The sequence below is a fragment of the Schistocerca serialis genome, chromosome 7 (genome assembly GCF_023864345.2).
Source record: "Schistocerca serialis cubense isolate TAMUIC-IGC-003099 chromosome 7, iqSchSeri2.2, whole genome shotgun sequence".
NCBI lineage: Eukaryota > Metazoa > Arthropoda > Insecta > Orthoptera > Acrididae > Schistocerca > Schistocerca serialis.
In genome coordinates this window covers 217,828,879-217,973,057 of record NC_064644.1, presented here as the reverse complement: position 1 = coordinate 217,973,057, position 144,179 = coordinate 217,828,879, and the positions used below count along the sequence as shown (strand labels likewise).

Here is a 144,179-nt window from a genome sequence, read left to right as displayed (position 1 = left end):
GCTGGAGACGTCCATCTTAGCTTTCATTGTAGAGATGGTAGTAATCGAATTCACCATAATAGTGGACCAACTGTGCCCCTACGTGTCTGATGTCTTCGCCGACGGCGATAGCATCTCTTTTCTGTGTGAGTCTCACTGGTTTCATGCAGTCTGCCACAAATTCCTCTCCTACGCCAACCCCTTCAGTTCAGGGTAGCACTTACATTCATCGTCCTCAATTATTTGCTGGATGATGGCAGTCTCTGTCTTCTCCTACAGTTTGTAACCTCTGCAGTTCCTCTAGTGCCATGGAACTTAATTCCTCATCCCTTCTTTTTGTCAATGTCTCCGATATAGTTCTATCCTCACCGATACAGAGGAAAACCATTACATTCTTTATCATTATCAGTCCGTTTGATTTCCAACGTTCTCCTGTAGCACCACTTGTCGAACGCTGCGTTTTCGTTTTGTTCCTGCTTTCCCTCTGTCCATGAGTAACATACAACGCTGTGCTCAAAACGTATATTCTCAGAAATTTGTTCCTCAAATTAGGGTCAATTTTTGACAGCTGCAGATTTCCCTTGGCCAGGAATACCCTCTGTGCCAGTACTGGTGTGCTTATTATGTCCTCTTTGCTTCGTCCGTCTTGGGTTACTTTGCATCCATGCTAGCATGATATCTTAACTTGGTCCAGTTCATGCCTAGCAATGGTCATGTTATTAAGTATGTCACTGTTCTCATTTCTGCAACTTCTCACTACATTTCTCTGTTTCCGGTTTACGCTCAATTAGACTGTTAAGTCCATTCAATAGTTCTTGTAACCCGTCTTCACTTTTACTGAGGATGGCAATGCTATCAGCTAAGTCAATCATTAGAGTCTTTTTACCCTGAATTTAAATCCCACTATAGACCCTTTCTTTATCTCCGTCTTTGCTTCTTCGGTGTATAGATTAAACAGCAATAGCGAAAGAGTGCATCACTGGGTTGCACGCTCTTCAGTCGAAACACTTCCTTTTTGGTTTTCGAATCTTATTCTTTCCTCATGGTTCTTGTACATATTGTATTTCACCCACCTTTCCCTGTAGCTTTCTTCTGTTATGCTAAGAATTTAGAATGTCTTGCACCATTTCACACTGTTAGACGCTTCTTTCAGCTCGACAGATCCTACGGGTTTATCTCCATTTTTCTTCAGTTCTGTTTCCATTATCAACGCAAAGTCAGAACTGCCTCACAGGGGCCTTTACCTTTCCTTAAGGCAGACAGATTGTTGTTTAATAGATCCTCAGTTTTCTTTTCCATTCTCTGTTCATTATTCTGGTCAGCAGCTTGGATGCATCAGATGTTAGACTTGTACTACGATAGTTTACGCGTCTGTATGCGCCTGTTGTCTTCGGAATTGTGTGCATGAAATTTTCTGAAAGTCTGATGGGACATCGCCAGGCTCACACGTGCCACACAACAACTTAAAAAGTCGTTGGGTTACGCAGTTACAACAAACTCCCAGTGATTTAAGGAATTCCGATGTTGTCCATCCATTCTACATTATTTATTTTAAGTTCTATACGATTAACACTGTATCTCAGCAGAATGGATGCGTGAGATGTCAGACTGAGAATATCATAGTTCCCACATCAGTATGCTCCAGCTGTCTTTAGAATCATGTGGATGAAATTTTCCGAAAGTCTGATGTTACGCCACCAGGCTCGAAGTCCCCACACAACAATTTTAAGAGTCGTTTGGTAGCCACTCCCCCCCCCCCCCCCATCCCCCCACCCCCCAGTCAATTTGTCTATCCTCTCTACCTTATTTAATTTAAGTCTTCCAGAGTTCTTACAAAGTCTCAAATTAACACTGAATCTCCTATGTCTTCCTTATCGACTGTAGTTTCTTTTCCTACCCAGTTTCTTAGAGGCGTTCACTGTACTCTTTCCAACTACCTGCTTTTTCTTCTTTGTATGACAGTAGACCCCTATTTCACTGAAGGTTGTTTTGACTTTTGTATACGTTGTCAGCCCTTCCGACGATCATTTGTTTTTCGATTTTTCATATGTTTCCTGCAGCCATATCGACTTGGTTGACCCACACTTCCAATTTGTACCATTCCTAAGTGATTCATATTGCTGTATTGCTTCCTTATATTGCTGATAACATCTACAGTAGGTTAACAGTACGTGAAACAAGGCGATAATTGTCTTACAGTGGTTTAAGGAGCACGGCAGCGAGGTCAGACTGACCTGGTGGCCACTAAATTCCTTTAATCTGACCTCCATAGAACATACGTAGGGCGCTATCAGGCGCCAGCTACGCATCCACTAACCACTGTCCCCTAATTTACGATAATTGTTTGACCTTGACGTAGACATCTGTTGCCACATGCTCTCGGAAAACCATAAAGGACTTGTACTCATGTCACGTAGTATAGCTACTGTACTGCGTTCCGACGCTGGAACAACACGCGAATTAACAGATAGTCATAATGTTTTTGCTCATCAACATTTGTGCTAAGAATGTGTGAGCTAGTGATAACAAGCTGAGAACTTATTAAGTGCGCTTTTGACATGCAAGAGTTCGGTGGACTGCAGTAAGATTTAAAATTTTAAGTTGATGTCCTCCTTGCAAATGTTTTAAGATGACTGAATTTTCTTTTTTTGAGAGTACTGGGGACACGATCTGTTTTACTTCTACAGCTTATATAACATAAAATATTTATTTCAGGCAACCGGTTTCGGGTTTCGATAGACTTTGCTTTCATCATCAGTTCCTAAAAAACTTTCTTTGCGGAACGTGTTCATTTTATGTTGAATCTCACGTCGGTTTGTCAGATGGATAAAAATCAGCACATTATTAAATGTTTTTCATTACTAACTATATTTAAATAGATACAGCACCATATACTCATGCCTCCCGGATGCGTGTTACATCACAAAAACACAGTACTCAGTAGCACATCAGTTTACTTCAGCTGGGTATATTTTTAACGTTTTTAAATACTTTGATTATGACGTAAACTTTATAATATGTTGACACCTGGCGTGAAGGTAAACGTAAAATGAACACGTTTCAAACCAACCATTTTTCAGACCTGAAGATGACAGCAAAATCTGTCGAATACCGTTGTCTTAAATAAAGAAATAAGTTATGCGATCTAGGCTGGTGAATGATTTACGACGACGACACCAACTCTGATGGATTCGGTAACAAACTGCTCACGGTTAAAGAAAACATTTCGTTCTGGGGGAATGTGTTAATCTTGTACTTTTACTCATGACAGCTTGCCGAAATTCGACTATAGAGCATATCAGCTCCACTGACGCTTACTACGAGGTAGGTCGAAATTTCATGACACACGGCAGCGAACGATTTATCGAATGACGTCAGTGTGAGGTGCATCAATTCAGCGAGCACTATCCCTTTCTGATAATTGTTCTTCTAGAACGTGACAATACACGCGAGTATACGTTTCAACTTACCGTTCGAAGTATATTTAGAGACAGAACATTGAGCACAAATTGCATTTTCGTTTTCTAGATTGCAAATACAGTATTATACTGAATTACATCATGAGTGCAGGTTTACTTTCATCATCATTACACCGATGGCTCTACGTGTCTAAGTGTTCTGATCAAAAGATGATGCTACCCAAGGAATCAGGGTGAAGAGCAGATCATTCATAAATACTGGCAGTGCTGGGATTTACCTTCTGATACTGAGTTCGGTGCGTGACATTTACCGCTTTCTCCTGCTATGATGCAGGCGAGTGCTGTCCGCGTGATGCTCCAGATATTTCCCTACTTCCTGATCGCTTTTTCTGGTATCCGTGACTTACGCAACGGTTAATTGTCTCGGTGTTTATATCGACTGCTTTGATGTTACGACGCTTTGGTATTACCAGAAGTTGTAATGATGATTTTTCTTCTGTTCGTTTATGATAATGATACGGTTTTGCCGGCCGTGGTGGCCGAGCGGTTCTAGGCGCTTCAGTCCGGAACCGCGCGACTGCTACGGTCGCAGGTTCGAATCCTGCCTCGGGCATGGATGTGTGTGATGTCCTTAGGTTAGTTAGGTTTAAGTAGTTCTAAGTTCTAGGGGACTGATGACCTCGGATGTTAAGACACATAATTCTCAGAGCCATTTGATACGGTTTTCTGGGTGCACGACTTAGAGGATTTTAGCGTCCGTCTTCACTGTCAATTTCCACGTCTTCTCATGATGGTCATTATTCAGTTTCCACTGCGACTCCCCTTTCATGATAATTGCCTTTGCTTTCCAGTGCACTTTCCATCCTACAGAACAATTCGGGTGTTTTCGTTGCTAAATTTCGTACCACAGAAGACTGAGCTATGATTCAATCCAGCAGTAGCTTGTTTCTTTCTACGATTTTCAAGCATTATATGGCTGTTATATTGGTTTCTTTTCAGACTAGCAAATGCGTCTACAACGCTATTACAAGTCTTCCATGTTTTTATATCTTACCCATCTCACGACTAAGATTCCATAAAATGTTTCTCCCTTGTTCTCCTACTCCAAAATTCTCTGGTATGCCTGAGTGAACGAATGTGGGTGTGTTTCGTTTTGCTGTAGGTGGGTTTACTCTGCTGCAGAGAATCAGCGGTAGTCTTACAGAATGGCCAACTTTGTGGTTTTCAGATAGGCAAAGAGTTTTGTTCCCTTTGTGTGAAAGTTACCTGTGTTACGTTGGCGGCGGAAGCCTCATGTCTGGGTTTCCTGGCCACGGGATTGTGTGGGAGAAGTTTTTTTGGGAAATGGGCAGTCTGGCAGTCTGTTTCTAGCTCTTCGATGGTATGCAGCCTTGGTCTCTTCGAAGAAGTGTGAGTTGATTTAACCGTTTGGAGCGTTGTCTCATAGCGAGAGGGGAGCTTCTAGCTTTTGGCCTGAAGTGCGCCCTTGGTTCAGTGTGAATGTTTGTGTGCCTGCGACTACTTGTGTATACGTTCTAATCTTTTACAGATCTAGATAATTTTTACGTCTTTGTGAATTTTCTTTGTTTCATTACTATATGCCAGTTGTGAACCACCCACATAGGTTAATATCAGAGTTTGTTGACCCTCTGCCATTACCTTTTGTCTTTTCAAATATCCTCTATAAAATGTTAATTGATCGCGGCTGGATGGGTTAATGTTGCTAAAACTTGGTCACGGTACGTAGAAATTGTGTCTCCGAGAGCCACGTGGACACACGGGTTAATTGTGAGCCTATCTTTCCTGTGGCCCAATGTATCTGTCCAAGAGTTTACTTATTACTCTGATTTTGGAACATTAAGTTTATCGTGTCCGGATTATTCAATTAAATTTGTGGTTTGTGATTTCATGCTAAGCGCGTAAGCCTGTATGCGTGGCCCTCGTTCAGGCAGTTTCTTCAAACCGAGGTTCAAATTTAAATGCAACCGTGATATTCAGATTCACTCTTTTATTTCAGCAGAGCGGAACAAGCCTCCTAGCATCGTTGCATGTTGGTGATGGGGCCGTCCTTTCTGTACTTTGAGTGAATGAGGGACTGAACGCGAATATTTAACCTTTCCCGTCCCCTTCTAATTACGGTCACAATTCTAAATTAAGAGATTGTTGTGAATCGTATAGCGTTTCACAAGCAATCGCACATAGTTACCAGGTAACAGCAGTTATATAGATGTCTTATATCAGTGTCATAAGAATTAAATAAGTTTGCTCCAAGTCTTATAAAGCGTACCGATGTTAGGTCTCCTTTACCTACTCCATTCACGTCATACTTTCCTTGCTAGCCCATCCATAGCGTTCCCTTTTTATTTAAAACAAATTCTTTATAATAGATCATGTTTTCAGGAAAGTTGCTGCAAGTGTTTACAAACTTTTTACTTTAATATTTGATTCTTGTGAACAATCCCCGGATCATATTAATAATTGCATCCCATTTTTTATGAGTGACGTGACAATGAGTGTTTTTATGAGTTTTTTCTGATGACTAAATTAATTAATTTTCCATCTAAGTCGAACCTCTTGTTTGTCGTGTAGCTAGAGTTGGTGGCGACCCAATCTTTTACCTTGATTTTAATGTCAGACAGCATCTCCATTTGCGTGTGGCCCTTTTAGCCATCAGGATATAGCTCAGGGCTCCACTAATTTCATAAACACCGCCCAAGTCCACGTCCTTACAATGGCAGTGGTGTACAGCCAATAGCGAGACTGACGCTGTCGTGTCATTCATCGTGACCAATGCCTGTGATGATATGCTGTGGTATTCATCGGACACAAGATCCTCATATTCAGCAACGGACAGAGAGTTGGTTACTAGAATTTTTGTGGCCTTGTTCCGGTATTAGTAGCGTCAGTAATTGTTAAAGAGTGTCACTCAAATCTGTGATTTACTACTAGCTCTTTACACGTGAGGCCACATCCGTACACTTCAATAATCTCAACAGAAATTTTTATAATACATCCTGACGGTAGTCAGCCTGGAAGTTTTATTCTTTTTGGAATCCGGTATAGAAGTGTGTGAGGCAAAAACCACCCAAAATCAGATTCTAGGCAAGCACTGCAGAATAGTAAGATTCCATTTTGACTAAAAGTACAGTTAGCGTAATTTGCTACGTCGTGTAAGTCTCAGCGTAAACGAAACTGCTGGTAACTCAACATTCAATTTTAAGTAGTTTGTACAAGACTAAGTGCTTTAAGCAACTGACGTAACTTTCCTGCGCCACAAGTTACTGGCACGCAAAGGCAGTTATGTGCACTATATCTCCTCACAAAAGGATTGATCCAATTAAATGGAGAAGACGGTATACGGATGTATTGTTTTGGGCCAATTTAATGGTCCCATTTTTATGCCACCATGTGGCAGGCATCAGCACCCAGCCGAGACAGAAGCAACAATAATGAAGTAACCGACTTTGTGACTTATACGAGTTCCTGACCAGGAGCGCATTGTATAATTTCATCTATGTGCTTCAGTTTCTGTGTGTTAATTTAATATCTAGTGGACACAGTTCTCGCGTTTTCGTTTGCGTCGGAAAGAAACTAATTTTGTGACATGTTACAAGTTCCATATCAGAAGCGAATTATTTAGTCTCACCTGAGTGCTTAGGTAGTTCGATTTTTGAATCTCCATATATTAATCTAACTTATTAGGCACAGTTCTTGCTTTTTGGTCAGAGTCTACAGGACGTCACGTGACGATAGTCCAATTTCCTGGGAAGTTTCCCACGGTCTGCAGTACGGATAGGAACTATAATTGTTGTGTGCGGATGCAAGGTGAGCTGGTGGCACTTTACCCTCAGCTCCAGGCTGTGGTGGCTTCGGCTACACAGCTTGAAGCTGCAGTGGATGGTTACCACTGTTGTGGGACAGCCTGGGGATCCAATGAACGTCCAGCACGTCCGAGTCCTACGACCGGTCATAACTTGTGGCTAGCGCAGTTCCTGCTCGCACTGAGGTTGATGAGGTTGACCTCTCACCTGTGATCGAGACGGAGGTCGCCACGGGGCGTGGCAGGCAGATAAAGACGTCCCAGGGCCCAGCACGTAACGTCTCTCCCGTTAGTCTGACCAGCAGGTTCCAGGTGCTGCCTATGGCTGACACTATACCTCAGCCAGATGCAGTCGCCTCTCCTGTTTCAGAGGAAACCTCTCAGCCTGCAAGATCCGGGAAATTGCAGAGGGTGGGAATATTGATAGTTACGAGCTCCAATGTTAAACGCGTTATGGGACACTTACGGACGTGGCTGCCAATAACAGGAAGAAAGCCAGTGTACACTCAGATCACATACCAGGTGAAGTGATTCCAGATATGCAACCGTTCCTCCCGGATGGTATGAAGATAACATGGTGCAGCTAGCTGCAGGTGGTTACTAATGACGGTACCAATGATGTGTTTCACTTCAGATCGGAAGAGATTGTCTCTGGTATCAGGCGGCGAATATAAGTGATAAAGGCTGCCAATATTCCTTGACAGATGAAAGCAAAGCTCACCAATTTCAGCATAGTCGATAGGACAGTTTGTGGACCTCTGGTATAATGCCGAGTGGAGGCTCTGAATCAGAGGCTCAGACGGTTCTGCGACCGTGTAAGCTGCAGATTCCTTGATTTGCGCCGTAGGGTGGTTGGGTTTCGGGTACCACTGAATAGGTCAGGTGTCCACTACACACAGGAGGTGGCTGCACGGGTAGCAGGGGCTGTGTGACGTGGACTGGGCGGTTTTTTAGGTCTCGGAAAAACGCAAAAAAGCGTTTCACTCTCAAAGGATGTAGGCGTAACACAGGAAGAACGTAGATGCAGGAACCATCGGTATAAAAGTTTTAAACTGTCATAGCTGTGTTGGGAAAGTACCAGAGCTCAAAGCGCTAATAGAAAGCACTGAAAGGTGGCTAAAGCCAGAGAAATGTTCAGTTTAATTTTTTCCGACAAATCTAACAGTTTTCCGAAAGGATAGGTTAAACACAGTTGGTGGTGGCGTCTTTGTTGCTGTTTGAGGTAGTTTATCTTATCGCGAAATTGAAGCAGATAGTAGATGGTATAGGCACAGACCCGAATAAAATAATAATTGTATCCTTTTACCGGCCTTCCAATTCTGAAGGTACAATTGCTTGAGTTTAATTTCAAGCACGTAACCGACTTTTACAATTATAGTTGGTGGTACTTTAATTTACCCTCGAAATATTGGCGAGAATACATGTTTAAATCCGGAGGTGCGCATAAGACATCATCCGAAATCGTGCTAAATGCATTCCCTGACAATAATTCCTAGCAGTAATTAGTTCATGAGGTCACGCAAATAGTAAAAGATTGTGGAAACACACTTGACGTCTTAGCAACAAATAATCCTGAGCAAATAATAAGCATCAAAACGGATACAGGGATTAATGAACACAGGGTTGTCGTAGCGAGATTCAATATTGTAACAACCAGCTCCTCCAGCAGTAAACGAAAAATATATTATTTAGAACAAGAGACAAAAATTCACTTAACAACTTCCGGAGAGACAATCTCCACTCATTTCAAGTTAACAACGTATGTGTTCACCAGATGCGCCTTGAATTCAAGGAAATAATATCGGCAGCAGTTGAGTGTCGTAGCTGTGTTGGGAAATTAGCGAAGAACAGAACTGATCCTCCTTGGTACACATAACGGGTAAGAACACTGTTGCAGAAACAACGAAAAAAACATGGCAAATCCAAACGAACGTATAATCTTGAAAACTGGCGATCTTTTACAGAAGCTCAAAATTTAGAGCGGCCTTCAATGCAAGATGATTATAATACACTCCTGGAAATTGAAATAAGAACACCGTGAATTCATTGTCCCAGGAAGGGGAAACTTTATTGACACATTCCTGGGGTCAGATACATCACATGATCACACTGACAAAACCACAGGCACATAGACACAGGCAACAGAGCATGCACAATGTCGGCACTAGTACAGTGTATATCCACCTTTCGCAGCAATGCAGGCTGCTACTCTCCCATGGAGACGATCGTAGAGATGCTGGATGTAGTCCTGTGGAACGGCTTGCCATGCCATTTCCACCTGGCGCCTCAGTTGGACCAGCGTTCGTGCTGGACGTGCAGACGGCGAAAGATGACGCTTCATCCAGTCCCAAACATGCTCAATGGGGGACAGATCCGGAGATCTTGCTGGCCAGGGTAGTTGACTTACACCTTCTAGAGCACGTTGGGTGGCACGGGATACATGCGGACGTGCATTGTCCTGTTGGATCAGCAAGTTCCCTTGCCGGTCTAGGAATGGTAGAACGATGGGTTCGATGTCGGTTTGGATGTACCGTGCACTATTCAGTGTCCCCTCGACGATCACCAGTGGTGTACGGCCAGTGTAGGAGATCGCTCCCCACACCATGATGCCGGGTGTTGGTCCTGTGTGCCTCGGTCGTATGCAGTCCTGATTGTGGCGCTCACCTGCACGGCGCCAAACACGCATACGACCATCATTGGCACCAAGGCAGAAGCGACTCTCTCGCTGAAGACGACACGTCTCCATTCGTCCCTCCATTCACGCCTGTCGCGACACCACTGGACGCGGGCTGCACAATGTTGGGGCGTGAGCGGAAGACGGCCTAACGGTGTGCGGGACCGTAGCCCAGCTTCATGGAGACGGTTGCGAATGGTCCTCGCCGATACCCCAGGAGCAACAGTGTCCCTAATTTGCTGGGAAGTGGCGGTGCGGTCCCCTACGGCACTGCGTAGGATCCTACGGTCTTGGCGTGCATCCGTGCGTCGCTGCGGTCCGTTCCCAGGTCGACGGGCACGTGCACCTTCCGCCGACCACTGGCGACAACATCGATGTACTGTGGAGACCTCAGGCCCCACGTGTTGAGCAATTCGGCGGTACGTCCACCCGGCCTCCCGCATGCCCACTATACGCCCTCGCTCAAAGTCCGTCAACTGCACATACGGTTCACGTCCACGCTGTCGCGGCATGCTACCAGTGTTAAAGACTGCGATGGAGCTCCGTATGCCACGGCAAACTGGCTGACACTGACGGCGGCGGTGCACAAATGCTGCGCAGCTAGCGCCATTCGACGGCCAACACCGCGGTTCCTGGTGTGTCCGCTGTGCCGTGCGTGTGATCATTGCTTGTACAGCCCTCTCCCAGTGTCCGGAGCAAGTATGGTGGGTCTGACACACCGGTGTCAATGTGTTCTTTTTTCCATTTCCAGGAGTGTAGTTTGAACAACGAAACTTCGTCCCGAAACCTGTCAGAAAATCGAAAGAGATTCTGGTCATAAGTGATGTATGCTAAACGCAAGACACAATCATTGCCTGCTCTGAGCGATAACAATGGAATTACTATAGACGACTGTACTGCCTAACCAGAGTTACTAGACACAGCTTCCCGAAATTTCTTCACCAAAGAAGATGAACTATTTCAGAATTCGAATGAAGAACATTTTGCACAAGTCACAACAATTTTTAAGAAGGATTGTAGGAGTAATCCACTAAATTATAGGCCCATATCATTAGCTTCTATGTGGAGCAGGATTTTGGAACATATACTGTGTTCGAACACTATGAATAACCTCGAAGAGGACGGTCTATTGACACACAGTAAATTGGGATATAGAAAACATCGTACTTGTGGAGCACAACTAGCTCTTTACTCACATGAAGTGTTGAGTGCTATTGACAAGGGATTTCAAATTGATTCCATATTACTACATTTCCAGAAGTCTTTTGACACTGCATCACACAAGGGGTTTGTAGTGAAATTCCGTGCTATTGTAATAACATCTGAGTTATGTGACTGGCTTCGTGATTTTCTGTCTGAGAGGTCACATTTCGTAGTAAATGACGGCTATTCAACGAATAGAAGGGATGTGATTTCCGGAGTTGCCCAAGATAGTGTTATAGGCCCTTTACTGTTCCTTATCTGTAGAAAAGATTTAGGAGACAATCTGAGTAGCCGTCTTAGGATGTTTGCAGATGATGCTGTCGTTTATCGACTAGTAAAGTCATCAGGAATCAAAGCAAATTGCAAAAAGATTTAGAAAAGATATCCGTAGGGTGCAAAATTAGCAAGTGTGAGGTCATCCACATGAGTGCTAAAAGGAGTCAAACTTCAGATACACGATAAATCAGTCAAATCTAAAGGCCGTAATTTCAATTAAATACCTAGGAATTACAATCAGAAACAACATATATTTGAAGGAACACATAGAAAATATTGTGGGGAAGTAAAGCCAAAAACTATGTTTTATTGGCAGGACACTTAGACAATGTAATAGGTCTATTAAAGAGACTGCGTACACTATTCTTCTCCGCCCTCTCTTAGAATACGCTGCGAGGTGTGGGATCCTTACCTGATAGGATTGACGGAATACATCGAGAAAGTTCAAAGAAGGGCAGCACGTTTTATATTACCGTGAAATGGGGGAAAAATTCCATCGTAAACCAGATTAACAAAATTTAGGCTACTTAAGTACTTTGTGTGTCTAGAACTTGTTTCAGACTTTGTGACGCATTATCGGAGGTGTTAGTAGGATGTGCTAAAATGCTGAAGATTTGGGATGGACATAATTAAAACAAAGGCGTATTCATTTGCGGCGAAACCTTCTCACAGAATTTAAATCACCAATGTTCTCCTCCGAATACGAAAATATTTTTTTGATGCCGACCTATATAGGGAGAAGCGATCTTCATAACAAAATAAGGCAAATCAGAGATAGCACGGAAAGATATGGGTGTTCGTTTTTCCTGCGAACTGGAAGAGATTGGAATAATAGAGAATTATTGTGAAGGTGTTTCGATGAACCCTCCGCCAGGCATTTAAATGTGATTTGCAGAGTGTCCATGTAGATGTAGATGTAGATAGTTGCTCCAAACTATTTGCAGTATGGTAGATCTGCTTCACTTCATTACACTCTTTTAAGAGAGGTTTCAGATTTAGATAAACCATATACCTATCTCTTTCTATTGAGTTACCCAAATTTATCTCAAGCCCTAACCGTCAAGTAGCCAACGGCCTAGCCGCAGTGGTAACACCGGTTCCCGTCAGATCACCGAAGTTAAGCGCTGTCGGGATTGGCTAGCACTTGGGTGTGTGACCAACCAGTCTGCCGAGCACTGCTGGCAAACGGGGTGCTCTCAGCCCTTGTGGGGCAAACTGAGGAGCTAGTTGATTGAGAAACAGCAGCTCCGGTCTCGTAAACTGACATACGGCCGGGAGGGCGGAGTTCTGACCACATGCCCCTCCACATCCGCGTCCAGTGACGTCTGTGGGCTGAGGATGATACGGTGGCTGGTCGGAAGCGTTGCGCCTTTCAAGGCCTGTCTGACGGAGCTAGTTTAGTGCCCGTCAAGAACCAAAATACTGCTGAAATGCCTTTCTGTCAGTAAACGCTTCTTTTCTCCTATATATCTGCAGCTGCACACTTTGTTTCCCTTTATGTGTTACACTGTATTGTACGTATTCAGAAGGTTTCTCTATCAGATATTCGTTCACCATCTATCGTTGTATAAACATCGCCCTCGTACAAGTCCTTGATACAAGTAGTTCAAAGAGCTCTGAAGTAGCTTGGATATGGTGACATACAAATTCATCTTTGCTGAAGTTTCACAGCATTTCAAGTGTCACTTTTAACGTCACAGTTGTTGGCAAAGTGGTTCAGCAAACAGAAATAAATAGTTTTTATTTGCACCTAATAAAACGCCAATAGTTCATAAAATTGTGTAGACGTGCGCAGTGCCTGCTAAAAACATTCCTAAAATCCTTTCTAGCTTTCTGATTACTGACTGTGTTAGCTCTGTTTTTAGTTTAAGGTCGTACAGATCACTTTATCATAATTTCCGGTACATTACAGATTACATTTTATGATTATACACTAGTCAACCACGCAGTTCCTAAAATAATACTTATCATATTCAGGGACGCAGACAGTTACTTCCGCGCACTGACCGATATAGATGACACATTAACCTCTGACCTTCTTCTTCTCCATTAATTAATTCGTCGGCGAATTTCACTAATTGTCCAGTCGAAGGGCTGAGTGTGTGGGAAACATTAGTCTAGTCAGGGAATCGCTCTCCATTTCTCTAAATTTTTTCGCATTTACTCTTCGCCTTAATAGTTTGTCGCAAAGGCAGCCCGAGACCAACGGCATTGAGTCCCACATTTAGGATGTCCGTCGTTGTGTAGCACAGAGGAACTGTTATATCTTGAGGCACTTGAATGAAAAACACATTATCTATCATTGCGCCCGATAATGTGGTACTTCACTCAGGTCGTTCTCCACTGCTATCAACGGAACTTTTCTAAACAAGAAAGCAGCGCTGCTGTTCCTGCTACTGCAGAAGACATTGCGACATCACTACGGCACTAAGCACTGAGAACTCTCCACCAATCCAGATCTCCACTGCAGAAAGTACGCTGAAGTATACTTTGTACCAAGATTAGCAAGGTTCTATTCATCTATCGTATTTCAGTTACGTAGTGAACGAGGCAAAGATACAAGTTTCTGTTCATCAGTCGTATCTGTTACACTTTCATATGGACTATAAGTACCTCTTAGGATTCTAGCAGGCCTCTGAGATCATTAAATATGTGCTGCAATTTCTACTCGATAAGCATTCCAAATGCTGTAGCAATTTGGCCGTACCTAGCACCTTGTTTCAAGCTTCTGTTATATGTACGTTGCGCCTCTGCAGAAACCTTCCATAACTCTAAAACTTCCATTCGGCTTACTTTCATTCGTCGAATTTCAGTTCTCTTCTTAGAATTACGTTAGGTGTTTCAACAATCAGACAGACTGTATAGATTCACCGTTAATCTTGAAAACAGATAAATGTGGAATTTATCTCCTTTTCAAAAGTATTTTTAAGCACTTTCAAAGAGAACTAACTTTTACTACACCAAGTGTGAATTTCGTACTAGTAGTGAAAGTAGTAGTAGTACTTCCGCTACTTGAGAGGGCCCCATGAGAACGAGTAGTCGTCCGACAATGAAACTTTGTTGAAACTTTTATAAGGGTATACTGAAGAGAAACAAGGAATATATATCTCAAGAAAACTGATTTTAATATCGAAATGATTGGGTAACATTGATTACTTGCCTATCACGTTTAACTTTCAGGTTACGAACATTGCTCAATGTGACGATCCCCTAATGCGTCAACTGTCAGTGTACGCTGCCCCAGTAAAGAAAAGTTGTGCTTCATCCCTGTACAATGTATTCCAAGATCGCATCTCGTCATCTTCAACCCAAGCAAGAAATGTGAGGACAAAGGATACTCGAATATCTGAGTTACGTGGCAAAAATGGGTAAGTAATGCGAAATTTGTACGGATACATTGTTCGCAACACTTTTGGAACAGTAGGGCATGGAATGTTCAGCTGTTATTACACAACTAGTCCACTGTTTGAAGAGTGCACATTGCATCAAGCATTCTCAGCCAAGACAACAGTAAGTTCTTCAATTATTTGTGGCGTAATTGGCCGTCGGGCTTTCACAGAAGCAATTCCCAAGTCGACAGTTAATTCGGACTTCCGAATTATGTTCTTCAACCCAGATGTGCGAGGAGGACCTCTTCGTATTCCTTTAACGTGTCGTTACTCACAAGGAGCAACAGCACTACTGCGGTCCTTCGAGAAAACAGCTTTCCGAATGATATCCTGCTCACCTCGTCTCCAACCCGTGTTCACTGTCTACAACTGCAGTGCACACTGATGTTCGTCTTTCAGTCCTACGTCGCCGTAGTAGTATCGGCGCCTAACGGCAAGTCACGGCACTAACAGTACTAACAACGTAAATCCCACAGCGTGCAGTCTGAACAACAGTCTCATAAAGTTGGGTACCCATCCGGCGAATAGTTTTCAGTCTACAGTGATTCGAGTAGCGAAGGTTTAATTACAACATCCCTGTGTTTCTGCCTTTCATCAAACGACGAATATTTCCAGTAGACAAGAGCTTCAGCAGCGAGGAGTCCGATAGTGCTGCTGATGATATATACACTCTAAGACATAAGAAAATAGAAAAAAAGGGCAGTGCACCATGAACAAATTATTCAGTGAAACGGAAATTGGTAGATGTACTTGTACAGCCAAACAAATGATTACAATTTCAGATAAAAATTGGATCATTTATTTAACAACACAATAACACGCTGGTGCACCACTGGTTCTTATGCCAGCAGTTATTGGCCATGGCGTTGATTAATAAGGTTCCAAGAATGAAATATTCACTCTACAGCGGAGTGTGCGCTGATATGAAACTTCCTGGCAGATTAAAACTGTGTGCCGGACCGAGACTCGAACTCGGGAGTTCGAGTCTCGGTCCGGCACACAGTTTTAATCTGCCAGGAAGTTTCATTAATAAGGTTGTTGGATGCTTTCCAAAGGCATGTCGTGCCAAATTCTACCTAAGTGGCGCGTTGTATCGTCAATATCGGGACACTGTTGGCGCGCCGTGGCCATAATGCTCAAAATGTTCTGAGTTTGGGACAGATCTGGCGACCTTCGCCGGCCGGGGTGGCCGAGCGGTTCTACGCGCTACAGTCTGGAACCGCGCGACCGCTACGGTCGCAGGTTCGAATCCTGCCTCGGGCATGGATGTGTGTGACATCCTCAAGTTAGTTAGGTTTGAGTAGTTCTAAGTTCTAGGGGACTGATGACCTCAGCAGTTAAGTCCCATAGTGCTCAGAGCCATTGTAACCATTTTTGGCGACCTTCCTGGCTAAGGTAGCGTTTGGCGACCAGTCAAAGTACCACTGTGCTATAAGGGTGCCGCGGATTACTACCAGAGGGGTCCTGTTGTGAAAAGAAATGGCACCACAGACTACCGCTCCTGGTTGTCGAGCTTTATGGTGGGCGACAGTCAGATTGATAACCCACTGACGTCCGCGGCCCACTTGATCCGTCTTCGTTGGTCGTCGGGGTTAAATTCGAAACGAGACTCATCACTGAATGCAGCTCTACTCCAGTCAATGTAATTCAACACAGAAGATGTGTCTGTAAACGCCCCAGACAGTGCCTGATTGCGGCCCGCCACACGGCCCGACAACCAAGAGCTTTGGTGTGGGTTGCCAACTCATTTCATAGCAGGACCGCTTTGGTTATCAACCGCTGCATCCTTACGGCACATCGGTACGTCAACAATATGATACGCCCCGTTTTGTTGCCCTTCATGGCAGCCGTCCTGGGCTTACCTTTCAGCAAAGTAACGGCCGACCGCACACAACTAGAATTTCTGTTGCTTCTATTCGTGCTTGCCAGTCCATTACTTGGCCAGAAAGCTCGCTGAATATCTCTCCAACTGAGGACCACGGAGACTTAATGGGCAGGGTTCTCCAACCAACTTGGGATTTCGACGATATAACTCGGCAGTGAGACAGATTTTGGCACTATACACCACAGGATGACACCCACAATTCTGTCAGTCAATGCTGAGCCAGATAACTGCTTGCATAAGTGCCAGAGGAAGACCAATGCGCCAGCCGCTCTGGCCGAGTGGTTCTAGGCGCTTCAATCTGCACCTGCGCGACCGCTACGGTCGCACATTCGAATCCTGCCTTGAACATGGATGTGTGTGATATCCTTTGATTGGTTGGGTTTAAGTAGTTCTAAGATCTAGGGGACTGATGAGCTCTGATGTTAAGTCCCATAGTGCTCAGAGCCATTTGAACCATTTCAAGACCAACGCATTGTTGACTTGTTCCATTTGTCAAGCTCTTTCTCTTCAATAAATCATCCAACTTTCCTGAGATTATAATGATCTGTTTTTCTGAAAGTGTATATGACATCTACGGATTTCCGTCACATTGGATAACTCCTTAATGGTACGTCAATTTTTTTTTCTTTGGATGTATAACAGAGGCAGACGTCAGTCCCAGCATTGAGGAAGCTCCTGAGGATACTTTTGGCTAATACTTTCGAAAACTAGAATTTAAATTCAGATGTAATAGTCCTTGAACACTGTGAAATATTATAAATCGCTGCTGCGCGAAAATCTCTATGGTCATGTTCAGTACACCCGCTGGGTGTATTTACAGTGTAACATGAACACCCATTGTTACGTTCTATTGAACATTCACACTCCACCATTGGTTCTCTCAGTCAGAATGTATTGTATATCAGTGAATATTATGCATCTGATAGTGAACGGGTGACAGATCGTCTATGTGATACAATGCGGAACGCGTTTTGGAGATCAAAGGAAGCGGAATCAACCTGTTCATTTGGATATACTGCCTGGAAGACATCACATACGATTTAAAAAAAAGAGGGCTGGGTTCGCCCTAATGGTGTTTGGTCTTGCATCCGATACGTTAGCCATGTATTCCACACGATTATAAACATGATGTCTGTTAGAGTTATCCAATGAAGAGAATGAATTCAGTTAGGCATTTAGCAGTTGACGGGGTCAAAATGTCTGGCTGAAAAATTAACAGCGTGTCACCGTACTTTAGTGTCGACAATAACAGTAAAAACAGTGTGTTGTGTCCTGTGGGTAGGTCTTTCGCTGCAAGTACCACGTCTTCCATTCTTTCCACTTCTTCTCCATCTCTTTCGCTTCGCAGCACGAAGAATTTCACTTGTTGTAATCTAATGCCTCGTATCTGCTACATCCATTCACTCATCCTTTCAAAGAATCCTTTATTATACAATCCGATCTCAATGAATACTCCAGAGTTTTTATTTTTCCTATTTTTCATTGCCCTTGTTGATTGTCTCCCCTCATCCATCTGATTTAGTATCTTCACATTTCTTACTTTGTCTATAACTCAATACGTTCTATTTACCTCCAGACCAACTTTTCAAAGGCTTCAAACCGTTGTTCTTTGCATTTTTCCGCATGTTTCATAATAATAACAGGTAACACTTCAAATGAGAAATCTATCAAGTTCTTCTTAAATGCTCCTCCAAACGCCTTTAGAAAAGTTTGTTTCTGTAGAGCTTTACGAATTTTGTCCTAGTATTCACTTTTTCACATCTCGTATCGCTACTTTTTCGGCATCGAAGCCGGCCGCTGGTGGCCGAGCGGTTCTGGCGCTACAGTCTGGAACCGCGCGACCGCTACGGTCGCAGGTTCGAAGCCTGCCTCGGGCATGGATGTGTGTGTTGCCCTTAGGTTAGTTAGGTTTAAGTGGTTCTAAGTTCTAGGGGACTTATGACCTCAGCAGTTGAGTCCCATAGTGCTCAGAGCCGCGCTGCTGCTACGGTCGCAGGTTCGAATCCTGCCTCGGGCGTGGATGTGTGTGATGTCCTTAGGTTAGTTAGGTTCAAGTAGTTGTAAGTCTAGGGGAGTGATGATCTCAGATGATAAGTTCAATAGTGCTTAGAGCCATTTGAACCATTTGAACCATCTGCATCGAAAATATTTCTCCTACTTCCTCCGCCTTCTGTCTCCCGATTCCAGTATTTATTTACATGAATAAAATCTTCTCCGTGTTTAAGGCGTGTAACTTCAAATGAAACACTCGAGCTTACAAGAGCTGCTCCAACGGTGGAGACATCTGTTGAAACCGCGAGTGCTTTATCCAAGTGACACGGCTTGAAAACAGAGTTCATTTGATTTATATAGTGCAAGACAATTTTCTTCATAATACAATGTGTACATAAATTGTTCTATTCCTCCATCCTGCAGCTGACTGTTTTCTCAAATTCAACTAATGATGCGATGTATTTAGTAAACTGTATGCTTCTGTCTGTTTTAACAGCTACCACGACTTCGCCTCCATTTGCAGGCAGTAATTTGCAACTTCTCGAATTGCAATACATATTTAAATTTTTTCCTGGAAACTATCTCTTCATGGCTTGAGAGGAATTCTATAAAGTTTCTTGTAAATAAATGGTGAGCAATGACGATGACATGGAGCACACTTTCAGATTTTCTGATCTATGCTCGTTTTTAATAACCTTCTTTCCATTCAGTCCAAGTCAATTTTCTGCAGAATATCAAAGATCTTAGTCTATCTTATACCAGTAAATACTATTTTCTCACATACACAAATACACGGTATACTCATTAGGTTGTATCCTGAAAGGAAATATTTTTGAAGACTTATAATTGTTCTAGGCCTATCCTCCACTTTGGTTTCATTGCATGTAAAAGTTTTCCGTCTAAAATTCCAGTATAATAAGCGGTTAAAGTGTGACGCTAGGTCTGAAAAATCCGAAAATCCAGAATAAATGGTGCAAACCAACTGTGGGTTCTTCAGTCACTTCTCGGTGAAACATCTTCATAATACTAAATGGAAAACAGTACAGTTGTTGTACAGTACTGATTTAGTCTTTCAACTGATTTTTGACTTACGAGAACTTTATCAGATTTTAACATTAAGTCGAAAACCGGTTTATTAAAATAAATCAGCACCTTGAACATACACAATACTGGGTTTTTTATTTATAATTCCACCTATTCCTTAGGGTTAGAGGACCGGGCATTTTAATTGGGTAATTTACCTTAATTGTTGCTGAAACGCCACCGTGAGTCTGAGCTCCAATGAATTAACGCGGTAACGAAACAAAACATGAGTTGTTACTGAAAAGATGACCTTTGAAGCAAGAGATAGAATGCAGAAAAGCTAAGATACCAGTGCGTGAAGCATGTAGATCAAGTTAGGAAAGCTAAAAAGGGAAATCAGAAATGAATTACTTTTCCCTCAGTATATACTTCTGATGTTAGGAATGCGCATTTTAGATTCGTTCTTATCTTGACTGCCATCAAGGAAACTGTGAACAAGTCGTGGGGTGCCGCCGCTGACTGTTCCTGGGCTGAGCCGATGTGATATGAATGCGAATCGCGGCTCTCGTCGTCCTCCTGATTACAGGTCACGCAAGCGAGTAAGTCCCAGGTTCAAACCTCAAAGATTTGGCAAGTGACCGAAGTCAAGTAGAACACTTACGAGTGTGGAGTCCAGATTAGTCACCAAGTAGAAGGTCAAATCAGAATGATTCTCTCAGTTACAGAAATGACGTCTTTAAATCCAGTTACTGTAAAGCATGTACGAAAAATAAAACTGGAAGTGGAAGATGGAAGGTAAAACAAACAAGAACTGGAGTTTATGGCGGCGACGATTGCCAAAAAGACGAATATAAAGTGCTATTAGAAAAAGTAAAAGGTACTGCAGATGTGCAAGCAATATGGTTTAGACACAGAGTTTGGTAAATTCTGGATACGGCTGGTGACTATAAAACATCTGTATTTACTGTAAACAGCACTGGTAAGTGGTCATAAGCTGGAGCCCTGGCCAAAACTGATGGACTGGAGATTGTTTACTATATTAAAGGACACACGAAATGTCTGTTTAAAAAACTTCCATTCTTATCTGGATCTACTTAAAAATAGATAGTTGCACTGTATGTAAATGCACTGCTCAGAATATTGTGCACTAGCAACACAACATCCGTTTGGACAACATAAAACCAACGAAATAGCTACATTTAGTGGCCCTCGTTTGCAGAAGCTGTAAACATGATGTTCACTATAACAATGGTACCCGTATTATGCAGGAAATAAGAGGTAAAATTAAATCCAGGAATTCTCTCACCAAGGAGAACCGCTGACAGCAACACAGCTAACTGTCAAAGCCATGAGGAGATAGATTCCTGGAAAAACTTAAATATGTATTACAATTCGAGAACTTGCAAATTACTGCCTGCTGAGGGAATTAGAAGAGTTCAACGTAAATTTAAATTTGTCGTTTAAATACTTAGTTGCAAGCTATTAAAACTACACAAAATAAAACTAAAGAGTATGTTGTTTACTTTCTGTGACATACAGGCAGAAATTAATAATTTGAGAATAAATATAGCTTTTTTATTCGCTGCCCTCAAAAAATTCTAAAAAGGCTCTCACTTACGATGACCTCTTAGTATGGAATGTGGTTAGTTGTATGTCCTTGAAACTATCTGAAACTAGTTAACTGAAAGTATAATGACCCTGTGTTGAGTTCGAGGTCGTACACTCCAATATACACTCCTGGAAATGGAAAAAAAGAACACATTGACATTGGTGTGTCAGACCCACCATACTTGCTCCGGACGCTGCGAGAGGGCTGTACAAGCAATGATCACACGCACGGCACAGCGGACACACCAGGAACCGCGGTGTTGGCCGTCGAATGGCGCTAGCTGCGCAGCATTTGTGCACCGCCGCCGTCAGTGCCAGCCAGTCTGCCGTGGCATACGGAGCTCCATTGCAGTCTTTAACACTGGTAGCATGCCGCGACAGCGTGGACGTGAACCGTATGTGCAGTTGACGGACTTTGAGCGAGGCGTATAGTGGGCATGCGGGAGGCCGGGTGGACGTACCCCTCCAAGACCCAGGTGACCCATCATAGGCCACACCACCCCAAGTTTTCTACCTAACTATTTATGGCCATCCTATCCACCTCACTCCTACCCTCAAACACCTTGGATCACCCGTGACCACCACTTCACCTGGTCTTGTCATCTTCTTCCAATCCAAGACAAACCCCACAATAGAATCCACTTCCTGAAACACCTGTCTGACCAGACATAGGAACTGCATCTTTCCTCCGTCCTTCACACCCATAAATCTTTGATCCGCCTCATCCTTTGCTATGCCAGCGATGCTTGGATTTCCGCCTCTCCCAGGTTCTATAAAGTCATCCAAATCCTAGAACACCATGCTCTCCAACTCACCTTCCGTATCCACCTTCCATCCTCCACAATCATCCTCTATGACCTCATCCCCTTCCCCCCTGTATATTGTCTGCCAACTCGATCACTCCCACCCACTGTTCTAGCCCTTCCTATCCATCCCCCGCCCGTTGCTGCACCCTTACCGATATGTCCCACCTTCTCTTCATCTCCACACACTCCACCTCCTTTCCCAACACAAGCACTTACCCCTCCTGGATGATGAGCTTTGCCTGACATCTCCCCTCCTAGCAACTCTAGCCCCACCTTCCTCCTGCCTCCTCCTCACAGCTCCCACTCCTCCCCTCCCCTTCAGCTGAGTGACTTTCCCCCTCCTGCACCCCTCCCTCTCCCATGCTCCCCTTCAGTGACTCTGCATTCCCTCCTGTCTTGTCTTCCCTCTTCCTCTCCCATCCTGCCTATCTCCTGCTTCTTGGTGCGCCTCCTGCCACCTTTTTCTCCTCTTCCTCACCCCCCCCCCCCAGCCCCCCCCCCCACCACTGCACCTTCCTACCCTCATTTTCCCTCCTATCCAACGTACAGTCCCTCGACAGGTCTCTACCAGCGGTTTTTTTATCCTTCATGAGTGCTCCATCGATTCCAGTGGTTTGTTAGGTGTCTTTGTGTGATTTTTATCCTGTGACTGACTTTTAACTTGTTTGCCACCCGTTTTCAGAAGTGCACTTTGATTTGCCAACTGTGTTCTTTTAACTGTCAGCCAGTGCATGTCCCCATCTTAGTGTATGTTTTAATTCTTGTCATCTATCCCCCTTTTTTATGTAATCAACCTTCTGTATATTTGTAAGGCCAGTTGGCTGAAGAGCGGTGGTCTCTGCCACTGCCAGTCCTCCCCTGCCCATATGATGGATGAAATTACAATAATGAAAAGAAAGTCAAAGTTATCTATGTATTTCAATCGTCTCCCTCACCCAGACCACAAATTCTGCCGTGACATATATCCATCTTACAAACTAAGAATCCCCCCATCGTATGCACCCTCCTACACCCCATCCCCAGGGCTCCCTCCTCCTCGTCCTCCTCCTCCTCTCCACATATCATACATCCTCTTTTGCCAATACCTGTTGCCATCAACCCCCTTTCATTTCAAGTCTATGTATCCTAGTATCAACTATCACTCTCTCATTGTCCCCCACAGTCATGCCTCGGGCATGGATGTGTGTGATGTCCATAGGTTAGTCAGGTTTAAGTAGTTCTAAGTCTAGTTGACTGATGACCTCAGATGTTAAGTCCCATAGTGCTTAGAGCCATTTGAACCGGTTTTTTTTATATAAACCTTATTTTAAAAGGTGGTGATGTTAATAGGAGTGTAAACATAATATAAAGCTGCCTTTATGAAATGACACCCCAGGTAAACAAGTACTGATACAGGTGTCAGCTAATTACTCCCACAACCGGCAGCGGCCTACTACTAATGTGCTGCAAAATGTCTCACCAACACATCCCACTTACGCTTGATGGAGGCAGGGTAACGCGCAGGCTAGTCAATTCACCAAATATCCTCTCGTTCCAAGAGGTCATCGAGCAGCAACATGTCGGTACTCTAGAGCATGTTGGGTTACAACATCGGTACTTGGGAGAGAGTTATTCTGTTGGAAAACACCCCCAGGAATGCTGTTTAAAAATGGTTCAAATGGCTCTAAGCACTAAGGGACTTAACATCTGAGGTCATCAGTCCACTATACTTGGCACTACTTAAACCTAACTAACCTAAGGACATCACACACATCCATGCTTGAGGCAGGATTCGAACCTGCGACTGTAGCAGCAGCACGGTTCCGGACTGAAGCACCTAGAACCGTTTGTCCACAGCGGCCGGCAGGAATGCTGTTCACGAATGGCAGGACAGCAGGTCGAATTACCAGGTTGACGTACCGGTTTGCAGTCGGGGTGCGTGCGTGCTGTCATACAAAATTCCTGCCGAGGACATAACTCCAGGTGTAGGTCCAGTGTGTCTAGCCCGCCGACAGGCCCTCAACTGATCCCCTTCTAACCTATACACGGCCGCCACTGGCACTGAGGCAGAGACAGCAGTCATCAAAAACCGCAAGAGACCGACACTCGGCTCTCCAATAAGCTCTCGCTCGACACAACTGAAGTCGCATTTGGTGGTGGTTTGGGGTCGCCGGAATGCACGCTACAGAGCGTCTGGCTCAAAACTGTGCTTCAAATAATCCAAACGGTTCTTAGTGTCACCATGATGCCAACTGCTGCCCATATTGCTCCTGTACTTGAGGTAGTGAGCACCAGATCCGTACACCGAACACGGTAGTCTTTCGCTCTCGGTAGTGCCACGTGGCCGTCGGGAGCCCATTCTTCTTGCGAACTTAAATTCCCGAGACTGCTACTGCCATGAATCACGTATAGCGGATAAATTCCTGCCAAGTCTTTCTACAGTATGACAAAAGGAATGTCCAGCTCCTCGTAGCCCAGCTATACTGCCTCGTTCAGTGAAGTGCTGATAATGACTACTTAGTCGCCTTAAAGACATGCTTATCTAACATCAATCCACCACTTAGCGGCCAAACGGGATTAGTCGGGCGGCCTAAGGCGCTGCAGTCATGGATTGTGTGGCTGGTCCCGGCGGAGGCAGTTAAGTCCCATAAGATTTAAATGCTGACGACCATTAGAGCGTGTATTTAGAGCAACCCTGATCTACATCCTAATACTAGCGCTACTAGCAACTCTTAAGCGACTGCGCGAAATTGGAATGGACGTGTTTCAGATGTAGAAATAGCTCCTCCAACTTTCGTTTATGACTCCCAACTCCTTCTTGGTGTGATTTACTTCTCCGTCGACGGCACAACGTTCCCGAAGTCTCGTAGCTTCGACTCAGCCTCTGGTGCTCCACCGGCACCAAGGTGTGAAGTCTGGTAGCCGCGTGACGCTGTCACGGCGGGCTGACAGCCGTTCCGGGAGCCCATTTTCCTCACCGCGGCCTCCTGCCTCCCACCGCGCACCTCGCAGTGTCGCTTCGCCCGGCGCTCGCTGCCGCCAGGAAGTGCGTTCCCCACATAAACCAGCGGACCGCCAGGTGCCCGGCCGGCGGACAAAAACGTTTAACGGCCGCGCGCCGCTGAATTTACGGCAGGACCATTCATCAGGCGGCGCTCGAAAACGCCACTATTAAAACGAACAGCCGCCGGCACTGGGAGTATTATTTATATGTATATTTACACGCGGGCGCGACTCCTCTAATTCTCGAAATCCCCTTGTCAAGTTTTTACAGCGCCACTTTTCAGGGCGAACGGGCAGCGGCGCCGGGAAACAGCCGCGTGCGTCTGTTTTGAATAACTCTTGCACCGTGGTACTGGCCGAGGTGACGTTTCATTCGTCCATTTGCAGGCGACATTAATCAGCGAGTGTGCTAGTCAACCTTACAAACAGTACAGTTTGTCCGTAGAATGACATGCTCCTGATGGAAGGGCGGCGTCCATGGGGAGGATGGTACAATTTCCGTACAGGTACAGCAAGAATTTGTAGCTCATCTGACAGCCTAATACAGTTTGATCTCTGTTGATCCATTGTGGAAACGGGACAGCGGCCGGTCATATATTTACCAAGTAAAACTGCCAAATAGCCACATGTTTTGAGCTCTCTATATCTGGATTCCATGAATTCTGCAACGAAAACACAGTCAAGGCTACCTTAGGCTTCATTGTTTGTGCTTTCGTTTTAGAAGTTGGCTCCAGTATGCAAATATCTATATATCTGATTTTCTCTACATGGTGCATATAGGGTCCTGAAGATAGCATCACTGAGATCACGAAACGGATTGTCTAAATAAACAACTACTAAAAAATTATTCTACTTGGTTATTTTCCTTGGTAAATAATACAGATTGAGGTCATGTAACCCATTCAGACTCGAAATATTAAAAAACTGATCTTTTTTAATTTTTTAAATTAGGTTATTAGACACACATTGAGACAGAATAATGTGAAAAATAAGTCTTACATACCGTAATTGAACGCATGCGGGGTGGTTTCCAGATAGGCATAGCACGACTTGGTAGGCTTCATCTTTGTGCTACAGTGTTCACAGTGCTTTGAGATGCCATGTATCGGTAGCTGCTTTGTTCCTGTTGCATGATTTTCAACTAGAACAACATTTTTACATCTTTTTGCTAATATTTCTCGTGATGGACGTCCAAGACTTTCTGATTAGCCTGGAAAACTACTTGTTACAGCATAATTTCCCCAAATGGAAATCACTGTCTTCAACTAAAACGTCATCCCCAGTTTCATTGCAAATCTCAATCTATGGTCGGCGTCTGAAAGAAATCCCTTTCACCACTCTGCAGTGGTGAGTGCTACGCTTTTGAAACTTACACGTGCATCAAAAATATGTTCTGGGCTGCGACTTACACCTGGAATCAGCACTTTCACAGATAGCAAGCTTACCGGTGAGCTACCCATTTGCGACCTATGACTAGATCCCATAGTTTAACGTCAGAAAATAATTTATTGTGCAGCCCATTGAGAGTAATTACATATGAAATGAAGACTTCCGGTCTGCAACGTTCGTTCTTGGATCACAAAACAAATGACGTAGCCACTCAGGAAACCACATTGTTAATAACATTTACCTTTTTAGGATGTGCACCTCTTTCAGTAAAAACGGAACCCTTACAGGATCGCCTCGTAGCCCTTATGTCTGCCTACCTGCCTGTCTGCTCGACCAACTATTAAAAATCCATTTTCTAAAGAACGGCCAGGCGTATCAATTTGAAACTTATGTCACATACTGAGGTCCCTTAGCGTTGTGAAACGTTAAAGTTTCTAAGTCAATACAATGAAAAGATACGGCAATTTATGTCACATATTCTGTTACTCGCGCACTAACTCACCAGAACCTAAAGGGTATTTCCGATCGGCCTACACTCATGATATTTGGCAGAAGGGAAGGCTTCACAGAACTGAAAAAAATCCGAAAACAGTAAATTTGTAATTATTTAACAGAAAAGAAGAACGTTTTGTCATTTCTTATCTCACTCTCCGCGTGTTCGTTTGTCTGGTAAGACTCTTTTTCCTCAGGGACGGCTAGATCTACATCTACATCTACATCTAAGTGGTTACTTTGCAATTCACACTTAAGTGCCTGGCAGAGGGTTCATCGAACCATTTTCATACTACTTCTGTACCATTGCACTCTCGAATGTCGCGTGCGAAAAAGGAACACCTATATCTTTCCGTTCGAGCTCTAATTTCTCTTATTTTATTATGATGATCATTTATCCCTACGTAGGTGGGTGTCAACAAAATATTTTCGCATTCGGAAGAGAAAGTTGGTGGTTGAAATTTCGTAAATAGATCTCGCCGCAAAGAAAACCGCCTTTGTTTCAGTGACTGCCACGCCAACTCGCGTATCATTTCAATGACACTCTCACCCCTATTGCGCGATAACACGAAACGAGCTGCCCTTCTTTGCACTTTTTCGATGTCCTCCGTCAGTCCTACCTGGTACGGATCCCACACCGCGCAACAGTATTCCTGCAGAGGACGGACAAGCGTAGTGTAGGCTGTCTCTTTAGTGGGTTTGTCGCATCTTCTAAGTGTTCTGTCAACAAATCACAGTCTTTGTTTCGCCTTCCCCACAATATTATCCATGTGCTCTCTCCAATTTAAGTTGTTCGTAACTATAATTCGTAGGTATTTCGTCGAATTTAGAGCCCGTAGATTTGTGCGATTTATCGTGTACCCAAAATTTATCGGATTTCTTTTAGTGCCTATGTGGATGATCTCGCTCTTTTCTTTGTTTAGTGCCAAGTGCCACTTTTCACACCATATAGAACTTCTCTCTAGATAATTTTGTAATTGTAACTGACCGTCTGATGATTTTACTAGATGGTAAATTACAGCTTCATCTGCAAACAATCTAAGGGGGCTGCTCAAATTATCACCTAGTTCATTTATGTAAATCAGGAAAGCAGAGGGCCTATGATACTACCTTGCATAATCATGCAACTTGGGATGAAGAAAGCTTCCACAGTTCATACAAAAAAAAAAAAAAAAAAATAAAAAAAAAAATAAAACAACTGAGATCCGTAAATCCTTAGCTATATCACACGAAATAAAATGTTTTGTCCTTTGTTATAACACTGTCTATGTAACCGTCTGTTAAGACCCGGTTTTATCTCAGGAACGGCTACACGTATCAAGCTGAAATGTATTTCACGTACTACAGTCTATGGTCCTCTGGCGTAATAACAAACCCTATCATACACTCCTGGAAATGGAAAAAAGAACACATTGACACCGGTGTGTCAGACCCACCATACTTGCTCCGGACGCTGCGAGAGGGCTGTACAAGCAATGATCACACGCACGGCACAGCGGACACACCAGGAACCGCGGTGTTGGCCGTCGAATGGCGCTAGCTGCGCAGCATTTGTGCACCGCCGCCGTCAGTGTCAGCCAGTTAGCCGTGGCATACGGAGCTCCATCGCAGTCTTTAACACTGGTAGCATGCCGCGACAGCGTGGACGTGAACCGTATGTGCAGTTGACGGACTTTGAGCGAGGGCGTATAGTGGGCATGCGGGAGGCCGGGTGGACGTACCGCCGAATTGCTCAACACGTGGGGCGTGAGGTCTCCACAGTACATCGATGTTGTCGCCAGTGGTCGGCGGAAGGTGCACGTGCCCGTCGACCTGGGACCGGACCGCAGCGACGCACGGATGCACGCCAAGACCGTAGGATCCTACGCAGTGCCGTAGGGGAGCGCACCGCCACTTCCCAGCAAATTAGGGACACTGTTGCTCCTGAGGTATCGGCGAGGACCATTCGCAACCGTCTCCATGAAGCTGGGCTACGGTCCCGCACACCGTTAGGCCGTCTTCCGCTCACGCCCCAACATCGTGCAGCCCGCCTCCAGTGGTGTCGCGACAGGCGTGAATGGAGGGACGAATGGAGACGTGTCGTCTTCAGCGATGAGAGTCGCTTCTGCCTTGGTGCCAATGATGGTCGTATGCGTGTTTGGCGCCGTGCAGGTGAGCGCCACAATCAGGACTGCATACGACCAAGGCACACAGGGCCAACACCCGGCATCATGATGTGGGGAGCGATCTCCTACACTGGCCGTACACCACTGGTGATCGTCGAGGGGACACTGAATAGTGCACGGTACATCCAAACCGTCATCGAACCCATCGTTCTACCATTCCTAGACCGGCAAGGGAACTTGCTGTTCCAACAGGACAATGCACATCCGCATGTATCCCGTGCCACCCAACGTGCTCTAGAAGGTGTAAGTCAACTACCCTGGCCAGCAAGATCTCCGGATCTGTCCCCCATTGAGCATGTTTGGGACTGGATGAAGCGTCGTCTCACGCGGTCTGCACGTCCAGCACGAACGCTGGTCCAACTGAGGCGCCAGGTGGAAATGGCATGGCAAGCCGTTCCACAGGACTACATCCAGCATCTCTACGATCGTCTCCATGGGAGAATAGCAGCCTGCATTGCTGCGAAAGGTGGATATACACTGTACTAGTGCCGACATTGTGCATGCTCTGTTGCCTGTGTCTATGTGCCTGTGGTTCTGTCAGTGTGATCATGTGATGTATCTGACCCCAGGAATGTGTCAATAAAGTTTCCCCTACCTGGGACAATGAATTCACGGTGTTCTTATTTCAATTTCCAGGAGTGTATAAGTCAATGCACTCAATATTCACAAACTGTTTCATCAGATCAGATAGGTGGTTTCCCGTTGACCTAGAATCAAGAAACATTTCCAGAATGAAGGTTTCACATTATCAGTAAAGGAAAAAAATACGAGAATTGACTATTCGTAATTACATCACAAGAAAAACTGTGTCAAACTTCAAATTAAAATAATCAGTAGTTTGCTATTCAGCTGTCTGAGTCGCAAAGGTAAAAGTCATACATTCGGCAACGATAACTTTATTGACGATTTTCTGAATTTATCCGTAATCAGATGACCAGCAGCGATTGCTGCACGTAGATATGACGTCTCAAGCTGTATGAGAAACAAACACCAGATCTATGTGCAGTAATCGCTCCCTGATATCTGACTACGGATACATTCCGAAACGTGTCGTATGATAAATAATGTCTTTCCTTGCCTGATATATGACTTTTACCATTGGGATCCAACAAGTCTGAATAGAGAACTGCTGACTATTATAGAAATGGTCATCATCCTCATGCATAACTTTATGTCCCTTTTATGTTATTGTAACTAAAATATTTTCAAAAAGCCTTGGAATCTCTGGGACCGATATCTAACCAGTATCAGTGTCGATAAGAGGCAAAAGTCGTCGACATTCTCGATTTCCGTAATGGGTGAACTGTCTGTATATACAGTCAAGTTTGTGCGGAATCCTCAGTGTGCGAGTCCTACTCGCATCTCGCCATTTATTTCGATTAATTTTGTCGCATTATTCATAGAGTTCTTCGATGCTTCTTAATTTGCAACTGCTATTTTCGTCCATGCTAAGGGTGCTCTTCCCTTTTCCCTCCAACTTCTTCTATTTCTACTATTTTAAGTGTGTTCCCTTCTGTAGCTCAACGGTCAGCGTGTTCGCCTTCTATGCTGAGGGACTTTAGTCCCTGCTTGTACCGTCAGGGATTTTTCCTTGGTGGGTGCACTGAGCCTCGTGAAGATAATTGAGGAGAAATTTCAACATGGAATAACGGCCCCAACGTCCAGAAAGCCACAAAGGCCGGTAGACAGGTTTACGGATCCCGTAACCCTTCATACCGCTTCAAGTGACACCATTGGCAGAGATTGATGCTGCCGTCGGCAGGCACCAATTCTCTCAACAGGGCAAGAACGCTTTTACAAGTGTGGAAATGCACTCTGTTACATACTGCCCCTGTAGTTTTATTTCTGTTCCACAGTGTCTAATTTTCGCGTTAAAGGAGATTGACATCTCATTAGTGCTGTGCTTAGAGAGCTGAAAGGCAATATCCATCTTCTGGGGAGTGACATTCCTTGTTTATTTGGTCAGCCCATTGGTCCAAATTATTCATCGGAAGCATTCAAATACATAAATTTGTTTTGTTCCAAAATCTATTTTTATTTCTACATTTATCACAGCTTTTTGTAGTGTACTTTTCTTCTCTAACGATATTTTGCTAAAAACAACTAATGTGAGAGACCACCAGTTTGTCCGACTCTTATTCTGATACCAGATGGAAGATATTTTTACGGACAACAGGGTTGATTTGAGTTGAGACAATAGACTCGTTTTCAGCTGGAATGAATTCGAAGTGTCGTCATGACAAAGCTACAGCTCGCGAAAAGTGGGAAATACGGGTTGTTATTCCATTATACAGCTGATGGCTATTCATATTTGCGACCGCAAATATATTACATGTATTTGATGATCACGGGTGTGGTCGCTGCGGTGTCTTTTTCTTTGAACATGGATGCATGGAACCCTCGGAATGTTTATTTGATTTACATTGTGTTTTTATTACTATGGCAACTACAGTTTTAACTGACGAAATTTGATGTCCACCTTATATAAGTTTTGTTTCTGTCATGGTATTTACCCCATAAATAAGGCAACATTGTTCGACATTTCATACGTCGTAAATGATACATCGCAATTTGTTTAATATGACTACCGTCACATAAAAACGTCCACTGTAGTGATAGAACCGTTATTGCCAATGAGAATAATTTTAAGTGGTTCTATTGACATTCTTCAAACTTGAGAGGCTGTGAAACAGCATTCGTTTCTTGGGGGCTATGCATGGTTTGAAGCAGAAAAATAAGTGATCAAGTTTCAAATGGTTCAAATGGCTCTGAGCACTATGGGACTCAACTTCTGAGGTCATTAGTCCCCTAGAACTTAGAACTAGTTAAACCTAACTAACCTAAGGGCATCACAAACATCCATGCCCGAGGCAGGATTCGAACCTGCGACCGTAGCGGTCTTGCGGTTCCAGACTGCAGCGCCTTTAACCGCACGGCCACTTCGGCCGGCGTGATCAAGTTTAAAGCAGCACATCATCTTACTATTAATTACATGCCTGATAAACATAGAGTGACACGCTATAGCGTAAACTCGAAGGTGTGTATTTTAAATGTATAAATGTACACACACCCACTGCTGAAAAAAATAATGGAGTAGGTAGAATAGTTAGTCAAGGGAAATTTTCACTGACGGTGGCCTAAAATCATTAAAATTTCTATTCATGAATGGTTATTAGGTATAGAAGTAAATCAGATGAATGATGCGGCTGCATGGTCTTAGAAAGCGTCGACAATTAAACTTTGACCAGCGTTCCACTGGATTTCTCAGTACGAGTGTCTACATTGAATGCTCAAAAGATGATTGCAAATCATTTTTAAAACGATGAGAATGGATGCAGAACGGAAAAAGAGCTCCTCTCCAGGCCTTGAAGGCCCAATGTGTTGCTCACCAGCCGCCGTGTCATTCTCAGCCTTGCGGCGTCATGTGGATACGCTCTGGGTAGGGGCCGGGGGCGGGGGTGGGGGGTGGGAGTGGGGGGGGGGGGAGATATTGACAGCACACTGCTCTGCCTGCCATTTTGGAGACTTTCTATACCGTATAGCTGCTACTACGCAATTGGAATCAGGAAGCTGCATGAAAAAACTTTGGCATTACTCAGAATCGAACCCGGACCTTCCTAATGGTAGCCATCTACGCTGACAGATACAGACGCGACCAACAGAGTAGTAAAGCAAAATATAAATAAAGTAAAGGTCAAATATAGATTTCAGATTTAGGCAAAAAGACGGGCGGAATGTAGAAGGATGGCCATTTTATACTGAGAAGAAAGCCGGCCGAAGTGGCCGTGCGGTTAAAGGCGCTGCAGTCTGGAACCGCAAGACCGCTACTGTCGCAGGTTCGAATCCTGCCTCGGGCATGGATGTTTGTGATGTCCTTAGGTTAGTTCGGTTTAACTAGTTCTAAGTTCTAGGGGACTAATGACCTCAGCACTTGAGTCTCATAGTGCTCAGAGCCATTTTGAACTGAGAAGAAAAAATTCACAGAGATGTTTCTAACATATTTCATAAGTGGACAGAAACTTCAAAAAACACGACAAAACTATTCTCCGTCTCTAAGTTGTACGGAACACGAAATGAGAGAAAAAATAATTTTTTTATGCTTAGAACGCAAATTACCTAATCGTATATGTGACGATAAATTGATAATGATCGTCCCAGAAGCACAATGAAGAATTGAATCTCCGTTTTGTAAATTTCGGTGACTATAAAGCAATGTAAGGCTGGTATAGGGGGATCACTTTTGACAACTAATAAAAACGACCTCGATTCCGTGTTTGAACCCCACCACTGCTTAAATATCAACTATAAAAGTCGTCGGTAATACCGGCTGATGACTCCCGGCAAAGATTCACCCTCATCCCGCCAACAGCATAGCGAAGCAGAAGCCAACGGAAAACAGTGCTTTAAAGACACATAATACGTATCCAAAGGACATGTGTCCTCCAAAGGGCATGTGTTCTGTAACTGAAAAAGTTTCATGACAATCTCTCCATTGGCAAAAGATGCCGGACTAGACCCCCTTTCACATTTCTGGGCGATGTCAACCAATGGCGAGAAAAACATCAAGAGGTATTCAATAACCAACGAAAGGATTACGTTCTTCAAATCAGGGCGTGCAATGTCAGAAGTTTGAATGCGGTAGGTGTTAAGGCATAAAGTCAAGCGCCGACGCGCAAGTCGGGATCAAGAGAGCAGAGATGGCTGTGAGAAAACGTCAGCCAATCGCCCGCTGACCGACCCCTCTCCAGGACGACAACCCGACAGCAGCAGCCCCTATGCAAGGAGAACATATCTACCGCCCCCGAGTGGTCACAGCCCAGTCCAATAGTACCTTCACGACTAGTGAGTTATATAGAAGCGTCCACTCCAAACACTTGCTTGTACTGTCTACGTAACACGGACTTAGGAATTGTTACACTGAAGAGATTTCTTATTCTGTCTGTCGCCCTTTGCTTGCGACACCCCTGTGTAAGACAAAGTCAAGTATTGTATTTTTTTCGTTTTGTGATAAGACTCATTAATAAGATTTGTTTGAATGTTGTTTAGCGATCAGAGCAAGCAGGTTTCCTAGACAGCAATATTTGAGGACTAGTTTCGATTCAATATTGGGCGACAAGAAGGTTGAACGATGACCAACACAAGAACCCATAACTGACAGCCACAACAGATTATCTGTTTTCTTTTGTCGTGGGCTCTTCTGATATGCTAGTGCCTTAATTTTAGTTTGCCTTTTCGATGCAGGGGTATGTTTGCTTGTTTCCACAGTGTATCTTATGGAGTTTTTGCAGAACCTTCCTCTGCTTTTGTGCTTATTTTTATTGCTTGTCTTGTCTGTTTATTGCATTTGTCTCGTCCACAATGAGCAACCCGGCTCTCCCACCCCCTGCTCAGGCGTCACAGCTGCAACCAATAAATCCAACGCAGCTGGCACAGATGTTTCAACCTCAGACCAAGCAGATCGCCACGCTGCTAAACACTGTACAGCAGCTCTTCGCCAATCAAGCCACCAGTACAGTGCAAGAAGGCGACAACAGCGGCTCTGAGTGCCATACCGCATTTTCGTCAGTTTAGTAAAAAAGACGAGGAGTGGATCGAGTGCTTGAAACAGTATGAATCCCACATCATTGCTCAGTCAGTGTACTATGAAACTACATTACTTTTCGTAAACGATAGGAATTGCAGTCTCTCGCCTCATTCATAAATTGTTCCCTGACGCCACTCCGAGTGAACTTTGATGTGATTACGTTGTAGGGTCTCTAGCCCACTCTTATGACCATTAAGTGAATGTGGTGGCTGCTAGGTACCAATTCTTTAATTGCAAGAAAAGAGCAGAACAATCTTATCGCGATTTGGTAAGGGAATTGCAGGGTACGAAGAGGAAATGCAAATTGAAATGTGCTTGTTGTGCTTTATGTTCAGATGTTATGTCCTGTGATGCGATTGTGTAGAATGTAACTGATTTCAAAATTGGAGAACAGATTTCCAAACAATCGATCGGATCCATCATTTCAACACAGTGCAAGTTCTCGACCAGTACAATTCAGGTGCCATAGCGGCCAATAAATTTGAACAGCCACCAAACTGTTGGGTTGAGCCGTCCTTTGCTTACGACATGCCCTGCAGACAGCAACAGCCCACACGTGGCATGCGCCCTAAACAGATCTCTAAACTGACGAACACACTTAAGTCACGCCCTCGTTGCTGTTGATGGCACAAACACCAAGACTGCCCGTCCCGACTAGCATAGTGTTACGCTTGTGTCAAGAAAGGTCACGTTCAATACCTATGTTTGCATCGGAACAAACATAAGAATTCTACCCACTCACATAATTCCCGCCACAAGGTCCATGTAATCAGCGCAGTGTGTTCAAAGCCTGCTGCAGTCAATTGCAAAACTAGCAAGCGAACAGTTTCTTCAGTGCTACGCCAGTCCAACAAACTTTTCGTTCATGTGCACGTTAGTGGAAAACTTGTGACATATCAGTTGGATACAGGTACATCTGTTACATTGCTGAATCGTAATACATATGAACTATTAGGCTCCCCACCCGTATGTAAAACTAGTACGCACTTGACGCATGTTGGACAAAACATTCCCGTTCTCGGAAAATGTACTTTGCCTGCCATGTCTCGCTCGTATACGCGAACTGTGACTTTTACTGAGCTACCGTCATGCGATTGTGAGAACATATTTGTCTTTATTAGTTTGTCTTTCAAATACAGGACAACGTGTTGTCAGTGACTACATTCAGTGCCAAAGACAGTGTAGCTGTGTTATTCTGCAGGCTTTCATGGCCGTTGTCACTGAAGTTAATATCTTCTGGAATATTAGCCCCCGTCATAGCTTTCAGAAAGAATTCCTTGACATATTTTCTGAAGGTTTAGGCCAGCCTAAGAATTTTGTTGCACATATTACTATGAATGACAATGCTCAGCCGAAGTATTGGCGGGCCACAACTGTTCCCATTGCATTACGGGACAGAATTGCATGATACGGAGCTATTGCACTCATAAAAACTAGTCAGTGGGCAGTCCAGTGGTTTTGCTCCCCAAACCTTCAGGTCGCATTCGCCTCTGTTCCCGTCAACCCACAAACTGTGATTGATACTTAACCATTGCCACGCCCAAATGATCTCATGGACAGATTAGGAGCTGCTTGCTACTTTTCCAAAGTTGATTTGCGCGACCCATATCTTCAGATACCACTAGATGAAGAATCTCAAACCGTTTGTGATGAAAACACTCATTTGGGCTTTTTCAAATATTTGCTTTTGCCTTTTGGCAGTGCTTCCACACCCGCCATTTTCCAACGGTATTTGGAACGGCTCACTGCTCTAAGTGACAAACAGTTCAAACTATGGATACGATGTTGTCGTAGCAGGTCGTACACCTGAAGAACACATTGCAAATTTGCGTGTTTTGTTTCGTGTGTTATGTGATGTAGGACTAAGGTGTAGACTGGACGGACCAGTGTGAGTTTTTTAAACCTGAGTTGCAGAATCGTGGTCATTTCATAAATAGTCAAGCTGTACATCTTCTTCAGCCACATTTGTTATCCATACATGACCAGCCAGTTTCTCGTAATATCACAGAATTGCAGTCTGTCTTAAGGAAAATTAACTATCATATTCGGTTCATACCGAATACTGCACAAATCGCAGCTCCATTGCATCGTTTGCGTCGGAAGAACGTCCCCTTTGTTTGAACAGATGTTTACCAAGAAGCTTTTCAAACACTTAACGATGCGTTACTCTGTGATCGATGCTTGATTCACTTTAATCCTGACAAACCCGTTGTGTTGCAAGTTGACGCTTCCTCTTTGGGAATCGGTGGAGTGTTTTCGCACAGAATTGGTAAAGCAGACGGGCCTTTCGCTTTCACATCAAAAGTGTTGTCCAAGGCTCAGTATAACTATTCCCAAATAGAGAAAGAGGTATTGGCTATTGTGTATGGTGTCACCAAATTCCACCACTGTTTGTATGGCAGAAAATTCTACTTAGTAAAGGATCATAATCTATTTCAGTCCTTGCTTCAGCCACCGTTCCAGTATGAAACTCCCAAAAATTGCAAAGACGAGTTCTGTCGTTGTCTCAATACCAGTACGAGATTGTGTACCGTCCGACAGCTCAATATGGTAATGCAGACGCATTTTCATGTGTTCTGATTGGCCCTGATACAGACATTGACACTTCTGCTGCATCTTGTTGTCACATCAATGCTCAGGATTCTGATTTGCTTCAGTCCTTTCCTCTGAACAATAGGGAAATTGCATGCGGAAGCTGATTCGGATCTTAACGTTTTGCTAAACTACATTCGCAATCTTAGCCTCGCTGATTGCATAGCACAAAGAACTCTATAGTGATACGATACTTTCCATGTCGACATAGCCTCGCTGTACAGAAAGGTGTAAATCTTGTTCAAAATGACAGTGAATTGTCACATGATTTGATATCCAAAGATTTACAAAAAGAAGTTTTGCAGTTGCTTCACCAAGGACACTGTGAGATTGTTCGTACGAAACGGCTAGCACGTTGACACTGTACTTGGTTGGGTATGGACACCCAAATAGAACAGGTGACGTCACAGTGTCACTCATATGCGGAAATCAGTTCACTCCGCCACATAAATTCTCTACTTATCCTAAGTCGCAATCTCCATGGCAACGTGTGCACATAGAGTTTGCGGGACCTTTTTGGAACTCTCGTTGTTTGATCGTGGTAGACACTAATAGCAAGTTTAATGACCTCGACGACGTCACGTAGTACAATTCAGGCGTTGTTCTCTATTTTTTCCTTGACGGTATTCCTGAAGTCATAGTGTCAGACAACGGCCCATAGTTCAGGTCATATGAAGTGGAAACATTCTTCAACGCAATGGCATACAGCATCTAACTAGTGGACCGTTCCATCCACAGTCAAACGGCGAAGCCGAACGTTTTGTCAGAATCTTCAAGCAGCAAATGCCCAAAGTTCGCTCCGTAGCATTGCAGCTGTTTCTCGACTCCTATTGTTCGCATCCACGAGATGGACAATAGCCGGCGGAATTGCTTCACTGCCGCCGCCATCAGACACTGCTCCACCTGCTCCACTCTCCTCAGCATCCGGCTCCGAATGTAGGCCGCAAGTATCGCTTCGCGAAGCATGATATTGTGTTTTTGAGGGTTTTTAGCGGCAGCAGGCGGTGGGAACGAGGCGAGATCCTTCGTCGACTTGGCGCATGCATACAGTATATCTCATTTCAGGCCCTGACGGGATGCAGCGCGGACATCGCAATCAAATTCGCCACTGTCATGTGCACGATGAGCCTTCTGTATCTCTTAGACCAGATTCACGGATCCTGAAGACAGTGTGGTCACAGCAGAGGGTGTCATCACGACACCGCTGGACGAGCCCATGTAGACGGAGCCACCGCGCTTCCTCCGCCTCCACTCGTTCAACCGATGGAGCTGGAGCCTCCACCCCCCCCCCCTTCCCCCCTCCCGGAAACCCTGCAGCAGCCGACGCCTTCTACATCGTGGTATGGGCGTCATGAGATGGACGTGCAGCCTTCTGGGTGTTTACGGGGAACGTTTCCATCAGAGCGAAGGTCGGATGGTTGGGTACGACCGGAAGCCTAATGCCCCCTGCAGCCACAGCTTCCAGTCCATCAGATCCTCCACACTCGTGCCTACCCCGCCGTTGTCGTGCTCCATATACGACGATGGGCCGTCACTTCAGGAAAATGGAGGGGTGGGTGGTGCGGGTGGGGGGGGGGGGGGGAGGAGGAATGTTATGGCGTAAAGTCAAGCGTCGGGACGCCAGTTGGGAACGATAGAACAGAGAGGGCTGTTAGATGTCGTCAGCTAATTGCACGCTGACCGACCACTCTCCAGGACGACAACACGACAGCAGCGGCGCCTACACGAAAGGGCATAAGCGCCGCACCCGACTGGTCGCGGCCCAGTCAAGTAGCAGCGTCAAGACTAGTGACTTGTATAAAAGTGTCAACACCAATCACTTGCTTGTACTGTCTATGTAACACGGACTTGGGAATTGTTATATTGAAGAGACTTCTTATTTTGTCTGCCGCTCTTTGCTTGTAACACATCTGTCTAACACAAAGTTAAGTATTGTATTTCTTCATTTTGTAATAAAGCTCATTAATACGATTTGTTTGAATGTTGTTTAGTGATCCGAGAAAGCATGTTTCCTAGACACATCATATTTGACGGCTAAGCTGGATTTAACACCAGGGAAGCTAGAAAATCTGAACAGCGAAATTCTATGGCTCAATCACAATATTGTGGTGGTCAGTGAAGTGAAATGGAAAGAAGACAAGGATTTCTGGTCAGGTGATTATAGTTTACCAGTAACAGCAGCAGAAAATAATATAACGAGAGTAGGATTCGTTCTGAATGGGAAGTTAGGGCAGAGAGTGAATGGCTATAAATAGTACATTAAAATCTCCCCCTGCGAGGGAGAGATATCATCTGGTGACATGACAGAAGAATAAACAGTAGTCCATAGGGAAGAGATAGGGGATCGAGTATTAGACATTATAAGATCTTTCGAATACTTAAGAGCAACTAAGGGAAAAGGGATAGATCACATTCCACCACGATTTCTAAAATCATTGGGGAGAAATACCAACAAAACGACTATTCACGTTGGTTTGTAGAATCTGTGAGACTGGCGATACGCCATCAGACTTCCGGAGGAACATCTTCCACTCAATTCCGAAGATGGCAAGAGAGAAATCTACTGGTATGAATCGTGGGCTTCACTGTCTAGAATAAATATGCGAGAATCTACGTTTGGAGCACAGCACTTCATGGTAGTGAAACATGGACTGTGGAGTAACTGGAACGGAAGGGAACACAAGCATTTAAGATGTGGTGTTACAAAAATATGTTGAAAACTCGGTGGACTGATAACGTAAGAAATGAGATAGTTCTCCAGAATCGCTGAAGTAAAGAATTAACAGAAAACACTTACAAATAGAAGGGACGGGATTATATGATATCTGGTGAGATACCTGGGAATATCTTCCATGGTACTACAAGGAGCTGTAGGGAGAAAAAACTGTAGAGGATGACATAGACTGGAATACGCCCAGAAAACACTGAAGATCAGTGGCTACCCTGAGATGGAAATGTTACCACAGGAGAGGCACAGGATAGGAAAATCGCGGCGGGCCCTATAAAGCCAGTCAGAAGACTGACGATTAAAGAATTTTTTAGCAGAGATGCTTCACTACCACTTATGGATGATTTTATAGTGTATGTGTGAAATCGCATGCGTTATAACGAACAGCAAAAAAAGTCAGGTTCGTTCTGGAAATCGGTTTTTAAATGGTAAATCAGAAAACTCTCGCTAATATCCAACCACAGCCTGTTGCATAATATGAGAAATACGTTTGATGCGTGCGTATGGAAATAGTTTCCTCAGTTTGAGACAACAATAACGAGACATCACACTAATGTTAATAGCGATCACATTACACAAATTTTCTTCCTGTATTTTTAAATTGACAAGATAACAGAGGAAAAACGTGTGAGTAATGTGCTATTCGACATTATGTTAAGTACATATGCTTTTCGTCTTGACACCTATAACCGTAAAGAAATGTGAAAAAAGATCAAAGTCATTTTGTGTACCGGTGTGCTTATTACAAACGTAATGAATAAAGTACGATAGTGCTTTCACAGATGCAGCTAAGCTCTGCCACTAAATATTGCAACATGTGGAGCAACACCCACACATAACTACTGTATTTACGACCAAAGCCTACTGACGCTCGGTTTTCTAAACTATCCATATCCCAGTATGGCGCCTGTTACGTTGTCGTCGCTTCTGTAGCTCACTTGGCAATTGTGAGACATCAATTTGAAATTTAACTGAGTATTACTTAAGGGGAACTAGTTCCGTTAGACATACAAAAACTTTCGCGCTCCCACCACAGAAATAGAAAAGAGATTCGTATTAATTAACTTTATCCGTAGCCAAATGCTTTTACAAACGTCTGAAAATGCATTTAAAATACATGATATTTAATAACTATCATATCATCTAGTAATTAACGATATCATTATCAGTTCTACTTACGATCTCCGGTTGACATTACCTGAGTACGAATTTCCAATCTCCCTAGCATGCGCTAGTTAACATAATGCTTTCATGACTTATCTTACCGAATCATCTCGCAGGACTTCCTTCTATCTGTTCTCTTTGACGTTCTCGTAGTTATTTTCCTTCAATTCAGCCCTTAAAAAGCTCTGGATAATTCAGAAGCTGCAAGCAGCCGACCTATGATTGTAATTTGTGATGCTGCTAGTTAATTAATATGAAATGACTACCGGAATGCAATTACGAAGAATTAATTTGCTACCACAATTTAGGTTTATGAAACGATTACTCTGAAAATGTTAGTAAACTCCGGAAGCTTGGTAAAGCCGACTATCAGATGCCACAAATTCCTTGTGCGTTCCCTCACCGATTATCACATACACTGATGGAAAAAAATCGCAACAGCTAAATATAATTAATGTGGAGTCATGAAGTTTCTGAAACACGTTTGTCTAGGTAACATGTTTAATTGCTTAATATTGCAAGGTCACAAGTAAGTGTAAGGGCGAGATAAGCAAGTGTAAATGTGAAATGCTGGTACATTAATAATCCATGTACTGCCATAATTTCGAATGCAAGTGTGCATGCATTACGTTGTACTGTTGCCGGGTGTCAGTATGTTGGATGGAGACCAATGCCTGTTGCAAGTGGTTGGTCAGTACACGTGCTCCTATTTGTGAATAACGCTGGAGTTATCGTCCGACGACGTTCCATATGATCTCTACAGAAGACAGATCAGCTGATCGAGCAGGCCAAGGCAGTGTATCGACACTGTGGAGCATGGTGAGTTACAACAGCAGTATGTGAGCGAGAATAGGCCTGTTGGGAAAAATCCCGTTGAATGGTATTCATGAAAGGCAACACAATAGCTCGAAACACAAGACTGACGTACAGTTTTCCAGTGAAGGTGCGTGGGATAACCATGACGGTGCTCTTCCTGTCATACGAACTCGCACCCCAAACCGTAACTCCAGGTGTAGGTCAGTGTGCCTAACACGCGGAAAGCACTTTTGCAGACCCTCAACTGGCCTCCTTCTAATAAACACACGGCCGTCACTGGAACTGAGGCAGAATCAGCTTTCATCAAAAAACGTGAGAGACCTGCATCCTGCCCTCCAATGAGATGTTGCTCGACACCACTGGAGTCGCGATTGGCCGTGTGCTGGGGTCGCTGGAATACACATTACAGGACGTCTGGCTCGGAGCTGTCGTTGAAGCAACCGATATGTAACAGTTCGTTGTGTCACTGTGGTCCCAACTCCAGCTCAAACTGCGGCAGCAGATGCAATATACTCGTACTACACCAGAGCCATATGCCGAAGACGATGATCTTCCCTCTAGGTCGTGTCACGTGGTCCTCCGAAGCCCTGTCTTTTAGCGCCCGCACATTCTCGTGACGGCCGCCGACAGCAGTGATGTTCAGCGGCTCCATTCCTACCAATTCTTTCTACAGCATCGCGAAACAAACATCCAGTTTCTCATAGCCTTGTTACACGACCCCGTTCGAAGCCTGTGAGGCACTGATTATGGCGTCTTTGTTGCCTAAAGTGGCGTCCTTGACTAATATTAACTCACCATGTCTGATCTTAAAGGCAATGACAGATAGTGGAACAGGGTACCGTCCACCACATACCTCACGGTGACTTGCGTAGTATCCGTGTAGATTTAGATGCTGATTTAGCCAACACTAACGACAGAACAGCTTATATTCAAAGCAAACCTGATTGCATCCTCAGAGTGGCGCTACTAGTGCCACTCTGATGCGACTGTCGCGAAAGTTAAATAATCATCTTTCAGATGTAGAAACATACCTACCATCTCTCGTTTAGGTCACACAACTCCTTCTCGGTATTGTGATTTTCTTTCGTCGGCGTATCAATAGGCTCTAAGTACATCCCAGCGCCGTTTGGCGACACTGGCACGCAGCGAATATCTCTTGCTTATCTCGTAAAACTTCGAAACCCTTTGGAAAATTTTGTTAAGTTAACGATATTCAGTTGTGTATTGAATTTACTGGTTTACTGCACAGTGTTATTGTATTGAAGCACAAATGACCTGAAGGCTTATACTAGTGCCTTTTATGCAAGAGAAGGACTCTAATCCTAAATGCTTAACAAAGTAAATTCGCCGTTTCGCGCCAGAACACAAGTGGTTCCCGCTACGTATATCCGGTGAGTAAGATTTGTTCATAACCCACCCGGTTAACCGTGCGGTCTTACTCACTGCCTTCGGGGCGGGAAGGCGTTCCGGTTCCCGGCACAACTCGGACCGGCGGATTAGTGTCGATTTCCGGTGTGCCGGCCAGCCTGTGGATGGTTTTTAAGGCGGTTTTCCATCTCCTCGGCGAATGCGAGTTGGTTCCCCTTATTCCGCCTCAGTTACACCATGTCGGCGATTGCTGCGCAAACACTGTCTCCCCGTACGCGTACACCGTCGTTACTCTACCACGCAAACATTGGGCTTACACTCGTCTGGAATGAGACGTTCCAGGTGGGGGGTGGGAGGTCCACTGGGGGACGAATCGCGCAATAACCCTAGGTTCGGTATGGGGCGGCGGTGGGTTGAGCGGACTGCTGTATCCCTTTGTGGAGTTGTGTACCACTGCGGGCTACGGCGGGGAGGAAGCCTCCCCGCAGTTTCTAGGTCCCCAGTCCGATACAATACCATACAAGATTTGTTCTCAAGTCTCGCTTTCCTCTCCCCATTCTCGTGATTCACCACGGCGCCATATAGTTCGGTCGCTGTCTCTGCCTCCGAGGGAATCAGCTTCCTGCTTGCTGCCGTCTTAATGCAGTGACATCTGCTGTCTGCCAAGTTATAGTAAAGCAAAAATTTTGAGAAAGAAGTACCATTCGAAATAGGGGAAACCAATACGATCTTAATACATCTGAGATGAAGTCAAAACACTAGCTGACACGTTTCTACTCCGACAGGCTGTGTCTTTTAAAATGCGTAGTAAAAGAAAGATGTCTTATTTATGAGAAACCGTAACCTTCATACCTCTTGACGACAAGAATTTGCTACGCAAAAACACCAGCTGAATGGAGGCTAATGTAACCATGAATTGTCGTTGTTGTTTATAGAAATCGCTGTGTCTCCAATAGGGGAAGGAGCATTGTGGCGTTTGAACACTGTTCAATGTGTCAACGTGCCTCGAAGGAACATTTAAAGTGTAAGCCGTGAGCATATTGTCGCGTTACCTCAAGAGTTTCAGTTGGTATGGGAAGAATCCTGTCAATTTGACGTACACTAAACCGCTGTCACTAGACCAAAAACGCTGCAACTATATTTGAGTGATGGTCTGCCAACAACAGCAGCACCAGGTGACCACAATCTACAGATTACGGCTCGTTGGATCCCCACGGGGGAAGACAACAGAACTGTGCTTTGCCTTCTTGGAGACAACTGAGCCGTGCCGACCATGCGAGAATCAACTTTATCACATGGTGAACCTGTGCCAGTTTCGTCGAGTTGTCTTCTCCGCGGCCTAGGAGGATTAACGTCCTCAATCCCGGGTTGTAACTGTGGCAATGCTTATATTTTGAATAAAAATCATCAACAATGGCGGCAGAAGACTTAGTCTCCTAATGGTTGTCAAAGAGGGCGGAGGAGCGGATAGAGGTTCAGGGCACACTCGTACCCTTGGGGTGGTAAATGGACCCTAAGGTGGAAGAATAAACAGTGATTAAAGGCATGAGGATGCAGAAGGCAATGGCATCAACTGCATTAAAGACCAATGTGTAATCTCAGGACATGTGGTATCCAATTGAAAAAGTATCGTTATGATCTCCTCACTTACGAAAGATTACCGACTAATAACACATTCTCATCTCCAGTGGGGGACTACCTCGGAGAAAAAGATTCAATAACGAACGAAAGGTTACGTTCTACTTGTCGGGGCGTGGAGTGTCACAATTTTGAACTTGGTAGAGAAGCTAGAAAAATCTGAAAGTGTAATGCTAATGTACAGTCTAGACTGAAGTGAAAAAAACGCAAGGATTTGTGGTCAGATGTGAATAGATTAATATCAACAGGAGCAGAAAATGAGAGTAGCGCTCTTTATGGGTAGGAATGTAGGGCAGAGAGTGAGCTACAGAGCAGTTCAGGGATGGGATTGTTCCCATCAGAATTGACAGCTAACAAGAGATGGAGAAAGGATATGAGGAATGGGTAATTCAGTACATAAAGGGAGATGAAAATCTAATATTCGTGGGGATTGGAATGCGGATGTAGGAGAAAGAGGGGAAGAAACGGTTGTGGGAGATAGTGGGATGATAGTAGGATTGAGAGAGGACGAAGCTAACTAGTTCTGTAATAAATTTCAGATACTAATAGCGAATATTCCGTTTAAGAATCTCAAGAGGAGGAGGTAAACTTCGAAAAGGCCGGGAGGTGCCGGGATATTCTAGTAACGTTACATCACGGTAGAGTAGTGATTCCAGAAACAGACATTTGCTTGTAATGTACTCAGGAGCAGATATATACTCAGATCACAGTTTAGGTATGATGAAAAGCAGGCTGAACGTTACGAGATTAGTCAGGAGGAATCATTATGCATGGGAGTGGCATACGGTAGTATTAAGGAATGTATAAATACGCATGAAGTTCTCTGAGGCTATAGGTACCGCGGAGAGTTGAAAACGAACAAACATCTCTAAAAAGGACTATCACAGAACTTGGAAAGGGAAACACAGATAGGTACATGGAGGGAACTGCGTAGGAAGCATGTGTATCAGAGGAAATAATTCAGCTGATCGACGAAAAAAGGGACTGAAATGTTGAGAGAAAAGTGGGAATACAGAAATTAAACTCACTTAGTAATGAAATAAATAGCAGTTGCATGCAAGCTAATGTGAAATGGCTGTATGAAAAATGTGAAGATATAAAAAAAAAAAAAAAAAAGATTGCCGGAAGGAGTACCTCAGCATATAGATAAATCAAAATAGACATCGGTGAAATTAAAAGCGAGGGCGGAAACATTAAGAATGCAATGGGAAATCCACTGTTACATGTAGAGGACAGCGCGGATAGGTGGAAATATTAAATTGACGGTGTCTATGAAGGGGATGACTTGACGGAAGTAAAAACAGGAGTCGTCAGGGAAGATATTGGAAACACTGTATCGGATTCAGAATTTAGAAGAGCTTTCATTGATTTAAAAACAAATAAGATAGAACGGGTAGATAATATACCGCGGGAATTTCTGAAACCATTGGGAGAAGTGGCAAAGAAACGGTTATTCACGTTGGTGTGTCGACTGTATGAGATTGGCGATATATCATCATGCTTTCGGAAAACATCTTTCACACAATTCCCGAGGTTACAAGTGCCAAAAAATGCGAGAATTATCGCTAACAGTTATTCGTACAACTTGCTAACTAGGATAATATACAGAAAAATGCAAAAGATATTTGACAATCTGTTACACGACGTTTTGCTTGACTTTACTAAAGGTAGTTCTGACATTGCGATTGGTAACGCAAGCAAGACTGAAGAAAAATTAAGACCCGTTCATATGATTTGTCTACCTCTAAAAAGCGTTCGACAATGTAAAATGCTGCAAGCTGTTCGAAATTCTGAGAAAAATACGGGTGAGCTATAAGGAAAGACTTATAATATACAATATTTTTGCAAAGATCAAGGGGGAACACTAAGACTGGAAGACTAAGAACGAAATGCTTCGATCAAAAAGGGTATAAGACAGGGATGTAGTCTTTCACGCCTGGTCTTCAATCTATATATCAAAGAAGAAGTGTGGGAATCAAAGGAAGGATCAAGTGTGGGATTAAAATTCTGAGTTAAAGGATATCAGCGTTAAGATGTGCTAATGTTATTGCGACCCTCACTGAAAGTGAAAAGGATTTGCGGGATCTGTTGAATGGGATGAAGTGTTTAATGAGTACAGAATGTGAACTGAGAGAAAATGATGGGAAAACGAAAGTGATGTGAAGTAGCCTGAAATGACAACAGCGAGAAATCATCCAGATAGAAAAATAACAAATGACGGACGAAACAAGGACTTAAAAAAGCCGATTAGGAATGGCAAAGAGGGCATTCCTGGAGAAGACAAGTCTACTCATATCAAAACTAGGCCGTAATTCGAGGAAGAAATTTCTGACAACGTAAGTTTGTAGCACAGCACTGTATGGCAGTGAGGCATGGACTTTGGGAAAACCGGAACAGAAGAGAACAGAAACATTTGAGACATACTGTTACAGAAGACCGTTGAAAAGTAGGCGCACTTATAAGGTAAGGAATGAGGAGATTCTCCGCAGAATTGGCGGGGAAAGGGAGCTGTAGAGAGTTAAAATGTAGAGGAGGACAGAAATTAAAATACATCCAGCAAATAATTTAGGACTTGTGTTGCAACTGCTACTCTGAAATTAAAGTTTCGGCAGAGCAGATGAAATCGTGGCAGCGTGCGTCAAACCTGTCAGATGACTGATGACACAAACAATAAAATCTTTTCCGATGACAGCTAGTTTTGTTTAGGTCCTGATGATCGGCTTAGCAGGGTGTGGGGGCGGCATGGTGCCTACGTACAACACAGAATACCCTACCACGGAATAATTATGTGGGGAGAGGGGCAGTGGGATGGTTAGTCGTGAAGTATGTACGAAAGTCAGACGCTTGTCTTCACTGTACAGGATAATTTGGAGATTGTAAGTTATTGAGAAAGGTTTCTCCAACCTGTTGTCCAGTCATACGCTCAAAATTTCAGCAATTGTTCATGTTTCAGTGCGACAGTGCTGGAGCACACTCCGCCTACCCCGTTGAAAGCCTACCTCAGGAAGGAGATAATCAACGTAACAGCGTAACCAGTGCTATGAAATGACGTATTCTCTTTTGAGAACAATCGGTACCAGTCGAATCTTGAAGTATGCTTTTTGAGGGACATACTTCACTCACTGGACGAACTCATCAGTTCAGTATAGGACGATGATTTGGATTCCGCCCCAAGGCTGAGTATAGATAGGGAGAACACATCACAAATACTCGGGCGTCTGGCGACGCGAGGCCCGGCACACGCGGCAAGCAGGTGAAACGGTGCTGCCCTCTGACTGGTGTTCACCACTAAATATCGTGGCCCGGCTGTCACTGGCCAGTCTCTCGCTAATCTCTGAACCGATACATGGAGGTGACAAAAGTAGTGTGATAACGATATGCACATTTGTAGATGGCGGTAGCATCGCGTACACTAAGTATAAAAGGGCAGTGCATTGGCGGAGCTGTCATTTGTACTCCGGTGATTCATGTGGAAAGGTTCCCGATGTAATTATGGCCACACGACTTTGAACGCGAAATGATAGCTGGAACTAGACGCATGGCTCATTACATTTCGGATATCGTTAGGGAATTCAATATTCTGAGATCCACAGTGTCAAGAATGTGCACGAATAGAAAATAACAGGCGTTACCTCTCACCAATGGCCGTCACTTAACGACTGAGAGCAGCGGCATTTACGTAGAGGTGTGAGTGTTAACAGACAAGCAACATTGTGCGAAATAACCACTCAGATCACTGTGGAACTTCCGACGAATGTATTCGTTAGAACAAAGAGACGAAATTTTGTGTTAATGGGCTATGGCATCAGACGAGCGACACGAATGCCATTGCGATCAGCACCGCATCACCTGCAGCGCCTGTCTTGGGCTCGTGACCATATCGTTTTTATCCTAGATGACTGGAGAATCGTGAATCCCGATTTCAGTAGGTAAGAACTGATGGTAGGGTTAGAGTGTGGCGCAAACCCCACGAAGCCATGGAATCGAGTTTTCAACAAGGTACTGTGCGAGCTTGTGGTGGGTCAGCATGGAGTGGGCTATGTTTGCATGGCGTGGACTGGACCCTCTGGTCCAACTGAACCGATCATTGACAGGGAGTGGTTGTTTTTGGTTACATGGACAACGTTTGTAGCCATTCATGGACTTCATGTAAACAAACAACGATGTCATGTCACAGGGCCGCTATTGTTCGCAACTGGTTTGAAGAACATTTTGAACCATTCAAGAGAATGACTTAGCCATCCATATCGACCAACATGAATCACATCGAACATATTTTGGGGCACAGTTATTGACGGCTATAGAGGCGGCGTGGATCAATATTACTGCAGGCGGCTTCCAACGACTTTTTGAGTCCATGTCACGTCGATCTGCAACGCTATGCAGTAAAAAGGACAGACGCCACGATATTTAGAGGTGTTCCATGACTTATGTCACCACAGTTACACACCATTGAACGGTAGAAATTTGAACTTGTCTGCTTGACGTTTTTTATTTGTGTTGCTCCCTGGATTATTATATATGTTTTAGACGACTTTGATACGCTCTAACCTTGGTTTGTTATTTGTTCACTTCGTAATCTCCGCATTCTTTTACCTCCAGAATCGCTTGTTTCGTTCTACCAGTCTCTACGTCCTCACCGGTGCAAGAATTGTGTCCTACCTATGCAGAGTAGGTCGGCCGCGGTGGTCGAGCGGTTCTAGGCGCTTCAGTCCGGAACCACTCGACTGCTGTGGTATCAAGTTCGAATCCTGCCTCGGGCATGGATGTGTGTGATGTCCTTAGATTAGTTAGATTTAAGTAGTTCTAAGCTCTAGGGCACTGATGACCTTAGATGTTAAGTCCCATAGTGCTCGGAACCATTTGAACCATTTATGCAGAATAGGATAGAGGAAACAGGGCCTTTGTCGGAGGACAGTCCCGGGATTGAGTGAATACATCGCTACCACCTTGTGTTCACTATACTAAGGAGGCTCCAAAGACATTAAAACGGACGTGGTGAAGCAGCATACTATTGAATGTTTTCCAGCACCAGAGTTTCATTTCGCAAATGTGAAAAATTTACGACTGTCACTGAGGAGAAGAAGTTGAAATTCCATAACAACCGTTACACACTAAAGAGCCGAGACATTATGGCTGATTCTCTCCGCTATCGATATTCAAGGGCACTGATGCCATTTCTCTTGCGAGCCCCAGCATCCAGATAGGCAACGGAGTGATAGCGCGATGAGGCTTTAAACCGCTGTACCCGGTTCAGCTCAAGGTCTTGTCACCTCCAAGGAGTGCAAGAGCAAGTAAGTCTTTTGGGAGCTGTTCTCATGCAGAGTTGATGCTGCGTGGTTGACACAGGGCTACCGTGGACTGAAGTTCAGTGATATCATTAAAGCAGATTTTCGCAGGGTGATCTACAAGTCAAGTGAAGTTCGACTTATATTTGCAGTCCAACCCGAGCATTGACATGGGAGTGTTATGTTTACTAACCTAGCTAATTCTCCGTCGAGATTACGTGTTGTCCATGCTCTGTTGAATGTGCTGTATGTTTTATCTAAAGGTCAGCTGACGCAACAAGTAGAGCTCTTGTCATTTGACGATTTGGCTGTATTACAACTTGTTGCTTTGGTATTTTCATCGTAGCAGAAGGGACAGCACGAACGACTAAAGAGTGAGCTTTACAGTTTGATACGTAAACATTTTAAAACTTTGTTGTTAATAGACGCCAACGTTTGATCTTCTTTAATAGTCTCAAGGTGTTTCAAAGCATTTTGTTCAAATCTATATAGTGAGTGGTACATTGTGCCGTCAGACAGTTATCTAACGGCATTTTCAATTGGCTAAGTACCGTCAGGTTTTGTATACTTATGTTGTCGCTTATTGGTGCAGGGTTTCTAAACATATACACTGAAGAGCCAAAGAAACTCGTTCACCTGCCTAATATCGTGTAGGGCCCCCACGAGCACGCAGAAGTGCCGCAACACGACGTGGCATGGACTCGATTAATGTCTGCAGTAGTGCTGGCTGCAATTGACACCAAGACTCCTGCAGGGCTGTCCATAAATCAGTAAGATCACGAGGGGTGGGGGTGGGGTGGGGCGGAGATCTCCTCTTCTGAACAGCACGTTGCGAGGCATCCCAGATACCCTCAATAATGTTAATGTCTGGTGAGTTTGGTGGCCAGCGCAATAGTTTAAACTCAGGAGCGTTCCTGATGCCACTCTGTAGCAATTCATTGTCCTGCTGGAATTGCCGAAGCCCGTCGGTATGCACAATGTACATGAATGGAAACAGGTGATCAGACAGGATGCTTATACACGTTTCTTCTGTCAGATTCGTATCTGGACGTATCAGGGGTTCCACTCCAACTACACACGTCCCACATAGCTTGAACAGTCCCCTGCTGAAATGCGGGATCCATGGATTCATGAGATAATCTCCATAACCGTACACATGCATCCATCCAATTTAGTTTTAAACGAGACTCGTCCGACCAGGCCACATGTTTCCAATCAACAGGCCAATGTCGGTGTTGCCTGCCCCAGGGCGAGGCGTAAAATTTGTGTCGTGCAGTCATCAAGGGTACACGAGTTGGTCGTCGGCTCCGAAATCCCATATCGATGATGTTTCGTTGAACGGTTTACACGCTGACACTTGTTGATGACACAGCATTGAAATCTGCTGCAATTTGAAGGAGGATTGCACTTGTCACGCTGAACGATTCTCTACAGTCCTCGTTGGTCCCGTTCTTGCAGGATGTTTTTCCGGCTGCAGCGATGTCGGAGATTTCATGTTTTACCGGATTCCTGATACTCACGGTACATTCGTGAAATGGTCGTTCAGGAGAATCCCCACTTCATCACTACCTCGGAGATGCTGTGTCTCATCGCTCGTGCGCCGACTATAAGTTCAAACTCACCTAAATCTTGATAACCTGCCATTTGCAGCAGCAGCAACCGATCTAAGAATGGCGTCAGATACTTGTCCTATATTAGCGTTACTGACCGCATCTCCTATTCTGCCTGTTTGCATGCCTCTGTATTTGTATACGTATGCCTATACCTGTTTCTTTGGCGCTTTAGTGCGGATGTTCAGGCACGTTTACTGCTGCTGTTTTTTTTTTTTTTAGTTGCTTTGAAGGCAAACATATTTTTATAGCTCTGTTCTTCATTAACATGTTAGAGACAGGTCACTGTGTTTTGAGAGGCCAGACACGGTGGTTATTTCCGAAGTTGTTGTGAGAAGCAGACTGCAGACAGTAGGGACGGATGGAATAAGCAGGGCAGTCAGGATATCCAGGACAGAACGAAGAGGAAATGAGGAAATTATGGAGAAAATTGATAAGGAACAACAAGTCTTGCATGGAACTGAGAACAGGGATCTTCAATGGTAGGGGCCATGTACGACGAATGGAGCAAGGATAATGGCTTAAAGCAATCTGGAAAGGTCACCGCCAGGAAGGAGGAAGCGTGGACAACCGAGATTTACATGGAGAACGGGATAGTTACAATGATGAGGAAGAGGGTTCAGAAAGATGAAGACTGCAATGGTCGTGAAAGCTGGCGAATGGGAACAGAGGGAAACTGCTGAAGAGTGTAGAAGACCTTAAAATTAAGTACCATTATTATTATTATTGTTGTTGTTGCTACTAACAGTAGGGGCAGTCGTCAGATACAAACCATTAGCAGTCTGAAGTCTTCCAGTTTCTGACATTTCAGAAGTAAGGACTCCGGCAGTCACGTAACTTACAATGTATTGTGTACACGTTTTAAACAAGTGTTCTAGGTGCGGATGAATCAAATGTCACAAGAGACAGAAACGGTTCAGAATGCGTATGTTTTGTAACAATTGTCTATCTGCACTGTGGATAGTCAGTTTTCTTTTCTGAACTGTAGCTGTAAGTACTATTTGCGATTCCCTCAAAATGTCTTCATCATTCTAACCAAAAATATTGTTAGAAATAAGCTGCCTCCAACTGTCTTCTTGACTCATTTGTTCGTGATTTAATAAAAAGCCTGCAAAGCAGTAAGCCTTTTTCATAATTTTAAAAATAAAAGTGCTTAAAGAAAGTTGTTTTTTACTCTAAAATTCAGTTAGACGCCAATGCTGATGATGGTCGGTGCAGATGGAGCAGCTCAGACGTGTGGGAGTTGGGGGGTCGGTGTACTAGCGAATATTTGATTACACCCTTGTGCAGTGCTGTTCGAGCAGAGTAACTGTTCACGTCACAAGCCCAGACCCACACAGTACTATGATGAATATGATAGTGAACAGATGCTGATATGTTATCCCAAGATTCTCCTGATCTGCACCCGTCGGAACGCATATGGGATGTGTCGGGCGCCAGCTCCACGCACACAATCTAACGACCCGTAATTCACAGGGAGGACCCTAGAAATCTGGTGTCACAGACTTCCGGAAAGCTGTCGAGAACATTCCCAATATATACCATGCAGAATCGCTCCTCTGTTTCGTTCCAAAACTGGATAAACTCGTGATTAAGGAGGTATTCACAATGGTTTGGCTGATCTACTTATAATCGATTTTAAGCTGTTATGTTTTCGCTGCCGTTTATAACTTTGGAGTAATCTGATGCGATTCTAAATCGCGTTTAAAAATTATCATTTTTCATTTTTCGTGTTTTGTAGTGCTCTACATTAGAATTTGACGTTATCATAAAAATTTAAGCTATATCAAAATTTACACAATTACAGATAGGTAGGCGAACTGAACAGTTCCCTTTGTATACAATACTTCCGTATTTTCGCAAATAAATTGTTTCATTTTGATTTTATCTTGGTACGTTTGGAATTTCAAAAAATATTGGATGATGAGAGTTTCCCAAACAGAGCAAGCCAATAGCGGTTTGTTCACCTCTGGCCCTTATGCAAGCAGTTTTTCGGCTTAGCAATGATTGTCTCAACCGAGAGATATCAGCCTGAGGGATACCGTGGAAAGTCCTGTTCAAATGGCCTGTTAGATCGTCAAAATCCCGAGCTGGTTGGAGGGCCCTGCACATAATACGCCGAACGTTCTCAATTTCTTTATCTTGATGTAATATAATCCCAGGATGGCTTGCCATGCACGGCCACGAAACGTGGCCCATAATATCATCTGAACACCGCTGTTCTGTAAGGGCGCCGAAAAGATCACAACCGAAGAGGTTCTTCTACGAAAAGAAATGGCATATCAGACCATCACTCGTGCCCGTCTGTCCGTATGACGGGCGACAATCAGTCTGGTATCCCACTGCCGTCCGGTGCATCGCTACACATTTCTTCGGCCTGGATTCTCATTGACTGGAGTAAAATTGTTTTCAGCGATGAACCCCTCCTCGAACTGCACCCCGGCGACAAGAGAAGACGTGTCTGGAGACGCCACAGACATTTTTTTGTCTGCACATGTACACCACATTCACAGATTTCTGTCCCATTTCAACAATTCTTTCGTGGTGCTTTTGTTTTTATTTTTTTATTCCTCTGGCTTAGAATGTATTTCTGAAGTCATGTAAACAAATATACGGAGCATCTCCAATGTCAGTCTTTCTGAGGTACTTACTGGTATTGCCTAAGATTATGTATACAGTTTCAGTTTACTGCATTTTTTTCACCTATTACACAGTAACGTGATACTAGTCTAATTATTTTAAATAAATTTTGTAACACAAAGGTTTGCTGTACAGAGGAGCGACTGTCTATCAAGAAATTCATAAAAAAACTAGGTGAAAGTCCTGTGGTTATAAAAATTCGAATGGTTATAAAACTTCAAACAGATAAACAAATAATTACTGTCTAGTACAGAGCAATCGTTTAAACAACTACTTTAACAATTCTTGAAAGAAGGGTTATTTGTATCATCAGTAATGAATAATGTTTATTTCCAATAGTCAAACATAACGGTAGATGGAACGTTAATGCAGCTGTAGGCGACGTATCTTTAGCATCAGCTCAGTTCAGGCACCTGTTTGCTAAGAAAGATATCCGCCATGAATGTCGCCGAATCCTTCGGAGTTCTCGTTCGGTTTGGACTGTTGAAGTCCACCTCGTACAATCCGAATTTCTTCCTGCACAAAAAAGGAAAACTACATTATGCATTCTTAGTAATATCAAATATTTAAGCGCAGCTACTGTAAATAAAGAGCGGCATATACTAACTGCTACCCTCAAGATATTAAAATCTTTGGAATCCTATTGATATTAGCTAATACATACTACTGACACATACGTTGCGAAAATCAACGGTTACTGTATGTTATAAGTGTTTTCAGGGTAATTAATGGCCGGTTTCAATGTTGATATATGCAATATACTGACGAATGGGGAAGCGAAAGGTATTCTTTGAAGGGCTCCATGTAGACAGAGCAACAAATGTCGAAAGATACATGCTAATCTCAATTGCAGACATGTACGTGGAAGCATACGCAGTCTTCTCCCACACCAATCATGAAAGCACAGAACATCGGGGCCTCGGAACTCGAAATAAGGATAAAATCTCTTTTCCTGACTGAAAAGAGATATTATATCAACAATTTGTGACTTCCTCTTATGTTGATACATGCTGTACAACTATGTAAATCAAGTGTCATATCTGTCTGTGGAGTAGGTTCTGAATATATGATTTGTTAAGCTACTACATTAGTATTGTATAAGTTTAATTCGCGTGGATGAATTGCTATAGCGTGCAGCATAAATCAATAAGTGGTATCGCCCGAAGAGTGGTGTCACATAGTAAATATAACTGTGGTGTTGTTCTTCAGAGGAAGGAATTCCTGAGAATGTACGCTTGGAGCACAGTGAAACATGGCCTGTGGGAAAACCGAAACAGAACGGAATCGAAGCATTTTAGATGTGGTGCTACAAAAGAATGTTGAATGTTAGTTAGATTGATAAGGTATGGAATGAGGAGGTTCTGCGCAGTATCGGAGAGAAAAGGAATATGTGTAAACACTGACAAGGAGGTGGAAAAGGATGATAGAACGTCTCTTAAGACATCAGAAAATGACTTCCGCGGTACCAGACAGAGCTATAGAAGGCAAAAACTGTAATTGAAGACAGAAATTGGAATACATCCAGCAAACAATTGAGGACGTAGGTTGCTAGTGCTACTCGGAGATGAAGAGGCTGGAACGGGAGAGGAATTCGTAGTGGGCCGCATCGGTCCAATCAGGAGACTGACGACTCAGAAACAAAACAAAACAAAAAAAAATGTTCTTCCGGATGTATCCGAAAGAACAGACACCAAAAATATATAACTGAGGTGATGACAGCCAGTGAACTCCTCAGAGCAGATGCATACCAGGCTCGAACTCTTACGGGAAGAGGGGGAGGAGTGCCCTGTAATGAGGACAATGCACAACGGGCACCCATTAGTTCTGTATGGAACGGTTGAGAATTCGTTCAAAAATGGCTCTGAGCGCTATGGGACTTAACATCTGTGGTCATCAGTCCCCGATAACTTAGAACTACTTAAACCTAACTAGACTAAGCACATCACACACATCCATGCCCGAGGTACGATTCGAACCTGCGACCGTAGCGATCGCGTGGTTCCAGACTGAAGCGCCTAGAACCGCTCGGCCACTGCGGCCGGCTGAGAATTCCTGCTTGAGAGGAGATGTGCTAGGGGAGTCCACGCAGTTGCAATAACCACTGTGTCCGGATGACGCAGCTATCAGCGCATCTGCAAAGTAAAAAGAAGAATCGAGTTCGAATCCCGGTCCAGCACAAATTTGCTACTTTCCCAATTGATTTAAATCAATGCCCGCTTTCAGACAATCTCTGTAATTCTGTTGTGTCCCCTAGTAACGTTGGTATCTCGTTATGGAACCAGAAGCTCAGGACGCTCGCTACGAGACCCGGTCACAAGAGGTTCCGTATGCAGCCGCTGCTGGATGTCTAGTTACGTCAGAGCGCAGCGCCTCTCGTACTGCTCTTTGATAACCGAGTCTGATAGCAGGATCATCGTAGTTGAGATTCATTAGTTAGAACTCTGTATCAAATCTATAGTTAAACGTGTAGTGATGTTTAACTGTAATTCAGTATTATCCAAAGTAATGAAGTTATCATTCTGTTCTGGGACAGTACTAAATATACATGATGAATCAAAAAAGTCATCAAAGTTGGCAAGTCTAGATTTCTGAAACTAATAAACATATACAGTGAATGTTGTTTTTTGATGAATGGGAAAGTTAAAAAGTTTTTTTCATAACTTTTCGTAGGTGTTCAATACGCCCTCTTGAGATGCACTGCATATGTCAATGAGGTATTCAAATTGTTCCCACACTGCAGCGAGCATGCCTTGCGTTACGGCTTCCACAGCTCCTGCTCATTAATTTGTGTCTCAGTTCATTCATTGTTATTGGTAATGGAGGCACATAAACAGAGTCTTTTATAAATCCCCACGAGGTATAATCACATATAGTCAGGTCCAGTGACCTTGGGGGCCAGTAATGTAAGATCGTTGTGACCAATCCATCGTTCGGTTATCCTTTGATTTAAAAATTCCCGCACTTTCAGATGCCAGTGTGGTGGTGCCATATCCTATTAGTAAATAAAGTCGTTCGAATCAATTCCGACTGTGGGAAAAGAAAGCTCTCAAGAATATCGAGGTATGTGTTTTCTGTAACACTGTCCTCAGCAAAGAAAAATAGACTATACACCTTTTCCGGTGAAAATGCACAAAACACATTGAATTTTGGACAGTCCCTCTCATGTTGTACAACTTCATGTGGTGGTTCCGTACCCCTTATTCTCACATTATGACGGTTTACCTTTCCATTGAAAAGGAATGTTGCCTCATCACTAAACTCCAAGCATGGAAAAAAAACTGAATCCTCCATCTTGCCAAGAAGGAAATTACAGAATTCCACACATTGTTGTTTGTCACCTTCACGAGGAGCTTGCAGCAGCTGAATTTTGTATGGTTTCATGTGTAAACGTCGACGCAACACACGCCGGACGGACATCGGGGACGTGTTGAGCTGTCGATCTGCACGGCGAACGGATTTCTACTTTTTCTGTTGTCTCGACACCCTTTTTACTACAACTGAAGTGGGTGCACACTGATGCTACCTAGCGGGAACCATGTAAAACTCGAGAGTTTGACCTTTCCAACAGTACGTTGTTCACGCGCACATTTCAAATAACATAGTAGTTATGATTCTTTTAAACCGGATGACTCTTTTTGATACGCCCTGGATATTGTCATTCATGTAGACATGGATTAATCCAAAGTGAGCAGTCCACATCAAAGAATTTCACTAAACTGAAATAATATTCTTTATGTGTGTTACAGTAACCTCCGACAGAAGTAAAACTACTGACCCGTCATTACCATGACCATGACCATGATATCACAGGTACCTGAATCAAAAGTGCCAGTATTTCTCATGATGCTACAACTACAACAGACGTAGAGACTGCCTGAAATATGGTACATGACAGTCGGTGATTACCGATATATACCGTATCCGATGCCTAAAGAAAGAGTACGGTGTAAGTAACTGATTTAAATCGAAGTCTCATCCATTTCCGAAACTTTCAAGATATAGTCTAGTAGAATTTGTCTGCCGGTTTGCTATTGTGGGCAAGCCTGCTGGTCACCACTTCATGAGAAAAAATGATGCAGATGGTGTAAGCCGGTGGCGGAATATGTTTAATCTGAAAGATGATTATAGCAGGCTATTTTTGGGTTTAAAAAATTTTAACTACGTTTGTTATGCACGGAGATCTTTTTTGTGAGGGCTGTGCCGCGAACTACCTTCATTTCAACTGCGCTCGGTAGCAATGAGAATAAGCCCTTTGCCTAACATCCAGAGAATGAAAGCGATACATTATTTTACTGAAAGCATAGACAGAAATAAAGACGAGGATAATAACGTGTGTACGTGGTGTAATTGTGGATCTTCTGTACAGCAACAGTTAATTAACTACCGACCTAAGCCTACGGTACAGTAAAAGAATACAATTCACCTCGTATGCTTTTACATGCCGCCTTGTACCTCCACTGACATCTACTGCTTCTATCGCTATTGGTGCCACCACTCTAGAACCACTAGAAACTTCATCTGCAACCTACCTTATGTTATCCGATGGAGCGAACTTTGACTACCACTGTCAATTCCACCCTTGCCCTCCACCTTCTCCCTCCCTAGAGCATGGGGAGAGCGACTGCTGGTATGTCTCCAAATGGGTTCGAATCTCTCCAAACTTTTCATTCATGGTATTTTCATTTGAGTTGTCCGACCGTATGTTCCTTCTACAATTTAGCCAGCCCTCCATTGCCTTGTAATAGCCAGTCATTGAAGCTATTCATACGATAGTCATAGGACAGGTAGCTACTCTTCTTTCTTTTCTTTTTGTCCTGTAGCCCATATCTGTCTTTCCCAGGATCATGGTTGCTTCTACAGCTCTGCATTTTTGTTGTAGAATTTGCTGCTTTAGCATTCTGCACATCCATTCGATCTCATCTTTTGGACGCCAGTATTCATTTTTATCATTTTGGAATTTTGAGATCAGTTCCGTTGCTTTCAGTGAGTAATAATGAATTAAGTATGGGTCCCCTAATCCTAAAACATAATTCACCACAGTTGTTGCATCCTAGATGGGTTTTTCCTTTTATTTTTTCTGAAATATATAAGGTTTATATTTATGTTAGTAAATATGTAACATCGAATTTTTTATCCTTAAATTACATATGTACTTTACCTTCTACTTTACACTGTGTGTGTTCTGTGGCTGCCACCCTAAATAAACCACAGGACTAAATTAGCACCCATGTCATGTGCAAACATTAGGGATGTCAGGATATCGTCTGCATCGAATTTTTATGTATGATCCAACATTCAAACTACACATTCCTTTAAAAATCGTGGTATATACCACTCTTTCTCCTTAATATTGCTGTAAGAGGCTTATCGTGATCAGTGGCTGGGTTTTATTTGCGTGTTGCCCGTGTTTTGATGTTTGTGTGTATTTATTGGGACCTGTGGGCGTCAGCGAAAATTTTGTGAAGCTTCGGTATGGGCAAGCATTCGGCGTGTTTTATTAGTCATTCGCCATATTTCGTATTTTAACAGTGTTTACTCAGCGTTGTTTCCGGCTCGTTTGTGAATACTGGGTTTCACGATAATGCTGTGACTTTGACACACGTTTCACTGCACCAAACTTGCATTCTTGACGATCTTCCGGGTGTCGTTTGTTTACTGTTTTCTTTTGGTTCGACGCCACGAACTTGATAATGTTCCGTTTGTTTTCATTCTCTCTCTCTCTCTGTCTATCAGTCTCTTTCTGTGTGTGTGTGTGTGTGTGTGTGTGTGTGTGTGTGTTTTACTGTTCGCTTAGAGTGAGTAGCGAAACATGTTTGGGTACAAAAGCAAAACGATAGCAGCGTGCTTGTAAAAGGATAGACCGATACTTCATTTATTCGTTTGCCTTTTTGCCTGCTTATTTGCTGCATTTGTATACTTCGTCCTTTCGTCGATGAAATGCAGTATCTCCTCTGTTATAGAGGGATATATACTGGGCTTTATTTATTTGTCTATTTGACTGCTGGCTTCACAATTTCATCTTTCTGCCTAATGCTCTGTTTGAAATTCACAACAACCATTATCTCTTTTAATTTACCCAAGTCTCATCTCCTCAATTCCGTAACTTCATACAGTTTCTTCAATTTGGCTTTGTAGTTAATTATGGTCAAAATCCACTTCTGCCCTACAATCGTTTGGCAGTTTCGGAATCGCTGTCTTACCACATTTCATCTGTCTCAAACCTTCGAGTATTTCCACACCTCTTCCGTGTCTTCCAAGTGTACAACATCCATCCATAATTCTTAAACCAAGTATCTCCAATGATTAAGCAGTGGTTCCTGCAAAATTCTTCCAGGCGGTTTTCCCTTTTACTCCTTACCAGAGTCAGTGTATTTTTTCCCATTACCAAATTCCAATGCCCCATGACAATTGAATCTTCGTCTCCACTAACTGAATAAGTTCTCTCACCTCATTATATTTTCTTTTGATTTCTTTAGCGGTGTGGAAGCTAGTACGCACATATGCTTGTACTACTGCGGTAGATATTGTCTTCACGTCGATGTGGACTGCGATAGTGGGTTCACTATACAGCTCATCCTAGTAAACGCGTTTCTTATTTTCTTATTCATTGTTAGACCTTATTATTCTTAATTGTATTTGTGTTGATAAGCCTATACTCGTCTGACGTTATGTCCGGTTCTTTATGCTACCGCACTTCACTAATTCCCACTCCACAGAACTATATCACATCCATTTCTCTTTCCGTATAGACCTAGATTTCTTTTTGTATAAAGTGCCAATGTTCTCGCGACCAGTCTCCTCAGCCCTCCACCCTGTCCGTTCTCCGGTATTACGAATGAGGGATTTTTTATCTCGCTAATATTTAACACAATACGGCGACGTCATCATCGAAAAATACAGTAAAGCTACATGACCTCGGGAAATATAATGGCGTTCGTTTCCCCTCATATTCAGTCCACAACAGTACCGACATAGCAAAGCCGAGCTACAACGCCAGATTGGTCCATCATCCAGGCTGTGCCTCTAACGTCAGTTTATTCCTCAATACAACATCTACAACCCCTTAAAATTTACCTATTTCATTTTGTTACACCCTGTAATAAAGTGATTGACTGCATAAACCATTTGCGGAATAATGCGAAGGGACTGGAGAATTTTTCATATTGCTGAAGACCTAAAAGCATCCTTGTTTAACACCAAAATGCACTACCAGATCCTTACAATGTTTGTACAAACAGTTTCTGAAGGAGGACAGCGTGCAGTTAAAATTGTGATTATGTTACGTGGGAATCGCAAAGAAAATCAGAGTCCTCGCATCACCTAGTAGTTATTTGTCGAAGTTTCGAAGACGCCACTGTGTTTTTCCATGATAACAAAAGGAATCAGAGTGATGTTCTTCAAATTTATCTAAGCTAGAGGCTAGCACGACTCCAAATATTTGTCGTAGTGTATCTCTGCGATACTGGTTTTCAACCTTTAACTGCGTCCTTTCGCTGTGAGAGGTTTCTGCTTGCTTGACAGAGTCGACGGAAATCGACGTGCAGTTCATAACAGGAAAGTTTATGCTGGAAGTATAAGCCTAGGACCCTTGCAGAAACGAAATACAAAACTTATTGAGAAGTAAAAAGAATGAGCATGAACTCACATTGATTGGTCTTTGAATGTAACCACTACTAACTCAAATGTTCATTTCGGCTTTTCACCGTATCTTAACCTTATTTCTATCTCAAAGTAGTAGTTTTGACAAGTACACACTCTTTTAGGATTTGTCTGTATTCATCTTTCAGCTATCGTAAGCACTTCCTTGCGGAATGCGAAGATACGTCTGACTGTAAAATATAAACTTAGGTTGTGCGAAATGTCACACATATTAAAGTACTATGGGCTCTCATGCCGTGGTTAAGGGACTTTCATGGATCAGCGTTTCATCCCCCTCTGCAGGTGACCGAGCGGTTCTAGGCACTACAGTCTAGAACCGCACGACCGCTACGGGCGCAGATTCGAATCCTGCCTCGGGCATGGATGTTTGTGATGTCGTTAGGTTAGTTAGTTTTAAGTAGTTCTAAGTTATAGCGGACTGATGACCTCAGCAGTTAAGTCCCATAGTACTCAGAGCCATTTTGAGCCCCTCTGCAGACATCTTCCAGGGAGGGGCACAGGGCACGCGGGGCGGGTTGTTGATTCCATCAATGTGCTGCCCACACTCTACCTCGCTACTGACGGCAGTAAAACTTCTGTGCTCCCACGCAAAGGTGTGACGTTATATGTTTTGAGAACTTTGCGCTTTGGGTGTTGCCGGTTGCTACGGTGGAATAGTGGTTCACAGCTTTTAGGAACGAAATTCAGATACCATTACGTGTTACGCCATTGTCCTTCTTGTTAAAATTATCAGCTTGTTTAAGTATGTCTTTAGCTTCTCTGTCAGAATATCGTAGAAAAGCGACTGAACGGACAACTGCAGAAGGAGAGAAACAGATCGGTTCACTGCTGTGGAATATGATTTGCAAGCAGGTAGTACGAGACTGTGTAAAGGCTCCAGGGGCAGCAAAAACACGCTAATAGTTTGATCTGAAGGAAAAGGGCATAACATGGCAGCGTAGTGCGCTGCGCCTAGTAATTAATTCGACCACGATGCAATATCTCGGAATGTTTGAGTAAGTATAAGTTATAGGTCTGTACTAAACGGTTCATTCATTGTCATCGAGATGATTGAGCAAATTGAAACCTTACGAATCGTAAGGTCACAGAGCAAGGTTGGAAGATGGTCGCACACAATTATGCCACGGTAGGTTGTTCAATGGTGGTAGAAGTAGAAACGATTTCTTTTTTGAGGATAGGGAAACGATTTTTTCAGATTTTACACAGTTACAAATTGAAGCAGAACTTTGTTCGTGGAAGAAAAAGAATAATAAATGGTATCCCATTGATCGATAGGAAACGTTGATAGATAATGCAGCCACCAAATAGGGAATGCTTTTCTTTCTCCGCATACGATGAAACCTTTGCTGACTCCACCTAATGGTGGTGGTGAAAATTTTTCTACCACCCGAAATCGAACCGACTAATTGCTAGCATAAAACCAGTGCACAGTAAGAGGGCGTGTTGGAAAGTAATGCCAACAAACACTTGTATATGAAAACTCTCAAGGCATTGTCAACAAGAATAATTTTATTAACATTCTTCATGTCAACATATTTGCAATCCTCTTCCCCTAGGGGACTACAGTTTGTAGCCTGTAAAATGTCGACGTGCATCGTAACTAGGCTGGTGAGTGAGGAACAGCGCACTATAAGCGAGTTTCGAATTCAAAAATTCCGTCCACACACAGAGCACCCTCTTTTTCAGCATGAAAATGTCATATCACACGTAAGCGCAGCGACATCTGCAACAATTCGACCGCATGGGTTCACTGACGCCGATCACCCTCCACAGAGTAGTTACTTGGACCCATCCGATTATCATCTGTTTCCAGAACTTAAAGAGTCTATTCGAGGGCTTCGCTTTGATAATGATGAAGCACAGGTGAAGTTGTGGCTGCGTCTACGAAGTCAAACAGGCTGTACTGACAGGGCATCAACAAACCGGTCTCTTGCTGGGAGATACCACTTTGCCGCCTGGGTGAATATGCCGAAAACAGAAATTCAGGTTTCGGATGTTAATGACGTTTGCTTTACTTAAACATGTTTAACATAGTTCACTTAAAATTTTGGGAAGCATTACCAGTCAACACACCATCGTAGCATCGGCTACGTAGCTGAATGAAATAATTGCAAACTTAAGATTGAGTTGTGATACTTGTGCTTTCAGTCTACTTGAATTCTGCTATGACTACATCGAGCTTCACGTTACGTAATTAGGTGAACCTTCCAGTGAGAAACTCTGCTGAGTATAATTTACCTTCGATAAGTTTTTCGCAATTTCATATTGAACAGTGCAGATGCTCCACAGGTCTGCAGAGTATAGTTCCACACTTTCTCTTTAGTGCTCTCAAAACAGTCGTTTAGAAGCGTATGTTCATATAAATACCAAGGAACTAGATTCATAGACCATTTTTTGAAATGAATTAACCCGGCAACATCCCATTAAGCGAAACGTAAGCTCGCCGGATAAAAAATTTGTCAACCCGATGCTCACGCACAAATTGATCATCAAGACCTTACATACAGGACAGCGACAGTGACACGAGCTCAATCGCTGGTGCACTGAAAACACGTGAGCATAAGGAAGTAGCGGTTATTGTAAAGACATAATAAGACTAGTAGAAATGGAACTCGTGTTTGGCCTTGCCCATTGCCAAAGGGGGTGTGAAGTTGCTGGATTTCTTGGTGTTTCGCGGCAGACTGTTCTACGTGTGTACGTGCTGTGCTGTGGCCGACGTGGCAACGAAACACGACGTCAGATTCGTTTCACGGCTTGTGAATCAAAATTGCTTCCAAAGCCGACAGGAACAGCTGCAGGTAGTGAATGAAGGTCCATCCCTACCTGTTAGCGTTAGAATTGTATGCAATGAACATTTGGAGTCGCTCACCTGGTCAGACGCCATTACTCAGAAAGGCAGGTAACTACGCCAACAGCTAAGTTCAACGGATTGGCAAAGCATGTGTCTGGGTTCCTCAACACTCCCCCACTACATTTCATCTCAACTGAAATAGAAACTCACGTGATTTGAACTCCACAGAAAATATGTGGCCCAAGTTGGAACAGCGGGTAAAATCTTGACGTCTGAACCGCCGCAATTTGGTGGCACTGCGTGATTTATTCGACTTTGATGCGACGTACCTGCACGACATTGTGGATTCACTTCCAAAGCAAATCTAGGTGTTAAATTCCAGGAGCGTAACTTCACGCTTTTAAATGATTACCAATTTTTGTCCGGTGAGCTTACTTTACTGTAAATAGCACTTTGGAACGCTTATTCGCTGCTTAATAAAAAATATCCCTTACTTCAGAAATCAACCGTAAACACAGTTTTGGAAGAGATTAACTCTTTCTTTTTCCAAGCATTAATCCCGACTTGTGGGGTCTGCTGTTATGGTTAACCGGATTTTGCGTGTACCCAACAGTCTGCGTCTAGTGTAATCCATGGAAGGGTACGAACGTGTTTAAAAAGTCTGCGAGTCGTGTAACTGAGGCGGAACGTGATGACCAGCCCGGTATTCACCTAGTTGAATGTGGAAAACCGCCTAAAAACCACATCCAGGCTGCCTGGCACACCGGCCATCGTCGTTAGTCCGCCGGGCGGATTCAATCCGGTGCCGGCTCGCCTATCCGAGTCCAGGAAGCAGGGCGTTAGCGCTCTCGGCTACGCTGGCCGGTTTCTGAAGAGATTAAGTGATATGTATAATTGCGTTGCTCATGAAAGAAAGTGTAATGAGAGTGCAAAACTACCTCACTTCGATTAACGTGGGAATTTAAAAATGTTCCATAATTGAGAATGACTTACGTGAATCCGGATGTCCATTCTAGGTTGTCCATGAGACTCCATGCAGTGTAACCAATTACTGGCACTCCATCAATATTCACGGCTTGCCGGAGAGCTGTTAGATAATCCTGAAATTGATGTTTGGTTTCTTCTTTATACAAGACACGTCAGGAATAGAGTCTAATAAGTGCCAAGAGAATCTTAGCAATAGGACGTTGTGAGGCACTTACCGTGTAATATTGTATCCTATCTGTGTCATTTAGTCCACCGGTGTTTCCGATTCCGTTTTCAGTCACAATAATACGATAGCCGGGATATTCGTTCACAATCCAGTTCAGTAAATTCCGGAAGCCCCAAGAATAAAACTGAAACATATGACAATGTATAATTATGAAATACTAAAAAGGGGAAATTACAAATATTAATTGCTAAACCAAAAATATTGTATTTCATTTTCCTTTCTCGAGGGTTTGCTGTTTATGACATACTTATGATCAAATATTCTTCGTTGAAGCATGTATATTGACCTAGTAAAAAATTAGGTCACTTCAAGAATTCCCGCGCAATATTATTATCTAGATATGAAGCCCACCATTTACAATGTAGGAACAGTTATCAACAGAGAGAAAAGCGATTTAATGGATCACTTTATACGTGGATTGCAACGTACAATAATTGATTGTACAGCTGTGGTAGTGATTTCTTGTTGTAGCGACTGGTGTTGTTGGGTACAGATTAAAAGTACACAGAATACACAAATAGTCAGCCTTACCAACCGTCAAAATTGGTTTTACTCCTCATTTGTAGTAATTTAAATTTGTTAAATTCTTGGACATATGCGCCTCATCACAATACCACAATAATACTTGTTGGCAGTTTGTGTGCAGCAGTGACCATAGTATTTAAAATCACTTTTTAGGAATAACTTCAAGAACGTAGCAGCACCTTCACTCCAAGCAAAAACATTGAATTTTTCGTCGTCAGGACATTTCGATACCTTCTCTTAAGGAAACTATCTCCGACTGAGTGGCCGCGTCTTCATTTAATTTTGCACAATTCAAACTATTTTTCATAATTACTAAGTATAACACTAAAAGAGACTTCGTTTTTAGCGCACACATAATACCCTGAATAGGTGGATAATTTAGAATTTTAATATCTGAATTATATTTTCTTTTGTCGTTCAGAGGTTGATGAATTTCTACGTAACTACGCTGTATTTATCTTGTTGCTAAACAACTATACACGCAACTTATGTTTAATTTAAATGTTCGCTGTCGTTTATAAAATCTTCTTTCATTAATTAACCCAGTGTTCGTGGTTGTTTCTAAACAAACATGAACTCTACGTTTTTAAGCTGCCGTAGTTAGTTCTGGTGTGCACTGCTGCTCTTGTCACAGACGGCTTCATTGGGGGAAGGCAGTTGAGTGGGAAACAGTGATTTGTGACAGATTCACAAGTGAGAATCATCAATAAAAGTAAGTGTTGCAAAGAGCCAGTTGGCTATCTGTACTAAAGTGACGTTTTCATAGGAAGTATAGAAGAGGACAGCACTGCTGTTACGTAGTAGTCACGTGAGAGATGTGGGAGAGCAAATATTAGGAAACAAATAAGGAATGAAGCTTAAGAAAGTGAGTTTTATTCCTATTCCTTTTATTCATCTTTAACTTTTAAATGGACATCATTAGCGATCATGTCACAAAGGTCTTCAAGACAAGGCCATATCTTAGCCAGGTGGAAAAGATTTGGGTTTTCTGGGGAAAGACTTTGGAAAAGAGGATTACTTTGCTACTGTGGGAACAGTAGGAAGCTGGCTACTCTATTAATAGTAATGTGGCATAGATAGTGTTAGCAACAAACCGAACAAATGTAGAAATTAACCTCTTTTGAAGCAAATTTTGGACACGTACTATTATTTCTTTATTACACGAAATACGAACCGACTTCCAAGAGTTTTTACTTGCAACTTGCCACCAAACTACCGATTCTTCTTTGTTTGTTCGTGTGAAATGAAATACGAGCGTTTTTCATCTCCCCTGTCACTCTCAAGTTCTATAAATTATCTTGATGCGTTCTTTTACGTATGTAATGGAATGAAATGCTGAGAGTACTCGTTCTGTAGTTCACAGAACACTTATTGAGTTAATGGTTTTTTCCATAGGAGAATCCTAAGTTCCAGGAAGCAGTCGCATTTGACAGCATCCCGTTTCCTTGGAGAACACCTCTGGCTAACAGTTAGTAATTATGTTTTTCCAGTTTACCACGTGCAATTTTTGCAAAAGAAAAATTTGGCACCCTGTTAGTAACATAACGGTGCGGAACAAAAATTAAATAAAAATAAAGCAGAGTTAAAAATTTATTATGTAATAACTTGAGCAGTGTTCTCAGAAAAAAACTAATAGAGTGATTCCAGCTTTATATTAGGTTATCGTTAATGAGAATCGTATCCTAACTAACATTTGTTTGCAAAATGTGACTTGTCACTGAAGTTGGTCGTAATATACTGTGGAAGTTCGTTTATGTGTCCTGAGAGCAACGAAAATTTCAATATAGACTTCAGCCTTAGTTCTGGCTGGAAAATCTGACTTTTTATTCAAATACATACAGAAAATACCGTTACCCTTAGAAATTTCAGTTCTCTTACAGCAATGAGTTTTATTTAACTAAAACCTCCGTGTAAAACAAGCCTCTGTTATTCTGTAGATACCACAAAAGGAGTAAAGATGATTCTTGAAACCGTACGGCAACTGCCGGTTTCCGCACTTAATACGTAGAGTTATGTCATTCTATTATATTTGTTTTGTGTTATTTATATGACCTTGATTTTGGTTTTTAAATTTTGTGGTCTGATTTCTGCGAGCATGATGAAACAGCTTTTTGTCATGAGCGATTTCTCATCACCCTATTACTTCCCGTCACTAGTTAGGAAAAGAATGATCACACTACTTAATAGCGTTTTTCTCCTTGAGCTGGAAATGGAACTTTCTTACTTCTTTCGTCTCAGAAGTGTGGAAAATACGAATTATTCACCTCAGACTTTGTTTTTATGAATCTTCCAGTAATATTTTGAAAGTTACGTATCTCAAGTCAGTAAAATTCGCAAGTTACATTTTCTGTTTCACAATGTAAGTTAAAAAACAGAATTCATATTAAATTTGATCTATACGAGCTATTAAGTGCGGAGCGTGTGCATTACAGGTGAGTAGCTTTTCGAGGCTTAGCACTTTCGCGATCCAACTCCCAGATGTAGTCTCCCATCATGTTTTCGTCATTCTGTCCTTGATATATATATGTTCAAAATTCAGTATATCTTGTGGTTAGTAATCCCCTTACTCTTCCGTGTACGCTCCCATGTTGTCTTTGAATTTGTCTAAACGAGCGCCAAGAATATACCGCCCTTCCACGAAGTTCCGAGTCTGGTTTTATTCCTGGCAGCTTGAACTAACAATTGTAAACAACAGACGTGCATTCGAAGAGTCGGCTGTCAGCCGGCAGAGTCAAGTAGGGAACATATGGCGATTTGTTACAAATCGCAGTGGAGCGACATCACTAAATTAAGTGTCTGCAACCACCTCCAGAAAGTTTTGAAGAGGGTAAAAGTATGTGCAAAGATAGTCCTGCACACCTTTACTTCCGTAAACATAGATATATAGATAAAATAAAAGTAATACAGTTAGGGAACCGTCAGTTGAAACATAAAGATGAACAAAAAGTTAATCTTTGTTACATAGTGCTACATAACACTGCCACAGTAATAAACCATTCTTCTCAAACCTTTGTTAGTAAGTCGACCATATGCCTCAACGGAATGATAAGGCAATCTTTTTGATCGATTTAGCCGATTTCTTCACGAAAAATTAACGAACATTATGATGTGGTTCTTCAGTTTCTCCAGGCGTATTTTATGACGAAATAAATCTCGGGTGAACAGCCTGGTATGAGTGTGCATAGGACACAATATTTCGGCAATCGACCACTTTGTAATCATCAGGTGCGCTGATGTACTGAGCAGCGGTGGGCTGGTGCAAGGTATGTATAGGACAATCCCCCTCCCGCTCCACTCTCAGGCGTTTCCTATGAATCGGTGCAGTCCACGCCCCGATCGCGGTCCAGGTGCAGTTTCCGTTCTCCCGCCGTCTGGGTGCTGTGTCCTGGGTCTTCTCGTTCAGGAGAGTCTGCCTGCACCGCTCTCGTTAGTCTTCCCTCCCCCGAAGTCAGTACACTCTGGGAAAAATCCTTTTTCTTCTTAATCAGGGTGACTGCGGGTTCCCACGCCTTGCTAACGATGTAACCGCTGTCATGATTCAGTTGTGGCTCCATTACTCTGATCTCTATGGCTTCTTTGATGACACAGTCCCAGTATTTGGAAGCCTGTGTCAGGACTTTGGTTTGGACATAATCCATGCTGTGGATTTCCGACAGGCAATGCTCAGCGATTGCCGACTTACTGGGCTGTTGCAGTCTAGTGTGCCGTTGATGTTCTCGGCATCGGTCCTCAGTGGTACGAATTGACTGGCCTATGTATATACTCCCGCATTGGCAAGGTATCTGATAAACCCCTGATTTACGTAGACCAAGGTTGTCCTTGTCACCACCAAGAAGGTTCTTGGTTTTGCTTGGAGGACGGAAGATGGTTTTCACTTGGTGTTTACGTAAACTGCGTCCAATTTTCCGGCTAAGGCCCCACAAAACGGAATAATAGCCAAGGCCGCCTCCTCCTAAGGTTCATCCTCAGTTTCCGCCGGTGCTGCAGGTGTGGGATGTACAGCCTTCTGAATTTGCCCTTCCTTGTAACCGTTCCTCCGAAACACGGTCTTCAGATGGTCCAATTCTTGTTGGAGATTGTCCCTGTCGGATATGGTGTGCGCTCTGTCTACAAGCGTTTTGAGCACGCCATTCTTTTGTGTCGGGTGGTGGCAGCTATCCGCATGTAGGTAGAAATCAGTGTGCCTCTTCTTCCTGTACACGCTGTGGCCCAGCTCATCTTCTAATCAAAACATCTAGGAAAGGTAGCATTCCATCCGTTTCGATCTCCATGGTGAACTTAATTCTCACGTGTCTGAAGCTGATGTGTGAGGAAGTCTGCCAGTTTATCTCTTCCATGTGGCCAGATAACGAAGGTATCGTCCACGTATCTAAAGAAACAGATGGGTTTTAGATGTGCTGATTCAAGAGCTTCCTCTTCGAAATGTTCCATGTACATATTTGCGACAACGGGTGAGAGTGGACTCCCCATGGCTACTCCTTCTGTCTGCTCGTAGTATTCACCGTCAAATAAGAAGTAAGTAGATGTCAGAAGATGTCTGAAAAGGTTGGTGGTCTCTTCGTCAAATTTTTGGTTGGTGAGTTCATAGGATTCTTGTAACGGAACTTTAGTGAATAGAGATACCACGTCGAAGATCAGATTCCTTAAGCACAAGGTTTCTGATGCGTCCCAGGAAATCTACGGAGTTACGGATATGGTGTGTACATCTCCCAACGTAAGGGCTAAGCAGTTATTTGAGGTGCTTGGCAAGAAGATACGTTGGGACATTAATATTGCTGACAATGGGACGTAATGGAATCGATTCCTTGTACACCTTCGGCAGTCCGTAAATTCTAGGAGGAACAGCAGCCCTCGGGCGTAGCTTCTTGGTAACCTCGTCAGGGAAGCCAGAATCCTTGAGAAGCGCCAGAGTCTTCCTCTCGACCCTCTTGGTAGGATCGGTGTCAATCTTGCGGTATGCGCTGTCACCCAGTAGGCCTGAGGGAGGAGCGGGAGGGGAATTGTCCTACATATACCTGGCGCCGACCCACCGCCGGTCATTACATCAGCGCCCTTATGATGGCAACGTGGTCGATTGCCAATATTGTGTCGTACGCACACTCATACCAGGCTGCTCACCCGAAATTTATTTCGTAACAAACATTATAAATAGCAAAGAAATATCTTAAATCTGTGATTACAATAATAATAATTAACACACATAAACTGCTTCTACGAGTTCGCTGTTAAAATTTATAGCCAGTCTTTCAACAAGTTGTTAGCTAGATGTTGCACTCAAGTTGGACTGAACTACCAGCCTAGTTTCAGATTTACTCTGTGACTCTCTTCCAGCTTTTGTCAGACATGCCTGCACTAGTGGAAATGCGGACAATGGCAACACCAAAACAAAAAATTTCAGGTATATGCCATTACGAATAGTACCTGATTCTTTCCCCAGCTGAAAGATCTTAAAACTGCCTACTTATCTCACTCCTTTTTCAGTTCTAAATATCTTACTATCCTGATTAAGACTGTCAGAAGCTATATAATTCATTCATATTTCATTACAGTAACGCAGTATTAATTTATTCATCAGCTTCCCTTTTGTGGTATGTTCCTACTGATTCTGTTGAATTTGAGACATAGGCATTCTCGAAACATTTCAATGCAAAGTGAATATTGAGTAATTGGTGAAATCATTGCCTATCAGTAGCTAAGACGAACACGCAACAAGTAACTGATTATATTTATAGCAGGGCAGTTGGAGGGAACAAACGTTTCCCGTTGACTATATCCGTGTCCCAATTTATGGCTCAAATGGCTCTGAGCACTATGGGACTTAACTTCTAAGGTCATCAGTCCCCTAGAACATAGAACTACTTAAACCTAACTAACCTAAGGACATCACAGACATCCATGCCCGAGGTAGTATTCGAACCTGCGACCGTAGCGGTCGCGCGGTTCCAGACTGTAGCGCCTGAAACCGCTCGGCCACTCCGGCCGGCGTCCCAATTTACAAACAATGCAGCATTGGAGGATGAGCATGAGAATGATAATTTGGATAATCTCTGCCTCTATTAGTGTCAATGAAGAGGACAGACGAGAGCAAAAAATACGCATTGAGCTTCTTGAGCTAATCTAGTGCTGAAGCTCGCGCATTCGTCAGCCGTGTCGTTTCTGGGAACCGAAACCCTTGAAAACAATTGCTCTCAACGTCGCTGAAGGCGTGGAACTTAAAGGCGACACTGATGATATTGAGTGCATTGTTTCGGAGCGTGTAGATGAATTTTTGAGACTAAAATGAGTATTTTGACCCTTCGTGATGAATTAGTGGTTTCATTTAGTTGAAGACTGTAAGCATAGAATCGTTTCGTTGACTATCGATAGTCGCCTCTCTGCCGAGCGCAGGGTAACAGTCGTGGCGTAGTTTTCGTGGAGCGTGGGCGGAGTGTTGTGTTGACGCCATGGCTGCAGCACATTTCGTAACAAAATGGTTCAAATGGCTCTGAGCACTATGGGACTCAACTGCTGAGGTCATTAGTCCCCTAGAACTTAGAACTAGTTAAACCTAACTAACCTAAGGACATCACAAACATCCATGCCCGAGGCAGGATTCGAACCTGCGACCGTAGCGGTCTTGCGGTTCCACACTGCAGCGCCTTTAACCGCACGGCCATTTCGGCCGGCCATTTCGTAACAAACATTATAATTATAAGTAATTGAAAATGTTTGCTACACAAGTTTTGCGTTTAATGTCAGTGTTCACGAAGCAGTATCATTGTTTATACACATGTTGATGTTTCTCGGTTTCGTGTGTCGTGTCGGGAGAACAACAGTCAACCGCGTCGCGACGGTTACAGAAAAATAATGGGGATCTGTATGATCCTAATTGCAAGTTCTAAGTGAAAGTAACACATATCGTTTTGACTTCCTCAATATCACGAGGGCAGGCACTTTCTCGTTCGCATATCGTACCCGAAATTTTATGGAGTATTCGCGTCGCAGTTCGGTCAGGCGTACGCTCGTGTTATACGTTACTGAATTGTTTAATACTGTTGGAATAACTGTGCCAATCGTCGACTGATAAAACATCCGTTGAACAGTGATTATTATGCGTTCTATGCACCGTGTTTCTGCTTTGGATGCCACCAATAAGACAGCAGCCTTGTACTTTACAACGAACATGTATTTTGAGGACTAATATTGATCACGTCCATTGTGGAATGATGTTAATTGTGAACAGTGCTGTGCCATCCTGTGCGAATGTTTAACAGAATACAGTGAATTCTGCCACACCAACTTGGTATTGTTGGAGTAAATGGCTCCTCTCCCTGCTAGACAATAGCTATAACAGAACACATCATAGCAGGTAATGCAGAGAGCAGCAAATCAACTGCCGTGGGAAGGACCAGGTACATGGAATTAGGCACACGGTCGTTAAATATCCAGCCCTGTTCTTGTGTCTAGGAAGTGTTGCATAGTCTCGAGTGCTAATGGCTAACTTTTATAAGTATTGCATATCGACCCCCTTTCCTCCTGGGCGTGTGACATTGTGATGTACGTTTCCAGGACTTGTAATCTTCGGTGATGAGGTGCCGATTTACTAGAAAACGGAAACAATGAATAACGTTTACAAACAGCGTATTTTGGATTGTTGTGTGACGTCAGACAGACTGTGTGCGCTACGGACCAAGGAATTCAAGTTGCAGCTATTCTAGTTTTCTGTTATGGAGTGCAGTGCAAAGATCCTGTGTTGGAGAGTTATTCTACTAATGCATGCTGCATCATCTGCGACATAGGCAGCACCTATGAGCAACGCGAGCAACTACAACCACACCATTGCTGCATTTCGCCTACCGGCCAGCAGATGGCAGTGCTGATCCGCTCACGCCAATGAGCAGTCAAGAACGTAAGGCATCGCAGCACTGCGATTTCTGGCGCTAGCGTAACTGACTGGCAATGCAGAATTTCATGCAAATAGTGTTACATGTTTACAGTGGAAGCAACTTGTAAAACTGACACGATAGTCTGTTAATGGGTACTAGATCACGAGGGAGACTTATTTAGATTATCTCAAGGAATGCATCTAGTGTTGATATAATACAGTGGAGGCAACTTATCGTATCGGCATTACACTTTGACACTGGTCAGTTAGTGCAGTAAAGTTAAATGTCATTTCCCAGATCTGCTGTAATAGTCCATGCAATATACTAATGTAATGCTGTATCAGCAGGGAATCTTTTGTCTAAATATAAGTGTACTTCTGTGACATTGATCCTTTGCGTGTCTTCTGTGTTTCTTAGCACGAAATACGGCGTTGGAGACATTGACTTATGGTTTTTTTGTGTAGTGTGCAGGAGGGTTAGTGTTATTTAGCCTTTATAACTTTTTCTCTCTTCCCACTTTTCCATTTTCATGCTTGTGTGATGTAAGTAATTCATTATGTCAGGTAATGAGATCAATTAAGCACAGATGGTCAGGAATGTAGGTGGAGATTCGTCAGGTGAAAGTAGTCCGATAGAGAGGAAGGTTCAAAATAGTAGTAGTACTAAAAATAGAGAGATTCTGGAATGGGAGACTGTAGTTTGTCGGTTGAGATGGGAAGCCCTGGAGCTGTATCGTCACCAATCGTGCCTGCATCCAGACGAGAGGAGTAACGTTCACAACAACGTAATGTTCACAACATTAATGAGTATGCTGAAGAAGGGATTCAAGGAAACTAATAGGCAGATTGACCGAACTAATAGGAAGATTGACCTAACTACTAAGCAAATGAAGAATGAACTTTCTGCTGCTACTGACAAAACTAACAGGCAGCTTGACCAAACCAGCGGCCAGAAGAAGCTAGTAAGCAAGTGGAGGATGACAACGATCGACTGAAGGCAACCATAATGAAAGTGGGGGACGAGTGTAAAAAAAAGATAGATATACGTCTCTATTAGATCAACATGTCTTAGAGCAGGCGAAACGTTTTGACGAGGCTGAAGCTATTCTATTTTCCTTTACCTTATAATTGTATATATGTTTTTCTGTAGTGGGCTGCACTGTAGGTAGGTTTGTAAGCGTTTACGATTTCTTTGTATGTACTATAATATTACACTTCTTGACATTTGTTCGCGTGTTATGGTATGGCTTTGCGGTAATCAGTCGACCGTGACACTAACCGTGGGACTGGGTATTCCACAACCCCCCCCCCCCCCCCCAAATCACCACCTCCAGAGGGGTTTCATATTTTGTTTGTTTTTTGTAATTCTCTAATAGCATTCTAAAACATTTTTGTGCGCCAATGGAAGCATAGAATATCGTAGACTATCGGTAGTCGCCTTTCTGCCGAGCAACAGTGGACAGTCGTGGCGTAGATTTCGCGGAGTGCGGGCGGAATGTTGTGTTGATGCTGTGGCTACAGCACGTATCTTAAAAGTTTGTGTGAGGTAATTGAAAATGTTTGCCACACAAGTTGTGCGTTTAATTTCAGTGTTCACGAAGCAGTATCAATGTTTATCCACGTGGTGATGTTTCTCGGTTTTGTGTGTCGTGTCGGGACAATAACAATGAACCTCGTCGCTACGGTAATGGAAAAATAATGTGAACCGGTATGATCCTAATTGCAAGTTCTAAGTGAAAGAAACACACATCGTTTTGACTGGCTCAATATCACGAGCGCAGGTACTTTCTCGTTCGCAAATCGTACCCCAAATTTTATGGAGCATCTGCTTCGTGTTTCGGTCGCGCGCACGCTCGTGTTATAAATTATTGAATTGTTTAGTACTGTTGGAAGAACTGAGCCAATCGTCGACTGATAAAACATCCGTTGAACAGTGATTATTATGCGTTCTTGCACCGTATTTTTGCTTTGGATGCCATCATTTAGGGAGCAACCTTGTACATTACAACGAACATGTACTTTGAGTACTAATACTGCTCACGTGCATTGTGGAATGATGTTAACTGTGAACAGTGCAGCCCCACCCTGTGCGAGTGTTTAAGAGAATAGTCATCTCTGCCAGATCAAATTGGTATTTTTGGTGTAAATGGCTCCTTTCCCTACTAGACAATTATTATTACAGAACACATCATACCAGGCAATGCACAGAGCAGCAGATTAACTGCCGCAGGAAGGACCAGGTACGTGGGTTTAGGCACACGGTCGGTAAATATCCAGCCCTGTTCCTGCGTCTAGGAAGTGTTGTACATTATCGAATGCTAAAGGCTAGCTTTTATAAGTACTGCATATTCACCCACTTTCCTCCCTGGTGTGTTACAAGACGAATTGACAGTTTTACAAGTTGTGTTCCTATTTTCGCAAATGGCCAAATGTAGAGAGCAGCCACAACCCTAAAATGAAGCTATTTTAAACGGAAGGCTCTACGACCAGCTTTCTACAACTCAAGATTACCATTGCTTACCACTTATTTTACTTGTAAGACTTGCTCGAAGGATAGAAATCGAGCAAAAGTATATTAAAATTGTCAAATTTTTCAGTTTTACCGCCTATTAACGTCATTGTTCTGTGAACCTCGACATCTGTGTACAGTGTTTCAAGGTTAACAAAATCAAAGTCTTGAGACGCACAAGTCGCTCAGGGAAGCACCATCGTTTGACCAACACCGTCTAGAAGTAAAGTTACAACGTGCATCATAGGTATTACTCGAAAACATACTGGAACAATATGCACACTTGACTATGGTAAAATATGAGCATACTACGCCACTTTTGGAGAAAGCGTGCTGCGATAGTGTGGCAGCAAAAGCCGCAGTAGTAACATTATGCAATCATTTCCACGATCTTTCCATTAGGTTTACTCATCTTACTGAAGCTGTACATTTCATATTCGATGAGGAATACAGTAGAAGATGATACAATAACATCTCTTTTGGAAAATATGACTCTGTAAGAACTTCATCTGTGAACACATATTGCTTCAAAGAAATGTTTCGGGTTTTTTCTTATAACACTTCCTTATTACTGTTCTGAATTTGCTAGTAATAATTATTTGTTACATGGTGTCGTTCCTTCTGTTGAAGGGTTTAATTTAGTTAACTTTAAACTTTGATTTATGCAAATGTAAAATTCTACAAATAAAAAATCATGATTGGTAGTAGAGAGACACATCTATAGCATTTACTGTTCTAGGGAAGTGCTTCTGTTCACTGAAGACACTTCCATGACATCTTCGTGAAAGAAACTGTGAACAGTTGGTTATAAAAGAATCGCGAGTATTTACATAGACAATATAAAAAGCTAGCTGTAACCATGTACCAATAAGGTGAAAAATTCCCCAGTGGCCTATGATATTAGAGGAACGCATACAATCTTATGTAAACGGTTATAGTTTCCTTTTCATTAAATGCAACGGAATGATAGTATTACTTACTTCTACAATTGAGAACTCTGATATTTTCCACATCTGCGCGTGTTCCATTTACCTTATCTCATCCTCTGCAAAATTAGTAGTATCACAGGGAGTGCCATAGTATGACATAAATAAATCTGCGATTTGAGCTGTCCATGGCATTTAAATTAACATGAAATTACATTAGCTTTGGATTATGATTGATGTCGATAACACCACAGTTGATTCGCTTTCCAAATGTGAAAACTAACCAAGTAGAGAAACTGTATGAGAAGAAGCCTCAGCTCGAGAAGGTAATTTCAGTAACTTACGCCACTACTGACGGCAGTTGTGCCCGAGTCGTGGGCTCTCGAGGGCGAGGTGGCGTTCGCTCCATTCATAACGTAGTACGTTCTGTAGTGATCAGCCCGAAGAAGTCGGCTGATCCTGCAACAGTTAATCAAGTGTGACACCATCGCTTGGTTTAATATCAAGCTGTTGGAATAAGCAATTAGTACGTCAAGACGAAAGGTTTTGATGCAGTGATGCTGAATATCGATAAATAATTGTAGGGGTCCCACTCTCCTAGGCAGGAAACCCCTGCTGTATTGCCAGGCACCTGTGTGGTGTCGCTAGACTCCATGAAATAGAATTAAATTTTATGTTATTTATTCCTCCGTACACAACTCGTTGCCATATCTTCCTAGCCATATCTTCGGCAGTTGGTGGTTTAGAAAGCCGGCGAAGCATCTGCTGAACGCAGTGGCTGCTCCAGGCTGCCGTAGTTCAGGCCGGTGACTTCAAGGAGGAGGTTGCCGCTCATGGTGCGAAAGGCTTGCCCGTCGGAAGTTCTGTTCAGAGATGGCGGAGACCACAGCGTGTCTCACGCGGTGATCTGTTAGTACTCCATTCCTTGGTGCTCATTGCTCCGAATCTCCCGTCAGACAGGTCGCAATGTCAGATCCCGTGAGATCGTGCTGATTACTGATCCTCGCTCACAGTTCGGTGGGCTGTATGCCCCAAGCGAATGCTGGAGCTTTGAACAGTTCGTGCTACAGCCTGGCCACGGAGTTACAAAATTCGGTTAATGGACTGGACTGATCAGAATCCCGAAGGAAACCAAATGGCGTATCATTTTGATGAGTTAGTCAAACTCTCTCCTGGCCCCAGTGTCTAAAATCAGTACTTTGGTTTCGGCTCGTGAGAATGGTCTGCCATTCCTCTACAGATATTCAAAGGCATCATCAAACACGTCCCCAGCAGAGTGTAAACCGTGTTGAAAGGGAACGATGGACAGACCCCATTATGCACTAAGTGTCCAGATATTTACGATCAGATAGTTTACATTATATAAGGCATTACAGTTCTGATTAGAAGCAACTTTTTCCTTTACCTAAGTTACCCTTAATGTTAGTATTGTACAATATCCATTTCACTGAACGATTCTCGTTAACTAACGTCAGATACTATTAATAAAAGTCCAACTAGATAGTAAACTATAAACTGTCTTCAGTTACATAGTTAAAATCATCCATGGCCACATCTAAATCAAATAAAATTCGTCTAAGAGCGTAAAATAAATTTTCAAGTGGTGATTGTCATCTCTAGTGTTATGATCTAAGAAATTGCTCCGATATCAGCAACATTGCTCGCAGTGTTGTCATATTTGCCATCAGAACACGGCTATAGGCAATGTCTAAATTAACTAATTATATGTCAGAAGCAAATATGAAACTGTTCTGGAGGATGAACAGAGAGCTGAAGGGGCTATTTATCTACAGCAAGGAAGATCGTAACGTATGGAAATTGAGATGCAAAGACTAACACGAGGGTCGCTCAATAAGTAATGCCGCACATTTTTTCAAGCCATTAATATACATAGACAAATGTACATGTTGGTGCTTCACATTTGATGTTTGGTCTGATCGCCGGTCAATGGAACGGTTCTGGCAGATGTCAGAGCCGTAGTACACCGTTAAAATGGCGTCTAAATACGACTCACTTTACAAACAGCGGCGTGTTATCGAATTCTTGTGTGCAGAAAAAGAAACTGTGGTGAACATCCATACACGTTTGCGTGCAGTGTATGGCGATGCTGCAGTTAATAATGCTGTTGGGCGATGGGTAAAGACAGATACAGCCTCAAAAATGCAGAAACAGAGCTCCACGATCAGCCACGCTCGGGACCTTCTGTCACACGCTGAATCGTGCCGACCGGCGCATCAAAACCCGGCAGTTGGCTCTACACTTGTCAGTCAGTATTGGAAATGCGTTTGCAGTTATAGTGACTCTCGTGTATTAAAAGAGGTGTTTACGTTGAGTTCCACGAATGCTCACAGCGGACCACAAGATTCAAAGAAAGGACATTTCTTATGAGTTGTCGGAGCGTTTTGGGAACGATGGAGAGGCCTTTCTCTCATGAATCGTTTCTGGGGATGCAGAAGCGCCACTTTGCGCCGAAAACAAATAGACAGACCATGGAGTGGCTTCATCCTTATTCACCACAATAGAAGAAATTCAAGATATACCCCTCGGAAAAGTTATTGTGGCGGTCATTTGGGATTGTGGTGGCGTCATTCTCGTGGATGTTATGCCAAGAGGGTCAACCATCAATTCAGAGGCATACGTGAAGACTCTGAATAAACCCAAGAACCGTTTCCGCTGCGTTCGATTGGACAAGAATCCAGCAGAAATCTTGGTCCAACATGATAATGTAAGCCCACATACAAATCTGAGAACCAGGGGACAAATCGCCATTGGACATCATTGCCTCATCCACCCTACAGTCCAAACCTGGCATCCTTGGACTTCCATGTCTTTCAGCCGCTTAAGGATTCTCTATGGGAAAGGTAATTTGAAGATGACGAGAGTGGCAGTCATGCAGTGAAAACATGGCTACCTACAGGACAAGAGCTTTTACCAGCAAGGAATACATCCTCCTCCACAATGTTGGTGTATGCCCATCGAACGTGATGCAAAAAAATTGTTCAAATGGCTCTGAGCACTATGCGACTTGGAACTAATTAAACCTAACTAACCTAAGGACATCACACACATCCATGCCCGAGGCAGGATTCGAACCTGCGACCGTATCGGTCACGCGGTTCCAGGCTGAAGCGCCTTTATCCGCACGGTCACACCGGCCGGCGAACGTGATGCAGACAACATAGAAAAATAGGACACGCACAAGGCATGTTGCGCACAAGGCATGTTGATGTATGTTGTCACCAAATTCTGACTCCTAACAATAAATATGTTCTGAGGAAAATAATAAGGGATATTATTTATTGAACGACCTTCGTAAATATGTTTGAGTGATCCACACATCATTTGATCTCATTCTTGACAAAAGCGGACATTTTTTTGGGGCGGGGCCAATTTCTTCATCTCGGAGTAGCACTTGGAACCTAAGTCCTCGGTTATTTGCTAGATGCATTCCAGTCTCTGTCTTCCTGTACAGCTTTTGCCCTCTACAGCTTCCTCTGGTACCAAGGAAGTCATTCCCTGATGTCTTAACATACATTCTGTAATCCTGTCCCTTCTCCTTGTCAACGTATTCCACACATTCCCTTACTCTTCGATTCTGCACAGAACCTCTTCATTCCTTACCTTATCACTCCACCCAATTTTCAACATTTGCCTGCAGCACCACATCTGAAATGTGTCGATTCCCCACTGTTCCGGTTTTCCGACAGTTCATATTTCACTACCATACAGTACCGTGCTCCAGACGCACATTCTCAAAAATTTCTTCCTCAAATCAATGCCGATGGCCTCTCTTGGCCATGAATGTCCTTTTTTCCCAGGGCTATTTGATATCCTCCTTGCTCCGTCCACCATTGTTATTTTGCTGCGTAGGCAGCAGAACTCCTTACCTTCATCTTCTTCGTGACTGTCAATCCTGATGTTAAGTTTCTCACTTTTCTCATTTCTGCTACTTCTAATTACTTTCGTCGTTCTTCGGTTTACTCTCAATCCACTTTATGTACTCATTAGACTATTAATTCCATTCAGCAGGTCTTGTAATTTTTCTTCACTTAAACTCAAGATAGCAATGTCATCAGCGAATCGTGTAATTGATGTCCTGTCACCATGAATTATAAATCCATTCCTGAACCTTTCTCTTATTTCTATCATTGCTTCTTCGAAATTCAGATTGAACAGTGTTCCACCGTTTTTAATTCGAGCGCTTCGTTCTTGGTTGTCCACTCATATTATTCTCTCTTTGCTCTTCTACTTATTGTATATTACCCTCCTTTCCTTGCAGCTTATCGCTATTTTTCTCAAAATTTCGAATATCTTGCACAATTTTAAGTTGTGGAACGCTTTTTCCAATTTGACGAATCCTGTGAACATGTTTTCAATTTTCATTAGTCTTGCTTCCATTATGATCCACAACGTCAGAATTGCCTATCTGGTGCCTTTGCGCCTTCTAAAGCCAAACTGATCGTCATGTAGCACGTCCTCATTTTCTTTTCCATTCCTCTGTATTTTATTCTTGTCATCAACTTAGATGCATATGCTGTTAAGCATTTTGTGCGGTAATTCTCGCACCTGTCACCACTTACAGTCTTCAGAATTATGTGGGTGATATTTTTCCGAAAGTCAGATGGTACCCCTGTATGTCCCGAGACTCATACATTCCACTTACCAACGTGAATAGACATTTTGTTGCAACTTACCCCAATGATTTTAGAAATTCTGATGGAATTCTTTCCATCCATGCTGTCTTATTTGATCTTAAGTCCTTCGAAGTTCTCTTAAAATCTTATTCCAATAGCGGATCTCCTATCTCCTCAAAATCGACTCCAGACGAATCGTCCCCTCATAGACGCCTTCAATGTACTCCCTCCTCGGCATTTAACAGTGGGATTACAGGTGCACTCTTAATGTTAAACTAAACTCTGTCCGAATAGGCATTGGAAGGCCCAACGGTACCGATCAGCCGCCGTGTCATCCTCAGCCCACAGGCTTCACTGGATGCGGATGTGGAGGGGCATGTGGTCACCACACCGCTCTTCCCTGTGTCACTTTAGAAGACCGGAGCCACTACTTCTCAATCAAGTAGCTCCTCAGTTTGCCTCACAAGGGCTGAGTGCAGCCCGCTTGCCAACAGCGCTCGGCAGACCGGATGGTCACCCATGCAAGTGCTAGCCCACCACGACGTGCTTTATATGTCATCGAAGTTTGTTTTGATTTTCCTCTATGCTGAGTCAGTCCTTCCGAGAACATTTCTTTATCGAGTTCTTCAGATTTTTTCATGCAGCCACTTCGTCTTAGCTTCGCTGGACTTCCTATTTATCCCATTCTTCAGCGACTTAAATTTCCGGGTTTCTGAATGTCCCTCAACATTTTTATACTTCCTTCTTTCACGACCTACTGGAGTATTTCTTGTGTTAGCGATGGTTTCTTCTCTGTTACAATCTTTTTACTCACGTTTTCCGTTCCACCTTCTGTGACTGCCCTTTCTAGAGATGTCCACTCTTCTTCAAATGTAATGCGTACTGAGCTATTCCTTATTTCTTTATCTATAGTCTAAGAGAACTTCAAGCGTGTCTCGTCATTTCTGGGCACTACGAATCCAACTTCTATTCATATTGTTTCTTCCTGATTAATATCATGAATTTCAGTCTGCTCTTCATCACTACAACATTGTGATCTGAGCCTTAAATCCAGTATCTGATTTTGGAATCTCTGCCTGACCATGATGTAATCTAATTGAAATCTTCCCGTACCACCAGGTCTTATCCAAGAATACCTCCTGCTCTTGTGGTTCTTGAACAGTGTGTTCCCTATTACCAGCTGAAACTTGTTACAGAACTTCATTAGTTTTTTTCTCCCTCATTCCTTGTCCCAAGCCCATGTTCTCCTGTAACCTTTTTTCCTATTCCTTCCCCTACAACTGCATTTCAGTCCCTCATAACTATTACATTTTCATCTCCCTTTACATTCTGCATTACCGTTTCAATACTCTCATATACTTTCTCTATCTCTTCATCTTCAGCTTTGGACGCCGGAATTTATACCTGAACTATCGTTGTCGGTGTAGGTTCCCTTTGGATTCTGATAAGAACAACCCTATCACTGAAATTTTCACTGTAACACACTCTTCACCCTACCTTCCTATTCATACAGAATCCTACTCCCGTTATATCATTTTCTGTTGCTGTTGATATTACCCTACCACATTAATGCATCTGATATTCCACACCTCGACCCGTAGAACGAATCGTTTTCTTGATTATTCTGTCTTTTTCTCATGGTAACCTCGCCCTTGACAGTTCCCTTCCGGAAATCTGAATGGGGGCTATTCCGGAAACATTTGCCAATTGAGAGATTAACATGACACTTTTTCAATTACAGGCCACGTGTCCTGTGGATACACTTTATGTGTCTTTAATCCAGTCATTTCCATTGCGTTCAGCATCCTCATACCATGGATCTCTGCTGATGCTTAGAACTTTAGAGGCAAGAGAATGCCCTAAACCTCTGTCCGCTCCCCCACCCTCTTTGACAATGCCGCTTGCAGAAAGAGGGTGACTTCTTATGCCGGAAGTCTTCGGCCGCCAGTGCTGATTATTAATCAAAATTTAAGCAGGTACGGGTTTCGTACTCCGGACCGAGGACGTTTTGATTACTAATCAAACAAGCTGCCCCGCTAAAACGACGTGTCGTAAGAAAGAGTATTGGCTATTCTTAAAATACCCTCTTGTTTCGCCAAAATTGGACAGTTATGCCTAGAAGAAGACACCGACCTTTCGCGTCGAGAGCCCAAGATCTATATTGTTAAGTCCTATTCAGTATCTGAATTACTTGCATCAACCTCCATCCGAAAAGCAAATTCAAAAACAGAGCTTAAAAAGTAACTCCTTGCGTCTTCTATGATTTATAACAAATTCAGAACTTGGCAACCAATCTGAAGATTACCCTCACTTAATGAGTGGAATTAGTTATAGATGAAATTGTACTGGACTTGTGCTTGTTTCATCTCAACATACAAGCCTAGCTTTCTCCTCTACGTTATAATCTGTGGCGTGAAGTTATTTGCTGAAATTAAAGTTACTAAAATGAAAATTGCTTCATTAGACTGCCACGCATAGATCTGGGAAAAGATATATCATATCCGCACCTCTGATGTATTCTACTTCCTCCTGCGTGAAACTCGGCAACCTCGAACGAGGTCGGCCCTCCTCCTCACTGTTGGCATCTACTCTCTCACGCATCACTGCCGGGTAGTCGCCCTCTTGACTGAAGATGGGATGAGCATAGAGTCCTGCCTGAAAAATGGAAAATTTTTCCCTTGATAAACAACGTCACTTTTAGAATGTGAATGGTGGAAGAACGGTAGATAGGGCTATATAAGAGAAATAAGCTTGAAGACAAAATTATAGAAAGGGCAAAGGAAGTAAATGAAGTTGAGATTGGAGACAAAGTACTGTGAGAAAAGCTAGACAGATCACGAATTTTCTAAATCGAAACAAAGTATCTGATGTCGACATTCCTCTGAATTATTGAGATTCTTCGGAGTCGCAGAAATAACAAAACTATTCTCCTGGTATGCAAGATACAGGAGACAGACGAAATGCTTCCAGGCTTCAAGAAGAATGTAATAATTCCCAACTCAAAAAATACTTGTCGTGCGGGTGCGAATATCGAATCATTAATGAACAGTCCAAAACATGTATTTGTACAGGAACGGAAAAACTGGTAGGTGACATGAGGGTAGTTTGCGTTCTGGAAAATGAAGGAGAAAGCTTTTGAGAATGTTGATTTAAATAAGCGCAATTAAATTCAGATGGTAATGGGGATGCAGTACAGGGTGCGAAACGCTATTTCCAACTTGTGTAGAACCTTCACCACAGTCGCACTGAAGGACACAGTCGTTGAGAAGTACACGAGAGTATGTTGCAGCTTATCCCCTGCGTAAATTTAATAAGCAACACTGGAAACCAAAGGGCAGCTGGAAATGGGTTCATGGAGTTCATGGAGAAGAAACCAAGGCTCTGATGTTTGTCGATGATATTGTAAATCCGTGAGAGATAGCAAAGGACTTGGAAGAGCAGGTGCACGGATTGGATTGTAGATGGAAAAGAGGTCACAAGATGAACAACAACAACACAAAGGAAAACAAATTCTCTCGAATTAATGCAGTGGATGCGGAGAGAATTAGATACGGAAATGTGTCACCAAATTTGCAGAGGCGTTTTGCATAAGGAATTCCCTTCTGAACGTTTCTTACTAGAGGTTAGCATTGTACGGAATGAAATTTGAACAGCAAGCAATTCAAACGAGAACAGAATAGTTTTAAATATGTGGTTCTATATAAGGATACTTCAGATTAGATCAGAAGATCAAATTACTAATGTTGAGGTACTTAATCGACTTCGGCAAATAAGAAACTTCTGACATAACCTGAATAAAAGAATAGATGGATAGACAGGTAGGACACATCCTTCGTTGTCTATAACCATCAGTAGTTTGGCTTTGATGAGAAGTAGAATCTCAAGAACAGTAGAGGGAGAAGAATATGTGAAACTGCCTCAAAAGATTTAGGTTGCGGTAGTTGTTCAGAAATGAAGAGGTCTGCACGGTATCGGCTAGCGTGAAAAGGTGGATCAATCCAGTTTTCGGTCATCAGACCACAAGAACAAAAGAAAACGATTTAACTGTTACACAAACGATACAACATAGTAGGCGTCATTCATATTGCAGTGTTTAAAACCAATGAGAGTTACAGTTACATCCTATTCTGAAACAAGATATAAAAGTTCTTTATTGTATTCACCTCAAATTGCTGGTATCTCTCGGCAGCTTCAGTGTCTTCTGTCGAATTCGTAAGCGGCTCGCTTCCTTGGATATTCAATGTAATTCCAACACTGCCTGAAATGCGGAAAGAACATTGCCTGGCCGTTTCACATAATATTTGAATGAATGTACAATAAAAATGATACGACTTGATGTATTCTTCACAAGATGTATATTGACTAAAGAAATATTCCATTAGCTACAGTAACATCGTTTGACAAACTATTGTGATCACATGATGCACTATCCAAATTGTCCAAATTCTTATATGTTTTTATGATGCTTCTTTGCGTTTTTAGCGGTACATAGACCAGAAATAATATCACAAGATAATGATTAACGAAATTATGCTTAGAACAATAGGTTCCCTGTCCACCAAATGATAAGTTTGCATGATTATTGTAAAGTTTATGCAACCAACGTCTTATTAATGTGTGTGGGTGATATGAAATGATAAATTCCTTTCTTATGTTGCAATGTGTAGACTGTAAACCTTCATCAACGATTTCACTACAAGCCACTTGCCATGCGTTGTTTTGTCTTATTATTCATAATGTTACTGAACTGTACGATCCTGAATGTGTTCCTCCGCATGTATGGAGCTGATGCTAATGTGAAGGCTGATAAGTGTTCAGATCAAAAAGAGGAATGGATAAGGACAGGGAAAATCTATGAGGGAGTAATGCAAAGGCCAAGATGGTGGCCTGTCTTCTCACAAAGGCCTGAAGCATAAATCGATTTAATAGCTCAGTGAATCAAAAGTGATAACTGAATCATAAATTTCATAGTTGAAATTGTTTCAAAATGTCTTACACCCATCTCAGATTAGGAAATCCCATACGTTCCATACATCATTGTTCCAATCATAAACATAATAATGACCTTTCCATATGTGGTTTCACTGAGTAAGATGATGACACAATTTGGCCCATGTCAAAGATAAATAAATTATTTTTCAGTGAGCAGGAGTAAAAGAGCATTCAGGGCGTTCCCTAACTCTTGGTTTCGTGGTTTCTGTAGTCACTCCAACTGACAGCTGGAACACGGGTTCTAATTAGTGTTTCCATCCTTGAAGATCTGAGCTAGTATTAAGCCATTAATAATCTAAGGTCGAAAAGAAGCTAAGCTGTATTCGACCTTTATTGACAGCATTTTAATTTCGTCATTGCAGCTACAAGTGTTCGTTTTTGTCACCATACGCGTTTCGTTTTATTGAAATAAAGCATTGTCAATACTCTGTAACAAAAGATATTTCAAATTTGACTTCCTTTCTAGATCTAAAACCATTTCGTTACAAAAATGTTGATTTTTACTTACAGTATTTCATGTCTGGCTTTTCTCTTACATCAGTAAACGCTGTCTGCCTGCATATTTTTGGGTATTTCTTCGTTTGGCGCTGTTGAATCTGGCCTACTCCCGTATGGCACAGCAAAACTACGCATTTTTTTAAAAAAATTTAACACAACACAACATAGCACTACTACTGTTTACTTCAGACTTCAGGTGAGATATTTATCGTGTGTTTTGTGTAGTGTTACCAACTATAACACAAGGTTTTCTTCAGCCTAAAATTGTTCTTTTCCAGCAGTTCAGAATTTTCATTTAGTTATTTTACTATGTATTTATTGCATGTGTAAGGAAAACTAAAGATTGTTGTAGGAGTATGTAGCTTTGAGGTCTGTTGGGTGGGAGGGGGCGGAGGGGAGAGATAGGAGGCAGAGATGAGTGAACAGTAAGTACAAAATAGTGAGATGGAGAGTGAGTTGAAGGAAAAGGGTGACGAACTGTATGTAAAATGAAAGGGACATGGATTGGGAGGGGGGGGGGGGCAAGGAGATTGATGATATGAGACAGTGAGTTACAGGAAAAAAGGTATTAAATTCTTTTTTCCCAATGTGTTGTTTATACAGTGCCTTGTTCCGAATATATATTTCGTCATTGAGTAATTTGTTGTTGTTTGTTAATGCCTTATGTGTGTGTAAGTTGTCTTGGGAGGGGAGGAGATGGAATGTCTGTCTTTATTGAGTTTTATGATGATTATATCTTTTTCTATACAATATGTTGTGTGGTATTCTTTTGTATGGTGGTCTGCAAATGTTGAATGGCTTGTACTGTATTTCCATGCACTGATGTGCTCTTACATCTTTTGTCAAATGTTTTGCCAATCACCAGCATGTAGATTCATTACACAGTCCCTGCAACTGAGCTGATACATCCTGGTTTATCTTTGTAATTGCCTCGTTTTGATTTTAGTTTAAGGACTGGGTTTCTAGTAAGCTGTTTGCTTTGTATGCAATATTTATGGCCTAATTTTTTGGTTATATTACCTAATATGTATATTTATTTTTTGTGTTAGTTTATTGTATGCAATTTTCTCAAGATTGTGCTGCTTGTATGTGTTTCTGTGATTTGTTTGTTTATCATTTGTGTCTTTACTTTAATGCTAATGTTACTTACCAGTTCTTCTTCTTTGTATCTATTTTTAGTTATATCTGTTCAATAGAGGCAAGCGCTGTTTGATAATTAGAAATCTTTAGCGAAATTTTATTAAGTCTGTTGAAACTTATATCTTATGCAGCTGTTTTGTGTTTCTGTAAGTGGTTTCAGGTTTCCTTATTGTGTCCCCTGTTGTGGGTTTTCTTTATATGTCAAGGGTGTGGTTGTGATTGCCTTTCTATGGTTGTGTCTAGAAAGTAGATTGTGTTCCTTTTTCTTCTTTTGTTGCGAAGATTATGTTCGTGTGTACTGCATTTGTGTAATTGTTTTATTTTGTTTTGAAATTCATCTACCATGGATATTATGTCATTTATGTGCCTGTACCAGTAGTTGAGGTAGCTTTTATCTATGATCAGTTTTTCTCTGCGATTACTTTCTCTATGTGGTTAATGAGTATATTGTTTAGTGTTCCTGAAATAGGTGAACACATGGTTAAACTTTGTTTCCTGTATGTAGTATTCCTAACTTAACACAAAATTATTTTGTAACAATAGTGTGGTTGTAACAATTTTATTCTGTTCATTGTATAACTCTTTGTGGGCTTCCACATTTTCTTCAATTAGTATACTGGTTCCCTTTTAATGGGGAGCAAACTTCCTCTGTATGGGACTTTTACAACACTTCTTCTGTTAGCTGACTTGTATGTCCTATCGCCTCATCATTTCCTGTTTTGTATTAATGGGTGAACTGTGATAGCATCTGTTGTCCTTGTAGGTATGTGGGAGCTGCCTCAAAATTTGCTATTTGACATACAGGAATATTTCCCTAATGGAATGTCCACTGGCATCTCATGTTGTTTGGCTGAGAATTTTTTTATTCAAGTCTCTCTTTATCCTTGTCTAAAAGTTTTCCTATGTTCTCGAGTTTGTTACTAAAATATACTTGAAATTTTTAAGTTGTGATTCATTTTAACTTTTTATGTTGGTTTTGGTGAAAAACTCCTGTGTGTTTCCTATATATTCTTCTGTTTCTATCAGCACAACAATTCTGCTTTTGTCAGATATTGCTGTAACAACATTTTTTGCTTACAGTTTCCTTCTTAGACTTTTTTAGTTTTGTGTGTATTGTCTTCTTTTTTAATCTGTGTTGCTATGTTTTTAATTTCTTCTTTTATTAATTCTCATGTTAGTTCTGTGTTGACATTATTGTATTTTTTTCTTCTGTGGTGAGAGTATATTCAGGTCCTATAACGAGAGATAATTTTTTTATAATTTACTGATGAGCCCACATTGTGTTTTAAACTCTATTCTCAGAGCTGCTGTCCATTTCAGGTTTATATCTGTCAAATTGTCATCCCTTGGACAGAAATAGTGTATATGTACGTGTTTGTTATCATGTGGTTTTGTATTGTGAAATTTATAGTTGTCTTTTATGGGTTGTTTGTATTTGTCTATAGCTCTGCATGTGCAGCAGGCGAATTTTCCCATGATGGTAGCATATACAGTATGGTTTTTTTAATATTTCTGCTACCTGAAGATGAATTTTATAAAACTTTTTGTTCACATTTACTCATTGAAATGATTTAATTTCGTGTTTTCGCTGCTTTCGAACTATTTTTGGTCTATACATTTATATCTTTGGCACAAGTCGAATAAATTTACAATGGGTATAAAAGCGGATGGTTTGAACAGTTTTATGCAGATTACGAAGAGTATTCTTGAAATGATAGTGACCAGCTGAGAATATTTGACAAGCCATGGTACACCAGATGTAATTTCGCATGTTATGGCTTACGTTTGATACTGGAAGTTTTCAGTTAGCTCAGAATAGCATTTTTGCCTATTCTAGTCTTCTTAGTATATCATTATTGCTTCATCCATTATGTCCTATTTTGTTTTGAAATTAGAGAACTTTATCACCTTCCATATTATATGGCTACCAGTTTTGATATTACATTGATTGCTAATCCTATTTATGTGTTTGCTCATTGTTTTCGTCTTTCTTTCTTTTGTTTATCTGCACTGCGCTTTCTTTGCTCATTAGAATTTGCAATCCATCTGACAGGTCTTATTCTTTCTTTTATTTATGTCTTTCTCGGAAGACAACAACACCATCTGCAGATCTTATAACTGAAAGCCTTCTCACATGAATTTTAATTCAACAGCTGATTTTTTTTTTTTTTTAAGTTTCCGATACATGGATTGAACAAGGTTTTCTGTATGATACATATGTCCTTCTGGCGATCAATTACCTTTATATTTCGTCACGTTTCTCCTGGAGCCACTTCGCTTTTACTTCCCTGCCCTTACTGTTGACTTCATTTACAAGTGAATTCTATTTCTGTATTCCTGTGCGAAACAATTTTGTACTTTCTTCTTTTGTTGATAATTGAAGTATTTCTTCAGTTGCCCTAGGTTCGCTGCAAACTACGTTACTTTATCTATGTTTGTTTTTGCAATTATTGTGGTTGCTCTATATAGACAAATCCATTCCACTTAAACTGCCTATTGTGGTAGTCATTACCGCAGAACCTATTGCCTTAGGGAACTTCAAATGCATCTCATCATTCCTCATTACTTCAGTATCACACGTGTTTGCACATTGATTACTCCGAACGAGTTTCCTCTACTTCAGCCTAGTGTACACCATTACAAAATTGTGAGCAGAGACTATTTCTTCTGCTGGATATGCGTCACAATGCAATAAGTGATCTCGGAATTTTAGTCTGGCAATCATGTAATCCAATTGGTAACTTGCTGAGTGTACAGGTCCCTTCCTCTGGAGAGTGTTGTTACCTGTATTTACTGTTACCAAGAACTAAAGTAGCCTTTCTTCTCCTTCAAGACCGTATTCTTCCGTACCGCTGTCTATCGTTACATACTTAATTACAGTGTTTCAAGTCCAAATAATTATGATACTTTTATCGAATTTTAGGTAGAGCATTATTCTTTCAGTATGCTCATACTTTTTGTCGCTGCGCTGTTCATAGTAACTCACTCTCTGCCGATCTTCATGTTCATAATGAACCGTAACCACCGCCACACACTTTGTTCCTGCTGCTGATATTACCCAATTTCCACGTAACAAAAGATCCTTAACCTCTCGTTAGTTCACTTAACTGGTTTCCGCTTCTTCTAGGTTGACTTTGAATTTCCGTGTTCAGGTTTCTAGCTTCCTTGTCAGATTTAGTCTTCTAACATTACCCGTTCCAAATCGTAGAATGTCACCCTTTCGTTGCTTATTCAACCTTTTATCCAAGATCACACTCCCTTTTACAGTCCCTTTCTGGAGATGCATAGCCATTAATCCAGTCTCTCGAGTCAATGGAAGCTTCATCGTGAAGCTCCAATCACAAGTCACATTTAGTGAGGATTAAGCATTTTCAGTCCCTGCTGTAGTGGCTTCCATTGCCTTCTCGGGAATCATCCTGATTCTTACACCTCTAAGGACAGTTTCCCACACCAAGTGTGGTAATATAAAATCCTGTCCGCTCCTTTCACATTTATTAGACTGTTGTCATAATGAGTGTGACTTATAACGAAAGTAACTGGGCGCCACTGCAAATGAGTCTTATTAATAATGTAAGTAGTGTATGGGATGTAAACTGGGAACTAAGACTCTTTGATACAGATCGTAGACCCTAGCCCTAGACCTCAGTGATGATACTGTAACCAGTTTGCACCAAAATCTTCATCATTACATACCGTGTAGCTTACTAAAATAGTCTCGATTCTTTTGTGTTGGAAAACTGTACCTAATAGCCAAAAATATTTACTGAGAAAACCCGATATTTAGTCTGTAATCTACCATATATTACAACAGTGCCTCGTATCAGTTTTTTTCTTCGTTTCGTTTTGAACGTCGGACGACCACGTTAATTACTGTCAGCTTTATTTATTTAGTCTTTCTCCTTGGCCATTATTGTTTCATTCTCATATATTGCAACCGTCTTCGCTCTCCTGTTCTGCTGGCCGTGGTGGCCGTGCGGTTCTAGGCGCTGCAGTCCGGAACCGCAGGACTGCTACGGTCGCAGGTTCGAATCCTGCCTCGGGCATAGATGTGTGTGATGTCCTTAGGTTAGTTAGGTTTAAGTAGTTCTAAGTTCTAGGGGACTGATGACCTAAGTTGTTAAGTCCCATAGTGCTCAGAGCCATTTGAACCATCTCCTGTTCTTAAAGATTGTGTTCTGGCTATAGTTATGTCCTGTAAAGCTGTGGAAGCCTGAATTTTTTATTTAAAAACCATCCTGTCGTGTATTTCTGACTGCTGTATCCCCATTCCTTCCAGATCACTGTGCACCTCTCGGCTCGAGCGCATTTTAGTTCTCTTGTTCACAAGAAATAGTATTATTTTCTGTGTTAACCTCCCATGGCCTATTCTTAGGATGTGTCTGAAGAATATGCTCCTTCTTTCCCGGCGACATGTGAGATCCTCTCTAGTTGGTATACAATTCTCCGTTCGCTCGTCGTCAGAACTGACTGTCTTCCAGTTTTCGATTTGTCAATATCCTCTTGATAATTTTCCGTTCCATTAGTTCTAGTTTCGTAAGTATTTCAGTCCTTACTAGTTTAAAGGTTTCTGCTGCGTATAAGGCTTCAGGGCCGTTCACTCTCTGGAAGTCTTAGTTTAGCACTGATGAAATATTCTTCTTAATGTAGGTATTCCTTGATAATTGTATGCTAAGTTAATTTGGTTTGTTCAGGCTCTCATCGATTCCTTTCTATCGCCCCAAATTCTATCCATCCTACTAGGTATTTAAATCTTTACAACTTCTGAACATTCCTTCCTCCTATAGTCATACACCTAAGAGATGCCTTGAAGCTTGCCATATATCGCATCGTCTCGATAGTGATCTGTAGGCCCCCTTTGCCCGCTTGTACCTGTAGTTGCCTGGGTTGATTAACCTTCTCCTCTAAGAATTCTAACAATATCACAATATCGTCTATGCATGCTGGACAATTTACCCGTATTACTTTTCCCTTACACCCCAATCGTATTTCACCAATTCTTCTCGTTTATAGTCGCCTTTCCCTGATCACCCCATCTAATCGACAGTTAAAGAGGAATGTGAAGAGTCCATCTTCCTTTCTGACTCCGGTTTTATCATTGCGAACCTACGAAAACTTTCCTCTGAATCTGAACTTGGATGCTGTGTTGTTTAAGATTTGTTTCATCAGTTCACTGAATATCCTACCAAAACTCATGTCTTACCATTACTTACTTAGTGCATTCTGAAAAATTTTACTTATTATGGGCGACAAAATAGTTTCCGTTTGAGGGCGTTGCTGTAGTGCATGTGCAACTTAGACCGACTTCGATGCACGTATACAGTGTATCCCACGAAAACAGCGACATACCTTAGGGACAGGTACTTCACACAGAAATATATAAAACATGTCTAATGAAAATGGACTCTAAAACGCATACCTTAAAAGGGTATGCAGTCTTATTCATCTTCGGTACTATGATATTGACCTTATTTACTGCAAGGTCTTTACTCTCCATATTTTATGAGCAAGAAGTGTTAACCAAAACAAGAAGTCTGCTAAACACGAAGTCTAAAACGCGCTGAACTATGAGCACTTGTTCGTTATCACCAGTGTTAAATACATCTCTTCTGCTACACAAGTGCTCGTATGTCTTAAGGAATCCATTTTAGAGCCCATGTCTACCAGACGCTTTTTTCTTTTTTTTGGTCCATACTACCTCCTCACAAAATATGAAAAGCAATGATCTTGCAATAGAACAGATGTGTTTAATAGCATCAAATACGAACAAGTGCTCGTATTACTTAAGATGAGCGCTTTAGATGCCTTTATTGTTTTGGTGTAACGAATCCATAAACGGGAGCTGCAGCGTCGTTATTACCATATTCGTCAAAAGAGGGCCAACGTACTGTCATTCCTTTCTTGGCTGTTCAACGAGAAACACCGGAGAATGAAAAATGCTCCAGTGCATATACAGGGTGTTTCAAAAATGACCGGTATATTTGAAACGGCAATAAAAACTAAACGAGCAGCGATAGAAAGACACTGTTTGTTGCAATATGCTTGGGACAACAGTACATTTTCAGGCAGACAAACTTTCGAAATTACAGTAGTTACAATTTTCAACAACTGATGGCGCTGCAAGTGATGTGAAAGATATAGAAGACAACGCAGTCAGTGGGTGCGCCATTCTGTACGTCGTCTTTCTGCTGTAAGCATGTGCTGTTCACAACGTGCAAGTGTGCTGTAGACAACATGGTTTATTCCGTAGAACAGAGGATTTTTCTGGTGTTGGAATTCCACCGCCTAGAACACAGTGTTGTTGCAACAAGACGAAGTTTTCAACGGACGTTTAATGTAACCAAAGGACCGAAAAGCGATACAATAAAGGATCTGTTTGAAAAATTTCAACGGACTGGGAACGTGACGGATGAACGTGCTGGAAAGGTAGGGCGACCGCGTACAGCAACCACAGAGGACAACGCGCAGCTAGTGCAGCAGGTTATCCAACAGCGGCCTCGGGTTTCCGTTCGCCGTGTTGCAGCTGCGGTCCAAATGACGCCAACGTCCACGTATCGTCTCATGCGCCAGAGTTTACACCTCTGTCCATACAAAATTCAAACGCGGCCACCCCTCAGCGCCGCTACCATTGCTGCACGAGAGACATTCGCTAACGATATAGTGCACAGGATTGATGACGGCGATATGCATGTGGGCAGAATTTGGTTTACTGACGAAGCTTATTTTTACCTGGATGGCTTCGTCAATAAACAGAACTGGCGCATATGGGGAACCCAAAAGCCCCATGTTGCAGTCCCATCGTCCCTGCATCCTCAAAAAGTACTGGTCTGGGCCGCCATTTCTTCCAAAGGAATCATTGGCCCATTTTTCAGATCCGAAACGATTACTGCATCACGCTATCTGGACATTCTTCGTGAATTTGTGGCGGTACAAACTGCCTTAGACGACACTGCAAACACCTCGTGGTTTATGCAAGATGGTGCCCGGCCACATCGCACGGCCAACGTATTTAATTTCCTGAAAGAATATTTCGATGATCGTGTGATTGCTTTGAGCTATCCGAAACATACAGGAAGCGGCGTGGATTGGCCTCCCTATTCGCCAGACATGAACTCCTGTGACTTCTTTCTGTGGGGACACTTGAAAGACCAGGTGTACCGCCAGAATCCAGAAACAATTGAACAGCTGAAGCAGTACATCTCATCTGCATGTGAAGCCATTCCGCAAGACACGTTGTCAAAGGTTTCGGGTAATTTCATTCAGAGACTACGCCATATTATTGCTACGCATGGTGGATATGTGGAAAATATAGTACTATAGAGTTTCCCAGACCGCAGCGCCATCTGTTGTTGAAAATTGTAACTACTGTAATTTCGAAAGTTTGTCTGCCTGAAAATGTACTGTTGTCCCAAGCATATTGCAACAAACGGTGTATTTCTATCGCTGCTCGTTTAGTTTTTATTGCCGTTTCAAATATACCGGTCATTTTTTAGACACCCTGTACAACCAAGCTGGGGCAGCACCTCTGTCGAGAGTCATCGCTGTGGATTGGTATGCCAAGTTCGGCGCTAGTCGTGTTTCGAAACAAGGCGCCGATCGATCTGGCAGGCCAGCTTCATCCATTACAGCCCAAGTGCTAGGAACTGGTCCTTGCCTCTCCCACTGTTATTATCTCACCCCTGGGCCCTCAAAAAAGGCCTTGACAGGTGGACAAGTACTGTCAGATAAGTATTCGGAGCAGGTAGTTACGGATCTCTTCACACAGAGGAATATGGTGTTTTATCAAATGGGTATCCTCATCCCAGTGCATCGTTGGTATGATTTCCTCAGTTCTAACGGAGATTTTGGCTATTTGGCATAAGGATTCTGGATTCGACGGCCTTCGAAACTTTTGATCGCCCCATAAACCGTAACTACCTTACCCTACCCGTAAACACAGAGCTAATAAACTATATCTGAGAATTAGTTTATTTAATTACCTGTTACTCCCAAGGGCATAGTGCTTAAATTCTATTCATGTCTGACACTTAACAAGTGGTATAACAAAGCAATAAACTTTAATTAATATTGAAGGGAAATCTAAACCTGTATCAGTCAGGAATCAGATAAAACAACTACCTACATAAACATACTGAGTACAGCTATCAGTGTCATCTTAGGAAGGTCCCCATTTGTATAGCTCAATGTAAAATTATTAAACCTGAATTCAGTCAAGCTAAGCGGAATATTTCCACTGCTGATCTTCTTGGCGGCATCTACAATCTGCTTGGATATGATGATACAGCAGCTTATCTAGAACTATCTCTGAAGTTATTTCTTATGTTCGCATAGCGCTTGGATTCATCGTTGTGCAATGATGAACAGTTCGATGGACTGTCAGTGAGAGTCGTCCAATAAAATAGCGCTTTATATAGGACTGAAAAATGGAAAATATTTCTTTATTGGTTTATTTTGCTGGCGCTTACGTTTCTTCTCAAAAATGTAAACATTTATTGATAGTTTTATTGATATTGAAGTAGATTGTACTTTCTTTATTTATATTAATAATTATTTTCCCTATTGAATTTGACTATGATTATTTTTTTTGTTATTTTTTAAGTGTTTTTTGTTTGTGAAGGGGCTTTGTGTCTTTCTATTTTAGTTTCAATAATTCGTCCCTATGGTAGTCGTTTCTTTGATTCTTTCGTGTAAGATATTTATTTATGACTTTATATCTTTCTAGATTTATTAAACAATTGTTGGTTCATTACTTGTTGTTTCTGGCCATATTTATTACTATGATTTGTCTTTGTTCTTATGCTGATTTAAATATACTTAGATATTATTTGGGTATTGATTATTTTTCTCTCAGTTAAATTTTATTGAGTTTCTGAATTAGTTCTTTGATAATCACTGTTAGAGGTTGAGTTTATTTAAATTCATGTAATTCTAATTTCTTCATTTTTACGATTTTCATTTTAATGAATATGCTGTGTTCTTCTTTTGATGTTCAGTAAATTAGAACAGTAACGTGCGATGCCTTGTCTTTACCTACATCCAGAAACGACTTACAACCTACATCACAAAAAGTACAAGAGTTACATTACACTAAAATGGACACGACATATCTTTGATAGTTGTAGATCTATGTTTTGAAACTATTAACGTATAAAATCGCTAACACTGACAATATAATCTATGTTAATAACTTGTTAAGGGGAGCCAGAATGATGAAAATGACAAAATTAACGTTTTCTGTTTATTTTTCATTATAAAGTTATTTGGAGTTTTCTGAATAAAACAAATCAAGTTTCACCCTTCTAAGTGAATTCTAAGTGTGATTTTTATCACTGCAAATTTGATGCGCCGCGTAAACGGTTGTAGTGACTTGGTGTGTCACCTTTGATGGCACTGCTCGCTAGCTGCAAGCAGGGTAACTTTGTGGAATTAGACAGTGTTTTGTTTTCAACTTCGCATGGCTTTATCTCTGTGACAAGTGACTGTTCATATTGGTAAACATAAACGCTATACCGTGTGTGTTGACTTATGGAGATTTCTTTGTGTTATTTAGCTGTTCAATTTTGCGTATTTGCAGCATTTTGCTCATACCTGTTTTACGTATTTCGTTTGTGGATATCAATATGCCCCGTTTCAGCAATCAATTGTTTAAGAAAAGGCACAATGAGTGGAAGAAGAAATCTTTTGTTGTTTCGAAGGGAGGTGCTGCTCAGACTGCTTCACCAACTACTCCAAATGAATGTGATAGAACTTCTTCCTGCAAGAAACTGTGTGACAGCAAAGAAAAATTTGAAAACTATGAAAGTGACAGTAATGATGTGAATGAAATAATTAACGTTTCTTTGCTATCTAATATTTTGAAACATAATGTATTATGCCAAATTTGCTAAGAAAGGGAACTGGAATTGAAAATAACTTCACACACTGATTTGGCATGTAAAATGTTATTGAGGTGTAACAAATGTGCTGCAGAAGTTTCGTTTTCTAATTGTTACAGTATTCCTCGTAGGGGTAATAGTGGAAAGAAGGTGTATGATATAAATGTTAGGCTAGTGTATGGCTTGCGTTGCATTGGCAAGGGTAGGGCTGCAGGGACAACGTTATGTGGAATTATGAACTTGCCAAAATCACTAACCAAGTTTGGATTTTATAATGAATCCGTGATATTTGCTGCTGGAGATGTTGCTCAAGCAGCAATGAAGAAAGCAGTTTAAAAAGCAGTGACAGATAATGGGAATTGTAGAGATTTAACTGTTGCTTTAGATGGATCATGGCAATGTAGATGTCATAAATCTCTAAATGGAGTTGTGGCAGCTACCAACGGACACAGTTGCAAAGTAATTGATGTTGCTATTCTCTTAAGACATTATAGATGTAAGGGCAAAATCAAGGACGGGCATAGCGAAAGTTGTGAAGCAAATTTTCTTAGCAGGAGTGGAGTGATGTAAGTAGAGCGAGCGAAAGCAATTTTTTCCAGATCACAGGAGTGGTATAATGTACGATACACTATCTAGGAGATGGTGATTCGAAAGGGTATAAAGCTGTAGAGGGACCGAAACCTTATGGGCATGAAATTCACATTAAGAAACAGGAGTGCATTGGACATGTGCAGAAGCGCATGGGGGCTCACTTGCACAAACTAAAGCAGACATTAGGATCCAAGAAGCTTAGTGGTTGTAAGACCCTTGGAGGAAGAGGAAGATTGACAGATGAAGCAATTGATAGATTGCAGAGGTATTATGAGTGTGCAATTAGGCAAAATACAAGAAGCATTGAGCATATAAGGAGAGCAGAATGGGCATTATTTTTTTTTCATACTGCGTAAAATAATAAGCACCCACAACATGCACTGTGCCCCACAGGTGATGACTCATGGTGTAAGTACCAATCAGGAATGGAATGTGCCTACAAAAGCAGTTTGCCAAATACTGTAATTGATGTAATTAAGTTCATATTAAGAGATTTATCACAGCCAGACTTATTGGAAAAATGTTTACACAGCAAAACACAAAATCCAAATGAAAGTGTAAATAATTTAATTTGGATTAGGATTCCCAAAAGAGTGTTTGTACAGATAAAGTCATTACATTTTTGAGTGTATGATGCAGTGGTAACATATAATGAAGGAAACATTATCAAATGTGAAGTGCTGAATCGTTTAGGTTTCCAACTAGGACACAACACCCTTCCCACAATGCGCCTAATTGATGAAGAAAGACTAAGAGTTGCAGGAAGAAAAGACAGAAGTGTACAACATGCAGCAAAAGGGAAGTAAAGACCAGTGAAAAGGAAACTAACACTGGAAAATGAAGAGGACGCTGATAATCCATCATATGGGGCAGGGATGTATTAAAAAACTTTGGAGGCCATTTCCCGTAACTTTAAAATTTTCATTTTTGAGGAACATTTTCTCAAAAACTGCTAACAGCATATCAATGAAATTTATAATTTGTTGAAATTTATATGTGGTTTACTTCTTTTCCTTCACTTTATAACAATTTGTAAAAAAATATTGTATAATTTAAGAGTTATAGTAAAAGAAGTTCATAATTTTAGAGAAAAAAATCTATTTAAAATCTATTTAAAAAAAGTGTAAAACAAAAACCAATAAATATTCCTTAACATGGCACTATAACTTTGTAGAGAAATATTCACTGAACATGTAGTCCAAATTTCAGAGCCATATGTTTAATGATTTTAGAAAAAATGTTCCTTCTATTTGCTAAAATTAACATGGAGGAGATGGATTGTTCCGACTCCCATTAACTTTCCGACTGAAGATTTCGCGAGACGCGGCTCAAAAATGTGTCTATAAGATTTAATATCTTTCTTAATACGTCTGCTTTCCTCCAAGGCCGACGGTCATCCGTCCAAAATTTATCTTTGTCCTTTTTGTCTCTCCATTCACGCTCTCGCTGATAGCAACTCAAAAGACCTGAATATTTTCATTGAAATATGAAGGCAAGACAAAAAGTGCTTCAAAATGAGAACCCAGGTCGTCTAGGGAAAGAAGTTGTGAAAAATGGGTAAAACATTTCACCTAATTGAATCAGGAAGCGTATTTGAAGTATTTTTTTTTGTCAAAACAATTGAAAGGGAGTGCGAGGCAGTGAGCTGTGCGCCACGCGCCGCCTCACCGTTCTGCGCCGCCCTGTACTGCTGGTCGTACAGCCGGTAGACGCGCCCGTGCGCCTTGAGCAGGGTGTGCGCCGCCAGGTAGTCGCCGATGCCAGGCGCAGGCTGCGAGGGCGCCCAGCCTTCGTTCGCGTAGCCCCGCACGAACGCCTCCGGCTCGTTGAAAGTGATCCACCACTTCACCTACGGGCCCTCGTCAGGTCAAACTGGCACCGAGGACATGAAGCGACGCTAAAGCTCAAAGGCCACTGCTAGTACTCACCCTGTCACCGAAATTGTCAAACAGCACCCTGGCGTACTCCACGAAGTAGTCTGCCATCAGGCCGTTGGTCCAGCCGCCAATGTACTGCAGCGCTTGTGGCAGATCCCAGTGGTACATTGTCACCTGCACCAGATGCATATTTGTTAGTGAAAGAGTAACGTGTACAAGCGTAGTGAAGAAATATCTCCCCTGGAATGGAACTTTATCTCATGGACAAATGGAACTTTATCTTATTACCATTAATATTTCCTATCTGTTGAGGAATTATGCAGGTCCCACGCAGCCAATATCATATCACATATGTGTTACATACCAAAACCGAATAGAATAAATATATGTTGTGGTTTTCTTACTGTTCAGTGCAGTCACTAGTATGGTGCAGCTATCCGTGCCATTCTGGTCTGAGCGGGCCCCTTCATCTCTACATATCCTCTGATACCTACATCAACTTGAATCCGCTTACTGTATTCAGACGTTGGACTGTCTCAACATTTTCCATGCTGACACACTTTCTTCCATTCTTCTGATCATTCGGGGATGACACAGCCATTCGATCCTTTCTTTCAGTCAAGTTGTGCCACCTATTCTTTTCCTCATACATTCGATTCAGTACCTCCTCATTTGCTACAGGTATGCATGACACAGCATGCTTACCAAATATGTTCCAAAACGCCGCGCATAAAAACGCGAGTTCCGGTACTCATACGTCCGATCCTATTGGTGATAAAAAGGTAGAGTCAAGTGGTTTCGATAGCCCTTTGACTAGCGATCATTTTCATGCCGAACAGAAGGATCGTCGTAGTGTCGTTATCCTACATCCCTCAGCAACACTTCCTCCTGCTTAGGCAAATGGAGCAAATGGGCTGGTTCTTTTTGCATTTGATTTGGTCTACGATGGGCTTGATAGGGCTTATGGAGGAACCATTAGCTCATGGACAGTTCCACTGAAAGCCCACAAATAAAGGTTTCTTATTATCTTTTGCCGTCATCAGCAGACCAAAACCCAGCCGATGATCCCAGTATGGCTAAGTTATATAGTCCTGACAACCAGTCTCGAACAACATTGAAATATTCTTCAAATCTCTGATCTTTAATTTAATCAAAGTAAATGGTATACTCCTGAACGAATTAATGAGTGAACTAATAAATCAATGAAGCAGTTGCCTAAGTTCATGGGTGGTTGCTCAGAATGCCCCCAAAAATATTTGTTCACCATTTTCTCGCCGTCAGCAACCATTATACTCTTACTAGTTACAGCGGTTCAAATGTACCCCACTCGTACAAGTAAAATATGCAAGTAAAAATTAAAAATTAAGTTGGTGTGAGTGACACACCACGATGTAGCAGGGTAAAGAAGGGAACCAATGGAAAAATGCTCCTATCAGAGCACAAAAAAAGCAAATATCCTCAGTTTTAATAAAAGGCTTTGGAAAGTGGAGGACCAGCTGCCTCATTCTACTTCCCTCAGCAGCTTTAAAAATTTTCGCAAAGACATTGGCATGGGTAACTACTCACTCTTTTTTTTATTCTGAAGGAGAGGGAGACAGTGGCTACGGAAAAGAGATGGAGAAGAAATAATATTGGACGATAGTAGATAGTGGATGTCTTATTGAAATTGAAGGACATAGTGGAAGTGGAACATAGTGAGAGAAGCGTGTTAGGAAAAGAGTGAAGGAGATAATGCTACTGGGACAGGAATAAAGAGATGGAGAGAGTGATAGCGAGTGACAATAAGAGTCTCTGATAATGACAACGATGAAGAGAGAGATCGTTACAATGTGAAGGGGAAGCAGCAGTGGAAAGGAATGAATGAGTAGCAGTAAGAGAGAACAAGAGGGAGACAATGAAAGGCAGAGGAGGCTTCAGTAGTAGAACAGAACGAAAGCGACTTTGCCTGTGACACTGGATACAGACAGCTAGAGAGCCACAAAGAGATAATAACAATTTGTTGCCATGACCAAAAGGGCAGTTGAAAATGGATAGGTATGGGAGGATGTGTCCGTGGTTTAAGGATAGCGTCTTTGATTAATAAACAAAGGTCCTTGGTCCCGGGTTCGAAACCCGACGCCGCTTATATTTCGATTAATAATTAGCTTTGGCAACCGAAGACGTCCGGCATATGAGCTCACCCTCATTCTATCAATGTCTTTGTCAAAGAGAGTGCAGGAGCTGGCAGAGGTTCAGGACATTCTCTTGTCGTTGGGCTGGGAAACTGCCCCTAGAGGCGGAAGAATCAGCAATGACCAGCCGCATGAGGATGCCGAAGGCAATAGAAACCACTGCATCAATGAAACATAACATATATCCAAAGAAATGAGCCCGTAATTGACAAAGTGTCCTGATGACCTCTCTATTGGCAAAAGTTTCCCGAATAGTCCCCCATTCGGATTTCCGGGATGGGACTCCCTAGGGGTAAATGACAATGAGAAAAATATTAACTATTCAACGAAGGGATAACGTTCTACAAGTCGGGGCGTCGAATGTCAGATGCTTGAATGGGATAGGGAAGCTAGAAAATCTGAAAAGGGAAATAAAATGCTCAATCTAGATGCAATAGGCGTCAGTGCGGTGAAATGGAAAAAAGACAAGGATTACTGGCCAGATGAATAAAGCGTAATATCAACAGCAGCAGGAAATGATGTAACGGGAGTAGGATTTGTTGTGAATAGAAATGTAGGACAAAGAGTGTGTTATAGTGAACAGTTCCGTGATAGTGTTGTCCTCATCATAATCGACAGCAAATCAAGACCGACGACGATAGTTCAGGTATACGTGCCAACGCCGCAAACTAAAGATAAAGAGGTAGAGAAAGTATATGAGGATATTGAAAGGGTATACAGTATATAAAGTGAGGTGAAAATCTAATAGTCATTATGGACTGGAATGCAGCTGTGGGGGAAGGAGAAGAGGAAAAGGTTATAGAAGAATATGGACTTTGGACAAAGGATGAAGAGGAAGAAAAACTAATTGAGTTCTGCAATAAATTTCAAATATTAATAACAAATAAGCTAGAATCACCAAAGGAGGAAATATGCTTGTAAACGACTGGGTGATACAGGAATATTACCTTTCGATTACATCATGGTCAGACAGAGATTCCGAAATCAGATACTGGAATGTAAAGCGTATCAAGGAGCAGCTACAGACTCACCTCGCACTGTAGTAGTCATGAAGCGTAGGCTGAGTTCAAGAAATTAGTCACGAAGAGTCGATACGCAAAGAAGTGGGATACAGAAGTACAATGGGTAAGGAGACACGCTTGAAGTTCTCCAAGGCTACAGATACAGCAATAAGGAACAGCTCAGCAGGCAGTACAGTTGAAGAGGAATGGTCATCTCTAAAAAGGGCTATCACCGAAGTTGGAAACAAAAAAAAAAGGTACAAAGAAGATAACTACGAAGAAACCATAGTTGACAGAAGAAATACTTCAGCTGATCGATGAAAGAAGGTAGTACAAAAATATTTAGGGAAGTTCAGGAAAATAGAAACACAAGTTGCCGAGGAATGTAATAAATTGGAAGTGCAGAAAGCTAAGATGAGACGCCTGCATGAAAAATGTGAAGAAATCGAAAAAGTGGGCACTGAAGGTCTCGATGAGGGGGACGAGTTTCCTGATGTGATAGAAGATGAAATAGGAATTGATTTAGAGAAGTAGGGGATCCAGTATTAGAATAAGAATATAAGAGAGTTTTGGAGGTCTCAAGTTCAAATAAGGCAGAAGGGATAGATAACATTCCATTTAAACTTCTAAAGTCGCTGGGGAAAATGACAGCAGAACTATTATTCACGTTGGTGCGTAGAGTGTATGAATCTGGCGACATACCATCTGACTTCGGGAAAAATATCATCCACAGAATTCCGAAGACTGCAAGGGCTGACAGGTGCGAAAGCTGTCGCACAAAATGCTTAACAGCTCATGCATCTAATTTGCTGACAAGAATTACATACAAACGGATGGAAAAGAAAATTGAGGATACGCTAGATGTCGATCAGTTTGGCCATAGAAAAGGTAAAGGCATCATAGAGGCAATTCTGACGTTGTGGATCATAATGGAAGAAAGACTAAAGAAAAATCGGGACACGTTCATAGCATTTGTCGACCTGGGAAAGCGTTCGACAACTTAAAATGGTGCAAGATGTTCGAAATTTTGAGATAAATAGGGGTAAGCTCTAGGGAGAGACGGGTAATGTACAATTTGTACAAGAGCCAACAGAACGAAGTGCTCCGATTAAAAAGAGGGTAAGAGAGGGGTGTGATACAGTTAGGGCATTTTGTGGGAGTGTGAAATGAGCTGAATGTTGAAAAGAGAGAAAGTGTGATCGCATGCCAACAAATTTGCGAAAATTTTTAAAGCTACTGATGAGGCTACAAAGAGGCAGCTAGTATCCCAGTTTTAATCAGATTATTTTAATAAACAAGAGGCTCATCACCTTTTTCGTGCTTCGATAGGAGCAATTTTGCTCTGTTTCTTTCAGTCTATGTAATTTTTAGTGTTCTTCTGTAGCTTTACATTTCAAAAGCAGCAGTTCTCCAGTTATTTGAACTGCTTGTCATCCACTTTTTACACTCCGCTCCATTCTAAAATGTTAATAACGCTTAAATCTACATTTTATCTAAATAAATCTCTCTTGCCACAGAAACACCTTTCCTCCCACTGTAATTCTTCCTTTTATACAGTCTTCATTTCCACCATCGCCGATAAATTTTCTTCAGAAATAACAATACTATTCACTAGTTTTAGTGACTCTTTTTCTAATCCAATAACCTCAGCATCAGATGTCTCTGTTCGACTTCATACTATTAACATTGTTTTGCTTATGTTGATACACATCTAATAACGTCTTCTCGAGACACTTTCTGTTCCGTTCTGATGTTTCTCCTTGTCCTTTGCTTTCCCTCAGAGGGATACAGTACAACTGGCCTTTTCTTTCTACACCCTGAATGTTAATTCCCTTTCCAAATTTCCAATTGGTTTAAATTACTGCTTGCTCAATGAATAGTTTGAATAACACCGAGTACACACAACAACAGTGTTTCACTCCCTTCTCAACTAATGATCCGTTTCATGGTCCATCGACTCTTATAACTGCAGTCTGGTTTTCGTACAAATATAAATAACTTTTCGCTCACTGTATTTCATCCCTTATACCTTCATGATTTCAGAGAGCGTAAATACATATACTTAAGCGAAACACATCATGGTGCAGACAGCAGATACGAATTTGATTGTGTGAAATAAAGATGGAGGGGGCACAAAGGAACGTAATGTGATGGAACTATCGAAGTCAGTCGCATCGAGACTTTATTCTGATTCAGTAACGCCGAGTGAAAATGAATGCCGGACCAGGACTCGAATTCTGCTCCACCACACATTTTCACACGGCGCTGCTGAATCAGCGTAAAGTACCTATGCAGCTAATACCGATATTTCCTTCCCTTTCCTTTCCTTTCTCCCAACCACCTGCAACGCACATAATGTGTATTACAGTTGCTGATTCCGCGAGGTGTCTGGTCTGATATACGAAGATACGGTTCATTTAGATGACTGATGAAATAAAGGGTAAAAATACTGCGAAATCTTGATTTGTTATGGTGTGATATTGCAACATTATCGCCTGGTTATACGATAGTGTACGTTGTTGTACAAAACACACCTGATGGACAACGTGAGGGTATAGTTCAGAGGCAACCAAAGTGCATCTCGGTAGCCACGTACAGTTCTTACCACAACGTGACAAAGGTGTTGCATCGCTGTGTACATGCAACATCTCTGTGGTCTTGATACGGCTGAACACGGCCATTAGTTGGTCGGTTGTTGGGAGAAGGAGAGCAGACAGCGAGGTCATCGGTCTCATCGGATTAAGGAAGGACGGGGAAGGAAGTCGGCCGTGCCCTTTCACAGGAACCATCCCGGCATTTGCCTGGAGTGATTTAGGGAAATCAGGGAAAACCTAAATCAGGCTGGCCGGTCGCGGGATTGAACCGTCGTCCTCCGGAATGCGAGTCCAGTGTGCTAACCACTGCGCCACCTCGCTCGGTATGGCCATTAGTAGTCAGAAGTTGTTAAACATTTACAATCACTAAATATATTGCTGCACGGAGTGAAACTTACATTCCCTTTCGACACGGACAGTTATCTTCCTGCTATATGCCATCGCCCTCATAGTGCCTTAGATTGCTACTACAGGTCCATTGCAAGCCCAGGAGAATGTCCCCCTTGCCATAAAATTGCGCCCACCGGGTTGCGCACGAATCAAGAAGCATGTTTCAAGGAGCCGATCACCTGGAAAACGGCGAAGGTGTACACAACCATCGACCTGGTGGAACAGGAGACCTTGTTCTTCCGTCCACGCGACACGCTTCCATTGATCCACGGCCCAGCCTCGATGATCACTTGCAAACTAAAACTGTAACTAACGAGCACGAAGGGGTCGTCATCAGAGTAACACATGTTCAATAATGCTGTGCTACGGAGCACATGTGTCTACACAAACAGTTTCAAGGTCTGTGTTGACAGGTCTGCCGCAGATTGCCGCCGCTCCTGACAGCAAACCTCAGACCTCCAACATCTCCGATGAGGAGTGGACGTCCCACACAACTTCTCGTGTCGTGGTTTCATCCTCTTTTAACCACTCCCTGTAGTTGCTCATGTCAGTAGCACAGGAGCAGCTGAGCGGTTGCGTCATTTCCCAAATTGTTTTCAGGCGTCGGGCTATAGCAAACAGGCCCTTGTGAAAGCGTCTGAAGTTCGTGGATTTCTCCATTTGTGTCCCGTATCATCCCTGGAATGTTTCCGATTACAAACTTCCCTTACCACATCACTCGCCCGTAACGCCAGCAAGCGTGCTCCAATCTCGCTGTCAGCGTAGGTCATAAAAGTTTTGACTTACTGGTAAGTTTCTAATTTAGTTTATTTATTCTGTTTACTTTTCATATTAAATTACACCCAATTTTGAAAAACATTGAGTTTAAAAGATTGGTTAGAATCAAGTACTTGAAAAAAGTTACTGTAGCAAATTTCAGAAAGGAACGTATTATTTACACAAAACCTCATTCTACAAATAAATTGAAGGTCCCAAGTTCGTGTCTAGATCCAGAACACAGTTTTAATTTCACATAAAGTCCCATATCAATGCACATTGCGCTGCAGGGTGAAACTTTCATTCTGGAAACATCCCTCAGGCTGTGCCTAAGACACGACTCCGCAATATCCTTTCGTCTAGAAGTACTAGTTTTGCAAAGTGTCGCAGGAGAGCTTCTGTAAAGTTTGGAAGGGACGCTATGAACTATGGGGGGGGCGGATATAAAGCTGTCAGAACAAGTCGTGAGCTGTGCTTGGGTATCTCAGTAGATAGAGCACTTAGCCATCAAAAGCAAAGGCCCCGAGTTCGTCTCGCTCAAACAAACTGTTTTAATCTGCCACGAAGTTTAAAACTGAAGACGTATTGGCTTTAAATCTCGTCAACCCTTTTTTCGATTCCTATAAAATGCTTTCCTACTGATATTATGGAGATGGCTGCTACATTTCACGCCGACTATTAAACTGTATAGCAGATGTATGAACAACAAGAGAAACCACATCACGAAAGTACCTTCCTGTTCCTTGTTGTGAAGTAAAATGTTGTCCAGGGATGTTAGCATAAAAATAAAAGATTATTTACTAAGTACATACCAATGTATATTTTTCATTGCTATAGAAAAGCAGAAACTAACATTAATGTTATTAGTGTTCAAACATTGCTTGTTCCGTTAATTAGCTAAAGTTAACGACCAGTTTGTCTGTGAACTGAAGAGCGAACGGTATGCCTGGTGGGTTGAATGGCCTTTCCCGAAAAGCCGCTGTAAGTGTCTTATAGGATCACGAAGTACTTACTTCACGCGTAAACGTTTAGTGCAGTTTGCAATAAGTTACACAAATCAGTTCGCGTTCATTTCTTGCGTTGCTTTTATTAATTGCTAATTTATTAATTTTTTACAATGGTAAAAGCTCCTTGAAGCTGTCTGTGCACTACATCTTAGCTGATATGAAAGGTGCGCAGCAGATGAATGGATTTATCCTCGTCAAACCGTCTTAATGATGCAGACGAGTAGAGATAATAAGGACTGGGCTTCTCGTTTCGCAGTTTGCAAAAAATGGTTCAAATGGCTCTGAGCACTATGGGACTTAACTTCTGAGGTCATCAGTCCCCTAGAACTTAGAACTACTTAAACCTAACTAACCTAAGGACATCACATACATCCATGCCCGAGGCAGGATTCGAACCTGCGACCGTAGCAGTCGCGCGGCTCCGGACTGAGCGCCTAGAACCGCGAGACCACCGCGGCTGGCGCGGTTTGCAGACGAAGCGTATTAATACACGAACTGTATTAATACACTCAGTTATATGTGCGTTTATAATCTCTTACGAAGCTCATGACGGTTCTGCGAGGTGTTGTATTAAAACAATTAACAGCAAGGTATTTTCCATAACGTGCATTACCAAGGGGCAAGGGGGTTCTTTCTGTATACCCACACTAAAAAAATGTCAAAAATCGTTAACGTTGAATTATATCTACCACATACATTTTAGAGAAGGACTCATGCTTCAGCAGAATCCAGAACCTGAAATTACCTCTCAGCGCGTTCCTAATAATATTTACGCACTTCCAATAATACGTGCTACTGACCTCCCGAACACCAGAAAAAAGTTTAAAAAATGTGATTTTCGTTCATTTTTATTGGATTTTCCTCTCTGCATTATAGAGAGATATTGACATGTAAGTAAGGCCCTGTACCTACGTTATTCATAGGGAAAATTGACATCTGATACGGAGATTTACATTTGGCGTATAGTTTAACTGAAAACATTTATTTAACTCGTAGAGGAATTCAACAAGAAATTTTTTTCAAATTTCTAAAAGGTAAACTAACTGAGTAGATTACAACATTTTCAAGTGGCCAGCATAGAGTATTCCCGTCCCCTCACACCCCCCTTCTACCATGGGATTGCGAGGATTATTGCTAGTAGTAGTGTATGGTGGCTGGGGAGGTTTCCGTGACGGAAACGCATTGTTATGACGGGCTCTAGATATAGTCTACTAGAAGTTCAATAAAAAAAAAAAACGAACTGTGGACAGGAACAGACTGTACATTGTAGTACTGGTGACCTCTCGTCCACAGAGTTTCTTCCAGGATTTCATTCTATGAATTATATGTGCTAGCTTTTTTTGAGGATGTGGTCCCATGCATTTAACGCCATTTCGTCATTGATATCGCATTCTTGCAGTACTTGTCCAACAGCTGTCATTTAGCTTCCTCATAGCCGGCCGGAGTGGCCGAGCGGTTCTAAGCGCTACAGTCTGGAACAGCGCGACCGCTACGGTCGCAGGTTCGAATCCTGCCTCGGGCATGGATGTGTGTGATGTCCTTAGGTTAGTTAGGTTTAAATAGTTCTAGGGGACTGGTGACCTCAGAAGTTATGTCCCATAGTGCTCAGAGCCTTTTGAACCATTTGTAGCTTCCTCATTTCTGAGGGACAAGGTGAAAACTAGTTTAGCCCAGTGCATTTACAAGTAGAGGCTGCTTTAGTAGCGTATAACAACTGCGCCAACTACTGATATTCAACATGTAACATTATTTTATTGCACTGTAAAGTTCGGGATTTTAGACACGCAATGATCCAAACCTTTTTGCTATGCTCGTGCTAATTTCATCTGTATCTCGCCTCTATCAATATCAATGGAGGTTTAATGGTGCAAAGTATAAAATTACTGTCAGTGTGATTCATGGCCCTTTCAGAATTCAGAAAGATTGCGAAAATTCGCTGTGACAAGCACCGATATACAGAACAACGTGTTTTGCATCACTGTTAATATAGTAGTCCCTCATTCAATCGCACACACGGATCAATAAGTAACAAACCAGTGGTGTACACATATTATTTTCTTCGTATACCGTAGATTAAATGTGGAGCAAATTCTACCATTCTGACAAAATGCTTTAGTGGTATTTCGGTTTTCACAAAAATACTGGTAGCCTACTTTCAGAACACTTGTATCTTCCACGTGAATGGAGACACCGCTTGAGGTACATTTTAATCTATACATCCCAACTGAGTGTTTACCTCGGACCCAGGTGTAGCTCTAGGTTCGTGTAGTTGGCGGTGGAGTCTCAGCGGCGCCAAAGTGATAACGGGGCAATAAAAGTCGTTTAGCATTCTCGTTTTCAAGAGATGTAATAAGGTTACATATACGCGGCGGGTTTTTCACCGAGTGTCCGGCACTGCAAAGCAAACAGTGCAAAGCATTTGACGATGGAAGTCACTGTTTTTAGTTCCTGTTGTCTGTACTCTACAGAAGACTATTTGTCGCGTCAATCGGCTGTTACGCACCAGCCACGTGTCTGCCGTCTTGAGCGGTGACGTCTACTCTTCAAAACGTACAGCATTTAATTACTAGTAGGCCTTGATAATAGGGAAAATTAACAACGTGTAGAGATTTATGAACTGTTTTTGGATGTGTGCATGGTAGATTGGAAGCTACTTTCCATTTAAGAGATAAAGTAAACCGCCACAATATGAGAATATGGGACAATGGGACAAACAAGCCACATACATTATTGAGCTTGAGAGAGTCGGTGTAAAGCTGTATGTGTTTTGCATCGTTTCCGAGACACGATTTACGGTCCATTGTCTTTTTTCCGTGAAAAGAGTTTGCTTGAATCACACATCTCGATTTCTTGGAGATCTGATTTTGCGAGAACAGGCCAAAAAATTCAATTATTAGCAAGATAAAATATCGCTGTACTGTCAGCTGGATGTAAGAGCATTCCTTACCACTGTGTTGCCTCAATGACTCATGGGCTGCAAAGGGTGTACAGGCCTCCCATTAAATCATTGGCCTCTAGGATTCCATGATCCCCTGTTACGTGGTTTTTAGCGGTTTTTGAAAGCTTCTAGCAATGCACGAACCGTTGTCACAACTTTGGGTGGTTTTTGAAGTTGCAAACAGTGCAATAACTCCAAATATCTAGCGAAACTTTAGTATGATTTTGACTGTCTTCTGGTAAGGGCAGACAGACCATTTGTTAAAGATAAACGAAAATGTCGTTCCTCAACGTAATTGTGTAGAGTTCCCCATATTTTTATCTGCATGCACGTAAAAGGTGTGCCCTTGCGAAAAACGGATGGTCATTTTGAAAATAAGAACCTCGTCGTCTTGTGAAGAAGCCAAATTAACGAATTCCTTACACTTTCATTCACAAAGAAGATATAGTCTAGTGAAATGTAATCGGTCTTCCTGAAACTCTCAATAAAGGTTGGGATTCAACAAATCCAATGAATATTTTCTTAATTCATGTTTTCGGAAAAGTGATTGTCATTTAGCGGTCACAATAGCGTTTGGATAAAGTATTAATAGCTGCTGTTTCACTTACCATGGGTTGGATGCCGTTGTCGAGGAGTTCGTTGATGAGGTTATTGTAGTAGTCGATGCCCGGCTGGTTGATAATGTCCACATCTCCAGTCGGCAAGATGCGAGGCCAGGAGATAGAGAAGCGGTACACGTCCACCTGATTCAGAACAGTTTGAGATAAAGAAATGTTTGAGATAAAGAACGTTCATCACTTAAGCAACAATCAGAGAGGGCCGGACACAGCTGTTTCATTGCGAGTTCTTGTCAAGATGGCTATTTTCCATAAATCTTGGTAAATATCCATAATGTTCTTACACACAACAATTTGTCACAGATAGTTTTCTATACCACACGAGACCCATTTGGCATCTAATCCACAGAGCTTAATTAAGCTACGGTCATTCGGCAGATATCCACAGTTAGTTAGAGGTTTTCTCCCAGTCAGAGTATGGTCCGATGTACAGAGAGTTATATGTTGTCCATAAGGGCCACCTTATATTGTGTAGCCACTACCAAAACATTTCGATCTCGTGGAGCGACATTGCATTAAAGTTTGCTCATGGTAAACGTACATTACCGTCTCACGTGCACTGCCAATCACAATAAGGCGATTAAACTGTTCTACATCCTCAGGAATCAAGCTAACCGCTTTCATTGCCAGGCAAAAATGTATATCATGGAAGCTGCTTTCACCTTGGGGACAGTGCTTCGAATTCTGACGGGAGGAGGAGAAATATTCATCACCATTGAGCAGTTGACGGAGGGAGATGTGCTAACTTTCAAATATGGCTAAATTGATTCTGAGTGTCTCGTTGAGTAGAACAGGGGACAAATGAACCCTTATTCCGCACCTTTTTATAAATGACCAGTAATAATTTGTTTATGTGTAGTATTGGACAAGGAATAACGGAAAATGTTTAAAGATGTTTCACTTAATGGTTTTCTGGAAAGTGTTTTTTTTTCTAATTTTGCAGATCTTCAAAACTGTGTGTATATAGTCACATTTACCAGTACCGATCTGCGCCAGTTCATATCAGCAACGTAATCTGCAATCTGAATTTCTGACTGACAGCAGAGAAAATTCGGTTAAAACTGAACAGATGTGCTAGGCAGTGCAATGAACAGTTAAAGGTCATCCATCCATCGGATGTGAGGCTGCGTATGAGAGAACTGGACTCTGTGCCGACACTGTCAGTCTCCCTGTTTCTTCATTTTGAACTGAAATTCACAACAGCTTGACACAGTACTAGGGGTCGCTAACACTAAGCAAGCGATTCACACGGTTAACAAATAACACTGAAGAGAGAGGAAAACTCCTTATCTCTTTGTGTTCCAAGGAAAGTAAAAAAATGAGCAGTAACTTCATCCTTAGAACTAATAAGTAGACATGTGTATGATCTACGTGAACTGGCTATTGTCATACTTAATACTGCTATATTGTTATTTAGTTACGCTTCACATAGTGAGGCCTCAAAAAAAGTTTGTAAATTTGTGGTAAGGTACTATGGCACCAAACTGCTGATGTCATCGGCCCCTAGGCCTGGACACCACTTAACCTAACTTAAACTAACTTACGATAAAGACAACATATACAGCAATGCCCGAGAGAGGACTCGAGCCTCCGACGGGGGCAGCTGCGTGAACCCTGAAAAGCGCCCTAGACCACGCGGCTACCCAGCGCGGCCGAGATGTCTCGTTCAGTTACATATGTAATATGACGTTTGGTCTCAGTTTTACTTTAACTGGGGACTACATAAAAATGAACTTCGAAAGTTCACCTACATCTATACCCCGCAACACTTGCACTTCTTCGTTGTCGCTACCATTTTCGTTTTTCCCTGTCGCCGAATTGAGCAAGGGAATAGCAACTGTTATTTTCACTCAAGATGTATGTGAAAGACAATCAATATTTAGCCTACCTCTTCTTGGAATGAACACAAGAACGTTTAACTGTTAAGCTCTATGTGATATATAACGTTTGTACCGTCCGATATTGGCACTTCATGACATGGGCAAAGGAACCTCTGCCGAAACTCTTCGCGCTTCCTTCGATATCTCTTTCTCAGCTACTAATCTTCGCTAGTTGTGGTCTTAGACAGGTGAACGGTATTCGAGAATCGGATGTTTCGGGGTTTCTCGTGTACACCCTTTGTGTGTACGTGTGAGGTGGGCAGGGAAGCCTTTGTAAACGGAGACCAAAGTTAGAGTACAGTAAGCAGGTTCAGATGGACTTACAGTGCAATACGTGTGCTTGCATGAAGAGAGTTGCCGAAGGTAGACTTACGTGGAGAGTTTCATCAAACCAATCTTTAGACTGGAGACCAGGAAGATATCTTTCATATAACTCATACACCAACGCAAAAAACGCAATACCAAAAAACAATTAATATAGGGTAACGAACTTTAGGGAATACATTTGTTTTGGTAACTTGTAGGTATAAGTAATTAGTATCTCAAGGCCACAGGTTAATCTAAGTGCAAGAAAAGCCATTGCCAATGTAAAATGCTCGTACTTCAATAACCGGTAAAACCGGTAGAATGTTGAATGAAAAGGTGCAAAAGTACCATGTATTGAGCTGTACAGATGTCGGATGTAAGTTTGAGGGACGGAGTTCCATGCCTGTTGGACTTGGTCGGTCAATACATGGACAGTTATCGCTGTTTGTGGAAGGTGCTGGAGTTGGTGACAGGTGACGTACCACACATGCTCGACTGGAGACAGATCTGGTGATCAAGTATACATAGGCAACACGTCGACGCTCTGTAGATCATGTTGGGTTACAACAGTGGTATTTGGGCGATCATTATTCTGTTGGGAAACCACCATTGAAATGTTGTTCGTGAATGGCAGCACATCAGGTTGAATCAACAGGCTGACGTACAATTTTGCAGTCAGCTTGCGTGAGGTGACTCCAAGAGTGCTCCTGCTGTCATATGAAATGGCATCCTAGACATAACTCCAAGTGTAGGTCCTGTGTGTCTAGCTCGCAGACGAGTTGGTTGCAGGCCTTCAACTGGGCTCCTTCTAATCAACACACGACCAACACTGGTACCAAGACAGAACCAGTTTTCGTCAGGAAACACGACAGACCTCCATACTGCCCTCCAAAGAACTATCGTTCGCCACCACTGAATACGCAAATGAATGTCATTTACGGACATGGTTTTGGTTTATTGGAATGCGCACCAGGGGGCGTCTGTCTCGGAGCTGTCCTTAAAGTACCGCTTTGTAACAGATCGTTGTCCAATGAGATGCGAACTGCTACTCAGTTTGCTTCTGCAAATGTAGTACGCTGCTCAAGAGGAATACACCGAACACGCTGGTCTCCCCTCTCGATAGTGCCACATGGCTTTCTGGAGCCCGGTCTTATGGCGAACGTACTTGCACTTGATCACCACTGCCACATATCATGCACAGTGGTAACAGTCCCACCAAGCCTTTCTTTAATATCGCAGAACGAACATCCGACTTCTCCTAGTCCTGCTTCACGATGTCGTTGAAACTCAGTGATGTGTTGATATTGGGGTCTTTGTCTCCTTAAACATATTCTGGACTAGCGTCAACTCACCAATCACGCACAATCACAGAGATAACTAATGTTCACTACCGTTAGAATGTGTATTTAAAGCAAAACTGACTTGAATCCTCCTAGTGGTGCTACCGGCACTAGATCTGTATACACGTCATCTTTCAGATGTAGATTTGTAGATACACGTCTACCACCTTAAGTTTATGTCGCAAAATTCCTTCTCGGTGCTACAAGTTTTTACTTTCAGCTTATGTCTTTGGGTTTTTTCCAAGGAATCTCAGTGTGGCATATGCTTTCTCTATAATAACTTTAATGTAGCTCCGAAGACTATTTCTTTCTTTTCCATAGTGTTCCTACCGTCTAGCGCAGGGTCAAACTTCCCAACCCTTACCAAATTTTATTTTATTAGTTAGCTTCGGTGTCGAATGCCCACACTTTTCAACGTAACCTAAGGGAGTGAACTGTGTAAACTTTGTTGTGCCTGCTATATTTTAACGGCTTGTGTATCGTATTCTTTCAGGTGAAATTTGTGAACCAGCCCAGAAGTCAGTCTGGCCGGTGTACCAGTCCACGACCGTTAATCCGCTGCTCGCATCTGCGTGTCGCTCATATGCATCTCTCGCGAGCAAGCGCGCTCCTCGTTACATACACGAGAAGGTAAGTTCCTAATTTTTGACGAATCGTGGAATGTCTACTATACAGGGTCTTTTCACCTATTTATATTTAATTATTTCGAAAATAATTTGCTGACTATGTATTCCTGGACATCATGTGTGCTGGGTATAAATCAGTTACCCAACACTGACTTTCGAAAAATCGTGCTGGACCTGGACTCGAATCCGGATTTCTTTCGTATCGCAAGCGGTCGTCTTAACCTCTTCGGCCACGTTAACCATTTCATCCTGTCTAATGAACTCATTAGACTGTCTAACGAATGCATGTAGGTATTGCGAGCCATACGGAAGTTTGGGGCGGTCCGGGAAGCGTGCACGGATAATTCAGAGTACCAAAACTGAAGAGGATTCATGTCAAATCATGCTCGCCGTTGCAAATTAGAAGCGACTGGATTTGTAGTCCTTCTGTGAGACACTAATGAATTGTCAAACAGAGAATGAGTTTGGAATGAATAATTTGTAATGACTTAAATAAAATATACAACGACAGCTTCTTGACATCGAATTCATAGAAGCTTTGGAAGTGTGAAACAAACGGAGGCAAGAGCTCCACATTTTACAAAGTGTATTACAAATATGTGAAGAAAGCAATTCAGAATCACAACACGGATCTGAAGGAAACCGAAGAAAAGCATCTTGGATCTAACGAAGAACAGAGGTTGCACCACCAAAAAATACCTGGCACATAGTGAACAAATTTAGGCAGTTTGCTTATTCCGTATTTTGTACTTCAGTAAGTGCCACAACGTAAGATAGAATTGGGCTATAGTAACACCAGTGCTGAGAGTCAACTACACAGTAATGTTACAAAATTGTGCGATGTAAAAGGAATTGAATTATAAGACACTATGTTAGCGTTTTTGCCTTTCACTCCATGTTTTTGTTGCAGTAAATATTCTGCAGAATAATCATCTTGAGGTTGAAGCTCTTTTGTCCGTGTTTCGTTTATCTATACACATACTTTTGTATGGTGTCAGCCTTTAGCAAAACACAATTTTGTTTTTTATTAAAAACATGTATCACTGCAGTTACAGCATCATCAGTGGGCTTTTATTTTAAGCCTGTGAAACATAGAAAATGTTCTTTACCGTTTGTATACATGTAAATGTTGGTTTTAAAAATCGTAATTACAGATGTTTGAAGAACCCAAAAAAATGTCTATCCATACCTTTTTACCATTGGTGTGATTTTCCTGATGTATTATGCTTTTATAGTGACTATTTCCTTTCACAATTTTTTATCTGCAACTATATACTACATAATGTAGACAAATTATTTAAGGAAAAATTACGATTTGGAAACTGTTACGTCTATGTCTGAAATTAATTACTTCTGTGTGGAAGTGTGTGTGTGTGTGTGTGTGTGTGTATGTGTGTGTGTGTGTGTGTGTGTGTATTTACAGTATGCATCACTTACATTTTCTGTTTTTCTTATCTTCTTCACTGTGAATTCATGTATATTAAGCAGTCACTGTGACTGTTTCACTGTTTACCATCTGTAAAGACAAGATGGCGAACAGTGGAACTATTTAATGCGTTCTTGGCAGTTGTTTTGAATCTTTCAGAAGTGTATGTGCCCTTGTGTGTTCGCACATGCTCACTTGTATGTATGTATGTGTGTGTGTGTGTGTGTGTGTGTGTGTGTGTGTGTGTGTGTGTGTGTGTGTGTGTGTGAAGAATGGAGAGAGAGAGGGGGGTGGGAGGTTCGAGGATCTTTCGTTGTTATTACTATTGTTTTATTATTTTTTTTAGTTTTGTGTGTGCATATATATGTTTTGGTGGGTGGGGGGGGGCGTACGACAGGTTGGTGTTATCTAGTAATTCTTTGCTGGCATAAAACAGAGTTCCATTGCACAGTGCTGTGTATTCATTTATTACTTGTTTTCCTTCAACTATGGTGTTGGATATTTGATAATATTCTTCAATTATTAGTTTTGTGGGGGAGGCTTTTGCAGCATTTGAGAATTTTCAAGTCAGTATCGATGTCTGTAGGGCTATATTTCTTGTCCATAAGGTATTCAGCAAATGTGGAATGACAGCTGTTACTTTTTAATGCTCTTCTGTGTTCTGTGTATCTGGTATCAAAGTTTCAGCATGTCTGTCCTTTATAAACTGATTTGCAGTTCCGACAAGTTAGTTGGTAAATACCAGATGTGTTGTGTTTGTCTGTGATTGTGTTGGTTGTCCTTAGTTTTCTCTGTGTTGAGTTGTCAGTCTTGTGGGATATTGTTCTTTGAGTATATTGCCTATACTGTGGGCTGCTTTGTTGTTGGTTGTGAGAGTAAGCCACTTGTTGTTGTTAACTTTGTTTCAATTTTGTGATTCAGTTTATCCATAATGCTTCCATCATATCCGTTCTCTACAGCTATTTGTCAGATTGCCTCTAATTCATTGTTATAACTTTTTTCCGTGAGTGGAGATTTGTTCACTCTGTGTAACATACGAGTATACTGGAAACCAGATAGTTTGTGTGCAATCAGATGATTAGAATGTTTGTGAATGGCTGTGCTAGTGGTGGTCACTTTCCTGAACATGGAGAATTGGTGTTGGTTGTTGTGTCGGTATATTGTGTGGCCAAGGAAATCTAACCTTTTGTCTTTTTATGTTTCTATGGTGAATTATATTTAGGGTGGACTTCGTTTAGTGGAGTGAATACACAGCCCTGTGCAATGGAACTCTGTTCTCTGCACTCAGAGAATTTTTATATAACACCAACTTATAGAACCCCTCCTCCCTACCACCGCCACCACCACACACATACACATAAAGACATATACACACACAAAGCTAAAAAAATAAACAAACAAAATAATAATAATAATAATGAAAAATCCTCAAACACACTCCCTCTCTCTCTGTTTCTCTTTCTCTCTCTCCATTTCTCTCTCTCTCTCTCTCTCTCTCTCTCTCTCTCTCTCTCTCTCTCTCTCACACACACACACACACACACACACACACACACACACATTCACACAAGGGCACATACACCTCTGAAAGATTCAAAACAATTGCCAGGAACACCTTCAACTGTTCCACTGTCCCCCACCTTGTTGTTACACCTTCAACTCTTCTAGCTCCACCATCTTGTTTGTACAGCTGGTAAACAGTGAAACAGTCACAGTGACAGTTCAATATACAGAACTTCACAATGAAGAAGATGACGAAACAAGAAAACGTAAGTGAAACATAATGTAAATAGATACACACAAACACACACACACAGAAGTAATTAATTTCAGGCTTAGCCATAACAGTTTATTAATTATAATTTTTGCTTAGATAATTTGTCTACATCAAGTTGTATATGGTTGCAGACGACAAACTGTAAAAGAGAACAGTCACTATAAAAACGTAATACATTAGGAAGACCACACCAATGGTAAAAAGGTATGAATGCATAATTTTTTGTGTTCTTGAAAAATCTGTAATAACGATTTTCAAAACTAATGTTTACATGTACAAAAACAGTGAAGAACATTCTTTACGTTTGTCAGCCATAAAATAAAAGCCCACTGATGATTCTGCAACTGCAGTGAAACGTGTTTGGGATAAAAAACAAAACTGTATTTTGCTAAAGGCTGACCTCATCCAAAAGCATATGTATCCTGTAGAATGTTTTAGCATCTTTGTTCATCTACGAAATTACACTGAACCATACTAGAAATCCTTCCAGAAAATACTGGCAGATTGTTTCCATTGTGATTGTTGTGTGGAAGCTTACTCTGAAAGTATCACAAAGGATCTGAATAAACAAATGATCTTTTTTGGAGTCAGCTTTCAGGTATTAATATCAAATACCTTTACAATGTGCTTCACGCATGTACATACAGTGTCTTTTGCTGTACTGGATATAGTAAATGGGTGTACACTGTCGTCAGTATTCATGTTCCTTGCAGGTTGGATTACAATCTAGCAAAGCAGCATCTGTGGGCTGTTGTTCTTCTTCAGAATTCTTTGTCTCATGTGTTTGTGTGTTAGTTTATCTATGTATACATTTTCAAAAGTCAAACTTATTTATCATACACAGATTTTCACTCTTGTTAAAGAGATATGGCCATATAGCTCACTCTTACGAAACCACTTGCTGAGCTGCATTTGGTAGCATATGTTCTGCTTCCACATATAATGACAGAAATAATTCGCAACACCAGGAAAGAGTTGTGCGACATGAACGAAAGTCGCATCTGAAAGATGCTGTCTGTTCAAATGTCGCACTAGTCGCATAACAGTGGCGCTAGTAGTGCCACAATGAGAAAAGGAATCACGTTTGCTTTAAATGCACGCTGTAACAATCGTGAGTGTTAGTTACCTTTGAGATTGGATTTGCAGAGCTGATGTCAGTCAAGATTGTCATTAAGGTGACAAAGACACCATTGTCAGTACCTCGTTGTGTTTGAATGGTGTCGTGTACTAGGGCTACGAGAAGCTGAACATTCCAACTGCAATACTGAAGAAAGACTTGGCAGCAAAGCGCGTACTGTGCATGATTGCTGGCAGCGGTGGTCACGGGAATGTACGGTCGCAAGAAGACAGGGCTCCGTACGGCCACGTGCCACTGCCGAGAGGGAAGAGCAACGTGTTCGGCGTTTGCCTTAAGCGGGTCGCACTGCATATTCATCAGCAATCTGGGCAGCAGGTGGCACTACAGTGAAACAACGGACTGTTACAAATAGGTTACTCCGAGGACAGCTGCGAGCCAGACGCCCTGTAGCGTGCAATCCACTTAACCCAAACCGCCGCCATTTGCTACTTCAGTGGTGTCGAGTGAGAGGTCACTGGAGGGCTGGGTGGAGCTCTGTTGTGTTTTCTGATGAAAGCTGGTCCTGTCTCGATGTCAGCTGATGGCAGTGTGTTGTTTACAAGGAGACCAGTTGAGGGCCTGCGACCAACCAGTCAGCGTGCCAGACACACTGAACCTACAACTGCAGTTATCGTCTGGGATGCGATTTCGTATGACAGCAGCAGCATTCTCGTGGCATTCCAAAGCCCACTCAATGCAAATTTATACGTCAGTCTGTTAATTCTGCCGGTTGTAAAGCCATCCCTGAATGGCATTCTAGGGGGTACTTTCCATCTGGATAACGGTAGTCCACATGTAATTGTTGTAACCTAACATGATCTACAGAGTGTTGACATGTATTCATGGCCTACTCGACCACCAGATCTGTCTCCAATCGAGCAAATATAGATTATCATCGGACGCCAAATCCAGCATCATCCACAAACAGCATTAACCGTCCTTGTACTGACCGACTAAGTGCTACAGGCAGGGAACTCTGTCCCACAAATCTAACTCCGGCACCTGTGCCATACAATGCATGCACGTTTGTATGTTTGCATTCTACGTTCTGACGCTTACACCGACTTTTTATGCCTCAATATTTCGCATTTGTAATGGCTTATCTCGTGCTTACATAGGCCTGTTACCTTGCAATGTTAATCACTTAAATATGTAGCCTAGACAAATTTATTCCCGAAATTTCATCACTCTGTCACTCTGTCAGTGTATAGATTTCCTACTTTCCTATCTTGCGACGTAATTGTAATTGTGATGTGCGCTGTATTAATTCATGCAGTCGGTAGCGTTCTCGCTTCCAACGCCCGGGTTCCCGGGTTCGATTCCCGGCGGGGTCAGGGATTTTCTCTGCCTCGTGATGACTGGGTGTTGTGTGCTGTCCTTAGGTTAGTTAGGTTTAAGTAGTTCTAAGTTCTAGGGGACTGATGACCATAGATGTTAAGTCCCATAGTGCTCAGAGCCATTTGAACCATTTGAATTCATGCAATCAAATTTTGATATTCCAATTTTAAGGTATGTTAGAATTGAGTATATAGAATAATTAGGCTCAGTATTTCACCGTCACCTACTCATGGATTTATTTTTAGAAAGAATATAATTAGAACCATATTGCAGGCACTTATTAAAACAAGTTACATTTCAATGAGCTTTGATACGAACTGTGTGCAAATACGGGTCCAACAAAAAATTTAATATGTCACTAGTTGGTAGTACATCTTATGTAGTACACATTACGTCAAGGAATTTGCAATGCCGGCCGGAGTTGCCGTGCGGTTCTAGGCGCTACCGTCTGGAACCGCGAGACCGCTACGGTCGCAGGTTCGAATTCTGTCTCGGGCATGGATGTGTGTGATGTCCTTAGGTTAGTTAGGTTTAAGTAGTTCTAAGTTCTAGGCGACTGATGACCTAAGAAGTTGAGTCCCATAGTGCTCAGAGCCATTTGAACCATTTTTGAATTTGCAATAGCGAATTAATTTCGACGTTATTTGGTATAGCTGTGTGTCGTGAACACTGTCTCCTCTTTCACATATGCATACAAGTATATTTAACAAGTTATATTTGCTTACGGTGAGGGTCAACTGCAGCCCCTACACCAAGCGTTAATGTTGTATAGAACTTCCTGAATTCCGATACACTTTCCAGCATTGCGACTATTCTAAATACTACTGCGTCCTCCAAAAACAAGTACCTACTGACCTTTCGTCCATATCAACTTTGTATTTCGTGAATAATATCGGCGCTATTATACCCCTTTCGATAATCCTTAACTTTTCTTGCATGTAGCTATTACAATGGAAAGGTATCAATAATTAATCGGAGTGTGAACGTTAGTACCGCTAGACACTCGGGGCCAATTACCAATTCGGATTGACAGAGTAGATACCGACGATTGTAAGAATAACGGCACGTTTCATTTTGGGCTCTTTTAGCTAGAGAGCTATACAGATGCTGATCCAACTTGAGAGGCAGGCGCTACAACAGGTGGGTTGCGTGGAACTGAGAGCTTTACAATTTGAATTCGAGAGTGTTAGTTCCAAGAAAAATCAGATAATGTATTACTTCCACAAACATATCACGAACCGACCACGACTGGCAAATCAGAAATGTTAGAACATATATGGAAATTTAGCGACATTCGTTCTTCCAAAGAACCATCATTGAATGAAAAAGAAATTAGTGGAAATTATAGTGGTAACAGAGATATTCTTCGTTTCTCACCATAAAGAGGTTTGTGAAGTATAAATGTAAATGTAATAAGGATAAGAATAAGTGAAATGTCCCAGAGTCTACTCACATTTAGAGCCTTCAGCATCTGCACATCCTCCTTGTACTTGTGGTAAGAATCACAGGCCACGTCCCCATTGTCGCCGTTTGTTCCGTATTCCGGATGCTCGTGAAACATGTGGTCCCAGATATTCTCTCCCTTGCCTAAGAAACATAGAAGCAACATCTTAAATATTGCTACAAGTCACAAGAGAGATTATTTACATTCAGAGGTTGTACGACATACAGTAGTTATAGCAAGATCACGTGATGAGCCAACTGCTAAATAAATGAGAAGGTCGGAATTAAATGAGAGTGACATTGAGTCATTTTATTTCTGAGAAGAATGTAACATTTTCTTTGACTCTTCCTCTTCTCTTCCTAATTTGGATCGTTTAGTGCCTATTACGGTGCCCGAACTTTCCATAATTTTTCAATGTGTCCTATTCTTGTGATTCGTATTTCTTTACGTTTACAAGTAATTTTTCAGCGTGAGATCTCTGTATATGTTCTCTTTACATTCTCCTACTTTATTCTATCTTTCTATTACGTTGCATGTGTTTCATTCATTTCCGATAGCACCATTTCTGATAGTGTTGTCTTTTTTGAATACATTGTCTCTTTTCATAAACTACATCTGCACACTCTAGACATCCAATTCCCGTTTCTTCTTGACCACCTGCGATTCAGATCCGTATAATACTGTAGATACGGTAATAGTTGCACAAAACTTTAGTCACCTATGTGTCAAAGTTTTATGAAATGGTCGGCTGTCAGTGTAATTTCATACACGTATACGCCAGCTGTGGGTATTAAAATTATAGGACCTGCAATTTTATGTGACAGATAGGATGGCCATCAGAATGCGTTAGTGTTGTTCACGTGTTAGAACAGTTAACAAGTCTGGTAGAGTATATAAGCGGCGCAGATAGCGGCGGTGATTGAATAATCACTGTGAAGGACTTGGAGAGGCCACATACGAATGTGAGATAGCGTTATCAGCAACTGACAGAGTTTAAGAGGGGGCGATATATGGGTCTCCATTTAGCCCGCTGGTCAAGTTACACAGATTTGCGGACATTTGGCTGCAACAGTATTCCAGTGTTGGATAGCGTGGGAACACGTGGACAGTCATACTTGTCGTCAAAGCATGTGACCACCCCAAGAGTGGATCGACAGATTGCACCAAGTGCAATGAAGCCCCTTTGAAACTGCTCCTGACATCCAAGGAAAAGAAGTGGACTAGCTGCACCATTCTGTATCATCCTGCACCATTGGTCGGAGACAAGCAGCAACCAGGCCAGAAAAACATAGTACCATGCATTGGCTGCCATTAACCAACAACACAAACGGCATCGTTTTGGGTAAAGACGTTACTGGGAAGCGTGAACTGCTGATTAATGGGGGCATATTGTGTTCAGCGATCAATTGCTGTTGGGAGTAACCCATGATAATCGTCGGCGAGGCTGTCTGAGACGTGGGGAGAGCTCTCATTCTTCCAATGTTTTGGGAGAGGCAGAGCTGTGGGTCTCCTAACGTCGAAGGTTGACCGACGGGTGTGAACTGAGGTCACGGCTGATAGTGAGCTCTTTAGGCACAGCGGTACGACACAGACATCCTGCGACCTCACGTATTATCTTTCATACAACAGTAATTTGGTGGCATTTTTCGATAGGAAAATGCTCGTCCACACTTGGAATGTGTGATTTTGATGTACTTCTGTGGCCAGCAAGATCTTCAGATCCGTCCTTGATAGAACATACATGGGACCACCGTAGACGTCAACCCCATTCCAGTACGACTCTCCAGTATATCAAGGATCAGTTGCGACAGTTGTGGTCCATCATGCCTCAGACGGGGCATAATGCACTTATGATACCTTCCCCAACTGAAACAGTGCACGCATCAAGCCCAGCAGGGGTGTAACATCATACTGGATAAGCAGACTGCTGCTGTTGCCAACTTATTTGTAAATTTGACTTGACTTTTTATCACTGAAGTAACATCAAATAATCTCGCAAATGAAGAACTCTGTGACCGTTAGTGACGTCGTGCCACATCGTCTTGGATACTGGCAAACTCTGAATGGTCTACGAAGTGTGATGTGCATATATGCGTCTTGTAGAAACGGTGTCACAATCGTCATGTCTTCAGTCTGGCACCGGCGCGGCGGGGGAGGGGAGGGTGGGGGGCACGAAGCAAACACTGATGCATCACTGTTTCCAGAGGACGTCTTATCAAGGGCCAGAGTGTCAAGAAAAGGTAGTGACACATCTCGAATGAACACCAGGTAACTTGTAGCACTCAAAAAGTGTGGCAGCAAGTAAGTTCCTCTTTCTTGATCACACCCAACACCACCCAACTTTATAAAAAATCGTCCTGGGGATCTGTGTAGAAAATGCGTCATAGACTGGCAACATGCAAGACATAGTCATTGCAACAGTTGAAAATACCATTAAGTTTGAAGGAAGAGAAATCAGTTAAAAAAAAAATTGCATGGCTGTCTGTCTCAGTAGTGGAGTGACAGATTGAACTTCCTTATGTCTTGTTCTCGATGCTCAGTAGATCCAGAAATAATATTCTGTCACTTATCACATCATTCACTTCTGGACTTTTTTTTCTTTTTGAGGCGGGCTCATCAGTCTCCCCACTGGTTTGATGCGGCCCGCAACGATTTCCTCTCCCGTGATAACCCCTTCATCTCAGAATAGCACTTGCAATCTACGCCCTCTGTTATTTGCTGGATGTATTCCAGTCTCTGTCTTCCTCTACAGTTTCCGCCCTCTACAGCTCCCTCTAGTACTATGGAAGTCATTCCCTCATGTCGTAGCAGATGCCGTATCATCCTGTCCCTTCTCCTTATCTGTGTTTTCCACATATTCCTTTCCTCTCCGATTCTGTACAGAACCTCGTCATTGCTTACCTTATCAGTCCACCTAATTTTCAACATTCGTCTGTAGCACCACATCTCAAATGCTTCTCTTCTGTTCCGGTTTTCCCACAGTCCATGTTTCAGTACTATACAACGCTGTACTACAGACGTACATTCTCAGACATATCTTCCTTATATTAAGGCCGATGTTTGATATTAGTAGACTTCTCTTAGCCAGGAATGCCCCTTTTGCCATTGCTAGTCTGCTTTTGATATCCTCCTTATTCCGTCCTTCACTCGTAATTTTACTGCCTAGGTAGCAGAATTCCTTAACTTCATCTACTTCGTGACCATCAATCCTGAGGTTAAGTTCCTCGTTGTTCTCATTTCTAGTACTTCTCATTACCTTCGCCTTCTTCGATTCACAATCAATCCACACTCTGTACACATTAGACTATTCATTCCATTCAGCAGAGATGTAATTCTTCTTCACTTTCACTTAGGATATGAATGTCATTAAAGAATCGTATCACTGATATCGTTTTACCTTGAATTTTAATTTCACCTTGAACCTTTTTTTTATTTCCATCATTGCTTCCTCGATGTAGAGATAGAACAGTATGGGCGAAATACTACGCCCTTGTCTTACACCCTTTTTAATACGAGCACTTTTTTCTTGGTCGTCCACTCTTATTGTTCCCTCTTGGCTTTTGTACATATTGCATATGGCCAGTCTCTCCCTATAACGTACCCCTATTTTTCTCAGAATTTCGAAAATCTTGCACAATTTCCCATTGTCGAACGCTTTCTCCGGTTCGTCAAATCCTATGAACGTGTCTTGATTTTTCTTTAGTCTTTCTCCCATTATTAGTCGCAACGTCAGAATTGCCTCTCTGGTGCCTTTACCTTCCCTAAAGCCAAACTGTTCGTCATCTAGCGTATCCTCAATTTTCTTTTCCATTCTTCTGTATATTATTATTATAATTATTATGAAAAAGTTTGGTTTGTACCGTGCTTCGGAGTCCACATTGAGCTGTAGTGCCCCCTGTAACTGGCAGGGTAAATCACTTCAAAGGCTGGAAGAAACAACCTCGAATAGAGCCATGCCTTCTAAATCACTATCGTGTTGAAACCAAATTTCGAATTACATTTTACTAACTGTTGTATCTACCGCGTACGAGTACTACAGTGGATAATACAGTGGCAATATCACTTGACGTCATAGTTCTCACTCATTGTTTCAGATGAGGGTGTAACTGCCGCTCCATCAATACCATCCACAAAGTTAGCTTCTACGATTAGCAATACTTGCGCTGGTAGTAATTGGAAACTTGTGGTAAGGACTATGAGACTAAACTGATGAGGTCCTCGGTCCCTAAGCTACCTCACTAGTTAATCTAACTCAAACTAACTCATGCTAACGACAACGCAGATACCCATGCCCGAGGGAGGACTCGAACCTCCGACGGGGCGAGACGGGCGAAACGTGACAAGCCGCCTGAGACCGCACGGCTACCCCGCGCGGCATGGGAAGGTGGGGGGGGGGGGGGGGGCTCGTAGTCGATTGGTTATCAGCGAATATGCAATATGGACAAAATAATCCGGACAAGTAATAGTGGACACTAATACTGGGTGTATTCTTCCTTCGTCTTTATAACGGAATTTACTCTGCTGCTGACACTATCAGTATGAACGTCAGTAGGGGCCTGATATCAAAGGTGTTGCATTTGGCTCAGGTCGGGTATCCGTGCAGGCAGTGCTTCTCATGGAACTTATTAACCACAAATCGTTGCCTCAAAGACGCTACTTTCAGACACGCTACACTGTCATACTGATAAAATCGGTTATCCTCTCCACACTGTTCCTCTATGTATGCAGGATACAATGCTGTGAAATGTGTTCATACCCTTCCGCATTTAGTTCTTGCCCGCATCTCGTGGTCGTGCGGTAGCGTTCTCGCTTCCCACGCCCGGGTTCCCGGGTCCGATTCCCGGCGGGGTCAGGGATTTTCTCTGCCTCGTGATGGCTGGGTGTTGTGTGCTGTCCTTAGGTTAGTTAGGTTTAAGTAGTTCTAAGTTCTAGGGGACTTATGACCACAGCAGTTGAGTCCCATAGTGCTCAGAGCCATTTGAACCATTTGAACCATTTAGTTATTTCCTAACTGCAATAAGAGGACCTCACCGCGGTCACTATAATTATTGCCATACGGTAACACCAACTCCTCCGTGCTGCACTATTGGCACTGTCTCATGATGGTAGGCAACATTCTACAGACATTCGACAACCCTCTTCCACCGGACTGCGATAGAGTATAACGTGATTCATCACCCACAATCATTCGTATCCAGTCAGCCGCTGTCCAGAGGCGTCCCTCTTTACACCACCTCAAGCGTCTCTTATCACTGACAACAGATACGTTTGTCTTATGAAGAGCTGCTCGACAGTTGCACACTATACATTTAAGTCGCTGCGCACTGTATTTGTGCTAGCTGTATTCCGGTAGCGCTTTGGACCTCACGTGTGATTTCTTCGGCTGACTTCAACCAATTTTTTTCTCAACAACGTTCCGCAGTCCTTCACCTTCCCTGTCCGTCGTGAAATGAGGTCTCCCAGGTCTTGGTTTAGATGTGGTTGTTTCTTCGCGATTCCACTTCACAGTCACAAAACCAACAATCGGTATGGCACCTTTAGAATGTTAAAATATCTCTGACCATCATAAGACTCCGCTTCAATCATGCCTCTTTCCCACAACATCTACGTCGGATCAACGTTTACAGTTCACCAGCATGTCAGTGCGATCCTGAGTCGGAAGCTGATGTCAACCACATCTTATTTATGGGCCCCAAATTTGACCGTGAACGGTTGGTGTTTCTGAAGACATTGCTGAGTATGGGCTGCCATCTTCCTCAACCAGCTTCTTCTCTTTTGTGTACTAAAGACATTCGTCTATATAAAGTGATAGTTAACTTCATCAAGAGTACTGGTTATAATCTGTAGGTTTTAATGGTGTGCATAAATTATAAATATGTCTTGCTGATGAACATATTTCAGAAGTCGTGTGAATTGTAAGCCAAGACACTTTTAATTATTTTCCAATTCAATTCAATTCTATTTTTTAAAACATTATGTACAAAACTGTAACAGTTAAGCTTTTTATTCTTGTAAATATGCATTTCTGTATTTGTTTATTCAATTATGTGTACACTGTCACTATGTGTTGCCGATGGCTAAATTGAGTACACACTCAAAGGCCAAATAAAAAATAAAAAAATAAAAAACAAAAATATCTCTGAGGGACTTTTACTCAGTTTTCATCCAATGACTGGTCACATTCGGAAGTCACTGAGCTCTCCTAACCGTCTCATTTTGCCGTTTTTGTATGTCTTCCGAAAATACAGTACCCACGCCTCTTTTTTACTGGCAGGTGCCACATCTAGTGAATACTTCCGCATTACATAGGCGTGTCCGGATAGTCGTGATCAGATAGTGTAAACTGAAAGAGAACTGACTCCGTGGACACATGATTGGCTTCGGTTTGACGAGGCATCATCATTTCTCCATTCCTTCGGTTTCCTGACGATTTGAGAGCTCGGCTTTCCTAACCTCAGAAACTCCCACACGAGGTGTGCCAGTAGTGTGAGTTAAAGGAGCACGCCACGACTCCCACTGATAGAATTGAATGATGTGACATCATTACCTTCACACTTCGTTTTAGATTAGCATGAAACTGCTGCTCCATCTATACCTTCGACGTTGTTAGCTTCTACGCACGCATTTCTGGAGCAGGCGAAAAGTCGACTATGAACGAATAGTCTCGCACACTACGCATTCACTGAAATCTTTCTATGCAAACCATTTTCTATGGAGACACTTGTAGCATTAAAAACTCAGTTTCTCGTAAGTTTGTAAGCACTCACTCCATCTTCAGGCCACGAGTGACCTACCGGGACCATCCGACCACCGGTGTCATCCTCAGTCGAGTATGCGGATAGGAGGGCCGTGGGTCAGCACACCGCTCTCGCTGTCGTAAGATGTATTGTTGACCGTAGCCGCTACTATTCGGTCGAGTAGCTCCTCAATTGGCATCACGAGGCTGAGTGCAGCCGGAAAAATGACAACAGCGCATGGCGGCCTGGATGGTCATCCATTCAAGTGCCGACCACAGCCGACAGCGCTTAACTTTTGTGATCTCACCTGAACCGGTGTAACCACTGCGGCAAGGCCGTTGCCCGTAAGTTTGTAAGCATGATACAAAATTCATTCAAATTGGAATGAAGGCTCTGGCGATTCGTTTCTTGGTAAATTTATTCCGATTTTTTGGGCATTAATGGTTCAAATGGCTCTGAGTACTATGGGACTTAACATCTATGGTCATCAGTCCACTAGAACTTAGAACCACTTAAACCTAACTGACCTAAGGACATCACACAACACCCAGTCATCACGAGGCAGAGAAAACCCCGGACCCCGCCGGGAATCTAACCCGGGAACCCGGGCGTGGGAAGCGAGAACGCTACCGCACGACCACGAGCTGCGGACTTTTGGGCATTACATACTCTTCCACCACATAGTAAAAACGCAACTGCATTTTCCTGTAACGAGAAATACAGCTTTCTCGACAAACACTCGAAAGGTGTCCATAAAATTCAAACCTTTCACTGCCGATTTTCTCGCGCCTGTTATTTACATAGACATATTCTGCACCATACTATCTGTCTTTGAAGGCATGACTATCTTTGACTACACTCAGTAGGACGCTTGTAAGGTGCTCTATAGAGGTCCGAATCATGTAACCCAATCAGAGTGTAACACGGCACGTGGTTGGTGGAGACCGCTTGGGTTTCAATGGATAAAACTAGCCTATTTTGTGAGATGCAGGTTTGGTGAGACATCATGATAGTTGAATAATAATTATGTGGAATTGAAGTCAGAGACTATCGTGCATTCGCAGACGTCGTGGTATAAATACGGACTATTTTCTAATTTTTCTAATTTGCATGGCAGAGCTTGGGATGTCGACATTTTCAGCATTCATAGATCTTTAATGACCACTTCCTAGGTTGGACATGGTTCGTAGCATTGTGAGAAGTGTAACCTGCGAAGCACGGTAAACAATCAGGTTAATACTTATCCACCCAAACATCAGCAAATTTGTATTCACCACATCCCCGCTTAGCAAGTTTTTTTAATTACTTTCTGCGTATACTGATTTGCTTGTGCTTCAATTCTGGGATTCTTTGTTCCACATGTTTCATGCACTCATGCAGTGCGTTCAGTGGTGGCTTCATTGGTGCTTTAAACATAATTACACATTTCCTTACTAAGATATTCTCAATCTAATTCTGTATACCTTGTTTCTTACCTACAATTTTCACAGTTTTATCGTGGAGCTGTTCTTTGCAACTTGCACTGTACTACCTCAATCCTGACACAGCAGGTTTCTTCCACTTCTTTGTCACAAATATACAGGGTGGTCAGAAACAGCCTGAGAAGCTTGTAAAGGTGTTGCAGGGGGGGCTGTGCTCAGAAGTAATTCTTATGAAACAAAAGGCAAAGGTTCGCCATTTCCGAAATAATTAGCTTAGAGCGTAGACAACCAGACCATTGCGTGCTCGAATTCAAGCGGCTCGCCAGATACAATTACCGTAGATTATAGCCCTGCACGAGGCCGCGCAGTATTTGGCTCGGGTTCGACCCTTACTACAGTCATCTCTAACTACAGTCATCTCTTACTACAGTCCGATGTCAAATTTTCATATACCTCTCTTGCTGAGATATAGCCCGCGTCTCGTGGTCGTGCGGTAGCGTGCTCGTTTCCCACGCCCGGGTTCCCGGGTTCGATTCCCGGCGGGGTCGGGGATTTTATCTGCCCCGTGATGGCTGGGTGTTGTGTGCTGTCCTTAGGTTAGTTAGGTTTAAGTAGTTCTAAGTTCTAGGGGACTGATGACCATAGATGTTAAGTCCCGTAGTGGTCAGAGCCATTTGAACCATTTTGCTGAGATATAGGCCACCAAACTAAAAAACCTTTGGCGACATTGTCTCAGGTGGGCCGCTTCAATTTGCGCACGCAACAGCCTGATTGGCTTACTTCAATACTAATTATCTTGGAAAGTGTGCAACATATAGAATTTTCTTCTTAACAGTTAGTACAACCTGCCCTGCAGTACTCTTACGAGCTTTTCAGCTTGTTCCTGACCACCCTGTGTAGGTGTACCAAATAACCGTCGTAAGCTGTACGCTGCGTTCACAATCTTTGCTGGAGTTTACAGGATAGAAGTAAAGTCACCCTTTGGTTTTGCAAAAAAAGGCTACCACCTCAATACGTCATGTGTAATATAATCGTTTGTGTCTTTTAACTCTGAGGTTTCTAAACAGTAAGTCTAGGTTAACAGACCGGGTCAAACATGCCCACATCGTGGTAAAGGTTAGGCCACGTGATTATCAGAACATGATACGTTTAGGGTGTTCAGACTTGTTTCCATTTTGTGTCCCTTACTAATACACTGTGCAAAGTAAGATTGTCTTCTTCTTTCATTCTACCATATAGATACGATAATATATAATTCTTATTCTGTCATACACTGAAGAGCCAAAAGAACTATTACACCTGCCTCAAATCGCGTAGGACTGCCGCAAGCACGCTGAAGTGCCGCAACACGAGGCGGCATTGACTCGACTAATGTTTGAAGTAATGCTGGAACGAGGGGATGAAGATCTCTTCTGAACAGCGGGTTGCCAGGCATCCCAGATATGCTCAAAAATTTTAATGTCAGGGGAGTTTGGTGGCCAGCGAGGGTGTTTAAATTGCGAAGAGTGTTCCTGGAGCCACCGTGCAGATAAACGGACTATCGGCACGTGCTGCGCAACTCTATTGTAGACACTGACGAAAACGCAGGAACTGTTTCTTTTAAATTAGATTAATACACAGAGATTCAAAAACCTAACTACCAAAGCACTCGGTGAAACTACATAATCCACCCTTGTTAAGGAACTTGTAATATGTCACAAAATCGGATTACTTTCCGACGCAAACGGAAACGCACGGACTGTGGCTCTTAGATATTAAATAAACATTCAGAAACTCAAGAAACTAAGTCAGTGTTCTTAGTGGGCATAGTCGGATAGAATTATTATACGATTTCATGGACCTAAAGTTTTCTATATAAGAGGGCATCTTTCAATGTAGGCCATATTTCTGGATGTGTTTCCACACATCTTCGGGTCACTTTTATAGCAATGAAGAGATACAACCAGTTCCCCGAAATCTTGTACTTCCGTGTTGCATATTATTCAAGTGATTACATTTCGCTTTTGACTTTGAAGCGGTTTACTAGAACTTGCTGTTTCGTTTGCAGTTCTTTTGACAGATCTTTACAGGAAGATCCAGGCATTAGGTGACCTTCCCAGCCACATAATGGCGATTGCTGTTGAGTACACTTGCATGTCACTTAAGTACGTGTTAATTGTAGTAGCTCTGATTTATTTATAACCGTTACTAACAATCAGAAATTTCAGACAGCCAGACCGTTCAATCATGTCCGAAACGTCTCCAAGAATTATCAAATGCTAATCACTTACGGCTCCTGCAAAAAGTATTGGTTGTGCTGAAAACGTGTCGTACCAGAGTTACTTGAATATAAGAATTTCTCTGAAATTCAGTCTCAGGTTTCCTTTTGGTAGAAAATGTTGAAATGGTTTAAAAGCTCAGCCAAAAGTCTTAAAATCGAATACATTACCTATTTTGCGATTTTTTGTTGTAAAAATATAGTAGTTATACTTTCATTTTCAGATGACGTATGGAAAGAAACTCCGCCTTTATCAAGACTTATCTGTGTGCAGGCTACTTCTCGAAATGAGGACTTTCTCTTAGTAAAGAGTAACCGAGTGCATTTCATTACGTTAAAGTTTTCAGACTGCTGTGCTAATGAAGTTGGAGTTACGCTTTTAAAATGGGCACTCACCATCTTCGTTCCACGCTCCCTCTATCTGGTAGGAAGCCGTTGCACATCCCATAAAGAAGCCATTCGGGAATTTGTTATCTGTCGATTGCGTGGAGCCGACAGCCACCAAAGCTGCAAAGAAGATGGCTGCCAACATTTCGACGGGCACTTATCGCTCACCAGTCTCTGAGGACTTTATATACGTTCTCTGAACTGCTGAGTCACTGAGGCAATTACTGATGTAATCGACTTCTTTTCGTCTTGAAACATCTGAGATAACGGGTAATACTGATGAGATGTGTACTGAACTTCGCCTTGTTCATATAGACGAGTTGGTTTTCTGTGATTATAAAATCGTTTGGAAAACTCTGCTCTTGCCTGACGCTCTTGGCCCTATAAAAAAATTCATAGCTGATAAAATTGGAATAGAGTAAGACTGCAGCCCCATTTCGTTCGCAACAGTCTACAGGCACATTTGTTTTGGTTTGTTGGCAGATATTTTCAACCTTTAATTTTTTTTCAGGGATACAGCAGGAGTTAGCCCATGAAAATACTGCTCATCATGCCTTTCATGAAACGCTCAGAGACCACGGAAAAGTCTGTTTCTTTCCCATTAGAAACCAAATGATTTTTTAAATGGGAATTTTCGTGCCCTTTTGACAGAAGAGATTACTGTGGTATATTCACTTAATTGATACGTTCTATTGCTGTCTGTAAACTCTCTGCTTGCTCTACGAGACCATACTTTGCTTTGCTACATAGAATATTCTGCAGTTGGTTATTAATTTGATATGAGGCCACTGTTTGCGTATTCTTATATGCTTGTTACAATAACCTTTTTTAAGTTCTAAACAATCAATTGTAAACATCATTATCCTACGTGATCGGTTTAATATACTTAGCATTCATTTTGATTAAATATTTACTGATTATTTCTGTTTTGTAAATAAAACCGACTATTCCTGCTGAGCGTTTCGCCCTTTTTTTACTCTAAGGCATCTTCAGTGGATTATAGAACGATACAGTTTGTTATTATATGTGTTACTTTTAGATTATCAAACAGTTCACAAAGTGTTGTTTTATGAAAAAAAGTAATTACTTACAATTTATTGGCATCTGCGTTTCCTCCCGTCTGGTCTGGAGGTCGCACTATCACTTCATTTCCGAAACATAAGCACAGTTTAATATTGCGTAATGTTTCTTTACGCTGTTCATCATGTTTACCTTTATTTTTATGGAGCACTGTTACTCTTTTGACACTAGTTACACATATTTGTTCCAACACTGTCAATCGAACAAACTCACTCCTCAGAAAGGGCGCACTTATATTCACATAACATCGATTACTACGGAATACACTTCTACGAAACTAATAAGAAAGTATTAGAAAGTATCACAAAACTTGAAGGCTACTAAAAAGAATTTTAGGATCCAGTGAAGCGCGAACCCGTAACACACCATGCGTTACCTTGCTCTTTTTCGTTGCTCCTCATTGCGCTTTACGGACCAGGAGTCCTGTACGACCGTACTTTGCTTCTCTCCATCTCCTGAAAGCTTTAATTGTAGTGTGACAATTATAACAAATTGCACCAAGAAAACTGCCTTGCTTAGTGCGCCGTTGCCTTCAAACGGCATACTTTCACAATACCCAAGTTACAATAATTCTTTAATCACCAATATGACGTTTCCAGAAATTTTATTACAACAAATCACACAAATAACGACGGGTTTTCGAGAGATCTTCAATTTGCGGATGCTTATAAACGGCTTATATACATACGGACTCTAGCTGAAATCCAATGTGCCGGCCAGGGTGGCCGAGCGGTTCTAGGCGCTACAGTCTGGAACTGCGCAACCGCTACGGTCGCAGGTTCGAATCCTGCCTCGGGCATGGATGTGTGTGATGTCCTTAGGTTAGTTAAGTTTAAGTAGTTCTAAGTTCTCGGGGACTGATGGCCTTAGAAGTTAAGTCCCATAGTGCTCAGAGCCATTCGAACCATTTTTTTTTTTTAAATCCAATGTGGCGTCTCGTGACTCTGTAGTGAAGAGAGATGGCATCGAGAACTACGAGAAAGACAGGCCGCGGCACGTACGTCACGAAGGTAGGCCTGAACTCGTTCGCTCGCTCAGCTCAGCAGACAAAATACGCTGCTAAACCTGTTAACTCGCACCTGGGTGTGTACGTCCTAACGAGAATTGCATCTTGTACACCAATCTGCTGTTATGAAGTCTTACTGATTAACAGTACTACAACAAACCTTAATTTAAGATCAATAGACAATAAAAATTTTATATCGCCTTGTTTATATTATTTAGTCTCTTCTGCTCAATAGTCTTCATTTCGTACAAGAAGTGCTGGCTTTTGCAACTGACAATCATTTTGGCTTGGTTTTAACTTTATTGTATCCCATCACAGCCGTAGCAAATTATTAGTAGGTCTTTGGACTTCCGACCATTGTATGACTAATAACAGTAAGACTCCATAATGGCGGATTCCAGTAGAAGATACAATTCTCGTTTGTACGTACACACCTAGTCACTAGTTAACAGGTGTAGAAATGCAGTTTGTTTGCTGAGCTGAGCGAGCGAGCGAACTCAGGCCTGACTTCGTGACGTGCGCGCCGCGTTCTGTCTTTCTCGCATGCCTCGGATGACGTGCCTGTGATACAGGTGGGGTTCTCTCATTTCATTAGTGAATGTTCAAACACACATTTAAAATCTCTATCGTGTTAGTTATTCTCCGGCAGGTTCGGAAATACTTCCCAACGTGCTTCTTACACTCCATGACGTCAGAAGCTCAACACGCTCAACGTTGGAATGCTCGGTCCATGTGGATACGACTTAAATGTTTCACAGTCTCCTCAAAGTTCGTTTTTTGCGTGTAGAGAATTATGGCGGTCTGCTGCTTCCGGCTTCCTTGATTCTGCTGTTCATAGCTCCATCCCGTCAGATGTGTTGAATCATCTGAGAGCACGAAACCAGCACCTGCAGTGGATCATTCTCCGACAGCTACTCCCGTCACTCTCTCTCATACACACTGGTATTCAGAGACCTATAAACATACCTTACGTAAGCAAGTATCGATAGATATGACTGGATACCAATAGCATCGGCGCCGGCACGAAGTATTCAATAATTTCATATCTTAGGAAATAACATAGTATCATATCGCAAGCACTGAACGCTGTCGGTGACAATAATAACAATTCAATACTAGTTTAATGTGAATGAAAACGCATGCAGTGTCTACGTGATGTATAGGAAACACAAGTACAAGACTAAAATCTAAATGCAAGATGAAAACTGTATACAAAATTGACTTTCCTGCAACGTAGAGTAATATTTTGTATGTGATCATTAATTGAAATTTTACTTGAAATTTCATTGCCTTCTAAACATCTCTCGAAAGCCGGAGCAACAGGCTTCCGACAGAGAAATAGGATTTCTGGTGTAGCCTTGGACACATCAATACTTATACGTAGATTTTTAGAAAAACGGTGATACAAGTAGACATGACTTTTCGCTACGAAACACGGCATGTGGTATTGACATGGGTGTCGTAGAACTCGTGTTACCAACAGTATAGAGGTATGAGTTTAAAATAAGTGTTCTGTACGGCTTAAGTTTTTGTTGTTGTTATACTCAAGTTGGTTCATATTAATACACTATGGTTTTCATATTTTACACTCCTGGAAATTGAAATAAGAACACCGTGAATTCATTGTCCCAGGAAGGGGAAACTTTATTGACACATTCCTGGGGTCAGATACATCACATGATCACACTGACAGAACCACGGGCACATAGACACAGGCAACAGAGCATGCACAATGTCGGTACTAGTACAGTGTATATCCACCTTTCGCAGCAATGCAGGCTGCTATTCTCCCATGGAGACGATCGTAGAGATGCTGCATGTAGTCCTGTGGAACGGCTTGCCATGCCATTTCCACCTGGCGCCTCAGTTGGACCAGCGTTCGTGCTGGACGTGCAGACCGCGTGAGACGACGCTTCATCCAGTCCCAAACATGCTCAATGGGGGACAGATCCGGAGATCTTGCTGGCCAGGGTAGTTGACTTACACCTTCTAGAGCACGTTGGGTGGCACGGGATACATGCGGACGTGCATTGTCCTGTTGGAACAGCAAGTTCCCTTGCCGGTCTAGGAATGGTAGAACGATGGGTTCGATGACGGTTTGGATGTACCGTGCACTATTCAGTGTCCCCTCGACGATCACCAGTGGTGTACGGCCAGTGTAGGAGATCGCTCCCCACACCATGATGCCGGGTGTTGGCCCTGTGTGCCTCGGTCGTATGCAGTCCTGATTGTGGCGCTCACCTGCACGGCGCCAAACACGCATACGACCATCATTGGCACCAAGGCAGAAGCGACTTTCATCGCTGAAGACGACACGTCTCCATTCGTCCCTCCATTCACGCCTGTCGCGACACCACTGGAGGCGGGCTGCACGATGTTGGGGCGTGAGCGGAAGACGGCCTAACGGTGTGCGGGACCGTAGCCCAGCTTCATGGAGACGGTTGCGAAGGGTCCTCGCCGATACCCCAGGAGCAACAGTGTCCCTAATTTGCTGGGAAGTGGCGGTGCGGTCCCCTACGGCACTGCGTAGGATCCTACGGTCTTGGCGTCCATCCGTGCGTCGCTGCGGTCCGGTCCCAGGTCGACGGGCACGTGCACCTTCCGCCGACCACTGGCGACAACATCGATGTACTGTGGAGACCTCACGCCCCACGTGTTGAGCAATTCGGCGGTACGTCCACCCAGCCTCCCGCATGCCCACTATACGCCCTCGCTCAAAGTCGTCAACTGCACATACGGTTCCGTCCACGCTGTCGCGGCATGCTACCAGTGTTAAAGACTGCGATGGAGCTCCGTATGCCACGGCAAACTGGCTGACACTGACGGCGGCGGTGCACAAATGCTGCGCAGCTAGTGCCATTCGACGGCCAACACCGCGGTTCCTGGTGTGTCCGCTGTGCCGTGCGTGTGATCATTGCTTGTACAGCCCTCTCGCAGTGTCCGGAGCAAGTATGGTGGGTCTGACACACCGGTGTCAATGTGTTCTTTTTTCCATTTCCAGGAGTGTATCTTGTATTCTAAATAGGTTTACTGCGTTAAAGTAAGAGATTGTTACCTTTCAGAAAATACAGTCAGTGCCTTGCGACACCATTGGTATTCATGTAGTTCTTCTGATATCATTGACCTATGCATACATGTTTAGATCGTAATCGAAGGCGTAACTTGTAAGTGCAGTGTCTACATGCAGTATAATGAAGGTTGATAAAAAGTTACCTAGTCATTTTATGTCTATCTGCGTTATAATTTTAGGTATAGCTATCGTTACTGTCAAGAAGTAGATGCAGTTTAGGAATTCTGTTACATATTCAGCATTATATATTATTCACCCTAATAACCTATGGCGGACGCGGCAAGGAGGATATAAAAGACTCACTAGCATTGTCATAAAGACTGTTTCTGTCCAACAGTAGACTGCTAATATCAATCTTAGGTCTGAATTGACGAAGAAATTTCTGAGAACATACGTTTGGAGGATAGCACTGTATGGTTGCCGTTAACTCTATATATGAATGATCTAGTAGAAAGCGTCGGATGCCCTTTAAGGCTATTCCCGGATGATGCAGTTGTCCATACGAAAGTAGAAACGCCAGAAGATAGTAAGAATTTGCAGAACGACCTGCAGAGAATTTATGAATGGTGCAAGCTCTGGCAGTTGAGACAGAACGTAAATAAACCTAACATATTGCGCATATATAAGGAAAGAAATGCACTACTGTACAGCTGCACTGTTAATGACAAACAGCTGGAGACAGCGACTGTCGTAAAATATCTAGGCGTAACTATGCAGAGGGACCTTAATGGAATGACCATGTGATACAGATAGTGGGAAAAGCACACACAAGACTCAGAATCGTCGGATGAGTATTAAGGAAATGTAACTCATCCACGAAAGAAGTGGCTTATAAGGCGCGTGTTAACCCTATTCTTGAGTATTATTCACCTATTTAGGATCCCTATCAGGTAGGAATGATGGAGGAGATAGAGAAGATCCACCAAAGGGCGGCACGTTTCGTCACCGGATCGTTTAGCTGGCAAGAGAGCGTTACGGATCTGCTAAACAAACTCCACTGGCAGACGTTACAGGAGAGGCGTTGTGCATCATGGAGAGATTTGCTATTGAAACTTCGGGACAGCATTTTTCCGGAGAAGTCGGACAGAATATTACTCCCCCCCCCCCCCCCCCCCTCACATCCATCTCGCGAATTGACCACGAGGAGAAAATTCGAGAAATTAAAGCCAATACAGAGGCTTACTGACAATCAGGGTTGGAGGAATCAGATAGTGGTACCGAAAATACCCTCCGCCACACACCATTAGGTGGCTTGCAGAGCATGACGTAGATGTTTCAGTAATTAAAAGCGTTTGAATTCACAAACTGCTGTTTCAATACATTCACAAAAATGTCAATCATAAAAGTGTTTCCATATACATATATATAGGTACCGGTAAATAAAACATTATATTAATTATGCAAATTGGAATTCAGTAAATCAGAGTACATTAAATATATGGTACAGGATCAGGGTTTTACATAAACTGGTATGTTTTACAGAATTTTGTTGTTTGATTATTGTCTCTTTCTGTAGACTTCAATGGTTTTCATTTAATACAATGCTTGTAGACTCGTTGTCGTTATGAGATGGATATAGAAAGCTCTCACGCAGGGTAGTCGCGCGGTCTAGGGCGCCTAGCACCACGTCGGAAGTTCAAGTCCTCCGTCGGGCATGAGTGTGTGTGTGAGATGATGTTTGGTTTGTGGGGTGCTCAACTGCAATGTCATCAGCGCCTCTACAAAGTCCCAATTCTGTCGTAGTGCTATTTTTTTGCAGTCTAAACTATGTACTATCATGAATGATGATGACGATGAAATGATGAGGACAGCACAAATACCCATCAACGGGCAGAGACATGGGTGTGTGTGTTATCCTTAGCGTAAGTTAGGTTAAGTTAGACTTAGTAGTGTGTAAGCCTAGGGACCAATGTCCTCAGTAGTTTGACCCCATAGGAACTTTCCACGAATTTCCAAAAAAGGAAAAAGGAAAAAAATACAAAGCTTTGGTGATGTCTTGTAGATGTATGATTGTAGGGGTGAAGCCAGAGAATTTCGACGTTATGAATTTATACAATGCTGTGTTAACTCGTTATTCTGCTGGTAGATGTGAAGCCAGAGAATTTCGACGATATGAATTTATACAATACTGTGTTAACTCGTTCTGCTGGTAGATATAGTTGTCCTAAAAGAACTGTGAAAGGCGCCCGAACAACAGGGATCTGACATGTACTGATACTATGATACAGTGCGTTGGTAATGGCTAGGCACTAGCCGAGATCTAGATTTACCAAATAAAACCTGTAAAAAAGGACAACTGATTGCTGTGATCCATGATTTGTAAATTATAAAGGTTTGTTGTTGTCTTAGTGTTTGACGATTGTAGATGTACAGCAGTAGAATTTCGACGATGTGAATTTATATAGGGCTATTTCGACTCGTTGTTCCGCTGTTAGAAGAAATTATGAAAGTCTGCTGTTGTGTTTTACCGCTCCGTAACCACATATTTGAGCATGTCTTTAAGGCGCGGCAGGCGCCTCGCCACCTTCTAATGGAATGTTTACATCTGCATCTCGCCAACACGTGACTAGCTCAGCTGTCAGTTTGCTGTGACATCTGACTCTCGCGGCAGCCTTGGCGAGAAACAAGCAGTTACAATGTCGCCAACTCGTCCACCAGCGTCCGAGATTATTTACGGAAAAGATAAAATAGCAATATCAATTGTTTGATACCTACCACAAACCGCTAAACTGCAAACACTGTAGTTGGTGACTGACTGTTTATCTTGGTAAAGTGCACTCAAAGTTAGTTTATCGATTACTATTTAGAGGTTTGAGTAACCTTGTATTGTTTATTTGTCAAAAGTTATTGAGGGATATGTCTGTGGCTAGTTAGACCACATAGAACGAACCGATGTTTGTTCACTGCCATAGGAGTTCGTTGTTTACAGTTCATATGTTGCACTAACCTAATATTTACAGTGCACACACGAGTATCTTGTTAAGTGTTCGTTTGGTCACTCACACACGGTAACAGTTTTAAATTTAAAGCACGCACTCAACACCGCACGCTACCTATTAGTCTCTGTAGCACTCTGTAATGACGGCGGCAGAATTGACTGGCGAACGTTTACAGGAGCATTATGTTTGCATACGTGCGAGTGTTTTGTGAATCGTGTCTATATTTTCTGCAGCTCGTCGATATCAGGATACTCTGTTTACTGTTTCATCCTTTTGTCTCTTCGCGTTACTGCTTGGCGAAGGTAGTATTGCACTGTTTACACTTCTGTAGCAGACGGTCACATGTAAGTCTCACTGAAAGTTTGTTCTGCACCTCGAAAGTAAGTTTTTCACTTACACAGTTTTTTGCAGAGAATTTAGTCCCGCCCTTGCATTACTTCGTGTCGTGAAACTCTGATATTTACAATTTACAAAAACTTATTATTTATTTGCTCTATTACAAATAATACTGTCTTGCCAATCTACGACAACACGGAATAGTATAAGACAAAAAAAAAAAATGCACATACATACATGAAAAATAATTCTACAAGAATTGGTTACTGACAGATCTTTCAAAATGCGTGAACATATATACTTACTGGATAAATCTTTTCAAATCGTGGTGGTGGTACAATCCGTAGATCTTGTTTGTGTTTGAACATGCCAGCCAATATAATCATTCGTGAGGTATTTTGACAGTTTTGACTGGACCGTTAAATATTGTTTGCCATTTCTGGTTTTAGCGTTCAAACAAAGACAGTTTTGGATGGCTGCTGAGCAAAATTAAATCTCTAACTGAATATTTTCTAGGGAGGCCTTGCTACTTATCATAAGTATTCTTTCTGCCCTGGGCACATTTTTTTAAGGAAGCGGTTGCTTGACGTATTCTTT

The 144,179-nt window shown here is 42.4% G+C and overlaps 1 protein-coding gene across 1 annotated transcript; it reads right to left on the bottom strand.

The window, feature by feature from the left end:
• Nucleotides 1–54,925: 54,925 nt before the first annotated feature.
• LOC126412987 (myrosinase 1-like) lies at nt 54,926–135,296 on the bottom strand. Its single transcript, XM_050082878.1, has 12 exons — nt 135,161–135,296; nt 124,359–124,492; nt 113,087–113,221; nt 101,673–101,795; nt 101,413–101,593; nt 86,815–86,909; nt 85,159–85,306; nt 78,441–78,476; nt 74,200–74,300; nt 66,183–66,317; nt 65,974–66,080; nt 54,926–55,046 (listed from the first exon to the last, which is right to left on the bottom strand). Exons 1-12 carry the CDS (start codon nt 135,294–135,296, stop codon nt 54,926–54,928), a joined length of 1,452 nt encoding a protein of 483 aa, XP_049938835.1.
• Between the last annotated feature and the right edge of the window lie 8,883 nt (nt 135,297–144,179).

Excerpts from the sequence above, each read along its gene's own strand:
- LOC126412987 (XM_050082878.1), bottom strand. The coding sequence starts at position 135,296 with ATGTTGGCAGCCATCTTCTTTGCAGCTTTGGTGGCTGTCGGCTCCACG. Across the intron at positions 124,493-135,160 it reads GGGAGCGTGGAACGAAGATG|GCAAGGGAGAGAATATCTGG; the intron begins GTGAGTGCCCAT and ends TATGTTTCTTAG. Across the intron at positions 101,796-113,086 it reads ACAACGGCATCCAACCCATG|GTGACAATGTACCACTGGGA; the intron begins GTAAGTGAAACA and ends CATCTGGTGCAG.